The sequence below is a fragment of the Tetrao urogallus genome, assembly GCF_951394365.1.
Source record: "Tetrao urogallus genome assembly, chromosome: 2".
NCBI classification, from domain to species: Eukaryota; Metazoa; Chordata; class Aves; order Galliformes; family Phasianidae; genus Tetrao; species Tetrao urogallus.
Window position 1 is genome coordinate 85,438,323 of NC_136814.1, and position 121,896 is coordinate 85,560,218.

General features: G+C 37.9%; 1 protein-coding gene across 1 annotated transcript; it reads right to left on the minus strand.

Moving 5' to 3' along the window:
* Positions 1-37,360: 37,360 nt before the first annotated feature.
* On the minus strand, positions 37,361-121,665 carry PRIM2 (DNA primase subunit 2; the record flags this gene model as incomplete). The annotated part of the gene is made up of 13 exons (XM_079549948.1): positions 37,361-37,588; positions 42,829-42,897; positions 55,195-55,277; positions 57,037-57,163; positions 73,326-73,511; positions 74,236-74,308; positions 81,410-81,477; positions 107,285-107,422; positions 108,220-108,315; positions 116,807-116,927; positions 120,030-120,109; positions 120,383-120,486; positions 121,512-121,665. 13 exons carry the CDS (start codon positions 121,663-121,665, stop codon positions 37,361-37,363), a joined length of 1,527 nt encoding a protein of 508 aa, XP_079406074.1.
* Between the last annotated feature and the right edge of the window lie 231 nt (positions 121,666-121,896).

Consider the following 121,896-nt stretch of genomic DNA (forward strand, 5'->3'; position numbering starts at 1 on the left):
ACTGCATCAAGTTTGTAAGGACTATTTCGGTGAGGATGCTCCTTCTGAGAAGGACATTGCCGCTGTACTTACTCGCCTGGAAGAGGAGTGGAATCTTCCCTCCCCTCAAGGCATTTTAGACCCCACTAGATGGGATGCATTTACATCCGCGCTTGCGCAGCGTGCGATAGAGGAGCAGAAAGTTGCGGAGCTTAAAATCTCTCAATCTGAAAGATCCCTCAATCCCTCAGATCCCTCAATCTGAAAGGCATCACAGGAGGTGGAATGCAGTAACACCCAGGGGGGTGGGGACTGCTGGAAAGGCCTGGGTACGGATTGGTCAAAAGTTAGGGAGGTGGTAGAAGAAAAAACAGCAGAGAGAAAGGGAAGCGATGTAAGTTACAGGCGCTGGGATGATAGTGTCCGGCCAGCACTGTCCACCCTGACTGCATCTGAAGGAGTAGGTGGCGTCCGGCCGGCGCCCTCTGCTCAGGTTGCACCCGACGGAGAAAGAAATAACGATAGTCTCCGGACCCACTCTCTGCCACAGTGTTCAGACCCATTGACTCGACCCACACATCCTTTTACAAGATTGAGTGCGCATGCAACCAATCAGAAGCCTCTACAACAGTCAGTGCATGATCAAAGGGAGATGGGCACAGTGGGAGCGGTGCGGAGCCCGCAGCTTCCAGCTGTGTCTGAAAAGGATAGCAAAAGGAGAGAGGTGAATCTGCATTTGGGAGTTAAGAGAGATGCACTAACAGATTGTGAGAAGTTTAGATCTAGCCTGATAGAGGAAGGAAGAGTACTGGAGATCTTCCTGATAGTAGGGAACGATAACAGAGGCCCGGAAGAGGTATCCCTTGATCTGAAAGGCATCACACACCTGATAGATTGTGCAGAGAAATGGGGATTGAAATCACCCCTCACTTTAAATGCATTAGAAGTCCTGACAGCATCAGGCCTTCTCTTTCCTCATGTATCAAATCTTATGTGCATGGTGCTTAAGCCAGTGCAGTATACACTGTGGGCATCAGATTGGTTTCCCTTCAGGGACAGGTGGCCAGATTGAGGCCTGGAGAACAAGCAAGTCCATACAGCTGGTTTGTGAGAGCAATGCTCTCAAAGCCTGAGACATCTGCCTTGCTATTGAACAAATGTTTATCATTTTTGAGGTACATTCCAACAGGTACCTGAGACAATGTTGGTGTATATTGGGCATAGATAGTGCCACTAGAGCTATCAGCAATCACTCTAATCTCTAATCTCTAATCTCTCTGTCTATAACTTTACCAGTATTGTAGGATGTGGTTTTAATTATTAAGTGTCGTGACATCACATCAGTTCTTGCAGGATAATTACACGGTGATTAAAGACCTATCACCTGTTCCAAGTAGGATGAATCTCGTTTTGGCTTACCAAGGAAGGAACTTGGTAAGGAAGCTTTTACAACATGACGACCTGCACCAGTTGCTGAAACATGTAAGAGATAATGGACAGAAAACCTTGATCACAGTTCACCATGACACAGAAGAGATACATCGTGTCCTAGAGAGAGTAAAGAAGGACGGAGAACATCACTGATGGCAAGTGCTTCTGGGATGGTCCACCAAAGCGACGGGAATGTTTAACTCTGTTTAACTCTATTCTGTATTCAGTTATAGTTGTATTAAGTCTAACATTAATACGCTTCACGCTTATAGTCATATTATAGATAGGCATATAGGTATATTACATTTATAAGTATGGTTTAAGACATTAGGGTAGGATTATTTGGCAAATCGCGATGTGACGGGGCAAAAGGCTTAACCGAGAGGACAATGGCATGTATAGGCGCAATGCGGGGATTTCGGGGTGTACGCGGTTAGGGTCCTCTCGAGTTGTAGTAGATTTGCTTGAGCTTAGGGAGGGGGAGATGTAGTTAACAAAATACGCAAGTTAGAGATGTAGTCAACGAAATACGTAAAGTGGGGGCTGTCAAGGTCATCAGGCGTACCCAGGCGTAATCTGTGTGGGCCCCCTTGCGTGGCTAGCGAATACGTGAAAGGGGGGCTGTAACAGTCATCAGGCTCTGCGGGGGCTCCTTGACTCATGAGAAACCATGATGAGACATGGCAAGACAAGACATGCCACACGTCTATTGGGCACAGATAACCGTAGCAAGGGTGATTGGTAGCACTGTGATATAAGGGACAACTATAAGAAGAGTGTGTTGCTTGCAATAAGTGCCATTTGCCGCTCACCACATTGGTGTCATAAAAGCGTGTGATTTGGCTGGGGCTGTCTGAGCACTTCACGACGGGACATTAATCAGAGGTTGCCGAAGCAAAGGCAACAGACTCTCCAGCCGTAGAATCATAGAATGGTTTGTGTTAAAAGGAAACTCTAAGAACATCTAGCCATAGGCAGGGACATCTCCCACTAGACAAGGTTGCTCAAAGCCTCATCCATGCTGGCCCTTGAACGCCTCTGGGGTGGGGCATCCACATCCTCTCTGGACAACCTGTTTCAGTGTCTCACCACCCTCACAGTAAAGAATTTACCCTTCGCAGTTAATGCAGTGATTTTCCCCTTACTGGCCTACAAACTCCCAGACTCCCAAGCAATTATTATTTTTAAGTCCCAAAAAGTAACTAAAGCCAGCAGTCTGTTACAAATAGACTAGTAAATAGACTCTGCAGGAATCTGTAGTTCTCCTGGAAAGTGCTGAAGCATTAATGCTTTGAAAAAGGTCTAAGCTGCTGATCTTTTGTCATTTTGCAAAAATCAGAAATGGAGAACGAGAGACTGTGCCTTTGTGAGCTGTGTTTGTGCCTTGCTAGAATGCCCAGGAGCAGAGGAGGTCCCACGACCTGCAGGCACCTCATGCCAGGATGCTGCCTGCTGCCAGTGTCTGTGTGTCCCCATAGGCAACAGCATACCAACTGGATTAAGAACTGCCTCAGGTCTTCACAGTTTGCTTAATTTCTATGCTTTTCTATAACAGAAGACATTATGCCCTTTGTCTCACTGAAATCTACACTGAAGTCACTTTCCTGGCAAGGCTGGATCTCAGCTAGTGTTTAGGATAGAACAAGGGTTTGAGAAGAAATGGTTGTGCGACATGTAATATTTGGAAGACTTTCTCTTGTTTTAAGAGCCACAGTCCCAGAAATCAGTGGAGGAGATGATACTATGTAAAAAATATTCATCTAACTTGAAAATAACTCCAAAAGGCTCTATAATCTACTTATTACCTTTAGGTAGGATGCAAAATACACGTGCTGGCAGATATTTGTCTAATCTAATCTAAACAACGTAGCAGGATGGACCGCTCAAAACCTCTCTAAGCAACCTGTTTCCATGAATAACACTTTATAGTTTGGACTGCCTTTTATTGTTACTGTGTTATTTTTTATTTCATTTTTTAATGTTTTGCTTTCTCATTCAAACTTGCCTTTCTGCAACGAAAGTCCATTTCTATTCATCCTATCTCGAGAAAAAAAAACATTTGGAAGGACTGTTTTTCTCCTATTCAGAAAAACGAATAAAACCCTTCTATCCCTCAGAAGATGAAAATATGTACCAGGTTTTCATTACTACAGAATTTTTCTTAGCATCCACAAGTTCCCAAAGACAACAGTGACTCTCAGCCAGTTCTTCCAATATCCTGGGTCAGAGTTCATGATCAAGAAAAGGCACTAAATTGTTTCTAAGTGTTTTCTTACCCATCCATCCCCTGGTCTACCCAGAATTGTCATCCATTTATTGCCAGCCCAAATAACGATTGGCCAAGTGATGGTCTTTTTGTGAGGAATGAAGTTAAAATGTTTTAGATATTTCTATATTTCAGGTTTCATCTGCCTATAACTTTCCTGTTTGTTGACTGGAAACTTCTTCTTATTCCTGTTGTAGCAATACAATGAGATCTTTTTACAGCACAGGTTCCTTGTTGCATATCTTTCTAAGTCTTGGTCTTTTTGATTTTTTTCTTTAACTCAAATTTTATTTATCTATAGTAACTCCCTTTTCTTCCTCCTCATTGGAATGATTAATACCTACACATTTAATACAGCTTCTCAGGGAAGTGCCAAATATTACTAACTCCTTTTTTCTCTCAGACTTGCCTCCTGTGATTACCAATACCACTGCAGCCATAAATCTGAAACCACATGCAGAAACCTAACACAACCTTTGCACATTGCAGGGAATTAATTTCAGAAGTGAGAAATGACTTGCAGAGCAAATATGAACTCCTTCTACATATACTAAAAGGGGAAAGTCTCCTTTCAAAGGCTACATGGATTTGTCAGGTTTTTAAAAATGCAATGATGAGTTAATGTTACCTCATTGAATCCCAGCAGTCAGCAGTGAAGAAAATAGACTTTCATATAATACATTATTACAATTCAGGAAGCCACATGAAGAATTAGAACTGATTCAAAAGTTTTAAATGATCCTTCTGAATGGCAAGAGCAAAACAAAACCAAAAAAAAAAAAAAAAAACAACCAACAAAAAAGGTTATGTTATAGGACACAGTATTCATTAAGTGTCGAGATGACACGCTTTTGCTTTAAATCATAAATGGCAATTATGAATTTACTCGACATAGAGTGGAAAATGTTATTGCCAATATATCTTTTTCATATAAAATTTGGATGTTCCCATTGGGATGGAAATAGGGCCCACTGCAATCAGTCCAAAGCCTCTGAGTTGCCTTAGGGGTATCTTCAATCTGATCCACCTTTAATGTGTATGATAAGAGAATGTGAAGGGAAAATCTTGAAGGCAAACAAGCAAAGCATGACTGAAGAGTTCTACAGTCACAGATTTGTTAACGGAGTAGAGGTGCATGGCATCACTGCTCAGATACAGAGAAATACATAAATTCTATCCCATATGTCAAGTCTGGGGAAAGAATAAATAGGTGCTGATGTAGAAAGATCTATAGAGCTGTTTATCCTGTTGGTATTGAGCCAACTTATGGCTACTGAAAAACATATCATTCAAATGACTTTTATACTGCTGTATAATGGACTGATTAAATAGGCTTATGAAACATTAAAGAATGTTGAAAGACTGCTACAGATAGCAGTAGGTTTGGGCATTTCAACAGTGCTTCAGGAAAGGGAAAGAGATCTGAAAAGAAATACAGATCTCTGCCAGAATCCAAGCAGTTACACTTCCCAAGTCTTTGCTACCCTCACTACCACAGACTGACAGTGCAAACTGGTTGCTTAAAAAACTGAAAACACAGGGATGCACTATAGGATTTGATTGTGCATTTCCCAAACAAAATGACTAGATCTTTTCTACTTGAACTTGAACCATGAAAAGGTGATATTTAGAGGACATCTTATCCTCTGGGCACCATCACAGTTCCAGACAGCAAGGATTTAGGATTTCATAGCGTCACATCTGTTTTTGTGTAAAGCCATACCCATCCCAGCCACAACAAGAATTTAGTGCCTTTAACAGATAACTACCTACAAATCAAAAACGTGAACAGTAACAGCAAGACAATGTAACCCTGAGAGAGCAGAAAATAAAGAACTCCACCTGACAGCAGATCAGCTTTCCCACTCAAGTAACCATCAAAATGTATTATTCTTTTCTTAAAAGACAACCAATTGTGAAGTGCCAAACTGAACCACAAAACTGAGCCACATATGTATTCTCCTTCTAAAAAAAGGTTTCATAAATTGCTCTCTCTAACCTAAATGAGTGCTGTTATTCTGAGTTTAAAGAGAATACAATGCTATAAGAAGCTGGTGCACAACATGTAGATATTCACTGGCATTGCTATGACTCACAATTTTCTTCTTAACTGCTCAGAAATAACTGAGTTGATATTAAAGAGTGAGAGAAATAGTGTTTTATGCAAGTTCAGCGTGGAGCTGGAGGAGGGGCGACATTTCTCTACCTAAGACATAAATGTAACTGCAAGTGAAAACATCTTAGGAATTACGACAGCTTAAAGGTTTCACTTTCACCTTATTTTTTAAATGTCACACAGGATTTTAGCTTCTCAAAGAAAAAAATCTATTTTACAGTCACTTCTGTGTGATCGCAGCGGGAGGTCTGAGCCCAGCAGCTTCAGGAGTTTCCTTCCCCAGTGGCAAGATGGAAGCCAAACTCCACTTAGAGGTATGGAGTCCGAACTTATATATATTGATTGACAGGTTACAAACATAGATGAAACTCTGAAATTTCATTTTGCTCATTGCTTATATCTTTGCTGTAGATACTTCTGAAACAGAGAGGCCCTTGGATGAGTCACAGACGAAACCATTTGGCCCAGCAGGTTTAAATAATAACTGAACAAGGAAAATGAGAAGACTCAAATGCTCTTTTCAAGAGCATTGTCTATCCTGCCTGTTCACACAGAGGTCGTGAGCTACCTTTTATTCTTCTTATCAGACTTATTCCTCCAGAATAAGGTATTTGAATTTAGCCATAGAAATGGCTTATGTTCAGCACTCAGTTAGTGCCAGTAGCAGTACCATCAGATGCATGATCCCAGAACTTGATCATCTATTCCTGCAAATAGTTACAGTACTAAGCATTATGCTACAGCATTTGGAAGGAAATTCTGATAGTGCAGCAGTACTTACTCCGACAGATGTTTATGACCAAATTAGGTAAGGACTCCACATCTTGTGGGAATGGCTCGTGGAGAGCTCAAGATACTCCCAGAGCACAAAAAGCTTCAGGTTATCTCTTCACAGCTGACACTTGGCAACAGACCACATGCAATTCCAGTCATTTGCATTGCAAAGTGAACAACGGGCATATAAATCACTTAACTTCTCAGACGTTCACATGACAATGCTACAAAGAGTAGATGATTAACAGCAGTTAGCTATGACTAAATTAGAAGTGGCATAAGGTTTTCTCCGTGTTGTACAATTGGTATTTCATTTTTGTTCTCCTCTCTGCTTTGCTTTGCATTGCACTTTGTTAATTGCTTCAGGAAATGGCTAGAGTTTACAGGCTGCCTGGAAATTGGGATGTTTTAAGAGAATGTACTGAAGTGCATTGATCTGAATGATATCAAATCTATTCTTTTCTGACAGTGCATAGCAAGTGACCTTACCTGATTGCAGGAGTCTACTGCTCTCCATTAATAGTTTACAACTCATGGTTGCAGTTTCCATCCATATTAAATATATTATAAGCCTTTAAATTCAGAAGCTGCCAGTCAATATGTAGGACTTTGTGATGCACAGAAAAGCCTCTGCTGTTTGAATTCTGGTTAGCTGCAGAGGATGGATTTCCCTTTGGGCAGGGAAGGGCTCTTTGCTGGACACTATGCTATAAAAAAAGCAGTGATGGGTAGATTTCTCACTTAAAAAAAAATAATAAAACCACACACTAACAACTCTATGCAAGTCATCATAAGTACATAAACACACGCCCTTACCTTTAGCCTTTATCAGCCACAAATTATCTTTTAAATATATTGCAGCTACAGGACACTTAGCACATAGCTCCATCTTTCATTATTGAGTAAATGACTTTATACCATGACCAGATGCTTCAGCAAGCATATAAAACATGTTAACTATGATGTTACATTACTTTTGTTCTCCGTTCCCTATCGGACAGTCCCAAAGCCCTGTACAAGTTGGTGCCTAAGCAGGTTTTGTAAACCCAAATTCAGAATTGTCCTTCAGCATTACAGTTTCTCTGAGATATATATGTATATATTTAATTAGGTTGGTTTTCATCTGACATGTCTGTCATTATTGTGTCATTATAATTAACAAATTTTCAGAAGACAAAATAAACTCTGGAGCTGTTAACTTCTTGATGCAAGCGCCCTCCACAGCATGAAGGAGATTTTTGTACTTGCCATTTGAGTTTCTTGGAAATAGATTTGAAAAATTTGAGATTGCAGCTTCTCATTTTTCTTTTGAAGCAACAAAGTGTCATAAATAATGTCATCATTAACTAGGTGCAATGCACCTGAATACAAATGAGAAATAAAATGTCAAGAAAACCTTAAAGCAGTGCGACCAGATACTGCAGTCATATAACATCCACATAGACAAGAAAAGAAAAAACAAAACTGTTTCTAATGAAGTTGTAGCAGCAGCTTCATGTTATAACAAATCTGCAGAATACGGATGAATGTAGCATTATCAACTTCAGTCTCTTAAAGAAAGAAGTTGATGATAGGATAGTCATTAATAAAGGAGGTGTTATTCTTAAACAACTTATCTCCAAGATTATGATTTCCAAGAGGGGTTTTATGTTTACCTTTCAACATTTGTTTCTGGAAATGTCCATATGGCTGTGAATTTAATTTTTTTTTTACACAGATTTGCCAAGTTTGCCTTGGGGTGGTCTTGCTGTCCCTGCTCTGAAACCTGACAGGTAGATCTGAGGGGAACCAGGGAGTGATGGCTTTGTTGGACTGAAGCTTGTCCCCCTTGCGCCCATTAGGATCAAAAAGTCTGGCCTTGCTAGGTGGGAAATGTTTATTGCTGGAATAATTTGGGGCGCTGAAAAGCTGGCATTTTGTAGAGACTCAGCAGCCTGCTACAACCATTTCAGTTTTCTAATGTAATTTTTCCATAAGCAAGTTCCAAAAGTTTCTCCATCAAAAATACAGGACTTTTCCTAGTCTAAAGGATAATTTGAAAGATGGCAGGTAAGCCTGGAGATGTCACAAATTCTCGTTTTCCAGTTCCAATACCTGCTGTTGGATTAAATTTAGCAGGGGAGCTTAAGCAATGTTTTTCTTATTTTCTGAGGGAGACTTAAACATACCTGGACATACACTCCCCTGAATAAAAAAAAGTCCACCCTTAGTTGATAATTTGCAATTCTGATTTCTGATGCTGTGACACAAACCAGTTGTTTGCAGAGACAATTCACATTCACAGAACTTCCTAGTAAGTTTATGCTGTTCAAATACCCCATATAACCTTAACAAAAACAAACAAACAAACAAAAAACTCCAGAGGCTTGTGCAGATTTAGCTTCCTTTCTCAGTAACATTGTCACATATGTGTGGGAATTTCCAGGTCAGCAATTTTAACACCTCTTATTTTTATAGGACTTGGCTTACTTTTTTTTTTTTTTTTTTTTTTTTTGTAGTGATCTCTGCATGACACCAAACTTTGCATGAAGACCAAAACCCAAAACTATTTTAATGCAATAGTGCTGCTTTACTACTACATTCCCTATATGAATGAAATGAGAGCAACGGAGGCTCATCTTTGCCCAATGTAGTAATGGCATTACATTCATATGAATAATATTAAAACATAACCAGTAAAAGAAAAAGATATCTGATATATATACATATATATAAAAGAAACAATTCAGTAGAAACTCTAGACATAATATCATAGGCAGTCATTTCACAAAGTACCTAGCCTCAGTAAGAAGTACCTTTCCTGTGATTTGAATGGAGTTGCCCTTCAGGACATAAGATTTCTTGACTAAGTTTAAATAGCTCCTGTTTTCCAATTAGGTAGAGAAAGAGCAGGCAAACTCTTGGACACAGCTCGAATGAAAATACACAATTTCCTACCCTCATTTCCATTATCTCTATCCAATGTCTGTCACCACTAAAGACGTGACAAATTGCAGAACCAGGTGAATACCAGCTCTACCCAGTGATTAAGTCTAACTTTGGCATCTACTCCCAACTCTCATGTGTAAGAAAAACTACTGCTATACTCATTCGAGTTCAGGAGAACATTCCTTAGACATGTTCTATCACAAAAAATGACCTCTTGGTCTTATGAATATATATTAGTGGGAGGAGACATAATGGTCTGTTAGGTCATATAACTTTGGGTAATGATTTACCTGAAGGAGCTAAGAGAGGTTTTCTTGCAATCTCACTAACTCCTACTAACTCCTACCATCAGTAGATAGCTTGGTTATGGTACCAGTAACACTCACTGTCTTTAGTTTTACAGCTCTTACACAGAAACTATGGACCTGTACAAAGAGAACTTTGTCTCAAGGGAACATACGCTGTACTCTCATGGTCTGCACAGTTCTCTCACTTCGGTCCCCCTGCATATGTTTCTTCTCACTGGTGGATGCAATTAATAACAGTTCAGTAAAAAAACAAAAACAAAAAAAGAAACAAATTTAAAACACCCAACCTCTAAATGAAATACTCCTGTTTGCTGCAGAGCTCATGAACTGCTGCAATTTTCTGCAATGACAAGCATATACAAAACAGTGTCTTCCACATGCCTAAAAGATGCACTTATCTTCAAGGTATGGTCTCAATGCTGTTTGCAACAAAATAGTGTTTCAAAAACAATTTCACAAAACAATTCAGCACAAATACCTACAAAAGGTTTGTCATGTCTTCTCAACAATGGAAACATGGAATATCCTGAATTGGAAGGGACCCACAAGAATCACCAAGCCCAGCTCCACATGGGATTGCCAGCGCTTCCCCTAACCCCCAGCTGCCCTCCCCTGACGCAGCTCCATGCCGTTCCCTCGGGCCCTGTCGCTGTCACACAGAGCAGAGCTCAGTGCTGCCCCTGCGCTGTGAGGAGCTGCAGCCACCATCAGGCCTCCCATCAGCTCCTCTGCTCTGGGCTGAACACACCAAGGGACCTCAGTCATTCCTCATATATCTTACCCTCCAGACCCTTCATCATCTTTGATGCCCCTGCACGTGACAGTTGTTCATTTCACAAATAAGGAGATGGGTATTTCTCACATTTGAAGTTCCTGCTGTGTTACTCCTGGCCTCCGTCACTGAAGTTTTCAGTCTAAGCTCATTTTCTATTCCCTTAATGTTTTTCCACAGAGTCAAGTAGGGGCTCCACCTTGCACTGCAAACAGACCTCATTTAACAGTTCCCTTGTGTTGGTAAAATCAGAAGACTCATTTTGGTCCTTTCCGGATGGATTTGCAAGACAAAGAGCAAGAAGAAAAATAAGCAATAAATAAATAAATGAATAAAAATAAAAAAATCATCAGCAATGGACAAAACTAAATCCAAATATGTATACACAGAGGAAATGAAATTGCTTCATAAGATTCTACTGCTTTTACATATTAGCTCTCTAGCTTTAAAATGCACTTTAAACATGAGTTATGGAAATCATAGGAAAGCAAAGAGAATGAAATTCCAACCACCTACCTTGGGCACTAAGGGAAAAACTCAGGAAATATCAAACTGCTTCTGCAATTCATAGCAGACCTACCAATACACAAGAGGCAGAGGGAGCTTCTGATTGAGTGGATCCCTTTCAAGGTCACGCCAGCAAAATAGGGATATTTTGCAATTTTGTTTTCCTTTATCCCGAGGCTATTCCACTTCCAGTCAGCACAAAAAATAGCATGTTTATGCTTACAAAAGAAGAGTAACCTGATAGTTTTATTACCAGGCTCTGGTAAACTGGGATGCATAAACAGTAACACAAGGAGTTTTTATTTACTGAATGTAGACAAGCTTATGAACATGAGGGAGTATCAAGTGGAAAGCAACCACCTCCAAACTTGGATCCAATGCAAAGCATTCCCCCACTACCAAGCGTGTACCATTCAGGATCATAAAAGCAGTGTCAGGAATAATAGATAAAAAGCAAGCTAGCAAAGTACACAAAGTGCTAATCATCACAAGACTGGGGAAAAAAAAGCTTCATGTACAAATTAGAAACATTCCTGCAAGTATGTTTGCTCAACAATACAAGAAGCTTAATTCACTTGATGATTTTGAATAAGAACAAGAAAAATTTCCATTTTTAGATACAATTGCATTATCATCCAGTTAGTAACACTTGCAGAATAACTATACTGCATCTCTTTTAATATCCTTTTTCTGAAGACAGAAAAAGCTTGTGTGGTACAGTGATTATAGGCAAGCAACCACATCTGGTCTGCTGTATTCCCTACAAAAGCATAATTTATAATGACCATTTATTATTTAACAAATTAGATACTGGATAGTATGAGCAGAGCTATTCAGTTTTCTTCCTCAGTGGCAAGGGATGAAGAAAACAAATAAGACAGGCAAGTGTTAAGAGTAGCATTGCTGAACAAACTGCATCTGTACTGTAAAAGAGAAGCTCGAGTACTGCCTTGCAGAGTTTGCAGTCTAACACCAGAATTCTTCAAAAGCACTTTTGGCATTTTTCCTGTAAAATATAAGCTAGTTTTTGAGCACTAGCGAGCAGGGAGAGGAACAAGAAAGAGGTGTTTGCCTGGAATAGGATAGGGGTGACCCAAGGGCCACTGCTCCAGGCCCAGCCAGAAGATGCCTCCAGCACTGGTGGATGTTGTTTACAACTCTCATTTGTTGTTTTCCTTCCCTCATAAATAAGGTAACAGGCACCTCATTGCCAGGACACTCCCAGCCTTCTCGAGAATTGCTAGCATTTCATAGCTAAAGACAAGAATTATGTTATTAAATAGGTCATTAAATAAAGCAGCTGCTTTTATTGTAGTACATTAACTTCTGTGTTATTCTGGAAAAAATGTTTACGGTTGGGCTAAATGCATGCTCCATTCCTCCAAAGGTAACCACCGAGCTTAAAACATTTGTCAAGTATTACGTGAGTGAGATCCCTACCAGAGGTCACAGTCTGCCTCATTCATTTCCTATCATATCATTTTTTCTAAGCATCCAAGGCACTTCTTTACAATAACCTCTACGCGTTACCTGTCTCCATTCCCTGTAATGTCATATAGCACTTACAAAATCTGTCAAAATCTGTAGTTGCCTAAAGGATACTTTGGAATGACAGAATGGAAGGGACCTGAAGGATCATGAAGCTCCAAACCCCCCTGCCACATGCAGGGCCACCAACCTCCCCATTTAATACTAGACCAGGCTGCCCAGGGCCCCATCCAAACTGGCCTTGAACACCTCCAGGGACGGGGCATCCACAACCTCTCTGGGCAGCCTGTTCCAGCACCTCACCACTCTCTCTGTAAAGAACTTCCCCCTGACATCCAACCTAAATCTTCCCTCCCCCAACTTAAAACCATTTCACCTTGTCCTGCTGCTATCTACCCTTCCAAAGAGTTGATTCCCCTCCTGTTTACAGGTACTGAAAGGAAGGTGAGGAGATGGCCCTCAAGGAATAACAGTCTTACTGAGGGAGCAGCTTCTTAGGTTTTGGTGCTTTGGGTTTTATTTTTAATGTAAATATAGTGTTGTTTTTATCTGCCAGCCCAGCCAATTTTTAAGACACACATCGAAGCATCTCATGGGATTCTCAGTGCAGGTGGTGGTGTACATGCAGCCTGAGAAAAGAGATGGAGAATTTTATTTTACAGGAAGAGTCACATAAGATATCTTAAGGAAGGACAACAGGGAAAAAAAACAGAGGTAAAGGTGGAGGGCAGGGGCTAGCAATATGAAAGAGCACCCCCATTGCATGCTCAGTGGAAAATCAGATCCTTTCATATTACTCTAAAGAGGATATTTACTAACTGCTGCTTTGGACCATTGAAATGTAAATTAAAATCTCTCGGGGCTGCAGTCTAGCAATTTAATTTGAGACTGTGCAAAGCTATGGAGGAATGCTAGAGAATAATCTCCCTCCCCTTGTTAAAAGAAAAAAAAAAGTCAGATTAAAATATGGAAGCTGTTTTAGAGTCCTTTCTGCTCACCTCATGCCACCTGTGTCAAATAAATGGCTGGCAACCAGGCAGTCACCAATACATCTCAGAACTGTCCATGACCATTATGTGCTCTGTACAAAATATCTAAAGCACTTCTCTGCATGAATCCTCCAAGGTGGAGCTGAAGAGCATTTGTGCCTTATACCTGCAAACACCAATCATCGTTGTACCTACATGACAGCAAACAGGTAATACTAGTGTAAGGAAACTGTATTTCAGATAAAGACACTGAAGTTGGCAAAAACTGAGTCTGGGTTCATGGAAAAAGTGACACTAAGCTACAGACACATTATTTCCCATTTTAAATCATAAAGAAAAAGAAAAATCTGGATTTTTTTCATCATTAAAATAGGTGTTAAGGGAGGGAAGGGGTCTGGGGAGAGCAAGCACACTTCAGAGGCCATTAATGTTAAATATAGAATAAGTTTAAGGATCAAATGATTGTCCCCTCTTCTACCTAACCCCTTCTTGTATCCAGTGTGCAGGATGATTGCTGTAGCATCACAGCAGGCACATGAAGCAGAGAAGCAATCCATCCCACACTTTTGTGGCAGCCCTGCACATTGGGTCCTCCAGGCCTCTGTTCCCAAAATGGCTGCGAAGGGTCTGCTCCCCAGACAATGCTTTCCATGCAGTGCAAGATCAGTTCTTTCACTGCAATCACTATTTGTCAGTCCTGCCACAGTAGTAGAAACACTGGTGTGGAGGTCAGCAGGGCTAAGCCCATGCTGCACAACGTGCTGGCCAACCAGTCACTCCAGAGCAAGCTGAGTTAAATTTGGGAGGGCTTTGAAAACAACACTGTTAGAGGAGAATTTCACAATCACAACTTTCACCAGAAGAGGTAAGTCTGTAATCAAGAGTGATTTGCCTGATTGTGAGCTTAAATTAACTGTGCTGAAAACGCAGAGAGCAACAAACACCCTGATTTATCATAGCAGGCTCCAGCCCCCATTTATAAAAACAGGAATTTGTGCTGCACAATGGATCGACAAAAAGCCTCAGTAAGGCATTCGCTTTCCAATAGCTACATTGAGTTATCACACGAGCAGCCATTACTCAAGGTGACAGTCTCGGCACAACAAGCCCCCGTTGAGAGCATTTGAGTTGATGTCAACATGAAACAGATGAACCTAATGGATATACGCCTGGGTGAATCCAGCTTCTGTACTTAGCCACAAGCCCTACTGTACATGGTGTGGTAAATCGACCGAACAGCCCATCTCCCCAATGGTACTCGCTGCATGCATTTTTTCTGCTTTTCTTCAGATACGCCTGTTTTTTTTTTTGGTCGATGTTTCTGTGGCCTGGGAGGTAAAACTAACTCCCAACATCCACCATATTTCAAGTTGGGGTGGGTAACCTTCCAAAAGTGTTACTAGTGATGGGGAAAGCTTGGCTTCATTTTTCTACAAAATCTATAATCTTAGAATCAAAGAATCAACAAGGTTGGCCTCTTCTCACACATAACTAGGGATAAGACTAGAGGTGAGGCCTGCCCTCACCTTGCAACAATCTCCTTTAAGGTACGTTTCAGACCTGCCAGTGTCTTCCCTGAGCCTTCTCTTCTCCAGACTAAACAACTCCAGTTCCCTTGGCCACTCCCCATAAGACTTGTGCTCCAGACCCTTCACAGCTTTGCTGCCCTTCTCTGCTGGGAAACCCTGCTGGTGTTGTTATCTAAGCAAAACTAAAAAGGCAAGAGATAAATAAGGATATTTAAGGATTTACAAGATCATAACATGGCAACAGATGAAAGATATGCAAAAAAGGAGTGAAGGAGAGAGCAAAAGGAAGATCTATTCCATCTTAGCTCTAGGGAGCTGTGCAAGTACTGCAATGTCCATGGAACACTGCAGAGCTGGTGTGTGTGCAGTATTCTGAGTATAGGAAGCACAGGGTCAAGCTATTATATACACTTATATATTTGATCAGACATCTCAAAAGGCAAGTTTTCTAAAGCTACTAGCTGAGAATGACCAAGATTTCCTACCTGATTCTCCCTCTTGATCATGAGATAGTTCTTTTCTGCAAGCAGGTATGACTGTTTCTGAGTTGATCCCCAGGTTGTTGGTTTTTTTTGTCACAACCTATGGCTCAGCCTCTTAGTACAGAAAAGATTCATTCCCTAACCAGGAGAAGTAGAGAACAAACAGAACACACAACAGCTATTTTTCGATGCCAACATCACTTCATTGTCATTTTCTAATATACAATTCTCTAAAATACCCAAAGAAATTTCCTTCTTCTGCAAAAAAAAAGTAACAATATTCAACACCTGATAGAAGAAAATTCATCTTCTGACTTTTCTACTGCAGTTTTAGGCTTTTAAATCTTCACAGCATATTAGAAGGGAAGAAAAAGTAGCTAGTGAGATTGATTTCTGGACCTGCTACTTAATTCTCTGGGAGTTCTGCAACACTTAATACAACATAGCCTCTAGGGAACAGTACTACTTGCATCCATTTGCAGACAGGGGGAACACAGCCTGGCCCTGCTCCAGCAGCACCCCAAGCCTTGCTATGCCAGCAACCACCAGGGCAGCACCCAGCAGGGCCAGGAGACAGAAAGCTGACAGGACAAGAGGTAATGGCTTTTAGTGGCACCAAGATAGGTATTGGATGGATATTAGGAAAAATTTCTTCTCAGAAAGAGTGGTGCAATATTGGAACAGGCTGCCCAGGGAGGTGATGGAATCGCTGTCCTGGAGGTGTTCAAGAAAGTTGCAGATGTGACACTAGATGGTATGACTGAGTGATACGGTGGTGATGGGTCAATGGTTGGACAAGATACTCTTAGTGGTCTTTCCAACTTTAATGAGTCTGTGAAGTTGCTGACAAGTCCACCTTACTATTGCCACTATGGAATCCTCATCACACAGCAAGCTGAGAGGAAAATGTGCATCTGCAGCCATTTGTTTGGATCTTAGTTTAAACAGAACATGAAGAATAAACCTGCAGCAAGGAGTGAGCAGGGATAACAAATAAGACGACAACACTGAACTCTGTTCTTGGGGGAGCAAGTCAGTAATCTTATCTAACAATATGTCCCTTCAGTGATAATGCACTGGAAACAATCCAAAATCATATTAATATAAATAAGGAGTAGCTGCTACCGGAGGTCATTTTAAATGACAAAGCCCTCTGCTAGAATGAGTGTATCATATCCTCCTCCCTAGCAGTGTATCTAATTTGCAACTGAATTATTCGGTGGTTTATGCTGCATGTGGCAAGTACCTGTGCTGCAGTGCAGCTGCCCTGGAGCTGGGGGGAGCAGCCTTTATCCAGTACTACTTCTGAGTACTGCAGGGCAGTGCTTTCAGTGCCTGATCAGGCAGAATTCATCTAAGAGGCCACAGGCAGTCGCGGAGAACAAAGAGTTCTGCTCTGCAGCACATCTTTCAGAAACAACACTGTGCTTCTGCACAGAAGTGGAGAAGAGCACTTGCAGAAACTTTGCCACTGAAACTACAGCAAAATTGGTTGTGTCGCCCTTCATCCATCACAGCACCCACAGTTTCTGAGGTGGGCAGGATGAGGACATGTATTAAGCCAGCATATCACTCTGTGGTTTTCCTGAGCTGTACATAAAACTGCCAGTAGGTTCTTCCTCCCCAGGAGGAAGAAAAACCAAGGAGAGAGAAAGGCAAGAAAGCAGAGGGAGCTGCTTAATGGAGTGATGCTCGTGTTCCTCTGCAGCCGTAGTCCTACAGAATGGAGCATGCAGTCCCAATCTGGCACTGTTTACAAACACGCTGCAGCTGGCATCATCCCAACATCATCATAGCAGGTGAGCACATGGAGGAAATAACAATTTTATTGACAAATTGCAGTAGTGCATTATATTGGACATCCCAATTGAAAAACAGAGCAAGCCCTGCCTAAAATACAACACTGTACACAGGTTAGCAGCACAGGAGTCCTCTTTATCATGGCTAAGTGCACCCTACAAAGCTTCCACTGGAACAACCATGTTGGTTGTGAATGCTTAAAAAAAAAAAAATCCTATCTCAATGCCGGCTTAGCTCTAGGAAGTCCTCAGCATAGATACAGAGATGCTTTATCAGCTTAGTTAGGCTGCCTGAGGAAACAGTTAACAAAAGCAGCATGGCTATCTGCATCTTTCCTGCAGGTCTCAGCAGTGCTAGCACCACCTCTGCAGCACAGCTGCTGCATGCATCTGCGTGTGTGTTTAAAGCCTTCAGCTGCTTCCAGGGCAGACAGCCCCAGCAGCTCCTCATGGTGCTCATGTCACCCCATTGCCACCTCCTCATGCTTTGGGCCTGTCTCAGCTCAAATCCATGAAGAATAAAAGGGATAAAAAGTTATTGTGCACGTAAAACTTCAGCACCAAAGTTCTGGCAGGGATCTGAACTACCTCTCTGCTTATTATACATCTTGTTCTCTCTGCTCTTGACAACTTCAAGACTGGAATCTTGCCTGATTTCTGCACTGTGCTTCTATTTCTACAGCAACCAGTGCTCATGTGCTGATCAAACATCACAGAGAGCAACTACTCTGTGTAGTCAAAAGCAACTACACAAGAGATTATATCACTTAAAGGCATTCAGGAGATATTATGGAATAGCCAAATAGGTCTGGATGAGATGACTTTCCTGCCTTGAAAAAAAAAATCTCATTTCTTTATTTGTTGCATCCTGATAAAAATGGTCTTCGGGAAAAAAGAAAAAACAACCAACCTCTCAAGACAGGAACTTCTCCAAAATAACTGCTATACCAATCAGAACATGGAATCCAAACAAGATTCCATACAAGAGAGATGGGAATCAAATCCCCCATCTTTTTCAGATTAGGAATTTCCCTCTAAAAATCTACTCCCTTTGAGAAACATCTCGCAGATACATAAATTAAAAAAAATAATCTGCAACCTCTGTCATCTCCATTAAAACACTTCACTGGACTATCAGACCAGGAGGGAAGTGATAGCAGGATGCCATGCCAGCAGCATGTGGTGAACGCAGGAGCTGCTGCTCCAGTTGAGAGGCATTTCCTCACCTCAAATTCTGTCCACTTTTGTGCAGACCCAGCATGGCATTTCCCTATATTGCACATAGACCTATTCTGCACAAAGTCATATAGCCCCTCACTTGGAGCATGGTTGGGAAATATTTTTCAGGAAGAAAGTACATTAGGTATGACATTCCTCTTGAAAGAGGACAGAGAACCCTGGTGTTTGGACGACTAACAAAAACCAATTTACTACCAAGACACCCTTGTTCTCCACAGCTTAGCAATTCATTTTTCAAGCACTCCTGAGCTTGGGACTTGGATAACAAATGGACAAGTGGAGAACAAGGCTGAAAGCAACTCGCTATCTGGGAAGCTGATCTCTCTACCGCAGAACACACCAATATTTCTTATAGAAGAGAGCAATGCTCTCTCAGCCTCTCCTTCAATATAGCAGAGCCTGGTTGGGGACACAGCAGCAGAGCTGCTGCCCAGAGCTCCCCATGGGCAGTGCTGCCATTGGCTGCTACCATCAAAAGACATCTCATGAAACATGACAACACCTGTGCTAACAACACATGGAAAGCACAAAATTGTGCATTTTAGAAGTGGCAGAGAAAATTAGAAACAATTTTTTTTTCATTCATCAGTGTCTTCCAAAGCCTGAAAAAATTTATCCCACAATAAATAACACTGCAGTTGCTCCAGCTTTTCACATTCTCACTTCCAACATACTCTTAAATTTCCTTGAAATAATGATTTTCAAAATAGCATTTAAATGGATTTGGGACTTCTGTTTTCCACCATGAAACAGAATAATCTGTGCATTACAATAGATGAGATAAGCAGCCGCCAAAATCCAGTGAAGTTGAAAGACTTCAAAAAGATAACTGCAATTGTTGGTCCAGTTTGCTTTGTACCCTCACCCTCCACAAGTTGCTGGCAGCAACACAGTGTAGTTCCTCTTTTTTCACAGTGTGAGCCACTAGAATTGATAAATGCCGCTCATCTAAAATCCAGGTGTTCAGTCCCCAGCTCTAATAACACTCTGCTGAGTGATGAGTGATTAATTGACAAGCATTTTTGGGATACCTAGTGATGAAAATCAACAGAGGAGGGAAATATCAGCAAGTGAGTGAAATATATTGCAAGGCTTACATGGATTATAGGAAGTTGTATTATCAAACAAGAGAAGGAAGACAAGGGATAAGCAAGCACAGAATCAGAGCAACCAGCAGGTATCCAAGGAGATAATTTTATAAACACAGATTCAACAGCTTTACTTAAATTCTCACCTTTTCTTGTATAACCAGAATAGGTTTATTCAGAGACCACGTCAGTAATCAACTTGAGTAGATGTGGTAAAGTGAGTAGGAAAAAGATTGTACAGTTGAGCAGTTAGGTGGAAGAAAAGCAAAATTGTAACTTCCCTGCTGCCTGCTGATGACTTAATGACCCCAAGTGTGATCCATGGGAGGCTTAAGAAGAAAACCAACTTCTGAAATTCAAACAGGAATTTCATATCTATGATGCTAATTCCCAGACACTGATGTGGCCAAATTATATATAAAACAACAATTTAATGTGTCATTTAGGGTTGTGCACACTGCAGTCCTTTTCAGGAAAAAATTATGAGCAAGTAAGTAATAATGTGCCTTGGGTAGAGGTGTGACCTTGCTGCCGTCCAGAAAACAAGCTGTGTTAATGGCCCAGCTGCAGCACCACGGAAATAAACACATCTGCTCAAGAACTATTGCCTGTTTTAATGAACCTGTTACTGGGTAAGTCGTAGGCACCATGCTACATTTTTAACAAGGCTGGTGTAAAAGCAAGCCCTCTGCTGAACAAAATTGTTTGTATTTTACCACTGAATTTTGTTCTAAGGATGAGTGGAAACAAATATCATGGATTTAGGAAGGGATAAGAAAAAAAGCCACAGTGGTAGGATAATTATTCAGGATATCCAGTGTCAAATCACCATTCCTAGAGACACCTGATTTTCCATCTGTTCCCCAGCCACAGCACTGTGCAATCAATACTGCATGTAAAATTAAACAATCGACTTCCATATATACGCATATGGTTGGGCGACAGGTTTCTTTGCTTATCCAAAAATTGCTAGAAAGTGTAATTCTCTACAGGAGCAGGCTAAGGAGAGTGGAAACCACCAAAATCTCAAGGGCTGACCTCTGGTCTCATAAAACCAACCCAAGTGCCCATAAGGGCTCTCTCGATCTTTTTGCCACACAGATACCTCCAGAGCTTGAGGACTTTTTCCAGCAGATAGCTCCTTGAAATGTCTCCCCAGAACTTTTAATTTCAACATATGTGAGTTTTCCAACACCAAACACTTTCCCATTACCTGTAATAAACACGTGCATGCAGTTTGCAGTAGTTCAATCCTTAGGATTTTTTTTAGCTTGAAAATAACAATTCAACTGGAAAATTGAAGAAAGCCTCAGTGTAGTGGGAGACTACAACCAAACAGAATGGTCATGTGAAAATAAATGCAAATTCTTTTTAAACTGAAAGTCTGATTTCAAATGTAAGCAATTGTTTTGTTATAACAACACTTAGGCAGCTATAATTACACTTTGGTTTCTATTATTCAGACCATTCTGTATGCACATGTGAGGCAACTGCTTAGACATAAATCCCAGGCAGTGATTATTTTTAATAGTGCTATTATTTTCTCATCATAATCACTGGGGTCCAATTCCTTTAAACTATTCAGCATTCCTTGGGAAAGTTAAGTAAAAATCAATCTGATTTACTCTAAGGTAAAGGCTTCCCAGCTCTGCTCCCTTCCCCTTCTCTTCTCAAATAATTATAAATGGGTATTAGATATGGGGAGAATCAATGAAAATATATTAAACTTGCAATTCAGCCAAGTGTGTGCAAATTCCACTAATTATTTATATCTGAGTCCCGTTGATGTTACTGTTATTGAAAGGCTCAACAACACATCTCTTTAATGTAAGCAATATCCGAGGCTTTTACACTTCCATTTCATTAAAGTTGAAACATTCTGTGGCCTGGATAAGTGGTTTAAATAGTTTTACAATTATTTACTGGAAACAATGAAAAAAAGTTTGGACTTCCGAAATGCATTTTATAAAGCAGTGCATTTCAGTAGGTGCTGATAGCTTAGTATATATGGTGTATAAAACAATCTGGACATTAGATCAGATCCTTTTAAAGACAGGAGTGACCACGTGTCCTTACCATAAGGCTTCTCTGCAGAGCTCTTGATTGTGGTTATGGACAAGCAGGTCTCTCCATCCCCTGTGCCATCATTCCCCCTATTTCAGCAATTAGCCTGTGAAAGCAATTAACCTGATGCTAGTAAACCCTGACATAGATGATGGCTTCAACCCGTGGTATGACAAATGCTAGTGCAAACACCTCAAAATCGATTCAAATCCACAGGGCTGAGTTCACCCCTCCATGGCTGCTAAACACCTGTGACGCTTATTGGAAGAGTACAAGTAACGATCTCACTGCTTCTTGGCAGATTACATTCTGCCTCCATGAACTCACCTGTACAATTTCAAATGGATTCTACATTATTCATTTCCTATTTCAGATGTCCATTATTAGTAAAGATGACATTTCGGTCGGGAGAGAAACGATTTCCATGCAATCTGCAAATCAATTTGTAAGGATTTCAGCAAAGCAATTAGGGTAATTCCTAGACTAAAAACACGATGTAATGTGAAATTTCATCTTGACTGATAGAACTGTCAGGATTTCCATCGAAAAAATACAGCTGCTTTTTCTCCTCTCCACCCAACATTTTTATGAGTTTTATCTGAGTTTTATTCTTGTATTTATTACTGGCTCTTGGGCAACTTTCCCAATTTTAAAAGTATTTTAATCCTGCTGTTGACCCACTGAGCAGAACATATGCCAAGAAGGGCTGGGGGAAAAAGGACAAATCAGTGCTGCACCTTTAGTTCCCAGGAGCCACTAATGAGAAACACAAATCCAGCTGAACCTCTGCCACTGAAACGTACACAGTGTGACTGGCAGGGAACACAAAACTGACCAAAGCTGAGTTTAGGTACATCATGTTTGGGTTGCAGTGTTTCCTCGCAAGACAGGAAATTGCAGGACCATAAGTTACAAGGTCTGCCAAAAGGCCCCAGGGTATTGTCTTAGGAAGCTATATGGCTTTCTCTTTGAGCTCTCTCCCTCTTTTCCTCTAAATGCAGTGAATTCGTAGTTGTGTTACAGATTATTTTCAACTGCACACCAGAGACATTATAAATAACAACCTTGCTGCCATCTCATTAAGACTCAGAAATTTACCAGCCATTAAAAAACCAAACTCCTCTTACATTTGCAGGTCATGCTTCTCACTATCAGCTCCCTCCAAGAGCTTCCTGACACTCCAACCTTACTACAAATAAAATCTGAACCTTAACTCATCTTCTGACTTCTCCCCTCCCTTCTGTGTTAGATGTGTCATATCCATAATGCTGCATCTCTGGCCCCATATCTCCAGAGTCAGCCCCCAACTCTTCCCTCTCAATAGCCTGTGTTATGCCCAGCTCTTTTCCCCCTTGGAGACGGCTATGTTCCATTATGATTACTGCACTTTTCCTTCTGTGGCCCTTTCTTCATTATTATTTTTCCTAGCCCATACAAAACCAGTCTCCATTTCTGCCTGGTGAATCCTCTCAAGACTAGCTAGTAGGTTAGTAAACTTAGTTTCAGTGATTAAATCTTACACATTGTGTATGAATCTTACAAATCATACACAATATCTTACAAATGTCTTATGAGCAGCCAGTGTCCTAACTCTTCTTCTGAACAGCAGCATCTCATAAAACTAATCCATGAAGTATTTAACCAACTGTTCAGCCTTTGATGGATGACAGATTGGCCATGAGCCAGTAGTGTGACCTGCTAGCCAAGAATGCCAATGGCATCCTGGGGTGCATTAAAAGGAGTGTGGCCAGCAGGTCAAGGGAGGTGATCTTCCCTCTCTATTCTGCCCTGGTGAAGCCTCACATGGAGTACCGTGACCACTTCTGGGCTCCCTGGTACAAGAAAGACAGGGATCTCCTGGAAAGACTCCAGCAGAGGGCCACAGTGATGATAAAGGGCCTGGAGCATCTCTTAAGAGGAAAAGCTGAGTGACATGGGTCTGATCTTTTCCTTGGGAAAAGACGACTCAGAGGGGGTCTGAATATCTTATGTGAGGGAGTCAGGGAGACACAGTCAACCTCTTTTCAGTGGTCTGTGGGAAATGGCAAGGGAAAATGGCCATTAATGGGGGCATAGGAAGTTCCGTACCAATATGCAAAGGAAACTTCTTTACAGTAAGGTTGATGGAGCACTGGAACAGGCTGCCCAGGGAGCAGAGTGAATTCTCTTTGTAGAATTTAGTGTTTTAGGTAAAAAACAAGCATATGCAAAAGTGTTATGAAATAAGCAACTTTCAAAACACAACCACAAACCTCAAGCTTCTCAGCCTGACCCTAGGCAAGCTAAGGCCTTCACTGATTTCTCACTTACACAGAAAACAATGTAAACAGGTTCAAGAGGAAACAGGCAGTGAAATTCTGCTGCTCACACTTGGAGCAGCAGCTACACCTCAGCCAACTCTCCTCAGTTTTATCATTCAGTCTAATGTCACATAGAATGGAATATCCTTTCATCTAATTTAGGTCAGCCATCCTGGTTCTGTCCCATTCCAGGTCCTTGTGCCCACATAGCCTCCCTTGCTGGCAGGTCAGTACCAGGAGCTGAAACGTCCTCAGCTGTGCGTACCACAGTGAGTAAGACATTGGTGTGTTATCAACATTACTATCATCCTAAATCCAGAACACACCACCATACCAGCAACTAGGAAGAAAATTAACTTTATCCCAGCTGAAACCAGCGTAATCTCCCAGTTCACCAAAGCCACCAACTTCTCATGGGACATGAACCTAATTTCCCTGGCAGGTGTACTGCCTTTCTCCCATTACTATACTTTATCATGAAAGTTAAATGCTATAACCTTAATCCACAGCCAGTAGATGCAGCTTTGCAGATTTTCATTATTTTCTGCACAATTCATGCTGCATCGTTCTGTAATGAGGTAGATGAAATAAGGTCATTTTCTTCCTCCAGGCTCCCCAGTTTTGAAATACTGAGTAAACCAAATAAAACTCATGTTTAGTGACTGCTTTTACCAACACCTACACCTGAGAGATGCCATTTTGTGGCACATCAGTGAAAAATAATTGCTAGAACATAGAAGTCTGCTGGTTGTGGCAAAGCATTTCAGTGTTCAGCCCCCAGCTGGTCTCCCTGTGCCACCCAAAAGCTGTCTGTAGGGGTGAGCCCTGAGCAGTGCCCATCAGCACAGTTCTTGACCAATCACTTCAGAGAAAAGCAAAAGAGCAAACAGCTCTCACACAGGCACCTCCCCTTACAATTAACATTCAAGGGACAAAGCAAAACAAAAGACAGATGTAAATGTATTTTATATGTTAATCAGCTGCAGAAAGCAAATAAAACTTGTTTTGGAAAATAGAAAATTGACTTCTTACAAATCAGGAGAGCGCGCAAGCATATATTCCTGCTCCAGAAAGGAATGGCAAGTGATTTGTGTGCATGCAAGAGCAGCCCCAGACAAAGGCAAGGAAGCTCCTGAGCATGGTGCTGCTCAGCGGGCAGAGGAGAACTCCTCCAGGGCTGTGGGGTTTGTGGATGAGAGTATGTGCCCTCCATCAGCAGAGGCTTCAGGCATTATACAAGGGGATAAGGTACAAAAATTGTCTAGTTTTGGTTTTTTTGTTTGCTACCTTTTTAGGGTCTTTGATACTATGTACTTGGAACTGAAAGCTCAAAAGGCAACTATAGGAAACTGGATTTTGTTCTTCTCCAACCTTTTGTCAGGAACGCAAGCATTTGCTTATTGAGCCACATGTGGAGAAACACAAAGCAGTATTTCCATCACTCACTGCAAGTCAGAAACATGACACAAACCCGTACAACTGGGAGCCTACTTACAGGATCATAAATTTCCTTCTGCCACCCCATCACTCTAACAAGCTTCTGCCCCTGAAAGCACTATTTTAAAACAAATTTTGCCTCCTTTACAGCAATTCTAGAATGGTAGAAATAAATTAAAAACTGACTGGAATACTGCTTTGAAGAAATTTGCAGTGCTTATGAAATACATGGAAAATATTCAACCCATGGAAATAAAAATTTCTGTCAGCAGGAAGAACTGGAGACAGCAGCAGCTCCATGCATATGTCTTTAACGTATTAGGAGGAATACATTTAGAGTGAGGAAGATAATGAATATTTCAGTCATTACATCAAAAATGAATCAAGTATCCAATTATAGGACATAGGGAAATGGTTTCAAACTATCAGAAGGGAGATTCAGATTGGATAAAAGGAAGATGTTTTTTACAATAAGGGTGGTGGGGTGCTGGAACAGGTTGCCCAGAGAGGTGGTGGACGCTCCAACCCTGGAGACATTCAAGACCAGGCTGCACAAGGCTGCCAGCAACCTGATGTAGCTGCAGGTGTCCCTGTTCATTGCACGACAGTTGAACCCTTATGGATCCCTTTCAACTCAAATGATTCTATGATTATGCCTTCTGGATATCCAAACCTTACTTGTCATAAATACACTTTAAACTGACAAGCTGATCACAGCAGTTTTCTTATTCCTTGGACAATTAAATCTGCCAAACAAAAGTTTTTGTTGCTTTACTTACCTGTATAGTAATTTGCATATTAAAAAGTTAAACAGTTACTTATGATTATAAAATAATAATTAAACCATGAAGTAGACCAATTATATGGCATCAATCCAAAATCATTTGCTGCAGCACATAAGCTGGTGCAGGAAATGTGCTGAAGCTGAAGTTTCACTCTGGCTGTATACTTACAGGACCGGAATACAAAATGCAGCATTCCAAATTCAAACACATCTACGAAGCTTAAATCCCTGTTTTTAAAGACTGTGAGATCAGAGATGCTCAGAAGGAGAGGAAGCTGTATACAATATATTTGTATTGGATTGTATATACAATCCAATGCCTTGGTCACTCTGTAATGATAAAAACAGTTCATATTTGATGCATTCCATCTCATCTTCAAGATTTCTTATAGAGGACCAGGATGATAAAACATTGGGCTTACTTCAGCTCTTGCAACACTGAAAGCAATCATTCATCTGTATACAGGTAAATGGGATAATAAATTGTGCTCGTCACGCCTGCAACCAATTTTCTGAAAACAGTAGATGCAACAATTTACAGAACCTCAGATGCTCTATATTTATCCTTTCCTAGCTCTGAAGGAAGAATCCATCCCCCACTTTTTTTTTTTTTTTTTTAAAATAGGCCACACTTTTTAATAGTAGATTTTGTACTCCAGCCAAAGCTTTGCTCTAGGTAAATGGCGATGGAAGTGGTGGAAATGGTGCATTCCAGGCTCCATGGAGTGGCTGAGATATGAATCTCAACATTCAACATGAAGGCTGACAAAGTACAAATCCTACCTATTGCATCTGTTTAATTTACCATTTCTTTCTACATATATTTTCCAGTTACTTATTGGTAAAAGAGAACAACAGAATATAGGAAATTAAATTAGAAACAAACAAACAAACAAACAAAAAACCACATGCTCTTGTCTACTCTTAGTTGCAGAATTATTTGCTTCCACTTCATTGCCTCAGTAACTCACTGACCAATATGCTCTAGTACGTACTCAGGCACGTCAGTCCCAAATACAGGCCGTTACCACCCACAGATGTGCTTGAGGCATCTGTTTCTGGAGCTAACTACACACAGGGGAGTCATTCCTCCACATCATGTCCAGCCACCTTCAGATACTCCCAGGTGAAATTACCAGGTACCAATTACAGGTGAGTTAATTGGCAGCCGTGCAGGTTCAACAGGAGACATGAGCTGAGCTTGTGACTGAGCAGAGGCTCATCAGCCACGCTACAGCAGAAACCGAGCAGCTGGCACTGACAGCACCATCCAAGGTGAGGGCAGAGATGAACCATACACAGAAAAGACGTAGAAAGGAGGAATATCAGAGGTGCAGGTAACAACCACCTGCAGAAGTACGGGATGACTCTTTGGTTTAGAAAAGCAGTAACTGAGGAAGTATACAGTTAGGAGCAGTTATATTTTGAAGGCAAAAAGAACAACTGGTTGCTGCTTCTCGTCATAGAACAATGACACAATTGGGTACCAAGCTTAAAATAATTTTTAAAAGTGTTTTTTCCACTTTAAATTTTTTTATGTGGAAAAAAAGTTTTTTCCACATAATTCATAATCACATCAATGGAACAATTATTACAGAAGTATCAAAAATACAAATGACTTTAAAAGTTATTGTATTCCATCAGGATTTTTACAAGTCTAGAGGTGGCTACTGACTACCATAGTCCAACCAGGAACCAGCACTTGGAGGCACGTGGGGCTGCCCAGAGGAAGGTGAATGCCCACGACTTCTTCCTTTTCCCAGGCATCTGGCCAGGCAGATCTGCCAGGGATGGGATGCTACAGGACTCACAAACAGGGACATTGCTCTGATTCGTAGAAAGCACTCATCTCAATTCAGAGCACTCAGGAATTTCAAGCATCAATAACAAGGAACTAGCAAAATTTGTCCATCAAAATTAAAAGGTATATATATATATATATATAATATATATATAAGATACAGAATAGGCAATAAGTATATGTCTAGCTAGTTACTGCCATTCTAACTGTGAGAATTAGAGCTGGGACTGAGAGACTGCACAGACATTATTTTTCACCTGAAATACTCTTTGAAGCAGAAGGTCTTTCAAAACAGAAGGAACCAGGAATAGCTTGCTTGCACAATATTTACTTATTTTTATTCAGATTGAAACAACCAAAGAAATTCAGGCTTCTAGATGCCCTCACTATCCTAGGGCACAAAAACCCATCAAGAAATATTTAGAAATAATTATGATCTGAAAACCTGAGAGCTGACACAACTGAGAGTTAGCCCAGTGTCACTCAAAGCCAATGCACTTTTACTCAGATCAGAATCACCTGCTACTGTAGATTTCCTTCTGAACAAGGCACAGGTGAAAGCTCTGCCAGGACAAACCTGACTCTCAAGCATTTATTACAAAGCATCCCATAAACCATCCACCTGTGGGATACATATTAGACCCAGCAGCAAGGCCAAAACAGGCTAATTCCAAAAAGGACAACATTATGAATGCAGGTCTTGTCAGACACCAGATCATCCTTTTCACTTATATATAGGCAAAACAAGGGCAGTACGTGGATTATGATCTTTGGGAAAACATGCCGTCTCATCTCATTTCACCTTCTGTTACACCTGTAATCAGTAGTTCGTTTGTCAAAGCTTGTTCTCGTCCTTTCTCCTGGCAGATATCTCTGAATCTGCGTTGTTTTCTCAGATGCAGAGTTTTCATCCAGCTTTTCCAGGTAGTGATTTCTGAACTGCTATCACCCATAGGCTTCTGCTTTCGACCTAATGTATTATTGAGCGGCAATGGAGACAATTATTTTTCTCTAAGCCATTGCTAGTTGAAACCAAGCCTACGAAAGTCTACAAAGCAATACTGTGCATGACAGACCCAAGCTGTCGAATTTATTTTCATACACAAGCACCTCTTAAACCTTAAGATGTATATCCTTCAGGTTGTTTATCACCGGCTGGAAAGGTGCAAATGGTTTGCAATACCTTCACAGCTGCCTAAACAGTTAGGATTTGAGCTTTTGCCTTTTGGATGATTGAGGTGACATTGCAGTGGTAACAAAATGAAGAGCTCTGTTCCAACAAGAGTTTCTGCGCTGTCCAAGAGACTGCAGAGTTGTGGACAGCACAAGATAGCAAGGAAGGCACAGACATCAGCTCAGGGTCCATCAGCATCTAATTTGATTTCAACTGTTTTCCTGCTCTGTATTCACTGGTTTCAAATTCTTCTTTAGTACCTATTTCTGCCACAACAGCTATGGTAGATGGCCAGCTCATATTGGAAAGGCACGTGGCTAGCTGAGATCACAGACATTATTAACATGACTATTTTAACAAACCACCTCAAACCTTTCAACTTAACACATCTATGAAAAAAACTTCTCCTAGCCTCAGGCCTTACCATTTTTTGTTTTCTCTTCTGCCCCTTGTATTTGTCACATTCACTCATCACAATATCTCAATTTAAACTGTAAATCACAGAGGAAAAAAATTTCTGTAATGAGACCATGAAAAATGGGAACCTGTACCAACAGCACCTCTGGAAGTTAATGTACATAGGAATAGTACCATTATTCCAAACGATAATTTGTTGTTTCTAAGTATATTTTTCCTCATTTTTCAAGCAGGGTAATGTAAGCTGCTTTGATTGTATTCAAACATCAGCAGGATGCCAAGCACTGCACCTCTGCACTGGGTGTTCCTTACAGCATCTATTTTCTGTAGAGAAGATGCTGCAGCGGTGGCAGGTTAAGTGAATCCAGGCATTTTTGTCCTCCGGGGAAAGATCCTTTGTTTTTGTCACACTCTGATCTGCCAGAGCTCTGAAGTCACAGCATAGCGATCTCCAGACCAATGGAAATTGTGCTCTTTGGGATCAAATGGTTTTTCAAGCAACTTCTGTTGACAAAACATTGCAGCTCTGGTAAGCAGTTGTCTTCTGAGCAGCTTTTGACTTCTCACAAACTGATGGTGGAAGCAGATGTGTCCACACGTTCCTGGTGCACATTTCCCCTTTTCCAGATCCCAAGAGCACAAAACACACAAAACAGCCTGAAGTTCTCAACATTTCCATTAAGCCAAAACTATTTTGAAGAACAAAGCTGACATCAAAAACTCATCTGGGGAGAGTTTTCCACCAAAGCCCTGCTCAGAGAGTGCACACACTGGGAAAGCCCCACTGCCTGCCAAAGGTAAAAGGCTTTTGGGTCTGAATCACACATCCTATAGCGGCTGTGAGCCACAGCCTATAAAAGTGTGAGCACTACATACTGAGTAGTTCACGTAATACCATTTTGCCTACGGACAGATGTGTTTTTGATTTTATTTTTTGAAAACAAAACAACCATATTCAAAGTCACACTTCTTTTGATAGAGCGATTCTATGGGTTAAAAAAAAGAAAATCTGCACTGGATTTTGTTTTTTTTTTACTGAATTCTGAAGTAAGTTATAACCAAAGTCCCCAGAAGCCCTACCCAAGAACTGCTGTTTTCCTATGGCTATCACAGCTCTTTTGACTACCAGCAGATACCAGCTAATGTCCCTCCTAGCTCACTACTCTACAACCAACTATTTCCACAGAAAATATATATGTTGATGCTTCTTCCCCTCCCTTCCTTTTACTATTCCAAAGCCATCCTGTGACTCCAAAGAACAAGCTGGGCACCTTTCACTACTAACAAGTACTTTAATGAGCAAGAGCTGGAGCGATTAGCAACTGAAACCAGACAGTCCTCAATCTACCCAAAAAGTGAAGGCTTTACCAGCCACAGAGGTCCAACAGAGATGACTTCTGTATATACACATTCATTATGCATCAGTCTTCCACCTAGCAGAGCAAGCAGACACAGAGAAAGCCATGACTTTACTCATTTGTTATCTGCAGACTCTGTCCTGCCACACAAATTTACGCTCTAAGTTCTGCTCAGTGAAGCACAGCAAATTATGCACACAAGCAAAAAACATTTCCAGAGAGTAGATATCAAGTAAGCTTCATTCATATATTTGCATGCAAAACTAGCACCACAGTAAACAACGAAGATATTAACACCAAGACACATTGAAAAGATACACCGAAGGCATCTATTCAGAGGGCAAAGAACCACCAGCTTTTCATGAAACAATCACCTAGTGACGGCTGAAAATTAAAACTACAAATCTGAGAATCTTCAAAAGTACCCAGGAATAGAATCATAGAGTTGAGTTGGAAGGGATCCTTAAGGGCCATCTAGTCCAACTCCCCTGCAGCGAACAGGGACACCCACAGTTAGATCAGGTTGCTCAGAGCCCCATCCAGCCTGACCATGAATGTCTCCAGGGATGGGGCTTCCACCACTTCTCTGGACAACCTGTTCCAGTGCTTCACCACCATTATTGTAAAAAGCTTTTCCCTTATGTCCCATCTGCATCTCCCCTCTTAATTGGAAGACATTTCCCATTATCACAACAGACCCTGCTTCACAGAAAGAAAAACAGAAGTCCCAATCAAACGTCCTTGTGTAACTACATACTGAGCATCAAAATTCAAGTAAGACCTCTGAGTTTTCCAAGCAGCTGGTAGAGGTGCAGCACAAGGCCCACAAGGCAGAGCCAATGCTGCAAGCCTCCACTCAGAAAAATTCTGAGTAGCCTGAAGTGTGTGTTCCTATGCAGGACCGCAGCTTTATGAGGACTTCAGTTAATGCCAGCTGCAGAACAAACCTCGCTCAGTAAAGCAGAAAGAGCCTGCTGATTTCTTTATAGCATCAGTTTGATAATGTTAAAGATGGTCTTTACAAAAAGCTGGAATGCAGTCATTTAGACTTTTATTCCAGGTGTATGGATGACCTCAGTTCTTAGCAATCATTTTCTACAGTTATGATGGTTAAAAAGGTGACATCTGAACAAGTAACATTACATATAGCAGTTCTGTTTTTAAGATACTGTTCTTTCAGGCTACAGAAATATTTTCAGATTAAATTCTGTTATAGAAAAGGGTTTAATGTCTTTTAAATTCTGCACAATGGGCAGTTTAATAAATATTGAACCTGGCATGGACTAAGTCAATCACACAGCAAGAACATCATCTGCAAAAATAATAAAAGCTTGTTACCACTACAGCTATGTTTTTCAGTCATAAAAAAGTATTTATCAAGCAGGACTATTTACAGCTGGCATACATCTATATGGTGTACAGAGATGATTTTACCCTCTCAGATCTTTAGTAAAGCATCCTAAGCAAGAGTCACTGCTGCAGAACAATTTTCAGCTACCTCCAGGAAGCAACGGGCTCTTTCCTCTGCAGCAATACAGTGCAATAAATGCTAGGAACTGAGAGAGGACCCTCCCACATCACAGCCCCATCAGATCTTCTTAGTAACCAATTTGGATTATGCCTGTTTGATGGCTGTGTTTCAGATTATATGTGGCTTTCAGCCTGGAAGCAGCTAGGCCAGCTGAGTATTGCACTGTGGGCATTTCTGCTGTGGATAGCAAGGTTGCTTTGCTTTTCCTTCCAAAGACTTATTTACATAAGCGGGAAAACAATTTGGAGATCAAAAGCAAAACTCTGCATCTAGAACACGTATAAACATATTGTCATGAGGCTGCCCAGGTGAAACAGGGAAACAATTCTGAAAATTGACTGCACGTGCAATTTTGCTTAGACATTTTTTCCTCTATATGCACTCATCATTTCAGCTGAGGGAGGATGGCAAAGAGAGGAGTTAAATTAATACAGTCTATGAGCAGCTCTGGAAGTCTTTAAAATGCTTACTGTGTGAGAGCTGTATCCTAATTGGTGCTTGGAAAGAAAATGAATAAAATGGCATTTCTTAATCACGCCACAAAATGTTAAGGTTAAGAGAGAGGGCTTTATATAACTCATGAAAATCAGTTTAAGCCAAAGTATGGAGGTAATAGAATATCTACCCCCCAAAAAATTGACGGTTTATTTTAAAGGGACATTTAAATGCACTTTTCCAGTACATATTTGAAATGTTCACAGTACAAAATTCTAATTTTCTTTAATTGAAGGTAAAAAAGATGAAAAATATTTTTGTCAAGGATCACTTCTGAACAAAATGAATAGAAATAGAGAGAGGAGTAATGATTCTACAGTTACACTACACATCCTAATATATGCTTACATTCAGCAAAATATATCTGTATTACTGACATATTCTACTATATTACACATTATTCAACTTGTATTACAAATCCTACTACTGATTTGAAACACTCCATGCAATTTCCTTTTCCTACGTGTATGTTGACTCAGATGTTTGTATATTTGTTATCCCTGATGTGCCAGCATTGTGGTAAATTCTAAAAAGCAAGGGCATGATCTAAATCCAAATGAGAAGTTCTTTCAGCTGTGAAAAATTACACTTCTTTTAATGCCGGATCTTGAAAAGCATAGTATTATAATTACCAATTGGGGCATCATAATAAAGAGAAAAATGTACTCAGCTGTAGGTAAAACTACTACATTCAGCCTCTAGAGGTAAGAGAGGAACAGTCTAAGAAGCACCTCAGTCATAGCAACAAGGATTCTCTTCCATTCAAAACCCTGTAGCAACAGCAAATATAGGCTATAGGACATGAAGAACTTTATAGGCATCATATTTTTATTTATTTTCTAAAGGCAGAGATCAGACTAGAATGTATGTTATTCAGCACCTCTTCTCATATTTTTCCCCTAAAAGCACTGACATTGCAAAGACTCACAGTACAGCCATGCCATGCTTTGCTGATGCAGGTCTTCCTGCTTTGCTGGCTTCTGCCTACTGCCCAACACATCTGAGCTGGACCGAGGATGCTCTGCAGCTTTCAGGATTTGTTTCCTATTAAACATTAAAATAAATCCTAGCATCACAGACTTTGAAGTCCAAAAAGACCAATTGGAGTGTCTACTTTGATGAGTTCAATAACACAGATCATTACACTTCATCCAGCAGCTCATGCACCAATTTTTCCAGTTCAGGTGGAGCAAAGACACTCCTCCTGAACTGACCTAATCTGATTCTTAATAGTTCATTAAGTGCTGGCATTATGCGTGGCAAAGACTTTCTTCTGCTTGTAGAACACCTCCCATAATACAGCTCTGATACTTAGTAGAGCATAATGTTCTTCCAAAAGATAAATAAATAATAAGGTTGTCATATCTGACTTTCCCATATTAATGCCTATTTCATGATCCCATTTTCCCTTTCTTAATTAAAGTCCACAACTACATGACAAAGCATCTTCAACTTGCCTGAGTCTTTTTGTTTCAGCTAGACCCAGCATCCCATGACATTTTCACTGTGCCTATCATTTTTGCTTCAAGGGATATAAGGAGTTCATACATCTTCCTACTGGCTGCAGCCTGATCACCAAGTCCTGCACTCCATCAACAGATGACAGATCAATAGCTGGAGACAGGGAAGTTGTGTCAGCATAGATTTACATTTTATCTACCCTAAAACCACTTCTGAAGTCTTCCAACACTTCCTCTCTGTTAACAAGTCAGTGCTTACCCATCTATGTGCTTATTTCCGAGCTACAGTTCACTCCTGAAGTTATTCCAAGCATTTTTATTCCTGTTTTCCAATTGATTTACCTTCATACATACAAGTTCATGTTCCTTGGGGGACTGAATTGTACCCACTGATCACAACCTCTGTCCAATTCAAATGCCCTAAATCCTCCAGCATTTAAGGGATTTAAACAAATCTTAGCAAATGAGCATGCTGAGGGACAAGCTATGTTCCTTTTGAAGAATTCTCCACATTTAATTACGGTACATTTAAGACCATATGTTGTAAAGAAGAGCACTTTCCACATGAACATCATGGCTGAACAGAGCAGTCTTTTGGTGACAGACAGTTGCATGCATCCTCTTAGAAATGCAATTCTCTACCATGTATTCTCTTAACACCATCTTTATTGACCCAGAACACACAAGTGTCTCACCGAGAACAGTTTCACACTGTCAAAGTTTGAGCTTCTTGATAACACAAAGTATAACAGAAGTTTAAAGAGCCACTTGGAAGGAGAACTAAGAGAGCACGTTTGCAAACAGATCTATCTGCAGCCTTTTACTTTAGAAATACATGTTCTTGTCAAGCTGTAAAAGAGTAGAGTTTGTTTCTTTTGTACTTCTTTCTTGACTACTGCATGATCATATCAGACTCACTTGGTTTTGTCTTCTAACTAGATGTAATTTTGAAATAGAATTACAACAATGCAGGAAAAGCTTTTCTAAATGACTGATTTACATATTCATACTGATTTTGTCTTTCCAATCTCAAACAGCTCTACAATCAAGGAACAAGTGATTCTTATTTAAATTACATGGCAGTTAGTGTTCAAAAGCTCTGGAAGACAAATAACTCCTCAGTGTCCAGCTGCTGAGAGGGAAGATTCTCATTTTGGGTTTTTACCAATAAACAAATTAAAAATATTCTGCTTTCAAATTCAAGATGGTAAAAAATTTGAAAATAAATTGCCTTATAGGACAAAAAAGAAAAACATTAATTACATTTTGTAAGCTACTTATAACTGTATGCACTAATTTGTATGTACTGCTATTTTTTTTTATTTTATTATCATTATTTTTTTTTTTGCAATTCACCTGGCAGGTAACAAAAGGGAAGAAAATAGAAAATACAGTTCAAAGTCATTTGAGCTGAGACATAAACCAGCAGTAAACTAGTGAAGGTCAAATAATGTTATGTTCATTGCATTCTAGATTAAGATTTATCCACTTAACAGAGGATAAGTGAGGTTATATTCTTCCCTGTAACAGAGACCTATTTTAAATTCTATGTTCGAATTTCTAAAAATAATTATATTCTACTAATGTAACAATCAATGAAGATATATAAACAGGGAGCCCCCATTCCCAACATAACAGATTTCAGAGTAAAGGTAAGGAAAGTGCTAAGAATTTTAATTGCAATGTGATTAAAGTGACAATGTCATCATTTAGGAGAGTTAGGGCAGAATAAATTCAAAATTAGAGCACTGTCATGACTTACAAAGGCACTTCAAAACCTTCAGGTGAAAATCCTTCAATCATCTGTGGATTCCATAGAATCCTTCACCATCAATGGAGTCCAACAGTCCCACACATCAGTGGAGCGCTGTCTGGTGCTTCACCAGCATCACTGTCTGTAACTCCTTGCTGCTTCAATCTTCAGTATCTGGAGTGCAGCCTTTTTCAGGATGGATTTCTACAACTCCTTTGAATATATGGTATCCAAGGAGTAAGATTCTGGTACTTTACACAGAGCAGTCATTAATTAAATCAGGAATAATTTAAGGAACAGTGAACCCTACTAGTCAATCCTCTTCTAACAACAAAAGATATATATTTTTTTAACACCCAGTGTTGCACCAGGTATGTGAAAGTTACATGCCCTTAAATGAATATATAACATACAAGTAGCAAAGACTGAAGGTTTGTCCAAAATCTTCATAGTAATAAAAGTCCAATTGCACCATTAATAGTTTGAATCAGTCAGCTGTTGCAAAGAATAAAACCTCTAGCATAATACAACTACACAGGTAACATGCACACCCTAGCTAGGTTGTACCTCAAGCACATTAACAAGCTCTTGAAATTCAGTGCTGAGGTACACGAATTAGGAAGCTGATTTCCTTCAGCTCCTCGTGTAGAAAACATGTTCATTGCTTCAGAAGGTAGTTAAGATCAAGGAAGAAGTCTCACCCAATTGCCATATAAAGACAGCTAAAAATAAAATACTGCAATTTTTTATCTTGCAATTTATTTATTAATAATATACAAAAATGACCACAAAATAGGATAAAATAATTATACATCTTAAACAAAATCAAAAAAGGCAAGTCAGGCAAAAGGCACCTAAGAAATGGGAAGGAATTTCCCATTTCCCATCCTTCAAGATGCCCTATGCAATAGTATTCTACAGCAACAACAGTAAGCACTGCACGTGATTACAGCTTCAGCATCATTCTTCCTTTTCCATCAGCCTATACTAATTGCTAAATGCTCGTGTCTTCTAAGTAGTGAAGTGCATGTTTCTTAGTAAAAGCATTAATTCAGTTAAGAACAGAAAAAGAAAAAAGCTACCATAGTTGCTTAATCTTCAGTGAAGTATGCCTCCAGTCCCTCCAGCTCTGCATCAGTAGTCATATTTGACGTGGTGGGAGTAGAATTTGAATTCACGCTTTCCTGACTATTATTTCTTTGTTGAGAGTTTCCCAAATGACTCGGTTCCTTCTTCATTTCTCTACCACCACTTAATATCCTTTGACTTTCTGCAAAATACTGATTAGGATGATTCAAAGAAAATCCAATGTCATCAACCTACAAAAATGAAAGGAAAAGTTACTATTCTTATTTTTTAAAATCATTTCAATTCATATTTAAGAATAACTATTAATTTAATAATTTCAAATTTTGTTGAATGCAGTGGTTTGTCAATACTAGCCCAATAAATATAACCCCGACTTTTTTTTTTTTTTAATCACACAATTTCTTTCCTCACATTAGGAATAAAATGATTGCTTTGGCATAATCATCAAGCAGTATTTTTAATTGTCTTTCCTGTATTAAAAATAAACAAACAAAAAAGCAATACAGGTAAAATACCATACATTCAAAGATTCGAAGATTTAGGACAACTGAATCAATACCTAAATGCAGCATCTTCTTACACAAGAAATGAACCATGCTAAGTCTAAAGCACAAATGGAAATAGAGAAAATAAGTAAAAGTTTTTACAACAGCAGAAAAAGAACCCAGAGCTTAAAGTATCAACATGAAGCGCAATGAACAGAAACCAGCAGCTTCATCTTTTTATTTTTTTTTCCCCCAATAGTAATAAATACACTGTTTACAGAACGACAGGCTAAGCAAGTCCAGTAGGTTAAGCTCCAGTGCTAAGCATCAGCATCCTGAAACTCCACTATCTGCAAAACCAATACCACAGAACAGCTAGGTGCTGAAACAGAATATTAGCATAGAGAGCACTGTATTTGTATTGTTCTTTTCTACTTAGCCAACATTCTTTCAGGTCCATAATTATTTGACTAATGCAAATTAGATTAATGCTCATGAAATACTTCAACAGGGCTTCAGTTTTAAAAGTAAAACTGACACATTCACCACAATCTGTGATGTAACCTTTGTATTATACAGCAGCGGACGACACCTGAAGGTCTCAGCCCATGGATACCCTCAGAAGCAGCCCAGGCCAGAGCTACAGCCCAAGAACAGCCCACGGTGGGAAAGGAGAGCTTCAGAGCTGTGTTGGGGCAGTGCTGGGAGAGCTGTAGCTGGGGGAAGTGGAGTCAATTCCAACTTAACAAGTAATTCTGCACACACCCACACCCCCCTCATGAGGATATACACAGTGGCTGATTTAATATGCAAAGCCACGAGCTTAAATTTCAGCCACTTGTGAAAAATCATCAAGCGCAGAATCAATGTGTGTCTAAAATGAGATCCTGATTAAATGTATTGCTGCAACCTACTTCAGCACCATCATAAAACAGCTACACATACAACAAAATCTAATTCAGGCATGAAAAAAAGATATTAGTGACTGTAGCAAGTGACCTTGATTGAAAAAAATCTTAAAAATAAGTGGCTGGCCTACCATGCTAATTAGGAATTCAAAAATAAAAGGCACATTAGCAAAAATAAATCCAAAACCAAGAGTAAATTTAATTTCAGTCTTATCTGGACGAATTTCATCCAGCCAGCTTTCATCCATGTTCCAATTTCCATTGTGTGGGAACTACTAAATTACTTCTTCACATCAAAAGGCTTAAAAATAAGTAATACAGTAAAAAGCCGATCTTTATTTATTCATTTAGAAAAAGCCCTTAATGAGTTCTTTTTTTCCTTAAAATCTCAGTTCTCTTCAGACCAATAAGATTCATTTTGTAATTCTAATCTTGTTTTAAACTGCTCTCTTCCCAATACTTTAGAACATGCTCACTGTATAAGTGAAATCTACAGCCACGTTTCCAGAGGTGATTGATGGCATTTGGCTAAAAACTATTTAAAGACTGTTAATTAAAACTGTAGGATGAGTCTGTGTACTCTCCTTTTCAAACCTGAATGTTACTAAAATAAAGATGTAGTGGATTAAGTTTAGGCAATATCATTTTTATTAAAAGAATTCTAGCTATTCAGTCACCTCTTTTGAGAGCTGGAAGAAATAAATGGGAAGTTTTGTTCATAATTATCATCAGCATTTGTGATAGTGATAAACCAATAATCCCAGTGTAATTTTTAGTAACTTTCAGTGAATATTTCTCTGAACAAAAATATTCTGCTTTGACTGGAAATACACAACAAATGTTGAACACAAAAATAGAGGTGAAGCATTAAAAAACAATCACAGAAATTTTTCTATGTTAGACTACTCATGTAAGTCTTACAATGTTTTTAGGTAATATTTACAAAAAATACATCAGAAATACCACCAAGTTGAAAACCTTCCTCAGCTTATAGAGAAGTTACCAGAAGCTTACTGCCAGAAACAGAGAAACTAGATTTCTCTAACAGTTTTACGCATTCACACCTGTTAACCCATCTAGAATCCACTATGTCCAAAGAAAAATGTATTTTCTGGGCAGTCAGAAATTTAAGCTTGTAGCATGTATTGATTCCAGTGAAGAAATCTGTCACTTCAGACAGAACTCTTTATTCCACCTAGCAGCTGATACTATCAGAAGACTATTCTTGGATTCAACACATCGTGCACATACTGACCTTCAGACCAACTCTAATTTTATAGTTGCTGCTATAAGAAATGTTCTAAAAGAAACTGAAACAACAATTTTACAGCAATTTCTCTGCTTGAAGTTTCTTTGAGTTTTAATCGAGAACTTTTAAAATTGCAGCTGGTGTTACAGATAAACCATGTGGAACAGTTATGGTGCTAGAGTAAATGATATAAACCAACATCAAGTTGAATGTTCTTGACATTTAATTACAGACAAAGAAAAAATTTTTACATGTGTGTATTTTTTAAAATAAACAACTCCAGGTGATTCCTGGGCAGCAGAAAGCGTGCTAAGTGTGTTAGATTTAATTTACTTCTTAAAAATACACAATGACTGTAAAACATTAGTGGTCTGGAATAAAATTTTGAGAGATTAATATTAATATATACATAATCACCTGCTTATTTACAGCAAATTACTAGTACAGCAATACTCATGCAAACGTCATTAACATCCCTAGTTCCTTTGGAATACAACTTAACACAGTCAATAGCCAGTTAGGTTTTCTTATTCTTAATAGCTAGAGGCTTAAAACAGTAAATGGTGATTTATGTACAATGAAATTCCACAGCACTAATTCTTTTTACAGACAATCTGTCACAGGAATATTAATTTGACCTATTAGCAGCTTACAGCTGATATCAATCTATTTTACTTGACTGCATGTTATGTAGCTCAGATCGCTGAACTGTTTTGTCTGATAAGATTTTTCTCTATTTTGAATTGAGATCCAACTTTATCAACCAAATTAAAATAAAATCTCAATGCTATTGTAATCTTGAAAGGTATTCCTCATTGCTGTAGTATTTGCTTGGAGTTCAGGTTACACTCCCTACATTTGTAAGGTGTCTCATTTCCTCTTAAGTTGCCTTGTATCAGCACAAAATAAAATTGTAACAAATCTAAGAGGGATAATCAACATGAAATAGCTTATTGATAATTCAAGTACAAATACTAGAACTTCAAGCAGTTATGATGCTTTCCAGATATGCCTTATAACTTAAATTAGACCATAAATACAGATATGTTAGTAGTTTTTGAATACTTACTCTGGTTTCATATACAATAAATAATTCTTGATTCTTACTAAAATATTATAATTTTGAAAATATCTAGCCGTCCAATCATACTTTTATGATATTTGTTCTGTCATGTTTCTGCACGGGCTGTTCAAAAGGCTGCTGACTATTAAGTCAAAATACCTTATTTTCATCACACACGTAGAAAAGCCTTTCTTGGTCAAATTACAGTACTATTATTTAGAAAAGAACTTTCTCAAAAAGCAGTACACCCTAACCTTCCAGAACATGAAAAGCTATTCATGCACTCTATGTAGTGCTTAGCGTGTACCTTTCACAGTTAGTCAAAGACTTAAAATGCACAGACATGCATTTCTTAACACATTAGTTCCTTCTTGAAGAGAATACACTAGACTACACAAATGATAGCTGCTTTCCTTCTGTGGTTGTGAGATGGTGACACAAAGATCCGGGTGAGGTATAGCAATTAAATTAATAAAGCCCAGTTTACAACGAATCTGAAGAGAAGCATCTTTTAGGTATCCCTTGAACCTGAAACATTGAGGTGCAAGGACTCTCCAACAGTTGTAAACATTTTCGTTCTAATCCAGCTGGATTTATTAAGACAGATTTAGCGTCAAGCATTATACAACAGAAACCAACAGAGAAGCTGTTACAATCATGAGAATAAAATGCAACAGAAACTTGATAAACGATAACGGGAAGAAATGCAAAAACAGTGAAGTACACATAGCTTGTGACTGACTCTGTGAACTCAGAAATAGGCAATACTAAACACGTTTCAGAACATACTTTTGCTGTACATTCAAGCCTTATGATTGCTGGGAATTTGAGGAGACAAAGAGTTCCACACAAATCAAATGTGAAAACCAGCGAGAACAAAAAAGTCAATGGCAAATATCATCTAATCCTCATCCAGATTTTAACAAGATCATTTCATGTTCTGATGTTTGGAAAGGGATGTTTCAATTTTTTTCAGTTGTGAGAAAAGAAGAAAAGAAAAAAAGAGAAAGTTGTGAGAAAGGAGAAAAGAAAGTTATAAGAAGGGCTGTGCTCCTACCTCTTTCTTGACAGTGAGGAACCTTGAACCAATGAGAAAACTATTTTTGCTGAATCAAGAAATCAGGAAGAAGATGTGCCAGTGCCTTTTGCTATCTTATACCTCTCCTTTGTGGAGGATCTTAATTTAAAAGTTTATAGAAGCTTACGATTAAGCAGGGAAAGGTCTGCTTATCTTGATTTAAAAATTAATCACACATGACAAATGACATGAGAAAATTATCAAGTGAAAATTAACATCAACTCTCTAAGTGCTGAAAGATTAGAGTTTTGGTTACATTTGTTAGATCTATTCCGCTTAAGGTACACCTTATAATACCAAACTTGCATGATGGGTTAAAAATGACAACTTGTTTAAAAACAGGATATTGAAAAAGTTAAACAGCTTCAAATACATTTAACATTTGAGTGTATATATCTAAATGAAAACATTTAAACAAATTAACAGTATTGACTATTTTAGGAAGAAAGCACAAACTTTTTCTGTATCTTGCAATGTTTATGATGTGTATGTCATCAATATATAAATAAAGGGAATTCCAAAAGAAATTATTAAAATGATATTAAAATGAAAACTAAAAACGCAAGATAGCTAGCGTTGGACATAAAAATTGCAAATAGTCTCAGCATTTCATACACAATTTCCAAGGTCTTCTTCAAAACAAAGCCAATGGTTGTAGTTTAACAAAAATTACTACTAGCTACTTACATCATGTGTCAATTCGAAGTACTTCTGACACGCCAGCTGGTAATGCATGCCCTTCACCAATTCCAGGATCTACACAGAGGAAGAAAAAATGTAAAGGATCCACAGGTAGCACACACATGCAACAGAGAACTTTGCATTTTGTTGATATTTACTACAACAAGGCAAATATCACCTTTCCCAACAGATGTGTACTAGATAGTACTTGATAGTAACAGATGTTACTAGATAGTAACAGATAGTACTTCAAGTAACTTTGCAGCACGTTTCATCTTTGACTGGTTTATTCTACTAATAACTAAAAGAATTTAGACATGCTACAATTCTTTTAAAATAATCATGTCATCCAACCCCTACAATTCTGTGATATCATATTAAAAGCCAAGATAAAACCACAGGAAGATAGACGTGGTGTCTAAAACTTAATTTCAGTACCTTAATTTCAAGAATAAGTTGAATTAATATTTTGTTAATAAAATTGTGACAGCTATTGCTAAATTATATTGTGACACTTCTTCCATAATAGCAGATGTAAATCTAGTAATTCAAGTGTTTAAAACACAAAACAATCAAGTACACTATTTGTATCTTTATTTTCCATATCACCAGTTCATACAGATGCAAAATAAAATAGTACAGTGCTTCCATCATCAAGAAAATTTAATTCAAACCCTTCAGACAAGTATCTCTGAGAGGGAAATGCTTGTAACCCTCAATCATATTTGTCCTTTTAAAATGAAGCTATTTCTGGCCAAGCTCAGCAGAATATGTGAGTGAATAGCCTGCTTTGAACACGTATTAGGAAAATCATGCCATCTTTTGTAAACACAATTTGTGTCCCAATTCTACTGCAATTCTACTACTTCTGTGCTGTACAAAGTCCCACACTTATCAGCAGAACACAATGTTGGCTGATTTTTTTTTCCCCCTTTTTTTTTTTTTTTTTTTTTTTTTTGTATGTGATAAAGTTTCATCACCTCCTCCCTCCTTCATATAGTCAAAATACATGCTCTCCCTGCTTATCAACATGAGAAGATTGCTGGAATTAAGAGATAACCTGAGTGGATGGAAAAGCAGTTTTCTAGAAATGTTAATTTCAAGTCCCTTTCCCAGGTTTGACCTTTGTGTCAAACATAGCAACGTACTCCAGCTTAAATCCCTGCTGTCCTCATTACTGGATACCGCCTCGTATTTATTGACAGATATATAAATAAATTACATTTGCTGAATGGATTAAAAAAAAATGGCAACACAGTGCCAAGAAAGTACTTAACCACATACTTTCTCTGTCATAGTCTAACTGATTACACTTCTCTGCTTCTTGCAAATTCCTGTTAAATCTTCTGTAAGAGTTCAAGATCAAGGCCAAGTGGGCAATGAAGTCTGAAATTCAGCTCTCTGACATACATGCATATGTATGCACAGAAACATGCACACTTCGATTTTTTTATCTCTCTCCTTTGAAAATGACTGAAAAAATAGTGTTACATTAAGCAAATGGTTGAAGAAAACTATTCTAAATGCTTCAACTGTGCTCTGCCTTACATTTTTCTCTTTCTGTTACTAACAAAAAAATATCTGTATTGTGCAAAAGAGCTATCTTAACTTTGAAATAAATGCTAACTACATTGTATTAAACACTAACAACATTGTACTGTTTACTTACATATATACACACACATATATTACAGATAGATGCAACACATATATTCAAATAGGACAGAAACATTAAGCCAGCTTTCATTATTCCAAAAAGCCATTATGTCCTAACATGTTTTTCTCATAATTTGGAATACTGATCAGAAGACCTACATGCCCATTGCTGGCTGAATGTTTTATTTTATTCAGATTCAGATTTTTCTAAACCAATCTTTCCAGCTGGAAGAGTCAACTAACTCAATCTAGTTCATGAACACTTCAGGTTCTCTCAGATTTATTAATTTAACCAAGATTACACTTCGATATAAATAGTTCTAATCCTCAGCTGGAAAGGTATTCTAAGATTCAGAATCATAGAATCATAGAATCATAGAATCACTAAGGTTGGAAAAGACCTAAAAGATCACCCAGTCCAACCGTTCACCTATTCCCAATAGCTCCTACTAAACCATGTCCCTCAACGCAACATCCAGTCTTTCCTTGAACACCCCCAGGGTCGGTGATTCCACCACCTCCCTGGGCAGTCCATTCCAGTGCCTGACCACCCTTTCTGAAAAGTAATACTTCCTCATGTCCAGCCTGAATTTCCCCTGGCGTAGCTTGAAACCATTCCCCCTGGTCCTATCACTAATGACACGAGAGAAGAGGCCGACCCCCAGCTCACTACAACCTCCCTTCAGGAAGTTATAGAGAGCAATAAGGTCTCCCCTGAGCCTCCTCTTCTCCAGGCTGAACATTCCCAGCTCCTTCAGCCTCTCCTCATATGGCCTGTGTTCCAGACCCCTCACCAGCTTCATTGCCCTTCTTTGAACACGTTCCAGGGCCTCAATATCTTTCTTGCAGTGAGGGGCCCAAAACTGGACACAGTACTCGAGGTGCGGCCTGACGAGTGCTGAATATAGGGGAACAAAGGGGAACAATAGGGGAACAATAGGGGAATCAAGTGAGCAAACAAAACCTTTCTAAAGCCTCAACAACTTCTGTGTATAAAACCCAAAAATTTAAAAGCATCAAAATTCTCTTGTAATTTAGAGAACTTTTAGGAAAAGTTGGTCAGTTAAAAAGTTAGTCATGCTGCAGTTTGTTCAACTTTTCAATTTCAGACCATGACACTATAGCTACTTTTTGTATCAATGATGCCACTGTCCAACTATCCTTAAAAGCAGAAATGACAAGCATTACCAGCAAAAGCCAGCGTTTGATTTACTAACTTACAGTGACTCACAGGATGTAAGATCACTGCTGTCTTCTCGGATAACTTCAAGTGACAGCTATCACTGACAAAGCACAGATGATGACAGAATAAAGGGGCACTTTTAATTTCCAGTTTTGTGGGAGAGATTATTCAGAACAAACTATATCATGCCCACTTATGCCCTTGATCCATCTACGAGAAAATCTTGACGCATCTTTACAGTGAAGAAGAATCAATACTGCTCACATATACATAACGTTATCAGAGCTCTCCTTGAGGAACTCAAATTTCTAAAGAAAAGCCTTATTATTTCGTAGCTGCTCAATCTTTCCAGCTTCTCTGCAGATCCAACATGGAACACTTGTCCCATTTCCTCAAGAATCCTCAAACCTCCCTGAGGTGACTGCTGTGTCACCACACAGACAGTACAGACCAAGTACTTTCGTCCAATTTCCCCAAATAATGTATATGACTGCATCATTAACCACACATTGTACTAACATACTTATCCATAACTCCTTTCCCCTCTCCACCAATCTCCTCTCCAACTTTGGCTGCTGAGTCAATTTCAGCCAAATTTGTCAGACAGAGATGACAACACTACACAATTCCTACACAGTGATGAAAAACTGAGGCTGGACAAAAAAGTCAGACAAACTTTTGCAACTTATTCAGGGAAAAGCAGTTAAAATTCAGCTCCCATCCATTCTGAGAGGCATCCAGAAGGCAGACAAGCCATTAGCCTGATAATTAGCATATCAGTAACTTTAAATTGGTCACCTCACATGGGAACAGATTCACTTTTCTGTATATGATGGAGTTGAGGAATGAGGGTTACCATAAATATATCCTAGGAAGAACAGGTTTAGCAGATTAATGTGCTTTAACAGGAGCAAGTTGCTGTGAGAGAAAAAGAAACAGTTAAAAAAGACAAGAGTGGAGCCCAGCTAGTGGTGGCACTGGTGATGAGGAGACAGTTGGACTAGATGATCTTGTAGGTCATTTCCAACATTGTGATTCTATGATTCTATGAAAGTATTCTGAGTGAGAGGAACAGTCTTCTATTTCAACAAAAAGGAATCATAATTCATAATAAAAATCACCATTCCTACTACATTTGCGCTGGTAATGAAAGCAAACTTGCAGCTGCTTTTCACTGGTGTTATCCAGAAAGAGTTCTCCTCTCAAAACTACCTTAATTACCCACAACAATCTTTTGCCTCCTCCTATACTCAGACATTTACACTAAATTGCTTTACTTTGCAAGGAAGGGTAATACTGAAGGACTCTTTTTGTTACTTCTTATGTGCCTTTCCTTTGCTACCATCTGCAACTTGCTTTTCTGATGTTGCTTTACTGACTACTAATTAGGTTAAGATGATGTTTGGCAGCTGCATGCAGCCACCTGCTTTATAGATCTTCAGCTTTTTCAGCTGAGATGCTGCCTAGCTGGATAGTTTGAGCTCTGCAATTATCCATAGTTATTTTCATTTATTCCAAGTTACTTTGTTTTATTTGACAGCTGCTAAACTACCTCAGATTTTCAAAACCAAATTCTGTTGTAGATTCAGTTAAGTACAACTTCTTTCTACCCTTCATTGTATTCCAAAGGTGGCTAAAGATATGACTGCTGATATGATTTCTGGCCACCTCAGCTTCAGTCCTGCCCCAAGAATCTATACTGCATTTCACGTCCTGATCAAAAAAAAAGTGGGGGGAGTGGGAGGGGAATGTCCTTACAAAATTGAAGCAATTAGTATACATTCTAAGTTTACAAAACAGTTTCAAGAATAAGGAGCTGAAACATTTTTGCTTCACATTGGTTGTTTTCCTGCTTTCTGATCTTTGTGTTTATGCCTTTGACTTTCTCTGTATCATCCTCCTTTCATTTGTTTTCTTCCGAATAAAAATTTTATGAGCAGTTTAAAATACTAAAAACTGAAGCTACTGAAGCTGCCGAAGTGTAAATACACAGATGGTAATTCTACCCACCCCCTATTCCTCCCAGTTCAGTACTAATGACAGACTGAAAGTGAACCCTCCCTCCTCACTTTCCCCAGGTTTCACTTACAGCTGGATATTCCTTTTCACCTATTTTACCATGTCGTCCTAAGGTCAGTATAAGGAAAGGAATGAAAACTCAACATGCAAGGACAAACAAAGGGTAGAACTGCCTTCCACAGTAGCAGCCCACCTTTAGTCTAAAAAACCTCACTGAACCGAAGTCTAACATTTGACTAATGAATGTAAATACTTCACATAGAATTTGCTTAAATTAATTCCTCTCTAGCAGTCTTGGGCACCCTGCTCTGGGTGTCCCTGCTTGAGCAGGGGTTGGACCAGATGGAGCCACAGAGGTCTCCGTCCACCTCAGCCATTCTATGATTCAAGAACAGGCGCTCTCAGTAGCAGTTTCTATTCCATCCTTCTGGCAGTTAGAATACAAATTCAAATGCAAAATATATATATTTTCCAGTCCAACCATTACTAGCTTCCAACTTAACATCTATCTTAAGCACTTTAAACCATGTTCTATGCAAAATAAAATCCATGCATACTCTAAAAATATTCTGTATTCCCATAGCCTTTTAAGATCAAACAGATTAGCTATGCTCTTCACTATTCTGATAAACCACAAGAAAAGTGCAATGTCAAAATACCATGTCTATAAAGTATATTACAGAAAGTACAATCTCACATAAAATGGGGAAGACGCACTTCCAGCACACAACTATTAATTTCAAAACCATGGCTGAACACTATCTCCAGTCAGTAAATGATTTCTATCTATGGATGGGAAGAGTCAGCGCTCACATTCACACCAGAGTGCCCAAAGAATTTATTTTCACTACAAAGATTCCTTGACACAAACTTACTTTGAAGACATATACTATCCACCTTGAAAGCTTTAATCGTTTGAAAGCATTTGCAAGTTTTGATGTAGTAAAGACAGTAACAATGCAAGCAATTTTGGAAAGCAAGTGGTTTTAACCTGCCACTTGAGAGATCTGAACCATGTGCAATTTCTAGATTGAAGAGCTAATGCTTTTTAAGATTTTCTTGACAGCCAACATGCAGTGCTATCCCATTTTAGGACTTGAGTTTTAACTACCTAATTTACTGGGGAATAACCCCACCACAAAATACTCAGTGTCTTTGTTCTGAGTAAAATCTTAAAAATATTAATTTAACTGTTTTCAAAAACTAGCAAATATGAAGTTCTATATGGTATCACCAACAATTACATATTTAATACAACCACAAGTCACAGAAGACTAGCAATTGCTACAATTAAGAAATGTTAATACTGAATAATATTACAGTAAAACTGTAATAATAAAACCAATATCCCATGACATTTGTCTGTATCAAGAATTTCAGCTGTTGTTGTGGTTTTGTTCCTGTTTTATATATTTCCACAATAAATAGTAGTATAAAAACTATTAATAACTATTATTGAAATGGTATCCTCGTAACTTAAAAAAGCACAACACTAACTGAGCGTAGGGCAAAATTCTTCAGCAGCAGAGAAAATATTTTCACAGCCAGGAATGATCTAAAGCTTCTCTAATATTAAATCATCAGAAGAGGGAGTATGGTTTGCCCAGGCATGGCTTGGCTAATTAATTTCTCTGTCTGTAAAGACTCTCCGATCCACTAAAACATCCAACTTGTCAGAAAACAATAGTCTCATTGCAATGACTCATTTAGAATTTTAAATTTGATCTAAATCTGGAAAACAGCTTTTTTTTTTTTTAATTAAGAGAATAATTCTTTCTAGAAAGAAATACTATTCTGAAGTTATCTGTCTCCTGTTCATTTACATGCTTTGTTTCTTATTTTTAAGAGGAAGTAATTGGAACAAAAGCAAAAATAAATGTGGATATTCTACTTCTCCTGACTGCAGAACTATAAGTGCTCATACCTTTTGCTATTGTGAAAGCAGTGAATTGGGAAAAGGACTTGGGCAATTTCTTCAAGAACAGATTTTTTAAAGTAATTCTAATTCAAAGCCAATATCTATTCTTCTACTTGAGTTATGTAAACAACACATTATAGCACATTTAGCACAGCAAAACAGATACATTTATCTGATATATGCTTTCATCTTCATATTCTTCAAACTGATTAGCCATTCTCAGATGTTATTTTACCTGATGAGCAGTATACTGAAGACAGAAATGAAATGTGATCCAAAATATAATATAAATTCAAATACTATGCAATCACACATTAGATGCTCAGCTAACCGTATTACTTTTCCAAGAAGCAATTTTTAAGCAAACAAAAAAATCTAATTTCACAAATAAAGCAACAGCTTAACCTAAGGAAAATGTGAACTAAATACAAGTCAAATAATTCAGCTCTTGAAATAAACATCAGGATTAATTCTTTCTGCTTCAGGGTATATAATAACTAGGAATGACCTGGAAATCATTTTCTGTTTACTTCAGAAAGACCATTTTAGTAGAGACAATCTCAGACAGGGCACAGCCTCAGAAAATCCAGACTGAGATAGCAAGCTGGATCTTGATACTTTACACTGAGGAGATTTACATATTCAAATGTTTTCATCACTTTTTTCAATACTGACTGTACTACAGAATGGCTGCACTGGAAGCAATGCTCACACTATTGACTCATGGGAAGTCTGGCACTCTTTACTCTGTATCACAGTCCCAAAGACCAGCTTTCTTGTTTAACACCTCCCTCATCCATGCACAGAAGCCACTTGGAAAAAAACTGTGATTACAGCATTTGTTCCCACCACAAGGCCTAATGCTTTATTTGTATGGAAAAGCTCCAGCAACTTCCTGGTCCTGTGAATCTTAAAGGATAAAAAAGGAGTACTTCTTATGTAAAAGGTATGAAGCCCTAGAAACACAAGGCTGAGGACAGCACTGAGAAAGTAACCTCCATGAGCAAGAACTCAGACACATAGCTTTACAAAGCCCAGCAACATTTATTAAATTTAGAAGCCTTCTTTCTAAATACACTATATCCTTTAAAAACTCGATCTAAGGGGGATCACGAGAGATAGAGCACAGTGAGAGCAGAGAGACTGCTGCCTGGTACAATTCAGAAGCAATAGTGAACACACTGAAGAGTAGTTTGCTCTTCAAGCAATTTTCATTTGCTTCTTTATCAGTCATTTTCAGATAGTGTACAGTTTGAAAATGAGAGCAGTGCTAATCTGACAAGATATATGCATTTGCTAGAACTGATCTACCAACTTGTGGCATTTGCCGATTTGGTGTCCCAGCTCTCTACTGCCTGATTTTTTTTCCTTTTCTGGAAATGATGATCATAGAATCATAGAATCACAAGGTTGGAAAGGACCTATACATAAGCTAGACAGTACCTCATATTTTGGCCCGCACAACAGCAGTGAGGAATAAGATTCGTAAACAAGACAGGGTAATAATTCACTTGCTTGAAGGCAAAACATATGAGTACTCTAAAACAACAGATTGAAATCCCAGAACTAAAATCAAGTTGGAGCTCAGGTGATTTGGAATGAACCCAAAGAAACAGAAGGTATAAACTAAACAGGACGGAAAATGCATCCAAACCAACAGGTTGCTGCTTGCAATTTTTCGTGAAACAACAAAACCCACCTGCAGCCATCTCCAATCAACCTGGGATCAATTAAGACAGTAACCCAGCTTTCATGATTCAAGGATCTTTTCAGATAAGTCATAAAAGTTGCAAGAGAACAAGAAAAAAAAAAATCACTGATGTGGTTGCTGATATACTACAAATCTAAATCTGATGGTCTAAAGAATTGTGAGCTCACTTATCTCAAGATAAGCCACCACTATTCAGTTTATATGATCTTGTTGAACACAGTATATTCAGGAGTAAACCAAGGGGGTTTTTTTTGCACTGACAGCACTGATGTTTTTGAAGAGAAACACAAAACGACATCAAAATGTAATAACCCCCAGTACTCTAATCAGAAAAAAAAAAGTCCTCAACATTATCAGAGATAATTCATAGATACTAAAACCATTTTGATCAAATGGAAATGAAACACCCCAAAAAAGTAATAGTTCTGATCCAGATCCTCTGTATGAACTGGAGATAAGGGTCCAACAGACTGCTATGAATAACAGTCCTCCCAGCTACAAAATGCAAATCATGATGCACTGCAAAGACAGTGTTAAGTCTCCATCAAACTCAAACTTGAACAGCTGTATTCATACTTGCACAGATTAAGGTTAAGACATCAGATCAGCTTTATTTTGGGCACTAGCTGTGCCAACGTGAAATCCTCTATGCATAGCCTTAGCTGCCACAGCTTCTGTAGCCCCTCTGGCCAGGACAGTATCAGCACTCTGATGAAGGATGCTGATACATATGGAAGGTCTGATGAGTTTCCAAACAACCTCATTTTTTGGAATGAGAAATTAATTTCAGTAGCCAACAAACTCTTGAGCTTTCAATCCCTTGAAACAAGCTTCTTAGTAGGAGAGAAGCATCGACAACTGTTCATCAGAGCAACATACCATGATGCACACTCTCGTTCACTCCTCTACCAAAGAGAGTGAGTGCTTTGAGTATCTAGTACAATAAGATGTAAAAAAAAACAACACAGGACCACATGGCAGTTTCAATAAGAACAAAATACTTGGCAAGCATATGAACAGAACTCTGCGTGGCAAACTCTGAAGATCTCAAGCCCTTGCACACAGAGATGCACCTTGAGACCTACCATGAAGATGCCTTTTGAAAAATCTCATCTGTCTCCGTAACAACAGCTACATAACAAATGCACACATTGGCAGAAAAACTCAAATTTTACAGCAGAAACCATCCACTCAGGAGGTCTCCTGGGTATAAACATAGACACATTCTTAAAGAGAAGCATTTCTTATGCTTACAGCATACAAAGGAATCTGTAGTCCTCTACTCCTCGCAGAAAAGCCTAGAAATAGTACCTTCTCTTCTGCATAGGGTAATGAGTTCTTAGCTGTAAATCATATTAGCAGTTATGATAATCCAATTAACTCTTGTCACACAAATATAGTTGAGAATGATTCCTTGACCTCCACAGAAATCTGCTCAGCCACTGCTAACCACTTTTAGAAACAACAGAAAAGTTACTTATAAGTAGTTGAACTTAAAAACCTCTGTACATAAGAAGGAAGAACATCTTTTGGCACTGAAAATATGAAGCATGGGTATGTTTTTTTGGGATAGGGGGAAAATTCTAGTCCAGAAAGAGCTAAGATCCTGGGAAGTTGGGGATGACTCTTGAAACTAAAAGATGGGGATGAATGCTGGGAATGCTCTGGGACCACAGCTTGTAACACCTGAGTCTGCAAGCAACTATATAGGTGCTGACATGACTTTCTACATGATCCTCCCAGATCATCATTGACTTCAATACTCTGCACACTTTTTTCACCAGGTGGGTGTGGAATTTTCACATCTCAGAATCCTGAAACACTTATATAAAATTCAAGTTGGCTGTCCTTATCATGAGGCCAACTGAGCATCCTCTCAGTTCAGAAAAATGCATTTTTCACTATGACAAAGCAGGGAAAACTGAAAAAGCATTGCAGTACATACATTGATCTGGTTTTAACAACACAGAAGGGAATTTTTCACTTTGTGACAGCCATCTAGTACACAGAGCAACAGAAGCAAAACAAAACTTCATATCTGAAGACAGCGAAAGAATTTCAGAAGAAAACAAGGAGCAACTGTAAGAAGCCATGACCCAAAGTTCATATACTGTTTATTAAAACAGCTGAAAGGTCAAATTCTGAATCATTCATTCAAACTACGAATCTGTCAGGTTTTAAGGAAGCTCTCACTGATCTGGAGTTAGGAGAACATCTAACAGATTCAGAAGGTACACACAAAACAAATATCAGTTCTTAGGCCAAGCAACTATATCAAGAGATTCTGAAAGATGGATGGAACCATTCACCCCCTACTAACCATTCACTGAGCTAAAGAAAAACAAGACTGCTGATACAACTGGAAGATCAACTGTTGTACCAGCAGTAGAGAAGACAAGTCACAGCCTGGACTGAAGGACTATGAACTGTTATTGGCCGTGAAAGACTAAGCAAATGAATAATGAGTACTGACAGTCATAAGATCAGTACAGTATCACAGGAGATTTGAAACACTCCCTCCCAAATATCTCAGCCTGTCTGATTTAGAAGATCAATATCTGAAAATTTAAGATTTGTACTGAGTCCCAATCCTACTTGACAAAAAAATTGACAAATAAAAAAAACTCACAAGTGAGGTAAGGAACTGTGTTAAATATACAGATCCTGCCTCACTGTGCAAAAGCACTGAAGAAATGGCCTCAGCTGAATCCTACCCACGTATAGTAAGAGCTAATACATTAAATCCTTACCAATCTTTCCAATGATTAGCAGGATAAAAATCTCAGAGCAGTGTGATTTTTTTGATGCATATAAAAAGGAAATATGCAGAAAGTATCTCTAGATACTGTCAGATACATGAAAGACAGTTACATGTCTATTTATGGACCAGGAAGGATTAAAAAAAAAAAAAAGAAAAAAAAAAGGAAATAAGACATACGCAGGAAAAAGCATTAGGATTTCTTAAATTTGCAATAAATTAATTGTCTTCACCACTAAAAAAATATAAAATATTCTCTTTTATTTTGTATCCTAATTACTTCTTCCAAGGGCATTATTTCAAGTGAAATTAGCACTTCTTTTCTAACTAGTTCAGCACTCTGTTGCTGCCTGATCAGCAATAGTGATACTTCACATGAACAAAAAAATTACCTTTCAGACTAAAAGTAGTTGCAAACAGTTCATATACATGACTTTTTGTTGAACTGTCTCATCTGAGCTCTAACCTGTACATCTCCCTTCAATGAAGATGACAACACACTTATAGATCCTTTAACCTCCTGCAAGAAGAATCAATGAGACTCACCATCCTTCAGTATGTGTGTGAAGAAGTTCTAATTTCTGCATTGCTCTCGCTATAAATGACAGGTTTTCAATTTACTGCTACCATTCAAAAATCTGATAAAATCTGTCAAATTCCAGTAGTCATCTCATGAGCTCTTGTTGTCTCAGGGAAGTTAGCACTATGCATGACTAAGAACGTACAGGATTTAGAAGCTTATTACAGAAAACAGTGACATCAACTTACGACACACAGTACCACCTTCCATAAGTGTGCAAAATTAAAAAATAAATTCTCTAAAAATACTGCCAGATTCATTTGATTTTTTTCTTAACCACAATGAAGTAAAATGAAGTAAAACAAAATTCTGTATTGCACTCATTATAGTAATAAACCAATCCATAATATTAAACAACAGAAGGTGATGACAACAGTCAGCACATCAGTGGGAACACTGGAACAAGACAAGATTCTGGCTCAGATCCTTCCTAAGAGATATTTAACATACATATTGACAATTTACGTGTAGTATTCCTACACCAGTACAAACTAAAATTAAAAAACAATGCCTCATTAAAGAGAGCTCCAAACAAATTAAATCTCACCTGAGTTACTCCACTGGGAGGAACCTTGTACGACTGCAGCTTCTGCTTCAGTAGCTCAGGATCGCTGTGGCGGAATGGGCATCCTGACAGCAAAACAAGCAAGCTCACAAACAAGGCTGTTTACCCAGAAGGGAGCATAGTAACACACTCAAGAGACTTAATTGTCTAACAGCTTACTAATATACAAGTTAATTGTCCATATGTGCAATTATTTTTTTCTTTAACATTTTTTTTTATAATAATTACTCCACTGCATTGTCAGCAGTACACCAGAGGCCCAAGAGTTACATGAAATATCCTAATATAAACAGGCCACAGTTGTCACTCACTGACAGGAAAGGAGACTTAGTTGGTACCTTACTTACAGTGATAGCACTGGTACATTTAATATCTGTGAAAAACCAGGAAGAAACAAGTAGTAAGAGTTAACTAGTCTTTAAAGCATAGCCCTTTGTAAAAATATTATTTTTGGAAGTTCCAGCCTTTGAATAAGGGTTGCTTTTCTTGTTATTTACTTTTATTATTCAATTAATTAATTAAAAAATGAATTAATTTTGTGAGAAAACTAAAGGAAACAACCTTCAGAACAATCTCAGGCGTTTTGTAGAAAAGGGTAAATGTGGCACTGAGAAAAATAGTTTAGCAGGCATGGTGGTGATGGGTTGATTTTTGGACTAAATGGCGTTAGTAGTCTATCCAACCTTAACAATTCTATGACTGTGTTAACTAGCACTAGAGTTACAACAGTAAGGCTGGTGCACATTTCTCTCACTAAATCACACAGGGGTAGGAGGTTTTAAACTACTGCAGCAAATGTAGGAACTCATGTTTGATTTAATTCATATCTCAGAGCCCCTATAAGTGTTCACACTCTGTTTGAGTACACAGTACATACAGAGCCAGAAGCCACCAAGCGTGATCTAAAAAGAATATTGCAAGACCACTGTAAGCTTGAAATTAAAAACGTAACTTAAGAGACTACAGGGGTGAGTAACGTGACAGACACTGTAGAAAAAAATCCTTCAGATAATTTCTCAGTATAAAACTAATACTTGTGAAAATATTATCGTAATCTGAAGTGAGAATTTTAAGAAGACCAAAACATAATTTTTGTTTGAGTAAGGAAACTAGTTTCATAAAACTGGCTTTGCAAATAAGTTCAGTGTAAAAGATAATGCTCAAATACTATGCATGCCACATAGTCACTATTTTGACCTCTGTTCAGCATTACACATCACTGCAAAACAAATTGCTGAAATATTTATTTCTTTTTTAATATTGAAAAAGCATTGTAAACTCAGATCTTGTTAAGTTTCTCTTTGCAGTATCTATCTTGTCTGGGTTACATACATGTAAGCCATGACTTCCACAGTGATAACTTAAGCACTGCAGTCCCCAGTAGATACACACATATATACTTGGTCATTTATAAATTTACATTTTACTACAATTAGAAATAAAGAATACAGAAGAGTCCTGAACGTCCTAAACTTCTGAAAAGCAAATGAGTTAATATTAGTAGAGTAAGTTTGCCATGCTGAAATCACAGATTGAAAGGATTGCAACTTTCTTTTTTTTTTTTTTTTTTTTTACACACAATGTGGAAAGAAGGGGAGGGAAGGAAAAAGAACCAAAGTTGAGTACAAAATTGAACTTTACTTGCTGAATGATACCAGTTAAGAAAAACTAATCAACAAGAAGAGTAGCAGAGAACAGCAGTGGCTACCTTAATTAGTAGTCAAACTAACTAACTACCACTTAAAATCAAATGCAATCTCCATGGTTCTCTTCATTAGCCAAGGGCTTCCAATATTTTTGAACCTGTTGGTTTTAGGAACTCACCATGGTAATCCCCTTGACTTGGTGGATTGGACATGATAATCTTCATGCAGCTGTACGGGGTATAGTCTGTTCTCTTTCCTTCTTTCCCATAGTTGTGGCGAATGCTGTACGCGTATCCTTTGTCAAACTGAAACAACAAAAGAATATATTTTCATATACCATATCAAGTCATTATTCTCTCTACTCTGCCAACAGAAACATTGGATTATAAAGCAAATCTTCCAAACCTACTCAAATTTAGAGAAATGGAATTGCTTTCTGTTAGCTTTGATTTTTATATTATAAGGAGTTGTATGTATCCATATGCATGTTTTATACACACATAAGAAGAGAACTAAGAATTAAGATCTTTTAAGCAGATGAAGGAATCAACAAAGTTAAGATGATTTAAAGATCAAAACTGTGAACTGTATGATGTTAGTAAATGGAGAAGACATTGTAATACTAAACCTTTCATAAATGTCCACAAATCAATGGCTTTATCAGCGAAAAGCCAAAATTACAGACTTCTTGACTGAGGTTCGCATTTTTGTTCTCCTAAAGCATAACGGTCCTCCTACACTTTGCTTCAGCACTGAAATTCACTGTTTTTGTCTAAAATTGAGTATTTTTGCTTGAAAACTGTAAAATTTTAGCAAATCTCTTCTGTCTAACAATAGAGTGTCAGCTCCCACCAACTCCACCAATAAAATTAAGAAAGAAACTAAAATAGGCATAAACAAGTTACGTCCTGTAAATAAGGACTTAGCTAAAATGATTTCAAGTTATTTTAGATGTAGCCATTCAAGCACACAACTGGTCACGTCCACCAGTTCAAAATTACCCCTATTTCTACACATAAAATTAATTGCCTGCTAAATAATTCAGAAAATTCAGACGACTGTGAAATATCTTAACCTGCTAAAATTCATTCAAAATATAACAGAAGTATGCTTTTCGTAATCTAACATTTGAAAAATTTAATTACATATATAACTCAAAACCTACAACATAATAAGCAAATACATAAAATGTTTAAATAAACTTTTGAAAATAAACATTGAAACATACACTGCATCTGTCCAGATGGAAAAAAAAGGAACTTCTTTATCAAGATGCTGTCATAATCAAGTTAATTGTGTTTCCCAGCACAGCGAAGACAGGATGTAGCATACAGGGATAACCTATCTAGTAAATCCTATTAAGCAGGGGGAAAAAAAAATAGCACATTTGTTTGCTTGCAAAGGAGAGCTGGGTTTATCAACAGCATTAACTAAGGACAAGGAGGAAGACCGTACAAGGATCTTCCTTCAGGAAGGGCAGGTAAAAGAGGTATCATCCTGCAGTGACGCAAGCAGCAGCTGTAGGCTGAGAGTTGCTGCTGCAGGGGCTGCAAAATATAAACACAGCATTTGCAGCTGTCAGCTGTAGAGAAGCTTAATACAGCAAAAATCAATAGTTCTGTGCACTAGAGCAACAGATAGCATTATAATAGTGAAAACGTGATATTAGTAACCTTTGTGCAAATCCATTAAGTTATGTGTGAAGCCCGTGAACATACAGCCACAAATTCTTACAACCAGAAGCTCTGGAACCTTTCTTCCTTCTTCACAAAAAAATGGATGAATGCATATTTCATTTGATTAATGAAGTATATATGTGTAAGCAAGTTGTAAGCAAGTCAAAGTAGATAGTTCTTTATAAGGGAAAACCAGATCTTCACTGCTTTAGTTTGCAAAACAATAAATACAGCCCTCTGACAGTGCTGCATACTAGAAACCTGAGCTATGCTTTTCTTGTCACTTGTCTTAATGCCCCACAGAAACTGTTACTACCCAAAATGATTTTATGCTGAGATGTGACTTTTGTAGTAACAGCTGCAGGGTAACACAACATGGCCTTGGGACAAGTTGGGTATCTTCACACTGCTTTCTTTACAGACCTCTTTGGATCTTTTGAAGCCATTTCCAATCAGTTCCACTTTGTTTCATTTAAATGTTCTTTAAGCCAAACTTATTTTAATTCTTCCTTTTAGTAAGACTACAATAGAACAGTATTCTGAAAGCTAAAACACATAAATACAAATAGCTGCTACATGTGAATCTAAAATTCTAAGATATCAGAAGACTTCATCATCTACATACTTGGGTGAGAATCTCTTAAACTGCACTGAACAGAGAAGCCTTAAAAGCTTAAAAAATTGGAACAACTTTATAAATCTGATTTTACTCTAGCATGTAATTATAACTACTTTATTCTTTTATATAACAGAAATACTAGCACTAAGGAATGGAGGAAGAAATTGCAGAGAGGCTTTTTTGCTTGCTTGTTTTGCAATAGTGGCCATTCTTCTGAAATTGATACTATCAGGATTAGGGGCTGGTCATGGCAATCTGTTGAAATTACCATGAGCTGCCTAAAACAAATATTGTTCTAGAATTATTTTTTAAATTCAGAAAACACACAGTATCTTTGTGGCTACTTGGCAGAATTAATGCTGTCCCCTATAAGCACTGCACTACCCAACCCATATTTTCTATGTTGTACTTTGGGAATTGAGCATAAACTCCCCAGCAGTCACTTTCAAAATGCAGACTCCACACTGCAGAGCCTTCATATGCAAACTATTCATTTCTTTCAAAGAAAAAGAATATGTCTAATAGCAAAGGTTAGCAAAATTTACATCTGTAAGAGAAAGTATTTCATAATGACTAATATTTGCACAGCTGGGCACCTGCTTCTTCAAGTTTTCAACTTCTTGGAATCTTCACAGCAGCAGATGGAAGAAGTGGTACAAGTCAGTGTGTGCACATTTAGACAATTTCACCTCCTGACCTTCTGATTCTGTTTCTTATTGTTGATCACGGAAACAGAGTTTTAGCCACACTGATTTCCAGCAGGCTGTGCAGTACTCCTTAATGGAAAGAAATCATGAATTGAGGAATTTCATTTCAGAAAGCAAATCCTGAGGAGCAGCCCTGTGTACTGGGGGATGAACTCAATGACCAGAAAAGCTCTTTCCTAATACTGTTGCTCTAAGGTATGCACAAAGAAAAATCACCCCCAGAAGCAATTCCTGCCAGTGAATATACACATATGTATATGAGTGCAGATATAACTAGATATGTTTGAAATCTAGACATAGGGAATTGTCCCTTCCCTTCATTCCAACTTTCCCCATAGATGTAGTATGATTCCCCCACCTACTTAAACAAGAGACTGTATGCAGAACATATCATGCATGTCAGTGTTTGCACGGTTGTTCTAATTGCTCATAAATTACTTGCTTTTAAATTATTCCAGAAAACAACATCTCAAAACTATTAAATGCCTATTACAGTATAGACCAACTACTACAAGCCACAAGATTATTATGGCAGAAAACTATAAAAAGTGACTTTCCACCAAGACAAGCAAAAAATAATCAGGCAAAAAGCAATTCTACTAATGCAGAAAAGCTAACTATGTATATACATCCACCACTGCCTGCTTTGGCACTGATCGAAAGTTATTGCTAAAGTTGCAATATAATAGCAGTCCTAAAGGAACATCCTCATATTATTGAGCAACTACCTACACTAGATCACCTATTGCTAGTAATAGTTTAGAACAGTGATTAAAGTCAAAAAAAAAAAAAAAAAAAGTAGGTGCTTAGATTCTTAGATTTGCACATGCCAGCACTAAATTGACAGACTTGATGGAGGGTAGCGTAAATTAATTAAATTTAACTTGTTCCCTGATGACAAAAAATTTTGAGGACTTTTCTTTCCTCTGGACATAGCTGTAGGATACACATGATGTCTGTACTGAGATACTCCACAGAAAAAAAGTAGGCAGTTTTGCAGGTTACTATGTTCCGGACAAGAATTTACAGAAATGACATTTTCAGAAGAGCTTCATTACATAAATATGAGATCTTTGGGTAGGTGAACTCAAAGTAGTAATGGTGTTAAATTATTATTTCTGTAACTCAATCAGAAATAAGAAAATTTGCTACAGATGTAGCTTAATTGTGATCAAAGTAATTCTGGACACTTTTTGCTCGTGAGGGGAGAAAGGCAGTAAAAGAGAACAGCTGGAAGGGGAAAGGGAAAAAGGGAAGTTGAAAGGGCTGTCAAATGTGATCAGTGCTTTTCAGTGGTCTCTGTAAATCAGCCTTGTGCCTGTAGCTTGTAGCAGGAACAGTTTGTTTCCACTGTACTCCTCTAATCTGCCTCCAAGGTCAGCAGGTTTCTGGCAAGTTTTCCCTGCCATCAGTGAGGATTCTCTGGGATCCTTCCTAACACCAAAAGGGAATGGAAGGAGAGCACCATCTAACAGCCCTGTCCTTCCCCTACCACCCTAACAGTGATGTTCCTTTAAGAGGCCTGTGATCTCAGAATATCCAGCTCAATTTGGAGTTGTTGGGATGCTGCTAATAAAGCTCTCAGTTTTTGTTTACTCTTTTAAAAAAAAAAAAAAAAGAGGCATCCAGAGATGCCATTCAGCTGTGGGGGGGAACCACACACTTCCAGTATTCCATGATTTACAAGCACATCACTGACTCTTCTGTTGCTGTTTTTTCAAAGCGTTTACTGCATTTCAGTATTCAGAAATGTCAGCTGATGTAGTTTTTAAGTGTTTCTTTCAGCAGAAGTTAAGAAGTAAATTAACAGCATTGTTAACTTTATCAGAAGTGGTAGTCAGAGAATAACGGTATCCAACATGCTTAATTCAGTGATAACACTTCATGTTCTCTGCAAGAGATGTGAGAGTATTAACAGACTGCAAAGCAGACAAGAATTTGGCATGTAGTACAATAACAAGGACTAAAAAAGTTAAACAGTAGTAGAATAGTAACAGATTTTGTGTGCATCTATAGGAATAAGATTCAGCTCCAGACATCTAAATTCAGACATCTCCCATTATTGTCAATGGAAGTCGATGCAATCAGAGGAGTCTGGGTTGCAATTCAATTTACCCTAACAGAGGCACCAAGAGGCTCACTAAATAAATCATTATCTAGACACTATTGACTGTATTGGCTAGAGCTCTATTGATCTTAATGGCAGCCTGGGATCCTAGAATAAAGAATATGTATACCAAAGAGAAATTAGATTCGGTAAGCTTGTATCAGAATTGAGAGAAATCCTTATTTTTATGCATACCACTGCAGCAGGTATTGCATATTTCAGGAGAAGATGGATAAATACTGGCCAGGGCCCTCTGCAGAGTCTGAAAAGTAAATTCCTACTGCTCTGTCTATACTCTAAACAACAAAGCCATCATATTTTATTTAGTTTTACTTAAGCACAGTAATCTAACACATTTGGTCTGGTAGCTCAGGATCCTTTATATTATACACAGTAACCTGGATGAGTATGTACAATAAAATCTTAAAAAGGAAAGAAAAAGGGAAGAAAACAGATTAATTTTTCATAGAAATATCAGCATGGAGTCACACTGTTACTCTATGAAAAATCCTGAAACATATCCCAATAGATTCTCTTTTTGAAAAGGTGACAAGATATGCAATAAAAAGCAGGACTGGGAAACAAGGTCCGGATTGCACAGAAGGAATATTTGTACTAGCCTATCATAACATTTTAGAGCTATGGATGAGAAGACACAGGGATTCAGGGCAGGGACAGCAGAAGAGAAATTCATCAAGATCATCTCTGAGAAAAACCTGTCTCAGCTACTCCAGTCAAAGAAAATTAGACAGGTCCTCCTACAACAACGTTCAAGGACAAGACCAGAAATGCACATGGAGGCACAATGTATAGCCATCAGCTCTTGAAAAAGAGCACTGCTGGTGGTATGGGCTGCACTTCACCTCTGCTACGATGTTCCCAGTTTCAAAGACATCTGCAGGAGACCAGAATGAATCCAAGAAAGTCTGTTTCACCACCTGGTGTGACATTTCCACTCAGCACACCTGCCTCAGAGTTGAAAGACCTAAGCACACTTAGTACAGAAGTTGAAGCTCTCTTAGAATCATAGAATTATCTAGCCCAACCATCAGCCCACACATGTGATCGCTCTAGACCACATTCCTCAGTGCAATCTCTGCCCTCTTCCTGAAAACCTCTCCTAAAGACATTCAGTGATTTGGGTTGGACAACATGCCTTCATATCACCATCTGATTCTATTTATTTTTTTGTTTTTGCGTAATCATAACAAAAAACCAAAATGTTTTGCAGTTACTGAGATACGGTTAAATCTCTTAGACAAGAAGATGGTGCCAGAACAGAAGGACAGAAGGACATCAGGTGCTCAAACATGTTTTAATATATCAGCAAATCTCTTCCCTCCTCAAAAAAAAAAAAAAAAAAAAAAAAAAAAAGCTGACTAATGAACACTCAGTTTCCTCAGATAAATACATAAACTTTATGTCTACTCTCGAAACATGTAGACTTTTGTTTTTTTATGCTGGCATAAAAGAATGAGAACAAGGGATTTAGAGATTTGCTATTTGCTCAAGAATACTAGCATCCTCCCCGTAAAAATTCTGCCATAAAAACACGTCTTGCTTTACTAGCAGCACTACAAAAGGCAAAAATCACATTTTAACATGATGATCAAAGAAAATTGAAAAACACAGACATCAGTCCTTACTGCCATAATAAGCATAACTGCTTACATACAATAAAAAAAGTGTAGTCCAGTCAAGATTTACTTGAAGGCTCTAGACTTGGTGTAACAACTCCTTCTGCATTCAGTGGCAGAAGTTTCTTTTGGTTTTGTTTTGTTTTTTTTTTCCTGAAGGACACAACTATTTTCCCACCTTTTGTTTTGTTGTTGTTCATTGCTCATTAAAGGATGAACTGACTAAAGAAAAAACGCAAACTGAAAACTAAAGAAGCTGTACTGCCAGATTGCTCTGAAGTAACATACGTCTCAATTATTAGCGCTGGCTGCAAAAGTCTAAAACTTAATACAATTTCAGGGAAAATACTCTGGTAACAAAACATAGGAAGGACAATTCGACTACTGTAATCCATCTAAAACCCAATGTTTTTAAACAAAGCTATTTCCTCACTAGTACTGACCCAACCCTCATGCCTCAAATCCAACTTCAGTAAGAAAATTCATCAGAAAAATAATGGAATTTCAATCCAAATTCATAGCCAATCCAAAGGAATTTCACTTACTTAAGACCACTAGATTCTGTTCCCCCATGTATAGCAGGGTACATCTGTGCCAGAGAACTTCAGGAAGGACAAAGGGAGCACAAAAAACCAGAGCATAACACATTATGCAGAATATAAGTTCTCAGCTAAACAGCACAGTGCATTTCAATGTAAAATCAGTGCCTTACTTTCTTTCAAGAGGCAGGAACTTCTCTAAGTGTTGAAATATTTAAATCCGATGACAGTAATTCAACTTTTCCAGATCAATAACGAATCCTGAAGTATTCATAGCACAAATTAGATATAAAAAGAGATGTCTTTATTCATGAGATTCAATACATTTCAAGAGACGTGAGGCACAACGCTAAATCAATTCTGAAAGTAAAAATACTTTCTTATTTACACTTAAACCTACATGGTATATCAGCAGATTGCACATTTGATACAACATGCTGCTTTTCTGGATGACTGAATATGAAATATAGCCACAATTTGCTGCTTGAATATAGACATATGGAATACAACAGTGAGATATAACAGGAATTACACGGACCTTATCAAAAGAGAAGACAGTGCATGATTCTGGATCTTGGAAGTCAGTTTATAAGACTACAGCAAATCTGAACATTTAATAATTTAAAAATATCATTTCAAACAATTGTATCAATGTTAATTAGCTTCCCTACCAAAACCAGTGCTTTTCTGTTCAAAAAACACAGGAGCACAACTGGAAGAGACCAACCATGTCATTCATCGTGGATGTTAACAAAAAGATACAATTGAACAGATTTGCATCTAAAAAACATTGACTTCTGTATCAGAAATTGGGGTAAACAACCAAAAATGTTATATAGCAGGTATTTTTCAACAGATGGCTATAAAGAGAAAGCTATATCGTTAGGAAGATATCAAGGCAGCCTGCTAAAGCACATACTGCCAAAGAACATATTGATACTCAAGATACTTCACAATCATTGAACATAAAGTTGGCAACCAGATAAACAAACCTATTACTTTTCTTAAAATATCACTGATGTACCTACCACCCTGCTGTTGCTGTAACAGCCAACGAAACAGAAACTTCTTCTAACAAGTACAGTCTTTCTACTGTGATATTAAAGTCTGACAAGAGGTTCAAGTCTACAAAAGAATTATCAAAAATTAAATGACTTGTTTTCCATTCATTTTTATACATAAAATTCAATGAAAATACTATGAAGTTATATCCAAAAATGTTTGTTTATGAGGAACAAAATGTCATAAAATCTAATCTTTGATGTAGTTTTTGTACAGGAAACATATTTATTGCTTTCATACTAGTCAGTGTAAGGACTTTATCAGTAAACTGCATGTACAATGAATAGTAAAACAGATTTCAGTGCCTAATATGTAATTAAGAAAAATCAACCCTACTTCTCTTTACATTAGTTAGCACAATTAAAAAAAAAAAAAAAAAAAAAGAAAACTGTAATAAATGTCCTGGGAAATAAATTATGATCTTCTCTGCCCGTAAGACACACCACAGGCTGAAAGACAATCCGAAGCTTCCTTTCATAATTCAAGCCAAATGCTGAAAATTGAAAATCAAAAGTAAGGTAGATAAGTTTTGAACAGGTTTTTTAAAAATTAGGCTGAAGAACTTGATTATTTTAAAGTGAATGATCACAGGAAGAACGTCACCAACTTCAGCCTCAGAAATACCAGAGAACTTAACTTTTGAATGAATGCAATTAAGAAATCTTTAGCAATTCTAAGGAGGACTTCATGCTTTCTAGTATATCATCATCAATCACTGTCTCATTGAATAACACCCACGAATAACAAACATGCTGAAAAATAACATCTTTTTATACTAGCTCCCTTTCATTTAAGAAATTCTGCTCTAAGATTTTTCACCTATTACATGAAATGCAACTTTTTATTACTTTAAATTCTAAGGGTTTTTTGTTGTTGTTGTTGTTTAAAAAAAAACAAACACAAAGTATCCGTAAGAAAAATACTGCCTTACAAAAACCATCTTAAAATGTGGAATGACAATTAATGAAACGGATTCTTGTCAATATTCAGTTGGCTTAGACAACCTTAGGGTACACCATTGTGCTGATTTGTAATTTAAGGCCTGAGTAAAGATGGTTTCAGAGGGAAATGCACAGAAGCCTGATTGAGTTTAATATGCATCTACATTTGCTACTGGGCATAATTAAAACCACATCTCTCTCTCAATCTACATAATTATGTCCCAAAGACACTTTTTCTTTAGTATCCTTAGCTTCGCTGGAAAGGCCTCAGGTTTAAGAGGTCATCCAGTATTGTTTTGAACTAAAATACATCCTTCAACAGAAAGAGTTCCAAAATAAAACAAAAGGTTCCTGTTAGGCTTCGCTCATTTTAGTGCACAGAATTCCAAACATGTGGTAGGTAAAATAAAATTTTAATGCACTCTTAAAAAAAGCACTAAGTGAGGTTGCATCTTACTCCCCTGACAAAGGTACAGGGAATTGACACAACTTCTGCTACTGGGAAAAAGAAAATTGAACATTGCTAATTTTGGAAACGCCATTAATTGATACTAAAATGAATCATTTATTCACTGGAGGGAAGAAACTCTTTACCAGTGAATATTCCATCCGCAAATGTAAATGATTCCCAGGCTAACCAGTTCAATAAAATAGCACAACATTATGCACCACTTACTATGTATTACTATTCTTATTTGAACTTTAAAAACCTCTGAACACAGTTAAATCATGTGCACTTTTAATATAAAGCTGTAGGTTAACTACTATTTCAGTGACGATTACATATATTGTGCATTGGCAAAAAACGGTGAAAGATTTATTACTTTCATCTTGCTGTGCTGAAATAAGCAGTAAGACTTCAAGTATCACAAAGAAGCTACTGAGGGCTTAAACATCTTGTTTTCTATTCACATCTAATTTCTCATCAACTGACTTATCATGCCAACTGGAGCTACGAAGTACTTCTTTTAATTGCTTAATTAACACATATTACATTCAATACAATCAGTAAGGAAACTTATCCTTCCTATGACTTCGAAGCATTTGCAAGAAGTTGTTTGCATTGGAACACACTTCTCAGAACAGAGCCAAATGCAAGCAAGGGGAGTATGTTTCAAAGTCCTCTCCCTTCCAAATTCCTTTGCAGATCTCTTCCCTGCTGTTTTATTCAATAGATACACACAGCAAATTGAAGAAATCAAATCATGTAGACTAGCATGTCAGAAATATGCACAGTACTCATCTGAGTGTTTCAAAATGCTCAAGTGCTCCACAAGAGAGAACTGAAGAAGAATGCTAGAAAGTATAAATGAATACAAGACAGAGCAAAAATCCCCATTACTAAAATAACTTCAAACAAAAATAGCATATAACAGCAAGATTCCTGCATGTATTTAATATATTCATTGTGATAAACTTACTGACAAAAAAAAATAACCAAATTCCAACAGCAATTGAAACACTTCCATTCAACAGAAGATACTATGATTCTTTGGGACTAAATTCCATGACCAGAGAACAGAAGTTCTGCAAGAATGCCCCGGATTCAGTTATCATGATTTTCAATTTTTTGTGTGAATCTTCTCACTGTTTCTTATTAGGAAATTATCAGAAAAAAACCAATCCTTTTCAAGCTAACACAAACAGGAAAGCGGTGGACGACAGGTTGGCCATGAGCCAGCAGTGTGCCCTTGTGGCCAAGAGGGCCAATGCCATTCTGGGCTCATTAAAAAGAGCGTGTCCAGCAGGTCGAGGGAGGTGATCCTCCCCCTCTACTCTGCCCTGGTGAGGCCTCATCTGGAGTACTGCATCCAGCTCTGGGCTCCCCAGTACAAAAAAGACAGGGATCTCTTGGAAAGAGTCCAGTGGAGGGCTACAAAGATAGTGAGGGGCCTGGAGCATCTCTCCTATGAGGAAAGGCTGAGTGAAATGGGGCTGTTCAGCCTTGAGAAAAGAAGACTGAGAGGGGATCTGATCCAGGTCTATAAATATATAAGGTGTGGGGGTATATAAGGTGTTCCGCACAAATGTGTGCAAGAACTTCTTTATGGTGAGGGTGACGGAGCACTGGAACAGGCTGCCCAGGGAGGTGGTGGAGTCTCCTTCTCTGGAGATGTTCAAGACCTGCCTGGATGCCTACCTGTGCGACCTGCTGTAGGGAACCTGCTTTGGCCGGGGGGTTGGACTCGCTGATCTCTGGAGGTGCCTTCCAACCCCTACAATTCTGTGATTCTGTGAAAGTTGTACTAATTCAGCTTGATTCAGACACAACAACAGTAATCCATCCACTTGTGTCTTCAAGTTTTAATTCTCACGTCTAGCTGTGTAAGTTTCGAGCATAAAACAAATTCACTCACAATACCTCTACCGCTAATCGATTATTATAAAAACACCAGACCATCCTGAATTTTTCAGCTTAGACTCTTTCAGCTAATTGACCTCAGCAGCCATGTAACCATCACCTTCAGCAACAAGGAAGTACCATTTGAAGAACACACCTCTTAACATCAAGTCTTCGATTTAATATGCATAAAAGATATTAAAGTAAGCTATATGAAAGGAGATCCCTTGATGATGGACTCGATGCCACAAAGCTGATAAGCACTACCACTAGGGAATTCAGATTGGGCATTTTTCTCTTGATACATATCAATGCTGCAACAGCTGTTCAGCTACTAACAACAGGTATCTTGGGTTATTCACTTCTGTTTTGTAAAGCATACTGACTGCACAGACCTACCTCTTCAGAGGAATGACATGAAGTTCTATAATAAAGCAACATAAACAAAAGAACTCAGGAACAGCAAAATCTGGATATCCTTCAGCTTTTGAGGTTGAATTTTAAATTAAATACTCTTAAAAAAAACTCTAGTATGTTTTGTTTTTTTTAAACTTGCTTTTAAAGAAAAGATGTAATGCAAATTCAATAGTATGTTTGGGAATCCTAATGAGACATTTAAATGAAAATACATTTTAATATTTCTTTTGATTATTAAATCATTTAACCTGCTATTAAAGCAGCTTGAAGGGCTATCTTTGTTTGTAGAACACGAAAAGCATTTGAAAACATAGCATGAAAGTATTTTGACCTTCTTTACACTCAGCTATACTATGAAAGCAATCATTCAACATATGAGTTAAGCAACGTCATTTTTGCCAATACAGACAAAAATCATTCACCCAAAATCCTTATTTTGGTGTAAAAATACTCTATGTCACTACACCTAGAGAATGAAATTATTTCCAAACAATGAGAGGAATACAGACGGTGGTTCTACTGAAGCTAATTTCTGCAGCCAATAGCCAAATCTGTGGGAGTTTAACATAAAAACGCAATTTATTCAAGATCCTGACTATCCAGTCCTCCAATAACCAATGAAAGCAAGGATGCTTAGCTATAATATCAATAGCTTGTTACCATGACGCACTACTCTACCATTTTCCACAGATTTCAGGGGATAATATTTTATAGGTAATATAGGGAACACATATGTTCTGGTTTTGCAATCCTAAAAGACAGTGATCATTTCCTTAAAGTTTTACTGTAACCTTCTGGCATCTCCAGAGAATTCACACCTAGCCATCTATTTACATTACAGTACTACTGATGTACAATGAAAAATAAAAGATCAAATGTTAATTTGTATGAAGGATTTTCAATTAGATTCATATTTCTATTTCTCAGATGGCAAATATTGTGGTTTCCTGTCTAATGTATCACTAGGCTTTGGCAGTTTTTTCAGATTTAAATAACTCAAGAACAAAAGCAGCAAATTATATCCGACTAGAGAATTATAATTAATTGTGACAGAACAGAGATCTTCTTCAATCTTATGAATCAAAACACGCTCTGAAAATAGCAGGTACCATTATTATCTCAATAAAAGAAGGACAAGTAAGGCAAACCTCGCTGTAAATTAACTCCCAAATCTGAAACAAATGAGAAAGTGAAATACCAAAATTAAATGCAATCAGCTGACTGACAAAGAATATAATCCAGGAGATTTAAGGAGGTAGAGGTCGTTTTAAGGAACCACCACGCCATTTTGTGCATTACAAAAATCCACTGTAGAATGCTCTGCATGCTTAAAAGCATTGCTCAGCATATTAGCAGATACCTATTTCTATTTTCATTCTAAAGTATCGTTTGTTTTCACAATATAAATATACAGACCTGCAAAGCATCACAGTATAAGCACTCTGATCTTAGATCTACGGGCTGTATTTGTTCATTCTTTATGATCTTGTCTCCCTCTAGTGGCTAGCTCCCACAACAATTTAATTCTACCTATAACCAGTTGCGTGTGCAGAATCACAGAACTAGCAAGGAACTTCAGAAGATGTCTAGTCCAGCCTCCTGCTTCAAGCAGCATCAGACTGCACAGCACTTTGTCTAGTTGGATCTTTGAAACTTGGAAGTACAGAGATCACATAACATCTCTGAAGAAACTGCTCCAGTGCTCCACTGCCTCCATGCTGAGCTCTTCACTATGTCCAGCCTGACTCCCTTATTTTAATTTAAGCTTCGATGCCAAGCTATTAGCTACAATAACTGAAAGCAGCAGGTTTCATTCTTTTCTTTGCTCTAAACTCATGTTCCTTCAAGTCCCTGACTTCACATTCACAGAACACTCATATAAACAGATCATATAAACAACAGCAACCAAGTAACAATTTCTCCTGTAAAAAATTATTTTGTTTTCAACTATCCTCCCTGCTTACCTCCTTGCAATTATTTAATGTGTCTTAGTTCACCTTTGCAGTTTCTTGTTTCAATTATTTTTAAAGTATATTGAGTATTTGGGTATATTTTTTCTTTTTTTTTTTTTTGGGTGGGTGGGGGGGAAGAGGAAAGGGCATTTTGGGGAGGGCGGACAGGGAGAGAAGAGTTACCCCAGAAAAGGATATGAAAGAATAGATTGGGATTTGTTCAGAGTAATATCACATATTACATAGATAAAAAACAAGATACCTTAAATAAACACTGAGGTTTTGAAGCCGAACAGTATGACCATTTAGTCAGAAGTAACACACCTATCACAATTTGACAGTCAATCCTATAATCTGAACAATTTAACATTAAGGTATTTTAGACTAGCAAATAGCAAAATAATTTTAATTTCAGTGCTGCAAGCAAAAGCACATGTTGCTTTGTGCTCTGCATCTGTCTGCTGTGAACATGCCACTACTTAGTAACTTTCCCCACAGGATCACCACCAGTTTCAGGGTGTTCTTCCCAGGTTCCACTTGACTTCTTGCATTAAATGAAGTGTGAAACTTTGTATTCATAACTACCACAGTTTCCTCTCAAGGGAAAAAGAAATGTGTTTTCTAAAGTGTTTTTTTTTTTAATCACGAAAATCCGGGCTATGCCCACCTCAGTGATTTAAGAGCACAGGAGGACTTATTTTCTGGTGCAAATTCTCCTTGCACCTGTGCTTAGTCTGTAATACTCACTTCACTGCCCTGCTCATGTGGCTAAGGTGATTCCCTTCCTGTTGAAAACTGAAATTGTGAACTAATCTTAAGACTGAAAACCACCCTAAATGTTATTGCCATTCAAGATCAATGTGAACACACAATTTTAAAACAACCGTTTGCAACAAACCAAACACTCCTTTTTCACAATACATCACCCAGTAATTAACCCTAATCTTTATCAAGGTACCATCATCATCTACCTTTGCAAAGCTCTGGTGGGACAAAACAGTTTAATTACCTCAAATCTACAGGAAAGGAAACACGGCACAAGTGTCAGAAAAAAATGCCAAAAGAAAAAAGTACCAATTAGAAGTGCATTCACCTTCATTTTTTTGGGACTTTAAGCATTATTGAACATTTTGCTGTGAAAGCCACAGCCAGCAAAACCCAAGCTCATAAAACTTACTTTAAATAAGGATACAAACTGCATTCATATTTTCATAAATGTGCACACAACTGGTGTCAACGTGCAAGCGGGTGGAATGGGACACACTCATGCAATATTTTTTCCATCAGAAATAACAGACGTGCACATTTGTGTTGGGTTTATGTGGCAAGGCTTTCATCGCAGGGACTGCAAGGGTGGCTTCTGGGAAGAGTCCAACATGGCCCCACATCAGGTCAGAGCCAGCTCCAGCTGTTCCAAAAGGGACCACTGCTGCCAGCAGTTAGTTGGTATCCAATTGCAAAATCAGATTTATTATCTAGATTGAAATCTCTTTTTGAATCTTTGTAAAAAATTATGTTTCAGATTTTTCTGCTTTTACAAAACACACATTTACTCTTAAATCATGCACCAAAAAAGAACTAGATTTACATTGGTCTAAGTCTTTATTAAAATGCTGTTTTCTTCTCTCTTCCCAAAAGATTTGCAGACCAGTTCAACTATCTTCTGGGATTTGGAAGAGAAGATGCATACTGTAATTCAGTATACTTAGAGCTACATTTTTTTGTTGAAATAGCCAAGGCATAGGAACTTGAGCTAGTAAAAAAGAAAATCATCTGTCAACCTTCATAGTACTCTGGAAAGCTAAGATCTCATAACATCAATGTAAAATAATATAGTCCAAACAAAATTGATGTAAGGTCTGAAACTTTTGCTCCAAGAGAACACTCCTGAACTCTGCCTGTATGCCCTAATGGCATATACCACAGGCCAATCACATGGATAAAGCAGGGCACCTGCTTGATTCAGATGGTTAAAACACAAGACCGTATGAAACAAGGAAAGTTTCTTCTTACACTGTTTCTTTTGAGACTGTAAATTTGCTACAGCAAGCTGACACAGCTGTTCAACTAATTTTAATTAATGAGCAAAAAGACAAACCTCTCCTTACAGCTCGTAATGCCACTTACCTATGCTGTGAGCTAATTTAGTCACACAGCACTTGTTTCACAACAGCAGTTTCCCACTGATTTGAGTGGTAAAATAAGATTTCCTAGACTTCACATTAAAAAAGCCTCTGGTTTTGTGGCTAGTCTGTATTTTTCCATACTTCACAAGAATTTCCAAAACAAAATGAATAAAATCATAATGAAAAAGAAAAAAAAAAAACCAAAGAAACAAAGCTTTAGAATACGTAACTGTTTTTTTGTACAATTATCTACTTTAACAAGCACCTATCCAAACCTACAGCACATGTGCACATTAACTGCATCCTCACGTTCATATCAGGTCTTTCTCACTAGTTGAATTACCTTGTCTGCATCCACTTTTCCTTTGATAAATTCCTTCTTCCAAAACTCCAGTGCCTGTTCTAGAGTCAAACCAATGCCTTTTAAGAAAAGTCCATATTGCATACGGCCTCCATGACGGAGGTGATGGTTCTCACGTAGGGCTTTGTGCAACTGGCGCATGCAAAGAGGGAATGATTTCACAGAAAGCTGTCAAGAGAAAAAAAAGACAGTGGTCATTTAATTGGTAGGATGTAAGCTTATTGGGATCACTTCAAAATGTGAATGGCTAGAAGGAATAATACGCATGTACATGGTATCCTTTAGACATCAATAGTTTATCGGGGTTCTGTTGTATTAACATCTTCAAGCATCTACAAGCAAGACTAACATTCATTGCAGCTGATCTGCAGATTCTTTATCTGAAGAAAATTATTTCTTATGAAACAAGATTCCCAATAGAAAAAACAACGCAACACTTAAGTTTACTTGGGCCTTCCATCTTTATTTTTGGATATCTGAGTCATGTCATGGAATTCAAAACTAAAAGGAATGTTGTTGTGTTTAAGGTAGATACTAAAACCTATTTCTAAGGTTCAGATAAAAGACTTGTAAAATGTTTAAGTTGAAAAATAATTAAATAAGAAAATTTTATTAAAATCTGCTTATAGTGGTTGCTTTATGGAATTAAGAAAATACACAGAACTAAGCAACAAATTAGGCAATTCATTATAGCTTCAATTTAAATCCTGATTAGATACATTTTCAGTTAATTCTGTTCCATTTTAAAATCACTATTTCAATCAAGTAGCTCTCAACAGTTACAAAACAAATACTGAATAAAAAATGAAAAGATTGTCTGCATATAAGGCATCTGGCTTTAAATCAGAATTCATCAACATATTATAGAATTCAATAAACTGAGAGGACTTACAGCATCGATGTGCTCTAGAGCAATTTTTCCAGTGTTTTTTTGTACGCTGTAATCTGGGCCAACGTAAGAATGGCTGAAAAACAAAGTAAGCAATACAACATCATTTAAAATTACCTCCATTCAATTTTTTTCCTTTTTTAATATTTACAAATTTGGGAAGAAATTATTTTATCAATTAAGGGCTAGAAATATTTTTACAGCAGACAAAACCAAGAAAGAAATAGTTAACAAGTCACGTAATTTAGGTTTCAAGAGCCAGCATGAAGAAATCCTCCTTTCCTATATCCTAAAGGAATGCTGCATTGTCATCCAGAATTTAGATCACAGAATCACACTATTGTTAAGGCTGAAAGAGACTTCTGATGATCAGCTGGTCCAATCCCCCTGCTTAAAACAGAATTAACTAAGCAGGCTGCACAGCATTTTATCCTGTTGGGTTTTTTGCACCTCCAAGGGGGACTCTACAACCTCCTGGGCAACTGCATCCAGTGTTCAAAGTGCATTAAAACATGTTTACTTATGTTTAAATAGAATTGCTTGGATTTCAATTTGTGTCCTCCGCTTCCTGATTTATCACTGGATATCACTGAGAAATGTCTGGCTTTATCTTCTTTACACCCCTTATACAGTACTTCTTTATTTGTCAGTAGGACACACATACACCTAAACCTCCACTCTATGTTAAACAATCCCAGCTCTCAGCCTTTCCTTCTAAGACAGGATTGGGCCCAGCACTCCAAATGGGCCTTCAACAGAAGTGAACAAAGAGGAAGAATCCTCCCTTGACCTGCAGGCAGTGCTCTTCCTAATAACACGCAAGAGACAGCTGATTTTCCTTGCTTCAGGGGTATACTGGTGGCTCTCAGTTTGCTGTCTACCATGACCCCAAGATCTCCTCCTGCAAGTCTGTTTTACAGCTGTCACCCCTAGACTGTACTTGTACACTGGGTTGCTCCTACCCAGATGCAGTGCCTGGCATTTCCCTCTGTTAAATTCATGGACTTCTGTCAGCACATCTGTTCAGCCAGTCCAAGTTGCTCTGATTAAGTCTGCACAATCCCTGGTGAGGCAAACTCCTCTCAGTTTTGCATCTGCCATTTTTTAAGTGTGCACTCCATCCCATCACTTAACTTATTAAAAGAGACACCGAACCATACAGGATCCAACACTGACCCTTGAGGCACTTCTCTAACAGCAGGCCTCTAAACTGGTCTTCAACCCCCTGAGCGAAGCACTCTTCAGACCACCTCACTGTCCATATATATATATATATATATATATATATATATATATATATATATATATATATAGCCCATGTTTCATCAGTTTACCAAGGAAACTGTTACTTCAGAGAGAGTCAGAAGGCCTGCTAAAATCCGATAAACATCCACTGTTCTCCTCCATCAACTGAGCTACTCATTCCACCTGACAAGGCAATAAGGTTGGTGAAGCATAATTTCACCTTCTGAAATCTGTGTCGTGATCTCCTTCTTGCTTTTCATAGGTCTGAAACCAAGATGAGAATGACCAGCCTGTACTTTCCTAAATCCTTATCCTTACCCTTCGTAAAGGTGGGGTACTTCTGTTTTCTTCTAGCAAAAACTTCTTGTACCTTGCTACTCTTCTACTCATGCAGCATTTAAGAAAAAAAAAAAAAAAGCCATTACTTACGTATCACTATGAACATCTGCTGGGATGGAAAAACTGAACAACTTCTTCTTCAGAGTATCAACAAAAAAGCGGAGGAGGATTTACTGCAGTACTGACATAAAAACTCCTGACAGTAGCTGTCTAGCCAAAATAGCACAGGGTTCAACACACGCAGCCTCATCTCTCATCCATACTGTAGCAAAGCTACTTCTGACAACTAAGCTTAGCTCAGGCAATGCAATACTGTATCACAGCAAACATGTAAGCACCATCAATGAAGTCATTTCAAATCAAATACAAGCATGAGGTGCCTGGGTTTTGCTTTTAAATATACAGCTTTCTTGGTTGAGGATATGCAGTACTATAGAACAAGCCAAGAGAAATGCTTACAGCAGAACCCTACAGAAATTAGGAGCTGACAGTACAGCAGGCAAAGCAAGCACAAAGATACATCTAGTTTAAGGGATCAAAAATCATTTTTAACCTAGTAAGCTGTAAAGCCTGGGTAAGAACAAATTTCTTTGTGCCAAAGGGATTTTGCAAGTGATGTACAAAGATCATTTCTCAAATCTTCTGGACAAATAGAGAGATAAACAACAGGAAAAAAAAAAGAAGAATTTAACTAAAATGATGATACTGGGTGCCACTGACTATTCTGTGACATTTCAACACTGTACTGTCTGGAAAAACATACAGCTACAAGTTGATTTTACCGTGGTGCAAATCACTTGTTTTATTATATATGCTACTCATTGGTCATTTTGGCTTATTTCTGGGACCAAGCACAGCACTAGTTTGTTTTCATTTATACAACAATGCATAGCTAAGACAGAGAACTCAAGTGGTGGGTGGGTGGAATAAATGATACTTTCCAGACTCTGAAAAGCTTAAATATCCTCAGCACAGTAGGCAAAGAGGGAACGTTTCAAGTGTGCTTCCCAGCTTTTACATTAAAAAGTAGTACATGACCATGGCAAGGTCATGTGTCGTACTGTACTGTACTTGTACATGGTGTTGTTCCTACCCAGTCGCAGTGCCTGCCATTTTCCTCTGTTGAACTTCATGGAACTTCTGTCAGCATATTGGTTCAGCCTGTCCAAGTTGCTTCATTCCTGACACCACAGAGCTGAACTCTACGCACTGCATTCAAAGGTGAACAAAACTGAAACAACACCTTCATCCATGCAGAGTATGTGGTACATTGGAGCTGGGCATAACAAAGCCAGAACTGGTTACATGGTTGTAGGATTCCATTGGACAGAAACTTTCGGATTTGCAGTTTTATGCATCATGCCTTTCATTTTCAACAGTAGAAATTCTGTAGATCCCTTGATCACAATGAAACAATACTTTATTGCCTTTCCAATTGCCATTATTTTCTCTACTTTTCTAATGAAAATCTCAACAACCTTGAGGGAAAAAAAAAGACAATCCTTTCTTCTATAAATAACAGCACTTATTTCTTTACACCGTTACACATTGCCAAATAGCCTCCCACTACTGATTTGGAAATGCTTCACAACACAAGTCAGGCTTCTGATCACCCTCACTCTTTTCAGCTTCCAGTTTTAGCTCTTCTTTTGGACTTTCCCCCCCCTTCCTCCCCCCCCCTTTTTTTTTTATTTATTCCACACAGCTTCTGTGGTTACTCCCTGATATTGATAGTTCCTCACTCAATCAAAAATCCATATAGCTCTTCACAATTTCTTTTTGTCTGCTTGCATTCTAACAAGCCACAATGCCTTCATTTTTTCACTCTAAAATAATTTTGTTTTCTCTCCATACAGAAATTCCTGCATCTCTCCATTCGGCATGCTTCAGTCACTCAAGAAATGTCCACAATCCAAAAATCACAGATACTAAAATAATTCCAAGCCTATCTTACAACTAAAGATTAACTGCAAGTTCAAATAACAGTTCTAAAATCTCATTAGTCTTACAATTCCTCAGTAAACATCATAGCACTGTTTCAATATTGTTTTTTCAATCATCAGATTGTAAAGCTTTTAGATGTAATCTATTTTTAGAGTTTCTTTCAAAAGTACACCCACATCACCCAGATGAAAGACCGGCATTCCTTTCTACAAAAGATGTATAAAAAGCAGTATTTAAGAATAAAAATGTGCCTGTTTCAACGTATGCTGCTAGGCAGACTGAAATAAAAATAAGGGAACAAAATGCTAAGTCCAGCATAGGAACAGAGTACTGTCATTTGAACACAAAGGAGTCCAAAAGTGGCAACAGTCAGCAACTACAAGAACAAAAGCACTTCTGTCTGTGCTTATGCATTTTTTTTCATGCAAGTTTACGTTCTTGCAAAAACACAATTCTAAAGACACCATACACACATTTTCCACAGGAAAACTATTAGAGATGTGTATTTTCTTAAGCATTTCTAGCTGGCAATAAGTATTAAATTTCGTAAGGATTTTCGAATTGGGTCACATTCAACAGAATTGTCAGAATTGTAGTAATGCTGGTTTGAACAAACAATGCTAGGAAACAGTTAAGCCATTAATGCAATACTGAATGCAAAATAAATTTTAAGAATATAAAAGGAAGAAAAGTTTAGAATTTTTTACTTTACACAGGTTGCTGTAAACAGATCATATCTGTATGATGTAATCTACTATTTCAGTGTCTGCTCTTAGGAATTCAAGTAATGAGGAAAAATCAAAGTGATTCATAATTCAGGATTAATATCCAAAATGCCTAAACCAATAACAGACACAAAGCCAAAACATTCTAAAAGATAAAGTGGCTTATTTAAGCTGAGCAAGCTTGGAAGAATATAAACAGACAATAAATAAAATTTTCCTGTAACACACAATCCTTTTTCCTATATTGTTACATGCCAAACAATTATTTGCTTACGTATCATGATCCAGGGCAGAAACAGAACACTGTAGTTACTGTCTTTCATTTAGACCAAGTTAAGTTGTTCTAAAATAGTCTACACATCTGATTACATGTGAACGGGTTAAAATTTAAAAGCTGGATTACGCACTAAACTGAGACAGAAAGTGAGGAGGAAGACAAAGATAAACATGGGCTACTTATCATAAGCATTCAATTTACTGGGAGTTAAATTCTCAATGACTGCTCATACATACACATGCATTACTGTTGACCACCAAGAAGAAATCACCATATCCACATTTCCAGGAGTAGGGTGTGTCTTTCAAAAAAGATCTGTTAAAACATTCTGACAAATAAAGCATTTAGCGTACCAGGAGACTTAGTAGGGATATGAAGGACATTTTGATGATGTTGAGGATAGGAAATGACAAGTCTATGGTGGTGTTCCTTCTTTACAGTATGAGTGCGAGGAGGGTAAACGTATCTGCACAAGAACTGCACAAGATTCATTTAAAAAAAAAAAAATCTAGACTTGCAAAACAATTGTTTTCAGCACCAACCTTGGGAACTATCATTTGATAACAGAACAAACAAAATTATGCAAATGTTGTTTGTGAAAGATGCTGAAAGACCATTTAGTTCCACATTCAACTTAAAGTGGCACTATGATCAACTGTAATCAGGTCAGCCCTGGATTTTTTCTATCTTGTTCCTAATGATTTCCAAGAACAAAAGATTGCCTATCTCTGGGTTACATGCTGCACAATAACCCTAGCAGAGATATTTTTGCTAATATCTCATCTGAAACTCCAAAGCTGCTACATGTAACCACTGTCATTTGTCATATCCTCTGGCACCATTAAGAATTCTGACCTGTGAGTACCCAGGTCATACATAAAACATACATTTAGTCTAAACTAGTCCAACCACAAATATGCCCATTTTAAAAGAAAACAAGCAGAAATTCAAGTGTCTATGCTGACATAATCCATAATGAAATCAGCTTTGAGGACTAGCTAATTTAAAAGTCCCACACGGTCATGAATAGCAGCCAACAAACGTACACAGCATTAATAACCAAACAATGCTCTGCAAGTATCAATTGTGTTTTCTTTTCACACTTTTCCATCTGAGCCTCAGATAAAGCTCTATTGACATGTGCAAGAAATAAAATGTTGCAGTAAGAATTCATGCACCGAAGGAAAAGGAAAGCCTAAACTAATAGTCTCCTTTTTCCTGTGAGTAAGATGAAGCAAAAATGAATCATTGATTCATGAAAATAAGTAACAGAAAAGACCTATTTAGTCATTTGTCTGTTCACTGCTAGAGCCTGTTTTTCAAGTTGAAGGATTTTATGTATTCCACCTATTTTTAATGAATTTGCCAAAAGACAATGATTTTTGCATAATTTTTTCAACTGCGGACTGTACTGGGAACAGCTCCTTCACTGTCACAACTGTAAAATAAAAGCAGCTCACTGGTTGCTTAATAAAAAAAAACCAAATTAACATCAGTATGTAAAAAAACGCCATTTTGCATAAACATCAGATTACCTGTTAGTTTAAGTAGACAGTGTAAAACTCGATGTTTTTTATGCAGACTTTCCTTTACCAAAATTATTTAAAAAAATGTGCAATGTTCTATGATTGTGTGATACTGAAGATTGTTCCACATATGGGAGATTTCAGATTTCTCAGCAATGCCTCCTGGAGAGCATAATTCAGAAAAAGCTGACCTAATTGCTCTTCAGAGTCAAATGGAAAAAGGTATGCCACAGAGCATATTTGGAAAGTCCCACTAAGATGTATGGTAATAAAAATGTGGAAGGTTATTAGCAATCGGAAGCAGTCCCTGAATAGTAAAGTAACAGTTACGCTGCACTTTTTCAATTCACTGCTCTGTAACATACATCAATAAACAATTTTTCTTATTCTGATTTACATAAGAACATCTTTATGTATTATTAATAAAAATGATGAAAAAAATAAAATGCTGCGGGTTTTTTTTTATTTGGCTTGGATTTTTTTTTTTTTTTTTTTTTAGGTACAGATATCACAAACAGCAGAGCACCATAGGAAATGAACTGCATGCTAGATCTGCATCCTAAATCAGGTACAGCGCTGTCATGGTGGAGCCTCACTGTTTCCATTTCTAATTCATTTAGCACCATTTCAGTAAAGTTAATGCTGTATAACTTTAAAAACAGGGCTCTTGTTAAAGACATTCAATATTTAAGTAAATTTATACTCATAAAGAGAATAAAAATTCAACAATTCAAACTGATATGTACCTGAACCACTCAATCTAACTGGATCTGTTTTGAGCAGGGCCTAGGTAAGATCATTTCCTGAAGTTCATTCGAGGCTGAATATTTCATTAGCCCTAAACCAGTGCACCTCCCTCTGGTTGCATGGTTTAGTCTTACTGTATATTATTAAGAGAATTCTCCAAACAATATAAAGTAGGGGGGAAAAAAATAATCATATATGGATGAAAAACCTATGCCTAACTTGAAGAATATCAAAAAAGTATTCTTACTCTTCAACCTCAGATACATTCTCTATATTCTTCCAGCTTGTCTTTTTTTTTTCCAGTCAAAGCCAATCACAGAGCTAAAGGTATCTGAAAAAAAATTCTACCCCCAAGTGCATTCTGTTTACACTACCTGAGATGATTAAGCAGTGGTTGTAGTCTCTCATCAGACTGTATGGAAGGCAGTGATCGTGCTGTCAGCTAGAAGACAAGAGAAGTGCAGTGAATGATATACAAGCTTCCAGAAATACATGAAGCACAAAGTCAGAATGATGCCATAAAGTCTTCCTGTGTTGCTAACACTAAACAGCATTGGCTAAGGCATATTTTCTCCTATTAAAAATAATTAAGTCCAGCCTTACACAATCTGAAGTCAGCAGAAATATTTATAAATTAAGAAAGTTAAACAGTGAAAAATAGTTTTACTACAATGACATTATCTGCAATAAACACTAAAATATCATTGAAAGTTGCATATTTTTTTCTAAACATATTTGGACTGGAAGTCACACGCAACCTACACAACCTTTTGGCTCTGTAATATATAATGCAACACAGCACATGTAATATATGTAATACATAATGTAATGCAGTCCATTAAGCCTTAATATACACAATTTACACCTGTGCATAAAAATTTACATTACGTTTATCTCTATATAACTTTTACATAGACATGTCTCTGCATACACTGCTGTTGCTGTTTATGGAAATAACCTGTATTTTGTAATTGGACTATTTTAAGCCAAATATGAACCCCTCTTCTTGTAGCAAATGACTAATTAAAGCATTGAAACATGTTACGCTATTGAGAACTATTAGTTAATTATGTATTAAACAATATATATATATATATATATAGTATTAAGCAAATGTATATCTGCCTTTCCTATAAAATTTACAAGCATAACAGCTCTGACATTGCTGACGTTAATCTAATATAAAATATTTAATGTAGTATCCATTTAATTATCCTAGTGCTGTCAAATTAGGCTGCATTTTGAAAACTACCTTCAGACAAATGTAAACTAAAATGGCGACAAATCTTACTTTATATACATCACCATCAAGTTCTTGAATATTTTTACAGCTAACTTAAATATGTTTAATGTTACACATATATTTTTTTAGATCTTTAAAACCAAAACTTTTAGGACCAGCGATGCAGACTCTCTTGGCTGGCTCCAAGACACCAGAAAAGCAAAGCTCTGCAGTGGAGATCCAAAACGCAGGTATACAATATTGGTATATAATAACCCAAACGTGATCCAAAGACAGCAACAAAGGGAACTCTGAAGTGACAGCAATCCATCGATATTAAAACAGGCCAGAAACTTGGCAATTCACAGAATCATAAAATCTTTAGTGTTGGAAGGGACCTTTAAAGGTTATCTAGTCCAACTCCACTGCAATGCACAGTCCTTGAAAGTCCCCATGGACAGGGCATCAACCACACCACTGGGCAACTTGTTCCAGTGCCTCACCATCCTCACTAGAAAAGACTTTTCTTTACATACAATCTAAATCTACCCTTTTTGAGCATGAAGCCATTTCTCCTTGTTCTGTCACCACAGGCACTGCTAAAGAGTCTGTCCCCTTCTTTCCTGTAGCTCCCCTTTGGATACTGAAAGGCTGCCATCAGGCCACCTCACAGCCTTCTCTTCTCCAGGCTGAACAGCCCCAGCTCTCTCAGCCAGTCCTCACAGGAGAGGCATTCCACCCTTTGGATCATTTTTGCAGCCCTTCTCTAGACACATTCCAACAGGCCCATGTCTCTCCTGTGCTGAGGACTCCACATCTGGATGCAGTACTCCAGGTGAAGGCTCACCAGCACAGAGCAGAGGGGCAGGATCATCTCTCTCAGCCTGCTGGCCACACTTCTTTTGACACAGCTCAGGATATGTTTGGCTTTCTAGGCTGCAAGAGCACATCGCTGGCTCATGTCCAGCTTTCCACACATCAGTAATGCAAAGGTATATATTGAAGCACCAGCCACATCACCTTTGTATTATCAAGGTAGGTTGATACAGCATAGCACAAATTCAATGCGTTTCTTTTAAATCAAAACTCATTTTCTTATCACTGAGTGCTACAGGCTCATGAAGTGCTAAGTAATAACCAACTACTTCTTCTATACTCATAACCTACATAAAGCAACAATCCACTTTGTTTGAAACACACCCAGCCAGGAATTATTTCTGACTGGAGTTTGGAAGCCCTCTAAACATTGTCAAGCTACTCTGCTTGGCTAAAAATACAACAGTCTGAATTACCTGAAATGCCATCTGCTTCTCTTGCTGTCAATATTTGACTCATATACATACTTGACAGAACAGCATTTGTGTACACTTGCTCACATACAGACTTTCACATGAGATACTGGTACAGTGTTTTTCTCTACCCAGCATCCTACATAGCACCAGGAGAATAAGTTTTCTTCATGTCTGAATCTATTGGTATGGCTCACTTACTAGGTCCATTTTTTATTGTTTTTAGAAAATGAATTCTAAATGTTACATTTGCTCAGAACAAAAAAATGATTCTTCTTCCTGTTGCAAACACCACATTTATGACAAGGCAACATTTATGAAAATCAAACTGGACAGCAGTGTAACAACAAAAAAAAAGACAACTTTCAAAGAACAGTAAAATTCAAAAGCTACAAAAATACTGATATTACTGCCAAAGCTCTCTGTATGTAATAAACTAAGTTGTATATAACATTAACTGAACAGAAATACTGTTTCACAATTAACCTGGGAGACTTGTAGGAACTGAGATAGAACCACAGACTGGTTATCTCTGTGTTTAGCCAAGTTTTACTTTGATAGTACAGTGAAAGAATACAGAAATAGTTTATGTTGCCTAGTTCAGGGTTCACTGCAAAGGGAAAAATAGAACATAATCACTTCAAATCACAGGAGAATCCAGTATTATTCCTCCACTTTTTCTTTCTTTCTTGTTGTTTTTTGTTTCGCCTACAACCACATGTTTTATCAGCAAAATGAATCCCTGTTTGTGACTCTTCTGTGTCACCTGGAATGGCAAGATAAATATTTCTATATAAAACACTCCCATGAAAATGGGATCATCTATCTTTCCACAACACAGACTTCGTTAGGTTCATTCAAGTAATTATTTTCAAGAAGAAGAGGGATCCTCACAACACAGTTCATTTCCATTTAAAATGGGACACCTCCTCAACACAGCTATTTACCCCACAGTCACCAAAAGCCCTTTTTGGTTTTCCAGGTTCTGTTTAGGACAGGAAGGTGCCTCCACTGCTCTCCCAATACCACTACACATTTTTTCCTAACAGAGGCATTCAAGAGCTACTTCAAAGTCAGGCACTACAAATAAAGAATATGAAAATAGGGAATAGGGGTATGACGAAGTAGAGAAGATATGCTGACCATTACACCCTTAGCTAGAATGCTACACATGCCATCAGTACAAATCTTCAACAGAAAAGGGGAGAAAAAATCCTCAGGATACTCAAGATATCCAGTTTTAATTATTTATTCTAGTAGATAAAAAGATGTTCATCAATCATGCATGAAAAACACGGAAGAAATGAGAAACCACTTGAAGACTGCTGTATTGTATCAGGCAAAGCCGATTTGTTCAGCTGAAACTTAGAAGAGATTAATAGTGCTAAACACTGTAATCACTCTTATCTTAACTTCTTTACAGGAGAGAAAGAAGTTTTCCTGAATGTTATTGAAAACTTGCTACAAACTTATAAATAAATAAAGCTTGCCTGACACGAAACTTGAAGTTAAGCAGCAGCTCTACACGCTACCAGGATGTCATTTATATACATGGCTATTAAGAACAAGATTACTGTGACTCAATTTCCTTGTCTCCATTTTTTATGGGTGTGAATTTTTCTGACTTTGAGGTTATAGTATGAGAACTATTTGCTCTCAAGAAATTTTCTATGCAAAAAAAAAATAAAAGATTTTTATTGTCACATAGAGTTTGCTTTCTGGACAAGGTGTCCTAATTAGCTGTACTGCACAAGAGAACTTTAATGCTGTCAACACTTAATGAATATATTTTTTAAAAGTCATATCAAGTCGGATGTTATTTTGCAAAATTACATGGAAGGTTTACAAGGAAGCACAGAAAAAAGGACTTAGACAAAAGTTATTTTTCGCTGAGAGAACCTACTGAATTACTCTAGGCTCCTCCTACATCTAACCAGAAAAATCAAGGTCTGTTTGGAGGATGCAATAGAGAATCCACATTGTACATTATTACCTAGAGAATCTCCTTATCAGCTGGTAAGTGCTCCCAGAACCCACTGTCCACATGCACATCTACAGCCTGTACAGAATTCATCAAACTCTTTTTTTTTTCCCCCTTAATCTAAGAACTACCTGTGCCCAGGAAGGTGGTGAAGTCACCATCTCTGGAAATGTCCAAAAAATGTTTAGACGTGGTCCTGAGGGACACGGTTTAGTGGCAAATATTGGTGGTAGGTAGATGGCTGGACTGGATGACCTTGGAGGTCTTTTCCAATTTTGATGATTTTATGATTCTGTGCTGGTATATATGCTATTTCTTTCATGAAAAAACTTGTTCATAAACATTTCTCTTATTAAAATCATTAATGAATAGGAACTTATACACTTTCAAACATCATTTTCAACAAACTCCTAACTTTTAGGCAGTGATTTCCTTAACAAGTTGTTTTAAAGCACATGAACTCTGCAATGTAACAGCCTCTTTTTGTATCCTAAATGTATCAGACACCATAACGGTTGCTTTAGTTTAAATTTTAAAAAGAAAAGAAATTCTAAAAAAATCTCAGAAAGTCTCAAGACTTCTGAGAAAGCTCCACTTTCTTTTAACTAAGAGATCTGTGAGTGATAACCTCACGTCACCTTCTAAACCTACACAATATCTTCGCCACTAAGAAGCCACGAGACTCTCATATTGCCAAAACCCAAGAATTCAATTTAATCGCACCTCCCAGAGAAGTCTGCACCATCCAACAAAACTTACAGGCTGCCTCGTAACAACAGATTGATTTTGAAACATCAACTGTCTTGCTAAATGGGTAACAAAATGTCACCATGCAAATGCTATGCAGCTAGGGAACCTGAGTGAGGAGAGCAGTGTTTGCACGCCAGCATATTGCTGTACCTAGACAGATGACATTTGAGTGCTGATCAATTTTCCTCTGAAAAAAGTTGTGTTTAACCTTTCACAACATGTTGCAAATCTCAAATGCTGTAAAAAAAAAAAAATTAATAAGCAATTTTGCCAATGTTTTTTCAGTTATTAAAAGTTATTTCAGCAGCACTGGCACTGAGATATCCTCAAGAAAAAACAAAGAAAATAATACTTTATTTATTCCTTCTTCCATGTGAATTATTAGCATATAATAGGAAAGATGGTAACATTTTTCAAAATCAATGGAACTATTTACACAAAATTGTTTTTGACATTAGAAAACATTTTTGCAATGAGCCAAATGGATTTAGGACATAAAACATTATTTTTACATAGCACCAAATACATGAAAGAAAGGAAATAAATAATATAGATCAGAGTTACTGGGCTTTTAGTAAAAACCTAACAACTCAGTGACATTTTCAAGTGATGGGATAAAGATTTCTCTCATGAATCTCTACTGACTGACACAGATATCAATACAAAACTGTACTTTGATTCTTTAAAATAAATAACACTCCCAACCCATTCTGTCTCACACTTCCACAGAAAATGTGAAGCGGGCTTTTATCTTTTCAGGAAAGCAAAGCCAACAGCAAACTCATGACTTAAAATTCAGGTTACAGTCTTAGCATTTTAATTTATTTATACATATACATATATATATATACACGTACATATGCACACACAAACGCAGCATATATATATGCTGTGTGTCTCATTTCTTCCGTGTTTTTCATGCATGATATATATATAAAATTCAGGCAGAAGGGAGTAACAGTTACCATAAGTGTTGCTGAAATACTATATCCTAGAATGCAAAAGCTATATATACAAATAAAATTATATTTTATATTATATTTAATGCGTACTATAAGATTCATACTCTTATCTACAAACAAAATTAATGAATGTTTATATTTATCTAGCTAGCTCAAGTTGCCAAAGGACAAATGTTCCATAGCAGAAGAAACAAATCAATGGGAGTAAAGAATTTCATTGCCCGCACGTCCTACATACTTACTAATAGAACTTCAGAACTTTGAAGAAACTGAACTCCACTAATTTCAGCTCAGCATTTGTCAAACACATTCCGAATAATAATTCATGTTTTCCTGAGGCATTTGCATCTGAAAGTAATTGATTTCTTTTTTCCTGTTCGGAAATGTCTAGCTTTCACATTGCGGTATAAATAACATTTGGGTTGAAGATTAGTATTTAGTCTTTGAAGCAGAATTTTTCAATAATTAAACCTTTTTTAATTGGTAAGTGAGCTGTTGCAGGTTTTTGTATCATTATTACTTGTGGAACTATTCATTTCACTTGCATTCAGGGTGAAAGTATGTAAATTAACTCCTGTATTTTTTTGCATTCCGGTATAAAGCTGAAGTTGACAGTTACCAAGATTCTCATTAGATATTTTTCCCCCTAGAACAGATTATTGCAGAATATTGCAAGAAAGATGGAATTAATATAGTCTGTTCCAGACTTTAATTATATGTAGATTGAAGTAGCTACTTTGAAAGCCACCTTGTCAGCAAAATCCCAATCTTCTGTTAAATAACGTTGCTTTTCGTAACAGCAAAAAGTCTCCGGTAAATTGATTTCACTGATTTGGCCCTTAACAACAGCTTTCTCTAACTTTTTAGTCCTCCTCCTTTTTGCTACCTAGTTTGAGATACCTACTCTTTTTAAAAAGAAGTCAATGGTGTACTGGAACACTGCTCTTCACAGCCAGGCTGCCAAGTCATGCCATTTGCTTTCTTCCACTACCAACTTGATGCACACAAGTATTCCATTCTGTCTTCAATACTGCTCACTGTATTTCGGCTGAATGAAGTTTTTGACTCTTCTTCTGGCAGTATTTGCTGTCTTTCTCCCACTCTCACAGATTAAACATAAATTCCAGCAGTCCCCATACTGGGATCTGTTGTTCAGTCCATCTGAACACTGCTGCTGTAACGAACCTGCTTTAATAGAGCTTTGCAAAGGGGTGGAGAGGAAGGTGGTTTCACTCAGAAAGCCATGATTTCCTTAACATTATGGGTCTTAATTTTTGCCTTCTTCCCATCGTTCAAGAGAAGATAATTAAGAAAACAAATATCCCTGCATAACCAATGCCACACAGGAAACAGTTAGCTAGGAAGCATGAAGGACTCATTATTGCTTCACTAAGCGCCCTCATAAAGACACCATCAGAAATCATGATAGGTTTTCCCACCAAAAACTTCATTAGTCTAACACTAATGCTAAGCTCAGCAGAACTAGAACAGTTTTAAGAACAGCCCCAAACAATGTCAGCAAAACCTCTCCAGAGGTGAAGGCTGAGAGAAGAAACTAGCATATGAGTACCCATCTAACTCATTTAATTAAAATATCATTTTCCATAGCCATTATCGCTACTACGTGGCTTTATCTACTGTTCTACAAAGATCATCATAAAAATACAGAGTTAAAAAATTATGAAGTATTTATTATTAATCTTTACAAATGCTGTTACCGAAGCCCTATACCACTGCAAAGGCATGGCAGGAAATAAATAGGTCAGCCATTGTAGAAAAGTCACTCTTTTTCTATCTTCAGAGATTTCATTTTCTTAATAGGATTTTATTACTAGGAACCAATTACTCAGTACCAGTGTTTTATTACTGCACTCAAAGACAGTTTTCCTGAAGTGTCAAAATCTGATGCCATTTATCCCATGCAAGAGCTGACCTGAATTTCTTGGCAATTTGCTCTACACCACTGTGTGAATTTATTATAGCTACAATCCATAAGTAAAAACCATGATCTGCGTACTACCATTTCAGAAACAGCCTCAGAACAGAAAGCTGTGTCCAGCATATTGCTTAGAAATAAAAATGAAAACCACCACAGCTGTACAAGACCAGACAAGTTCTGCCAGTCTGCAGTTACCCAAGTATCAAAGGTAGTCAAGAAAATTCCAGTTGTATAAACCAAACAGGAAATATATAAAATCAACATACCAAGTATTTCCTAGCAGCTATTTCCAATGCTCTTTTCCTTAGAAAGAATTTTGCTTTCGCATGCATTCTCAAAAGTGTATTTCAATCTGCAACACAGCACAATTTTCAAAGTTACTTGTGTTCAGCAATTCTAGCAAGATCATTAAATCCTTTCTCAGGTGCTACAAGCACTAAATGAAACCATACTTTTTTTTTTTTTTTTTTTTTTTTTTTTTTTTTTTTTTTAGAAATAAGACAGCATCCTTCTCTAAGGTTGATTTTAGAGAAAAAAATTAACAAAAATCTCAACAATACTTGTTGTTAGGGACCAGGATGATTCACCAGTCTACACTGTTTAAGGCTGTGTCCCCGTTCAGTCTTTAAGCTATGGTAAAGTCACCACCATCTAAGGAAAAAGACTCCAATTCTGAAGCATTTTCTCTATTTAATGAGCGAGTCAAATCTTCATTAACTGACATTCTTGTTCCTTGAGAAAGTTACAATACAACTTCAGATACATTTAAGTAGTCCTTAAGAAAAGATTCTATCACAACATCCCATGTAATGCCAACTTCTCACTTCCAAATCTCTAAAGGTATGAATCTCAGCATTTCATCTTCTCAACATGTGGTTCCTGCTTGGAAGTAACTGCTGCAGTTGCTAAGAGCTAGAAAACACCCATATTCTAAAAGTAAAAGGGTATTTGGAATACATTTTCTCAGTTATTCATAGTTTACAACATTGTCTTTTTTTAAAATAAGTAAAATCAAATCTTTGCAACACTTCAAGGAGTTTTAAGCCCTAGATTCCCATATGTTCAAGTATCAGTGATTACATTCTTATCTGTAGAGAATAGAGCTAAAAACATGACAGGCACTCACGTTTCATCGTTGTAAAAAACCAGCATTAATCTGAGCCTACTTATCAGCATTTTCAAATATTTTACTTAATCTTAACTCTCATTGCCTGCAATTACATTTCCCAAATACGAGTGGGAGCTAATCCTTCAACATTTTCTCTTTGAATCCAAAAAAGATATTCATACTAAAGGAAAATCATTAGATACCAAAAAACATGCATGTTTTTAATTTCTTTTGTGTGTGGATTACCTAAATTCACAAATCCTACAAATATCTTACTTCTGAATAAAAACTGACGCAAGAAACACTTCCACCAGGACTCAAGTGCATGAAGCAGAAAACCAAGACATGAAAAAAAGTAATTAATGGATATTTTAGAACATAATGTCGTTGCCTCAGAACTTAATTGTAGGACCTCCATTTAACCTGCTTGTAAGGCCCATGGCTTGGTGCTTCCACGTCAAAGCAGAAGTGCGCCCAGCAAGCTGAACTGCAGCCCAAGGAGAGGTTTTGAGGCCCAGGAATGTTCCCTCTCCAGTGATTGTTCAGGAAAGAGAAGCAGTTAGGCGTACACAGAATGATCGCCCTTAACAGAACCGTACAACAGGCTAGCAAGTCCATTCCTAACTAGGGTATAAATCTATTTTCTTTTCCTAAAGTCAAATGAAAAGAAAATAATAATACAGCTCATATCACCAAGACACTGGATCTTTCAGTCTCCATTTTCCCTCTGGGCAATAACGAGCACAGTCACTCTGGCAAAGACACAATTTTCAACCAATGCAAGTCAAGAAAAATCAAAAGTTAAGTAAATACCATGACAACTTTTTTGCACGTTTTTCCCAGAGAAAATGAAGCTAGGGGGATCTTGCTATTTACACTCATAGATGAGTGCTAGAATTAATATTGTAGCCAATCTCCCCATGTTTAATAGCGAAAAGAATCTGAAAGACACTAACTCCTGACAAGTTTAACAAGGAAAACATTAGGTGAGAGACACAATTATCACTCACAGAAACACTACCCAAAAAAGAGCAAAGACTGCACAGCACAGCGGACTCTATAAGGAAAATGCATTCTATGTCAATTACAAGAAAACTTCCAGAGTTTACAGTTTCTTTGGTATTTTTACCTTAGTTTAACAACTTCAAGCTCAGATAGCAATACCAATGCAAGATTACTAGACAAAAATAGAACCATTAACTAATACCTGAGGTGTGACTGCTGCTTTTCAAGGACAGGATGCTAGCAGAATATCAGAGAGCATCATAAACTGCAAGATCCTAGCTCACACCAGCGTGTATTTTTTTGTGACTAAGGGCCATCTGTAAGAAAGCCTGAAAGTAGCTCTTCCTACCTAACTTAATGTGAGATAACTAATGAAATAACTATATCCTGAAAGAGTAAATGCACTTAATTGCAGCAGAAAACTATAAAGCCCAAATACAAAGAATTCTCAGGTAAGGTACAGGAGTCTGCTTGAAGCCAGATGAACAAGAAAGAGAACACCCAGGCTAAGGAAGTGTCCAAACAGGTACAATCACTGCACTGTGTAAAGTTACATTACAGTATGAGAGCATTAAAAAAGTTCTTATGATGAACTTACTCTCAAAAGCATTCATTTTTGAATAGCACTAGTATGCATATTTAAAAGTAAGGTCAACAAATTGTAAACCAAAATCTGCAAGTAACTCTTTTTTCTATTATATGTATTATTTGTATTGCATGTTGCATCTCATGATCCATTGGAACTATGAGAAAAGATCACAGGTATTGGCCAAACGTTTGAGTTTGATGGAAACTCTGTGGCAGTTTGGTTCCTCCTGAATTACAGCAGCTCACTGCCCCTGGGGCACAAGAACACAGAATGTGATTACTACTGGCAAAAGACTGGGGGCTATAATTATAATCATCATAGAATCCTTTGAGTTGGAAGGGACCCTTCAAGGTCATCTGTCCAACTCCCCTGCAATGAACAGGGACACCTACAGCTAGATCAGGCTGCTCTGAGCCCCATCCAGCCTGACCTTGGATATCTCCAGGGACAGGGCATCCACCACCTCTCCAGGCAACCTACTCCAGTGCTTCACTACCCTGACTGTAAAAAAAAAAAAAAAAAAAAAAAAAAAAAAAATTAAGAAAAATAAGAAAATGTTCTTCCTTACATCCAGGCATAATCTCCCTTTGCTTAATTTGAAACCATCTCACCTCATCCCATCACTCTTTTAATGAAAAGATAAAGATGCATTCATCCTCTACACTACTAGCTTTGCACAACAGTCCTCACATGCTCAAAAGAAACAAGCATTTCTTTCAAAAACCAGGAAACTAAGTTATTTGAGAACGTTTTTGATTTTCTTTTATGAGGTAAATCTTGCTTTAGAGCAATGGCACATTCAGAACTTCACCATTCAAACACTAAATGAATCTGCCCCATCCACAACAACAGTCTGACTGCAGCAGCAGCAGATATAATCAACTTTAAATTATTAGTAAATTCAATAACTGTATTGAGAGCTATTTCATTTTCCCAAGTTAGCATTTTCTTTTGATTCATGTTTTAAATAGTAAAACAAAAATGCCTGAACATACAAATTTGAAACATATAATAGTATAGTTCCTTTTCAGGTAGAGATTACAAGCATTTCAATGAACTGTGTAAAAAACCAATTAACTCTTTTGGAAGCAGAAAGAAATAATTAATTAGGTCTAACTTGGAAAGTTTAAAATATCTTTGCTTCAACTCACACAATGCAGTACTATACTTGGTTTAGAATCATTTTGTGTACTCACAACATTTCAACTTATCTTGCAGCTAAATAAATTTTATCTTCTGAATAACAAAGAAGTATATCTGGTAATGCCCTTCATGAACAAAAGCTTTCAGTTAGTAAGTCGAGATGGATTTTTTCATGCCCATTGCTAGGTGCTTGAAGTATCTCCAGAAACCCATATAGGTCTTCTAATCTAATGCTGCGTAACTGGATTGTAACGACGTTGGTTATATCTTCCATTCAGCTCAGAATATGAGTACAGATAACACAGAAATATTCTCTGACTCAAGCATCACAAATATGGTTTATAAATGCAAGTTGTTAACAAAAGTCACGTTTTATTGCTAAGAGCTTATTGTTATGATTTATAAAGCCAGGTCTGCTCTTAAGGAAGTACTCATTAGTTACTTTGAGAAAGATTGCCACAAATTGCATGAGGAAACTTCATTACCAGAGGTAAACAGCTGAACTGAGCTATATAAGATGTGTTGCTTACAGATAGATTATGTCAGAAAACACGTCAAATATTTTTCAAGGATGTTTTATTGCTTTGTCTTGTCACAAGGGTGGACAATTGAAGAAACAGACAACAATACGCAAACACCAGCAGATAAACACGTTCCAAACAGATGTATTTTGTTATTTTAGCCTCTACCACTTAATGGGCTTACCAAGTAGAACACCAGCAGTACGAGGGTTTCAACTCACTCCAGAAGCACAAGACAAACTGAATTTATATTCTCATTTGAATTAGATAAACTGAAAGCAAATCAGAACCACATCTGCACTACATTCAACTCCATAAGCAATAAAACCACTGTACATAGACTCACGTTCAAAACATAGCTGCCTCCATAGAGGCTCGACAAGCACAGCCTTCAGAGATGCTACCACAAACCCTAAGGATAAAATTATTATGCCAGCATGGAACTACAACTGTTACCACTTTTTTCTACTTCTATCAGACACAGCATGACATAACAGAGATGTGGCTCTATTATCTCCAGCTCCGTATGCAGCTAGTTCTGTCACCTCTGCAGTAAGCTCTTAAAGCTTTGGCTATACAGAGAGTAAGCAGTGTAATTTTTCATTATCGGGGCTTTTTTGTTGTTGTTGTTACTGTAGGCATCTGTGCTTAGAGTTGTACTTAGGATTTGGGTTGGGATTTTTTTTGTGTTTAAGCTTACTACAGAAATTGATTTGTTGCGAGGTGGGAAACATGCAATGCAACGTAAGACATATCTGACAAGCAGAATCCAAACAGGACACAAGTCTGTGGGAAATCAGATTTTATCATTAACACATTATTTTTAAGTTGCCTTGGTAAGCTGATTTCAAATATTCTTATTGGCTGAGTGAACAAAGATCTGGTTTCACAAACATTGTCAGAAAGTAATAAAGTATTTGGAAAAACAGATGTAGAACTTTGTAGCAATGACTACCAAAACTGAGCATGAGAAAGATCACTGCAACAAGTCAGTTTGTACCTACCAATCCAAGCCATTCTGCAATTCTATGCCTACTGAAGCTACATGAAGTGATCACCCAAGGAGAGATCAACAGAAAAGCTAAAGAAAACCCCGAATTCATGGAAAAATTCTTATATAGGTATCAGAATGAGGAACAGTGACTATTTCAGTGTGCAATCATACTGAATGTGGAAATGTGGCTGTACACAAGTATGCACAAACACATCAAACGCTGAAATAGATCAGCTTTAATGCTGAACTCTTAAAAAAGGTTATTTCAAGCTTTAAAAAACCTGCTCAGTTGCCAGCATGACCCAATATGACTTATTTAAAACTGAACACCTTTAGCAAATTCTATGAGTAAAGGTCTTTCCTGATCATGATGTGCTGAAGAGAGGGGACTGGAAATCAGCTCAGTGAAAAAACCAAACAGCTCAGAAATTGGGGATATTAATGTCACATCCTCTGCTTGAAAAGTTTTAGACACAATCTTGTGGTATTAGCTAAAATCTATAACATGTCTGACTTTTCTAAAGGAAACATGACACACAATTTCATATCAGTTCATGACAGGAATAAAAAAAGCAATCTGAGACTGAGGAAAGAAGCATCATAACACTAAAGCATCGGCAAGTTTGAGTTCTTCATACAATTCTCAACTGCAGTACACCCAACTGGTGAAATGCTATCTGTAGAAATCCAATGTGCTCCATTTGAAGGAATATCACACACACCTTCAGCTACTTAAAAACTGTCTAGATTACAAGTTCTGGGTGAGATGACCAAAACAACTTCAAGGTCATGAACAGAGCTCCAAATGCAGGATGTTCCTTACAGCCAGACATCCATGGTGACAATGCATCAGCAGTAATAACCACTGCAGCACAGAGTATCTCAGGATACTTGAGGGAGCCCAGAAGGATACTGAAGAAGAATACCCAAGTAACAGTTTTAAACAATACAAAAGATAGTAGTCTAGATCTTTCAAAATGAACAAACTGTTCATTTGTTAACAAAGTTAACTAAGACACTAAGGAGAACAAACAAGAATAGGAATGCCCATAAAAAGCAATGCTTAGCAGGCCAGACAACAATTAAAGAGGAAAACACAATTGGTTGTTTATAATTTGACACCAGCTTTAGTTGATGTTACTACACCTTATGGCAAGAAGTCTCATGACTCAAAGATATAGTCATAGCACCAACAGGACAGGAATAAAAATTGAAATCGTCAAGCGTACATTTGATATAGTAAATTTAAAACCAGAATGGGTTAAATATTATAAATACATCAAAACTGGGAATGACAAGCAAGCAGATTCATGAGGCTACTATTAAGACATCTCTAGCATTTTTATGTTAGCTATTTTTTAAAACTTTTGTTCACACTGACAGATGCAGAAAAATTAATCACAGAACTGAAAATTAATGACATTTAGTGAAATGCTTACCAGCACTTGGTGTATATGAATGGAATAAAATCAACCTCATTTACATCCATTCTGCATTACATATTTTTCTTCAGAATTAAGAACTTAAGTCTCATGCCTTCACCTTCTCTATAGCGCACAGTTGCTGCACAGAGAGGCACAAAAGCTCCACATTCCTTCCTTCAGTACTCCTGCGGTGCCCTCTGATGGCTAAGGCCACAAGGTGCAGGTGGAGCCCCTCAGGCCAGCTAATAGGCACAGGTAACGATCACGAGCCTGGCAAAAACCCTTACAGGAATGCACTGACAGTCTGATTTCAGGCCAGATTAAATGCAACAGCAAGCTAGAATCTTCTTCCAAGCCTCAAGCATTAACTTTGTGCTGATCAGAAGTAGGACGGCCAACAAACTGTCAGAGACACAATAATTTATTCCAAATTCAACAGCAAAACACCTGGAAGAGCTAAGTTGTGGCGCTGCAATGACCTGGAGGAAAAACTGATACAAAGCATTTAACTTCAGCACTCTCTCTGGGTTTATATCTGCTTTTCTGAAAGGTTCCTTAAATTCAAGCTCAACGCAGAAAATGATACTTTCATTCAGTTCACTTTAAGGAACTAAACAAAGACTTTAAAAAAGTTTTGTTTTAAAACATTTTACAAGCTAACTGAAAAATTGACAATTACCTAGAAGTATTTAGCAGTTTCCACACTTTGCAGTTTGAATATCATGAATATAGAATTGTTTTAGCCCAAGCATGCAAAACTATTTTCAACTAATACTAAAACTGCTTCGTTTAATAGTATTTGCTAAGTGGCAGGACACAGTAAACAACTGAAAAAAAAAAGGAATAGTTTCCAAAAATAAATTAATTAGTTCTGAACTATTTTAACTTCAAAGACTACTGCTACAAATTAGAGACAGGTATTTAATACAAATGCATTTTACAGAGCAATTCTACCCTCTATGTTTTCTGTTCATCTTTATTGAGTTTTCTATGCCTCAGAGATTAGTCAAGGAAGAGAATGACCATGCAGTCAAAAAGGACTGAGCACAGGATCTACCAATCTACCAAGTAATCTCCTGTCACACAAGTTGATAAAGTGAGGGTGGTGAGGCATGAGAACAGGTAACCTAGTGTTGTGGTTGGTGCCCCATCCTTTGAGACTTTCAAGACAAGGCTGGGCAACCTGATCTAGCTGTGGCACTGCTGTTCATTCCAGGGGAGTTGGACTAGATGGCCTCTAGAGGTCCATTCCAACTCTAAGGATTCTGTGAAATTCACCAGAGACAACTGAAAAGTTCTGTGATAAAGTAAGTCCCTACATTGGTACAGGCTGGCGGCCAACTCCTTGGGAACAGCTCTTTTGGAAAAGACCTGAAAGTCTGTCAAACAACAGGCTCAATTTTGTCAGCAGAAGGCAGAAAATGTAGAATTGGATTAAACTTGTCCCAGCATCTGTCTGGTAATGGTAGCCCCAAAACTGGGCACAGTATTTTAGAGGCAGTCTAATGAGTGCAAAATAAAAGGACATCCTTTTTATCTAACATAGTTCTGTTGATCCAGTCCAAGATATTGACAAATCTCTTCTCTGCCAAGCAACTCAACTGGCTCATGCTGAGCCTGCTGCTTGTTAAGGCAGAAACTACACTACACACAAACAGTGGTTAACGCAGAAGTTTAAGAAGAAGGATAACAGAAGCCAAACTGCATCTCATCAAACTCAGTCGCACTGTGGTTGGGACTGAGTGTCATTTAAGTTGGCTGTAGGAACAGCTATCAGTGGCCTACGAAGCTCTCAGTGCCAATGACTCAGATTTCGATAGTCACACCTAATATTCACAAGAAAATATAAGTGCCTTGAGCTTCAACAAATCACTTGCTACATAAAAGCATTTTACCATCCGCTATACAAAACAGTGTATTTATATGGTGAAACATATGTTTAACACATGTAAAGTCTTTTCTATTCCTGGGAATGCTACTCTGTGGCTTCCAGACAGTGCCGTAAAGGCAAAGCAGATTATGGGAAATTTAAGAAAATGCATTTATTTGCAAATATCCTATACCCTGCTACTACTTGTAATGGAATTCATGTCTGAGGAACAGGAAAAGATTCCCTCTGAAAGAAATGCTCACAGTGACCTTCATAAACTGCTGCACACGGCTGCCAACGCTGACAGAGAATCCTGCACAGACCAGGACAGGTTTTCATTCTCCAGCACTCCTCAGCTACATTTTATCCCTCTGAGCAGAACACAGGTTTATGGCTCAGGCTTTGCGTAATGTATTCTTTGCGTCAACCGAATTGAGGCATTTCAGCGTCAGCTCCTGAAACAATACAGGTTCTAAACAGGCAGGCAGGCAGCAGACCGTGGCCTGTACTTCACAAGAATTAACCTTGCCTTTGAGCTTATAAGTTGTTGCTCAAAAATCACAGATCCAGTCACAATGCTGACTTCAAGAACTGCAGCTTAGAAGAACTTTCATTATTAATAGTCCCCTAATTACTACTCTGAGCATCTCTCCGCCTTTATTTCAGGCATTACCACAAATTATCTAACAATGCAGTTGAACTGCAACACCTAATAGTTTTCCACTAGCACCTGTCCTGACTGAAAATTAAGCTTTACTCCAAAGTCTAAACATAGGCAAATACACACCAGATAATCCAAAACACCTCTTTCTTCCTCCCAGGTCAAAAGTTCAGATGAGAATTTTATTTATTTTTTTTAAATCACCTATCCATTAAAAGGTTGAAGTAAGAAACCCTAACTTTAAGGAGGGCAACAAAGCTGGTAACAGAACATTCAATTTCTTTTAGCAGAATAAATAGGAGGAAAAAAACAAAAAAACAGCAGTTGAGTTTTTCCTATTATATAAGAAGCTTTAAGCACTACATCAAAATGTAGTCCCTTACATCAGTATGTACCTATGTAAACAAAGGCTGCAGTCATTAACAAATCACGTCACTTTGCTCAACTCATGGCAGATGATTAAAATAACTTTCCCTTCTGATATTTGCCTTGAACAAACAGATTATTTAAGCATCAGCCCTGAGAGTATTTAAACAAAATGGAATTTGTTTACAGATAATTATAATAAAAAAGATATTTCACAAGCTACCTATAAACCAAAGCTACATATCTGCATTCATCTATTTTGTGGTATTTCACTGTATTTTCTACTGAGCCATAACTCAGACAACGAGTAGCTAATTCAGTGTCCTTTCAAAACCTACAGAGCACATTTTTCACTTGTATCTGGAGACTCTCCTGACACTAAGATTCCTTTGTCACCTTTCCAAACCCATTTTCACTGCAGAACGTGCATATGAGAGCTTTTTGTTTGTTTGGCCTCTTCCCTAATGCTAGCGAGGCATCAGCAGACAGGAGAGATGGACACAAAACAGGAAAGCAGCGCTCAGTGATTTCCATGACTGTCAGCACAGGTTGCCTATAAGACCCAAGGATGTTTTTATACAGCATTCTCAATTTTTAAAATGTTTACTGTGGCTCTGACTAAATCTATCACTGTATTTTCTTGAAGCTGCTGCAGCAAGCTTGGCCACTTTAATACTAAAATTCTGTTCAATTTCACTGTCTCTACAACATTCCTTACCTTCCTATTACCAGCAAAAATCATTCTGACGAATTATCTTCTTTAAAGAGACATTCCACAAAGTTCCATTTCCTCTCTAGAACACACGTGCAGCAATTATTTGCAGAAGAAATATATTAAAAGGTGAATTCCTCTGTGAAAATTTGCAGGAAAAGCCACACAAATGAAACCACCCAGCTGCAGCAACACTGACAGTGACCCATATTTCTAAAAAAAATATTCATTTTATCTATATCTAAAAGTCAAAATGAACTATTCGACAAGTTTGAAGAGATTTTTCTTAAAAGCTCACTATTAGTGTTTATTTTAGAAGTCTTACAGAAGAACTTCTTTTAAAGAACTCTTGGTACAGGCACTTCTGAGATAAGACTTCTGTTCACTTCAATGCTCTTCTTTCGCTTGCTGCTTAAAAGAGAAGTGCTCCAACCTGTGGAAAGGTTCTATACTGCATTAACCTCATTGTCATCCGATATGACAGTCAGTTGTTCAATTTATTTCACTTTAAGCTATGGCAGTTTCCCATTCTGCCTGCAGATTAAAAAGAAAGTGTTTAACCTTTAGTCCTTCCCTGATAGTCAGATGATCTTTATCATCAGTAAGAATGGCCAAAACACATCAACATTTCATATGTAATATACATTCACTAGCTTGGGAAATCTTTCTCTCTGTGTTACAAGGAGAAACATGCAAAAAAAAAAACAAAACAAAAAACCACCACACAACTGAAAGTCAGCTCACAATTTTTAGGGAGATTTAACTTATTTCTCTTTGCTTGCTCCATGAGCTCACATGAAACATCTTAAAACATCTTCTTATTCCTCTACATTCTACAGCGATTACAGCCTTCTTCTCTTTGCCTGCAAAGTTTGCTTTACACAGATAGAGCTGAACCAAAATTTAAGACATTACAGCTTAACTTAGGTCTCAAAATAGCTTACAGATTAAGTCTAGTAACTTGCACGGCTCCAGCTGTTTCTTAAATGCCTAACCTGACACTCACTGTACATGCTGCTTTCAGCAGCTACAAGACTTTGTAATTTCATCAACACTATTTGCAACAAGTCCTACAAGCATCCTATTTAATACGCTATTAAAAATTGTTTATTAAAAAGGTGAAACATGGGATACTTGTAGATTAAGTTTATGCAAATGTGTGATACGCTATCTGGAATCTAACATCTAATCAAGGATGGTGAGAAACACGGATTACAGACAGGAGATGATGAAAAATCGCAGTGATGAATGCAGGTGCATCCATCTACCCCCGCTCTGTCTGTGGGCTTTTCATAACTTTGAGGCTTGCACGGCAAATCTTCCAAAATACTCCTCTCCCCCTTACTTCAAAACAGCTCTTAGCTAGCAAGCACAGCAAGAATTATTTTGAAAAGCAAACACAGAGTGAGCACTCAAATGTAATGAAGGGAAACAAAAGAAAAAATACATTTCTATGAAGTACTGAATAGAAGATCAGAAAGGATGATGAAATGGAGCAGCAAAAGTCCAGTTTTAAGAAATGGGCAAGGCCACGTACTCCACAAAGCTTTCAGAAATTTTAGTTTCTCCAACAGAAGCAATGAAATGAATTGCTAGAGTGAAAAAGCAAACAGGCAAGAGCGCTATCTCTACAGAAAAGGGAAATTTAGTCTAAGATCTGGGAGAGTTTAAGTCAAACTTAGGACGAATCCAGCAGACCCTCAGGAGATGTCAAAAAATTAAGGATCAGGACTTGACCACATCTGTTCAAATGCCTCAGTGAGGTAGCAATAGTACTTTTCAACAACCAATGTAAAAATCTACTGACTAAGCCCAGTAAGTGTTCTCTTCTAAGAGCAGTTTGTTACCAACTACATCTTCTTAACAAACTCCTTTAGACAAAGAATATCCAAGATTTATGCTCCTTTACAGAAATCTGCAGTTGTATGCAAATATTCAGTGTAGCAAATAAAAATTAATGACCGAACATTCACTGCAGCAGAAGCTACATCGTACCACTTGAACCATTTATAAAGCCTGTAAGCTATTTCAATCATAGAACCGTTAGAGTTGGAAGGGACCTCTGAGGGCCATCTAGTCCAACTGTCCTGCAGGGAACAGGGACACCACAGCTAGATCAGGCTGCCCAGGGCCTGATTCAGCCTCACCTTGAAAGTCTCCAGGGATGGGGCATCAACAACACCACTGGGCAACCTATTCCACTGCCTCAGCACTCTCACTGGAAAAGACTTTTTCCTTATATCTAACCTAAATCTACTCTCCTTGAGCATGAAGTCATTTCCTCTTGTCCCATTCACCACAAGCCCTGCTAAAGAGTCTGTCCCCTTCTTTCCTGTAGCCCCCCTTTAGATACTGAAAGGCCACTATCAGGTCACTTTGCAGCTTTCTCTTCTCCAGGCTGAACAGCCCCAGCTCTGTCAGCTATCCTCATATCAAATGATCCTTGGATCATTTTAGTGGCCTTTCTCTTGTTGGAGAAAGTTGGATCTCAAAAATGAACCATCTGATGTAGAGTGGTGGAAAATTCAAATCCCCACTAGAGTAAGTGGGATTTAGTTAGTATCGTTGAAACTTAAATTTCTAACAGAAAGTCATACAAAAAGACACACTCGGTTTTATTTATTGACCTCACATGTCACTACAATTATTTCTTACTGACTTGAGTGCATCATTCTCAAGTTACTGCTGCCAGCATGTTAATAAATTCTTGTCCTGTAGCATTATAAAAGGTACTATGTTAACTGAAGCATTCCTAGGTTACTAACACTGTTGTACAAAATATAAATAAATTGCATTTCCTACTTTTGTACTGCATTCCAAAACAATTTTTCTGTAATCCAAGGAATGGCTAAGAGTTAAGGAAGCCTTCCACATGTTTCAAATCCCATGCATTCTGCTGTATGAGTTTTACTACCACAACACACCATAGATGATTTGGAGACAGAATTGCTTCAGTACAAATCAAATCAAAGAGGATAATCCAAGGATCATAGCAATAGTTTTGACAGCAAAAATATTTACAAAAAAGCTGTACTCTGCAGTAGATGCAAGCAACAGACAGAACAAATGTGAGGGCAAAATACTGAATCCATTCAAATTTCATTTCGAATTCTAACATCACTTACTTTTACTTACATTACAATTACTTTATGCTAGCAAGCTATATGGTCACTAAAACATATTCACTGCAATTAATAGAGATAAAACTGATGATTTCAGAGAAATAATCAACAACAAAAGGACAACTGAAGAGTTTTAACTCTTTACAGAAAAGCAGCCACAAAGAAAAGTCTAGCAGCTTTCACCATTCCGAAGGTTTACGTTCTCTCTGACACACAAGTACACACTCAAGTTGCCTCCTTTAATTTTGTTTCTGCCACTCCACACATCACCATTTTCTTCAGCAGAACTATGCCTTGCACAATAACCTTACAATAAAACACGAAGAAATGAAGAGCAGCTGCTTCCCTGCAAAACTCACAGAAATGCTTTTATCTGGGAAATACAGAGGACAAGAATGAATGTAATCACGTTTTACACTGCAGTGCCAAAGTTATTACCTTACTAACCTTGTAGGCGCATATTATAAAAATCATCCATTTATGTTATAGGGAATTACTTAGCACTGGGAACACAATACCCGAAATGAATTTCAAGTGGCAAGAGCATCATTAATCATACTTTCTCAACATTAATGCCATGGAACAAAGCCTTCTGCTTCACTGCTTGAAAGCACAGGTGTTTTAGGAAGAAACCGTTTAACAGATGGTGCTATGCATGCCATATCTGAATAGAGGTTCTTGGAATATACAGCATACACAAACCAAAAGCCTATGTTTGACAAACGTTTTGTTTTAAAAGACAAATCATCACAAATATTAGTAAAAATGAAAGCAACGCCATCAATATTTCTAACTGTTTCAAACATTAATCCCAAGAAGAGAGAGGAATAAACAAAAACCACATCAAAATTGAAAAAGCCAGTGAAGTCTTTGTGCTCAACCCCCAAAATCTAGAAAATTGACTTGTAGACATCCAAGCAAATTAACAAGGTCATACTGCAACATATAACTGTGCTCTTAAGTTAAAGTTAAGCAAGCTAAAAAGAAACCATGCTATTAAAATTGTATTGTAACACATGCCAGTAAAATTGTAAATAAAACTGCACATCCTGTTAAAATGGTATTTATCAGGACTAGAATCTCAATTTCTTAGAGTATCGGAGTCTATTTTTTTTTATTTAATTTCATTTGCAGAAAGTTTAATCTTACATCACATTCTCACAAAACATTTTCACAAAAGCAACTTACTGCAGTGGATTTATAATACAAAGACCAACCAAGCTGTAACTTCAACTGATAACCATAGGGTGGGGGAATCATGGCTGTTTAGATCTGACAGCCCTTCTGCAAGACTGCTGTCAGGCTCTGATTGTAATGTACAGCCATTGCCAACAAAAATAATTGCAGATCTCTGCAAAGTACTCTTTAAACTGACAATGAAAGAACTTGTGTAAAATGGGACTGTTTACGTTCAGAAGCGTTTGTTGATCTGCAAATAAGTTATGTTTAACAAGCACTAAAACCTAAAACATTCTTTCAAGAGTAACACTGTAACTGTAAGATATTAAGATAAAAAAAGACACACACAAACCTAGAATCCATAAGATGGTTTGAGTTGGAAGGGACTTTCAAGATCACTTAGTTCCTAGGTTCTGCCACAGACAGGGACACCTCCCTCTAGACCAGGTTGCTCAAAGCCCCATCCAGCCTGCCCTTAAAGCCTTCCAGGGAGGAGGCATCCACAACCTCACTGGGCAGCCTGTGCCAGTGTCTCACCACCATCATAGTGAAGAATTTCTTCCTTATAATTAATGCACAGCTACCCTCTTCTGGTTTAAAGCCTCGCCTCACTGAGGAGCACGAAGCCCCGCTGCCAGCACCTTGCTAAGCACACATAATAGACAGGTTTAGTCATAGTCATTTAGACTACTACTGTTCTTTTAATAACCAAATATAGCATTTCACATGCTCAACCTAAAAACATTATCTATAAAAAGGATTTTCTGTTCAACCACGCAGGAAGACAGTCTGTATCTGACACTAAGTACTAAGTAGTACTACAAGAAGAGCAGTTCAAAAATCCTTAAATGCATTTTCAAAGATAATGTCATTTCTGGGGATGAGAAATGGCATGGCAGCTCTCGCTAAGTGCTGCAACACCTCCACCACGTGGGAGATACCAGCCATCCCTACAGCCAGTTCAGCTCACTACATGAGGCTGAAACTGCAGAGGCCAAAGGTTGCTGAGTGTAAACTCTAGTCCAAACAAGTTACAAAACTGCCAAAACAGCATTAAGTCAAACCAATGACTCAAAAGCCTCTTCTTTTCCCTTTTGTGCCACTTCTGTACTTTTTTTTTTTTTTAAAAAAAAAAAACACCTTTCATTGTGCAGTATTGAATTTAACACATCTGAGACATTGGTCTGATATCCTGAGCATCAGCCCTAACCCACACCTTCACTGAAGAATCTCCTGATTTCAAGAAATCAGAGGTTAAAGCAATTATCCACAAAAAAGGACACTTAACGCTATTAATAATTTCAAAACCCAAGTTCTCTACATCACTATAACTGAAATTAACATCAAATGCAACATAACATTACTGCAGAAAAGTGTGTTTGCTTAAACTCAGTAAAACTCTCATGAATAAAATACAATGCAATTTGAATTAATAAAAGTTTGCTTTATGTTATAAAAAAAATGTAGAGCTAATCTAAAACATACAACAGAAAATATTTATGCTTTCTACCGTTAGTCATTATTAGACACAAAATTATTTACCAATGAATGGGTGAGAGAAAACAGAAAGAAGGTCCTTACATTATTGATTTTGCACAAATAATGAACTTGAGTTGCATGTACAACTGCCAAGGAGGCTCCCAGGAGTATTAACTCCCCCTGTGACAGAACTTTGAAGAACAGATGCATAACTGAAACACTAAACTTGTTTTTAAAAAGGATGAAACACACATGACTGCTTCACAGGGCTGACAAGTAAGCAAGTGAAGCATAAATGTGACCAAAATTAATTTGTACCAGGGACAAAGACATAGAATCACAGAATGACCTGGGTTGAAAAGACCACAATGATCATCTTGTTTCAACCCCCTGCTACCTGCAGGGTCGCCAACCACCAGACCAGGCTGCCCAGAGCCACATCCAGCCTGGACTTGAATGCCTTCAGGGATGGGGCATCCACAACCTCCTTGGGCAACCTGTTCCAGTGTGTCACCACCCTCTGTGTGAAAAGCTTCCTCCTAATATCCAACCTAAGCCTCCCCTGCCTCAGTTTAAAACCATTCTCCCTTGTCCTATCACTATCCACCTTTGTAAACAGCCGTTCTCCCTCTTGTTTATACATTCCCTTCAACATAAAGCCTTTTTGAAAGTATGTATTATGAGGTATTCACCATTTTCTCAAATGCCAGTATCAATAGCATTCACTCTTTCATTTCATTCACATTTTATTACTCTTCCTTTAGAAACCTGGCTAGATCCACTCCATAACACATGTAGGCAGTGGGCTGAGCCAGCAACGTAGCGGGCAATGTGATGAGGCAAGGCCAACACTCCAAACTCTCAATGTTTTGGTGACCTAAGAACAGTACCTTTAGCACTAGTATGCCTCAGAGTATAACAGCTTCAGAGCTCCTTAAGAAGAGAGGGTTATTAAATAACTGCTGTATATGCTAAGTCCTTTCAAAAACGCATGCATGCAATTTCTTGGGATTACACCAAGGAACCTCCCAGAAGCACAACACACAGCACACATAATCAATAACATCTCAAAGAATTGTTAGCAAAGAGCTCTTCTTTATCACTGAAGAACTGAACTACTAAAGACAACAATAAAGAAGGATTCCTCATACCTACATGTCTGAAAGACCATCTTTTGACTATATTCAGAGTGCTTTGTCATTTAGAAGCTTTGAACAGCCAGTCCAAAAGCCAACACTGTTTGCCAGAGGCAAACTGACTCACAGGAGATTAAATACTACTCAGAGAAGACAAGCCAATCTTTAGAAATATCATTTGAATCTAATTTGCATTATCACAATATTATGGTCTTTAATCATCAAATCCTAACAAAACAAAGATTTTGCAGTGATGACTGTCTTCTAAACCCTATGAAGATTTGAAAATAATAAATCTAGCAATTCTTACACTGATCACTGCATTATTACCAATTTACATACAGTGTTAACCATAAGCATCCCCTGATACTTCAGCATTCATACAACGAAGACCTATTTTTGCTTGACAACCTCCAACTTAGTATTGCTTCTCTTTACTTTAGTTCTCACTGACAGAAGAGGAGGGGTGCAGGGAGAACTTCTTTAAAAAAAGTTGCAAAACCTCACTTAAAACACAGACATAAAGACAGTCACATTACTCTTCATGTAGGAAAGAGCTTTTAAATCCTCTAGCAGAAAATTATTTACAGTGAACACTGTATGTATCGTAAATATCAACTAAAAGTAAGAAACACTCAGCTTACTAATGAAGGGTCTTTTTGTTTGCTTGCTTTTAGCTATGTGAGCACTTTTCATAGGTAAAACCAAATTAATAAATTTAAAAAAATCAAAATAGCTTTTGTTCAAGAGTGCCATTAAATGCAACAAAATTAATAAAATGAAGCTTGAACCCTTACCGCCAGTGCTTTAGATAAGTTTTTTCTATAGTTATTCAAAACAATAGCATCAATGTCCTTCAGTGGCACAAATGCAAATCCATCTTTAATAAACACTCTTCTTGCTCTAAACAGATCAACAGCATCTGACAGTCCAACCTGGGAAAGGGGAAAAAAAAAAAAAAAAAAAAAAACATGAAACAGCAAAAAAGCACAGTAAAATTACTACAACCCTAAGATTCAAAACAGACCAATGAGGCTTTAAGTTATTCTGTGTCCTTTAATAAAGCTACAGGCAAAACACAAAGATTCCGAAAGGAAATGCCGACTTCATTTATAAGAAGTCATCTACTTACAGTATCTAATTTCAAGGACATGTAAGCAAGCTAGGCAAAATGAGATACCTCAAAATTTCTAACTATAACAACCTAGCCTGATCACATAGCTTTGAACACTAACTGATTTGATACTTAAAACTAAGCTTCTGTAAACCTTCAATTTCAGACATCTCAAAATTTTTCATTCTTGCAAACTACATATAAAAGGCCTTGGAAGCAAAGATGGTTGAAATCCATCCATCAGCAGGCTACACTACACACGTCTTACTTTTTGGTAACAAGCAAGAAGAGAAGAATTTCACACTAACACAGTTAAACTAAATCTAGTTTTAGATATTTGAGAAAGTCCCCATCCTCACAGTCTGTCAGCCAGTTAAGCCAAATGATTTGTCTGGGAGATGTTAAAACTGAAGATCTTTTTCATGGCAAGACAAGGGACAACAGAAGCCACTAGTGACAGGTGAAGCTCCCTCCATATTCCCAGTCCCTCCTTCAACCCTCCTACTTACATAATAAAGAGGAACTCTCATTAGTCTCAGTATAATAATAGTAAAACCTTAGAATACTTTTGAAAGAAAAAGAATGCAAATTCGCAGCATTTTATTAATTCCAACTTACCTTATAGAACATTTGCTCTTTTACTTTAGTCATACTGAGGCCAGGAGTTGACATAAACAGCTCATTTGCCAATTCATTTTTCAGGTCTTCACTAATCTAAAATAAATTAGATTTATTTTATAAAGAAATTTATAAAAATAAAAGCTTGTTTAAAAACCTCCAAAATACTTCAGAAATACATTTTTTTTTAAATAAGCTAGATGACAACTTGGTCTATAAATATGCCAGTGTAATGCTATGATAAGATGAGAAGTAGAATCATAGAACCATAGAATCACTCAGGTTGGAAATGATCTTAAAGATCATCGAGTCCAACCACGACCTAACCATACTACCCCAAATCTAACAACCCTCAGCTAAATCATCTCCCTGAGCACCACATCCAAACGGTTTTTAAACACATCCGGGGATGGTGACCCAACCACCTCCCTGGGGATCCTATTCCAGTGCTTAACAACCCTTTCTGTAAAGAGTTACCCCTTACAGAAAACTTACCCTGGCACAACTTGAGGCCATTTCCCCTCATCCTGTCACCTGTCACCAGTGAGAAGAGACCAGCCTCACTCTCAGCCTGGAGAAGGCTCCAAGAAGACCTTACAGCAGCCTTCCAGTACCTGAAGGGGGCCTACAGAACAGCTAGGGATGGACTTTTTGTAAGGGCAGGTAGCGACAGGACAAGAGGAAATAGCTTTAAACTGGAAGAGAGTAGATTTAGACTAGATGTTAGGAAGAAGTTCTTTTCTGCGAGGGTGATGAGACACTGGAACAGGTTGCCCAGTGAGGCTGTGGATGCCCCCTCCCTGGAGGCATTCAAGGCCAGTCTGGATGGGGCTTGGAGCAACCTGGCCTAGAGGGAGGTCTCCCTATCTACAGCAGGGGGTGCACCTAGATAATCTTAAAGGTCCCTTCCAACCCAATCCGTTCTATGATTCTGCGATTCTATCCATGTTAACTTAGAAACATCACATAGACATTAGGGTCATGCATGACTGAAGAATTAAAGGAAAATTCTTATGAGAAATATGGCAATAAGTTCTCTTCCATTTATAAATAAAAAAGCTAAATGAATTATACAGAAACTCGTTAACAAATGTTAAATTTTAAGCATTGATCTAGATTCAATCATTGGATTAGCAGGATAAGAGTATTTGTGTGTTTGCAGAGGATTTTATGATGTTTATTGCCAAAACAGCAACTAGTAAATGAAATTGTACAATTATTTACTGTAAAAACCATCCTATCAGCTTTCACGGTGCTATGCTAAAAGGAATGAAATAAACATTACAAAGTTAGTGTATTCACTGCTATGTGAAGAATAAACTCATCACGGAAACACTTAGACTCAACTACTACAAAATAAACTTAACACGTTGATTGTCATTTATTTTCTTCTTGAACAACATATAGATATCATTAGGGGGAAATAATTAATTATATAAGTCCACCCACTATTTCCCAGCTTTCTCTTTTTTTATGGCCCCCCCAAAAATAATGAAAATATTTCAAAAGAGAGGACACTTAATGAGACCATCCTCCTGGTCCATAGTAAGTTTCTTCCACAAAAATCTCTAATTATCAATTGCTAAGGACTGAGGATCCACAAGGATGATGTTAGGACTTGCTATTCTTCCATCATTTTCAAGTTATTAGATAAATTGTAGTTCAGTGTCACCTGGTCAACCACAGAATGCTAGAGCATGTTAACACAGTGCCCCAACCATTCCACCACTTCTAAAATCAGCTGAAGACCATCATGTTGAAGACACCTATTCTCCACTCCGTTTCTGGTAGAGCTGCCATTTCACATCACTTTTAGAAATCCAAGGTTACAGCAGAACATGAAGCAGTTCAGAATACTCTGAATCCATCTCATTTTTTTCAGCTTGATCAAGTCTAAGAATGTTTTTACTCATTAGCTCATTCTTACAGTAGCCGTTCTGCAACTTTTACTTCCAAGTATACATGACCTTTTCAAAGCAGGAAAAGAACATATAATCAAAGCTGCAAAGGTGTGTGTAGTATCCATTACTGAAGAAGTCAATTGTAGGTAAGATCTTCACAGTCTGCTTTAATTCAAATGATGAATTGTACAAAGCTATTTAGTAAGAATCATAGTCCTCTACCCCACTAAAAGGGGCATGAGTAGCTTAAATGTACAGTTCACATTTTAGTTTAATTAGCTTTTATTGGTTAAAATTGACTTGTGGAATTATCTTATAATGGCCCATTTGGATTTCTGCAGATGATCAGCATCTGTTGCTAATCAAACTGAGATGATTACTAAATTAAAACTTTTAATCAGCATTTTGCATAATTCACATAAACTGTTGTTCATTATGTTTACGAAGGTGAAAAGGGACATCCCCAGTAGCTGTATGTTATTCAATCACATTCATTCCTTATTTAATTCCACAACTTTACATTACAACACCATATGTTCAAATAAATACACAACTAGAATTACTGCAGCAAAAAGCTTATTTTTAATCATGGAGAAAACTAAGTCATGCTTATAGTTCAAGGGTCCATTAAAGAAGGGTAAATAAAGATCTCAGGCCATCCGTCCTCTCAGCACATGAAATAATTGCACATTCTCCCCTCCTTCCTTTCAACTATTCCACCTCTCAGATTTATGAGACATACCTGTATTTTTCTATGCATCAAGCTTTATTAAAAATTGCTGTAAGAAAACACTGCAATCAGCTCTAAGACTATTAAAATTTGCATTAAAATGTCTAAAGTTTACTCCATCTCCACATTCCTTATAATGCTAACTCATTAAAAAAAACAACCTCACATTGCTTTGAAGTCAGCTCAAACCCTTTAAGATCAGCTAAGAGCAAGGCTTAAAGTCAGTCAATAAAACTGCTTTGGAAATACCATTGCTTCAACACTCCTTTGCGAACAGACCTGCCATTTGGCCTAAGTCCCAGATCTGCAGTACAAGAGCCTGAACCTCCTAGTGGCTGAGCAGAACCCACACTGCCAATTGTTTTGAGGAAAGAGGGCTCCTGGGAACTTTCCCTAATAGCTAAGGCCTTTTTCCCCTTGTCAGGGACAATATATATATATTGTTTTATATATATATATATATATATATTTTTTTTTAAGAAATGACCTATTTTCTTTGCAGTGAAGAGGCCACTTGGTTTCACTTGAATGAAATCAAATCCGTCTTTCAAAGCTTGAATGATTAAAAAGAAATTTTTTATTTCCTTTGAAAATAAGTACTTTAGAATTAAAGTAACCTGTTACACTTTAAGTGCTGATAGTATATATTTCATTATGTTCCTTAAAACTCTAGCACTTAAAATCAACTAACCTTCACATAAGCCCTTCCACACAGAATTTATTTCTATTACAACTTTAAGCATACAACCAAGCAGCAGAACACGTATTTTTAGCTTACAATGACAATAAGGCTCTATTTCCCACTTACGTGTCTTTTCTGACCTTTACTGTCATCTATAAGACAAGTACTGTTGGTTGTCAAGCAAACATAAGATTCCAGAGGAGGAAACCAAGATAAAATTCAGAATCACTTTCTTCATAAGTGCAAACTGCAAGCCTCCTTGAACGCAGTTACCGTTTTACCTTGATGCAAGTTTCCATACAATAAATTTAGCTCTAGACAGTTTCTGCTTTTAAAAAAAGTTTCCCTCACCCTGCTTGGGAAATGAAGAAATGTTAAACTTTGTATGACAGGGGATTCAAATAAACCCAAACAGAAGAACAGTATGGTTTATACACTTGGCACCAAAGTGAATACTTACAGCCACGACCTTTCAGTGAACAAACACAGTGTTGGGTATTTACTTTCACCTGTGTCTCTTCTTCAGGACACAAACTTGCCCCATTCTCATTAATCCAAATCTGAATTCAGGATTTTCCATACCTTTTAAAAAGGCAGTCAAAGCATTTTTTCAAGAAGCTACACTACAAATATTTATACAACTGCCCCACCACTGAAATAAATGCTTACTGAAAAAAAAGCATAATAGTTATATCCGAAAGTCTCTCAAAGGAGTGCTCTGATCATAAAAACGGAAATTAAACTTTAATTTCTAGCACTTAAAGCTGCTAAAATAGAAAGTATTTTAACTGCAACATCAAAGAAGTGCTACTGTGAAAAAAATTAACTCCACTAATGAATTGTACTTGTTCCTTTTATTTTGCAGTTCATATTGTTCCGTCCCAAATGCTAATAGATGCACAACAGAGCATCAGCTCCCCCAGTTGAATATTCCCATCTGCTGTTCCTTCCCCATGACTATGATACAAAGTATTATAATAAGACAACCTGTTTTATAGCAGCAATAAAAAAAATTATGATAGTTTATTTTCCAACAACTGGCAGCTACCCAAAAATGATGACATCTAACCTGGAAGCTGTAATATTTTTTTTTAATTTCAAGAGGCTTTTCAGTGGTAAAGACTTTTAAGATAATTTAAATAGGATCTTTTATGCTCTGTGGAGAGGTAACACTAACAGAGAAAAACATATTCAAGAAAAAATATGCTGCACTTTGAAGTTTATCTCTCTGAAATGTGCAGAATAATAAAGAACAGAAGCATTACAGGGAATCCAAATTCAATTATACATCACCTTACACGGCAGACTAAGTCATGATAACGCTTATTTCTTGTGGAAGCAACAAGGAACTGTGTCTGCTTCAGGAAGAAGCTAACAATCCAAAGACAAGATGGAAAAAGTGTCACAGGAGAACAGATCAATCAAGACAATCCACAAAATGTAAAGCTTTATCCCAAATTTGTATTTCAGTGACATTTTATCCTGTGCTCCAAGATATCAAATTTAATTCCTGGAAAAATGTATCAACAAATCAAAGCATCTGATAGCAAAAAAAGCACAGCACACATGGATATAAAAAAACAACCAGTTCTAAGCCAATCTGACTGCCTGACAGTACAACAGACCTCTGGGACAAAAGAAAATTATCTCATATTGTATCAAAAGCCTTCAAAGTCATTCACGTAAGACACCTTCACAAGCAGATAACTAAGCAGTTAAAGACAGCAGGACAGCAGTTCAAAAACAGCAGAGACAAAGCTCACTGCTAAAAATTACAGCAGAAAGCAGGACCCAGCCATAACATCAACTGATGCCAAACGCGTTATTCAGCATCACCTGACAGAAATCAAACCAGCTACTCCTAAATTAAACAACAGAAAACAGCTGCCCACCGCTTGTAGCAAGGAAGAAAAATTCATTTTGCAGTTTACTCCTTAAGTGTCATTTACCTCTGAAGCTGTTAATATACTTTCCCTATGTTGAAAAGCTTTGAGCCTAATGTATCTCCTTCCATGATTATAACACTGAAAATACCAGGGTATTTCCCTTTAAATATCTTTAAAATACATTAATGGCTTTCGCTGTCAGAAACTGACATAGCTGTCATTATTCATTTCTAATATGATATTAATGCTTAAATCCCCTAAATTAATGTGAATCTCAAGTGCACACCTGTGTTTGCAAATCCTCTTTGATGGGCTCTGAATACTTAAATGTCACCAGTTAATTCTCCCTGAGAGCTGCATAAGGAAATCCTGTACTCCCTGTATGACTGACTTTGCACAAAGACTATTTAACATGCTTTGAGAGCTGAAAATTACATGTCACAGATAAAAAGGTCTTTATCTAGTGATAAACAATAACAGCACAATCCCTTCAAACCTTTATTTTTCTTTCACTTTTTTTTCTTTTTTTAAACATGCACAAGGCATAGAATAGACTCAAAACCCTCTGAACATGTTCAATTTCTTCAATGTCTTTCTATTCACTGGAAAGAAGTTTATATTGACAACATCACTTTCGAGAGTTCAACTAAAACTTACTTTCTGAGAAAACAGAGGCTAAATTCTAAATTGTTTGAGCTCCCAAGCACAACTTTGAGGGTGAAGCTATTAATGAAAGCCATACAAATTACTTTTAAGATAGAATCATCTTCAAAATTGAATCAGTTTTGGTTTTAAAGAGATATCACTATCAAAGTTTAAAGTGCCTGAAAAGTACAAATCCGAAACCATTGATTTTCTAATGCAGTACCAGCAGCAGTAAAGCTGTTTAGTTTAAAGCTGTTGGTATTGCATTAGAAGGTAAATGAAGATAATAAATTAAGATAGTTACATGGCCAGATACCACCAAGTAGACTTCTCTCTTATTACTTGCAGTCAAATAACTAACTGGAAAAGTGTCAGTTTTTAAAGGCTCCAGTAGGGTCTCCATCAAAATAATCATCTACAGAAGAGTTTAAAATAAAATTAATTAAAATACAAAAAAGTTGCAACAAGGGAATCGTATGAGGCCGCCATTTTATACCATGGTTCAAATATAACAGCTCACCACCACCAAACAACAGTGAGAATGAGGTCCATCACTCCTGCTCACCCACTTGTATTCCTGCTTTGCATTTACACTCTTCCTTTCTTGACATTTCAGTCAGTACCATAAGTACTACCTCCTGCACATGATGGAATAAAGAGGTGGGATAACATTTCAGAGCACTGAGTGTTAAATCATTAAATTGTTGAGTACTGAAAGCATTCCAGTTGGGTGAGCAACTTCAGTCCAAGCATCTTCTACACTTACCAAAAATTCAGATTGGCCAAAGCTATTTCCAACAACTGATTACAACACAGTCTGTAAGCAGCTCAAAAAGAGCATCTCAAGGATGCATTCAAATCAAGCTTGCAGTTTTTTTTAGAATGCCCACATCCCAGTGGCTTCTTACACAAATAGTGAAGTTAAATGGACTGAGTAGCAGCAGGAACTGTTTTGTAAATCATCTCAAAAACTTCAGGTTTTGGTCTACACAGTTTTGGTATTTCCAAAGGTTTTCACTAAGTTGGCAAAGAACTGCAGTGAGTTTAAATCAAAAGGGAAAAAACCTTTGAAGCTGATTGTAAGGAGAACACAACTGTGGAGTAAGAGTATTTACAGAATTTTGGAAGTCAGTTATATTCTCCATAGCATGTACTCAATGGGTGAAATTCAAATTGCTTCTTAAATAAAAAGATAAAACATTGGCTGTATTTAAAACATTTGCATACAACTGGACATTTGTACAGAAAAGAAGTTGGTGGTTGGTGGCCCTGCCTGTGGCGGAGGAGTTGGAACGTGATGATCCTTGGGGTCCCTTCCAATCCAAGCCATTCTATGATTCTCTCATTCTGTGAAATTAACACAAAATGAACCTCTTCAAGGTTTAAAAAATAGGGTGGAAACAGAACGAACCAAGGACAGAAAAAGTTTAATTTCATCCTATAGCTAGGTAGCAACAAAGAACAGCTGGAGTGGGTGCAAAGGAGAGTCAGGGGACTGGAGCACCTCCCCTACAAAGACAGGCTGAGGGAGCTGGGCTTGTTCAGCATGGAGAAAAGAAGGCTGCAGAGTGAAAGATGTTGCAACCTTTCAATACCTAACGGCAGCCTACAAATAGAAAGGAAATCAACTCTTTGAAAGGGTTGACAACAGCAGGACAAGGGGAAATGATTTGAAGTTGAGGGAGGGAAGATTTAGGTTGGATGTCAGGGGGAAGTTCTGTACAGAGAGAGTGGTGAGGTGCTGGAACAGGCTGCCCAGAGAGGCTGTGGATGCCCCGTCCCTGGAGGTGTTCAAGGCCAGATTGGATGGGGCCCTGGACAGCCTGGTCCAGTGTTAAATGGAGAAGTTGGTGGCCCTGCATACGGCAGGGGGGTTGGAGCTTCATGATCCTTGAGGTCCCTTTCAAACCTGGCCATTCTGTGATTCTGTGAACAGGTTACCAAGTTCCCAGCATCAAGAGGAATAACTGTATGCAAGTTAGACCCTCAAGTTTCATCACTTGCTAAAATATTTGGATCATACGAACATTAAGTCCTATAATTTACATTTATGTGTGGGTATAATGTTTGTGTAGTGCTAAAGCTTACTTAACCGGATATTACTACTACTTGTTTTTAAATTATACACAAATTCTTCAACTACTGCATGTAATACTAGCTTTTTAAACTAAATGATAGCTTTGGTTACGCATCTATACCTTCAGCAAGTTCCATAACATGCACAAACAAGCAGAATCCGACTGATTTTAGCATGCTTAAACATACAACCATGTATATAGATACTTGCACAATAGAAGCCTATTATTTTCACCCACATTGAGAATTACGCAGTAAGTTACATTCCTGAAGAATTTCATAAGTTCATTCTCTCATTTTAATGTTCTTAAGAGTTAAGTACTCTTTGAATCTGGGTTCTATGATACCACCTATAACCTTTTGGAAATACTGTTTGTTAACTTGCTTTCGTAATTACAGTTTTCAATTAAGTGTTGGTTGATGAAGTAGACCAAAGTTTCTGTTGTTCCAGCACCAAATTGAACACCCCACTGAACCCTCATTTCTGCAAGTTCAGAAGAACAACTTAACAACAATTCTCCAAGTTCAGGAGTTCTGTGTGTTTTGGATCTTTTTCAATGTACACATTTCATGTTTAAAACAGAAGTATTAAAACTACCTTAATGACAATTTTAAAAAGCATCAGGCATACCCTACGTGATACAGATCCAGAAAGTAACACACTTACAGCTTCAAATGATAAGTTAACATGATCCAAGAATTTCTGCCTCAGGCCATCAGTCAGTTCGTGGAAGCGATATCGAAACAGATCCATTTCTTGTTGAAGAAACCAACGTCTGAGTTCCTCACTGCAGAGAAATAATTTAAACAATCATGTTTTCTGATTATGCATTCTCTCACCATAGATGAGAGATGATGTAGATGTCCAACAGTGTGAACACAACTTGAAATGCAAGTATGACTTCGTCATGGAATCCACAAACTAACAAGTTTGGAAAAGAAGGCAAATAACCTACGGAACGGAGAAGTTAAATAAGAAAGGATACTGTAAAAACAGTGCTCTACATTAAGCAAAAAACACACTGGAATCAGCCTAGGGAAAATATGTGTACTTCACTGAGGTTCAGTACCATACAAATACAACATCTAACACATGACAAAAGAAAAAAAAGAGTTTAGCAGCTGCAGGTGAGCACGGAGAACCACAAACAAGAACACAAGGACAAAATATCTACTCAAAATATAGGTTGGAAATGTAAGTAGCTCTTATTCCAATTACAGTTTCAGACAGAAAGGCTTTGGTAAAGTGGTCTGTGAAGTACAGCCCTGTGTACTGATAGATTTCTTACTACAGATGTATCAATAATCTATGCAACCTATGGAAGCTGATGAACAAACTTCTGCAGCTCCTCTGTGGTCATCCTGGCCAGTAACAAAATTCTGTGGTCATACAATTTTACTCTTGTCCTTAACGTTGAATTTGTTTCCCTATGTAATAAAGAAATTATTAATTATATCAAGAATGTGGGGTGCCAGGCAGTCTCTGGTTCTTCCTTTCCTCTGGAAGAGCAGATCAAGGGCTGTAGTCCCCACTTACCCACTTAAGCTACCAAAGCAAAGAAACACTGAACTTATCTCTAACATAATACACTTATCTACTTAGATTGTTCCTATAGCTGACAGACTGGCTTAAGAGATTGCTCACACGAATAACATTACCATACCTATAAAGCACACACTTCATAATTAACATTCATGCAAACATCATTAAAGCACCACATTCCTCACATCACAGGAAAATTGTACTTCATTTCCAAATCCAAATGACTTACACTCCTTACTACTATTTAGAGAAACACACGTTCTCACTACAGAAACACATTAGCAATAACATTTATTATTGAAGCCACAAGTTTAAGTGAAAAGCAGTGTTGCTGTGATCACACAATGAAGCAAGCTGCTATAGTTGCAGGTAGCAGAAGTAAAGAAGCGAGGAACACCTCCCAGCTTTTTGAACTGAATACTCAATTTTCTGTTTGTGAATCTGATGGTCTAATTTAGTATGAAAAAAATAACTCCTACATATGCATTAAAAAAAAATTCTACTCATCCCACAAGAAGTGTTAAGAAAAACAGATGTATACTGATGCTTCAAAGTAGATACAAGTACTTTAGGAAGACTTGAAAGTGCTCCTAGAGCTAGCAGATCACTTTCCACAATTAAATGTCAGCTCAGTTACCAACCCCTTCAGTCAACATGTGAAGTCAGAGCATGGGCCAGAATTCTATCTTGGTTGGCAGCTGAAACCAGAAGACCGCAGAGGAAAGGTCTGTATTTAACACCTTATGCTTATGTTGTGTGACAGAACACAAAAAAGTAAACTTTCAAACACTTTTGTATTGACTGAAAAGATTTTCACTGTCAGAGAAAAGGCAAAGATTTTCTCTTCCATGTTAAACAAGAAACATGAAGTTTATGCCCTCACGCCCGCTGAGATTCTTGCTAGCTGAAAAAGTGAAGAGAGATGCAACAGAAGCAGAAATGCATGGTCATGGCCTGCATACAAAGTAAAGTTCTCCTTATAGCTGTGCTTGCCATGAAAGTGAATGAAACAAGATATTTCTGTTTCCTGATCTTGCTGGATATAAGTGATGTCAGAGGCGTGTATGAAAGGTACAAATGAATCTGTTCACTCAAGACTGCACAAATCATATCTTAGGAATGTTACACAGGAGTAAGTTTTAAAGCCTTGGATTTCATAAGGCAGAAGGACAGTGAAAGGTTAGACTGTGTTACCAGTATAAACAACAAGAAGGTGCAGCTGATCACTCCATGCCATTTTGGCCACGTACAAATCAATACAAAACAAAATCCGCTTTACAAGAGGTCTGACAGAGAAAAGAGATGATGAAGACTTGCACCCCTGGGTGGCACTGTTGGACTGCTAGAAACAGGTGGTGCAGCAGAACAGGCCTGTGAACACCCCCTCTGCCAAGCCACTGGGAACTGAAGTCAAGCAACTTTGCAGCTGTGTTAAGCACACTTTTCAGAGACTGCTATCTTAGCAGCTTTCACCACCTAATGTAACAATTTGTGCCAGGCTCATTTTTTCTGACCTAATACAATAAAATCATGCAGAACTAGGTATTTATTCTTTTTGACTCACAGATTTATCTTTTGGGGAACATCTGGCTTTAGAACATAAGAACATTTCATTCCAGAGATAGCCACTACTCAAGAGAGAACACACACTTTGTACTTGCTAGTTTTAACTATAAAACAGGATTTTAATGGCAAGGAGTCGGGATGATGCACAACAAAGCTGCTTATAGACATAAAGCACTGACAACCTCTGTAACTTCATCCAGAGACTATAGCTGAAACTGAAGGAAAGCACTTGGCAGGACAAACTACATGCCTTAGATTTCACATAAATCAATAAATAAATATCAATTACTTTAGAAGAAAATAACAGTCAGTGAAGAAAACCTCAGATTCAGTATTTTTAGTTTCTGAGAAGTAAGGCTTTCTTTAGACATTACTATAAAGCTTATTCACATAATCAGATTATTCTCTTCATTCGGTCAGTAAGCAACAGCTGACAGAGCAGTTCACTTACATTTTCTGTAATTGGGTAAATCAATGACTGACAAGACCTTTTGATTTCTTTCTTGAAAATAAAGAAAGAGACTTATATCAATGCTCCATGCATAAAATCAACAGTTTCTACATTACAAAGTTTTAAAAACTACATAATCTTGGATATTAATTTTGATCCTGAATATCTCTTAACATCTCAGTTGAAATTAGCTTTCCAGAGAAGCCTCTACTTGAACCTACCCTTATGTTTAGTAGCCATACAGCCCTACACGAACTATAATAACACGTATATACATACACACACTTAAACTTACTAATAAGACCAAAGAATAATCCAGAAAGTACTTACGACTGACAGTAAGCAAGGCGCAATATGAAATGAGAAATATGATCCTTTCTTCTTGCATCATAATCATCCTCAGCCAAAGCCTACAGAAAAATTTATTATTTCAGAGATTAGAAATCCACAGTTCATTCACCTCTGCTGTTTCACATCATATTACTATTTACATCTATAACCACAAACACAGAACTATTAAAGAAGATGACTGCCCAAAAGAAAGAAATGTGTATTCTTAAAGACAAATCCTATCAAACTGCCAGAATTCAAGCTTTAGGAATAGTAATCTGTGCAGAATTTCTGAACAGTGTATAGAAAATACAGTGTGAAAGAAGTAGTTCCTTGTTTTCATTTATACTTACTCTGTAGGGAAACTTAAGTTTCCGGAGCTCAGCCTCCAGCTTAGTTTTGTACACATCACCACTTTTTACATAGCTCACACCAAGGTTTTCAACTACCTTGAGCACTGAGAGGAGGAAAAAAAAAAATAGTCTGTATAGTTACAACATAGTTGTAGTCCATAGTCACAGTATGCAGGTAGTGACAGGATGAGGGGAAATGTCTTTAAACTGGAAGAGGGTAGATTTAGACTAGATATTAGGAAGAAATTCTTCACTGTGAGAGTGGTGAAACACTGGAACAGGTTGCCCAGTGAGGTTGTGGATTCCCCCTTCCTGGAAGCATTCAGTGCTAAGTTAGATGGGGCTTTGAGCAACCTGCTGTAGAGGGAGGCCTATTGCAGGGAGTTGGAACTAGATGACCTTAAGTGTCCCTTCCAACTCAAACTGTTCTATGATTCTATGATAACATACTGAGAAGAAATCTAACTCTATCATGATTCGAAAAAAGGACTCAATAAAGGCCATGCAAACTCCTGTTAGCAGCATGGGAGCAAAAGGGTAAGAAGTCAGGAGGACAAAGCATGGCCCAGTTCATCCTATCATAGAATCATTAAGGTTAGAAGAGAACATCTAGTCCAACCAGTGACCCATCACCACCACTCCTACTATGTCCCTCAAACCCAACAGCTCATCCAGCCTTGAAATCCAGAAAGGGCACAGAGCAGGGAGACACCCAACCAGGAGACCAGCCCTAGAGTTGCACCGCAGTGGCAGAAACCTGCATTCTGTGGCTCTCCGGGGGCACTGCTCCTAGCCATGACCTCAGCGCCTGCACAGAAAAACACCCAATCAAGATATCCAGAGACTCTAAAACACTCTCGTGAAAAACAAGACTATAACCCAAAACCACACAATTCTGGCTGAAGCTGAACTGTGAAATCACTCAGAGCTCCTTGAAATAGCTACAAGCTCTCCTTTAACAGGCCTTCATTATAACATGAGTGAGCTGCTAACTTAAATCAGCAACAGGCAGAGGGGCACCTAGACCAGTCCAGAACACACTCCACTAGAAGAATCAAAGGTTCGAGATGTCTGGACTGGACTACAATTAGGCGGGCTCCTAGGCCGAGGGCTGCCGCACACTACTCACGCCTCAGGCGGTCCACGGCGAAGCTCTCGAACTCGACCAGCGAGATGCTCTCGGTGGGGGGCTCCTGGTAGAACTGCAGGCTGTGGGGGTACGGTTCCCGCCTGTCCCCCGCCAGCCTCAGGTGCCGCTGCCGAGCTCTGCTGCTGAACTCCATCTGCCGACAGGGATGAGGAAAAGAGAAAGGGGTGAGGTGGGCCGAAGGGTCACACGAGACCCCGCCAGCCCTAAGCCGACATCCCGACCCGTCCCCGCGCACCGGCAGCTCTCCCGCTTCCCGCGCAGCAGTCGCCCCGCCTACTTCCGGCTCGCTTACTTCCGCCCTGTGGTGCCCCGCCCCCAGGCACGCCTCCCTGCCCTGCCCCGCTTTTGCCCACAAACAACATGG